The sequence below is a fragment of the Centroberyx affinis genome, unplaced genomic scaffold, assembly GCF_046629955.1.
Source record: "Centroberyx affinis isolate AG114_WGS23_722 - 3 ecotype Tasmania unplaced genomic scaffold, CSIRO-AGI_Caff_v1 ptg000087l_1, whole genome shotgun sequence".
In the NCBI taxonomy this organism is placed as follows: domain Eukaryota; kingdom Metazoa; phylum Chordata; class Actinopteri; order Beryciformes; family Berycidae; genus Centroberyx; species Centroberyx affinis.
The window spans coordinates 68,397-210,204 of NW_027278795.1; the positions used below are offsets into that span (position 1 = coordinate 68,397).

The 141,808-nt window shown below is 40.5% G+C and overlaps 10 protein-coding genes across 19 annotated transcripts; 5 read left to right on the top strand and 5 right to left on the bottom strand.

Moving 5' to 3' along the window:
- Positions 1-8,059: 8,059 nt before the first annotated feature.
- On the bottom strand, positions 8,060-11,036 carry zmat5 (zinc finger, matrin-type 5). 2 transcript variants are annotated; one of them, XM_071522400.1, is made up of 6 exons: positions 10,939-11,036; positions 9,739-9,916; positions 9,377-9,439; positions 9,206-9,286; positions 8,794-8,899; positions 8,060-8,687 (listed from the first exon to the last, which is right to left on the bottom strand). In XM_071522400.1, exons 2-6 carry the CDS (start codon positions 9,863-9,865, stop codon positions 8,540-8,542), a joined length of 525 nt encoding a protein of 174 aa, XP_071378501.1. In that variant the 5' UTR covers positions 9,866-9,916; positions 10,939-11,036; the 3' UTR covers positions 8,060-8,539. The 2 variants fall into 2 exon arrangements, with proteins under 2 accessions (XP_071378501.1, XP_071378502.1); XM_071522401.1 differs by having other exon boundaries at positions 10,930-10,949.
- Positions 11,037-11,360: 324 nt separating this feature from the next.
- uqcr10 (ubiquinol-cytochrome c reductase, complex III subunit X) lies at positions 11,361-12,079 on the top strand. The gene is made up of 2 exons (XM_071522402.1): positions 11,361-11,532; positions 11,727-12,079. Exons 1-2 carry the CDS (start codon positions 11,392-11,394, stop codon positions 11,775-11,777), a joined length of 192 nt encoding a protein of 63 aa, XP_071378503.1. The 5' UTR covers positions 11,361-11,391; the 3' UTR covers positions 11,778-12,079.
- Positions 12,080-14,147: 2,068 nt separating this feature from the next.
- Positions 14,148-17,227, bottom strand: LOC139646435 (galactosylceramide sulfotransferase-like). 2 transcript variants are annotated; one of them, XM_071522404.1, is made up of 3 exons: positions 17,135-17,198; positions 16,875-17,013; positions 14,148-16,778 (listed from the first exon to the last, which is right to left on the bottom strand). In XM_071522404.1, exons 2-3 carry the CDS (start codon positions 16,990-16,992, stop codon positions 15,628-15,630), a joined length of 1,269 nt encoding a protein of 422 aa, XP_071378505.1. In that variant the 5' UTR covers positions 16,993-17,013; positions 17,135-17,198; the 3' UTR covers positions 14,148-15,627. The 2 variants fall into 2 exon arrangements, with proteins under 2 accessions (XP_071378505.1, XP_071378506.1); XM_071522405.1 differs by lacking the exon at positions 16,875-17,013 and having other exon boundaries at positions 17,135-17,227.
- A 4,924-nt stretch (positions 17,228-22,151) lies between these two features.
- prodha (proline dehydrogenase (oxidase) 1a) lies at positions 22,152-33,645 on the bottom strand. Of its 3 annotated transcripts, none has more exons than XM_071522337.1 (15): positions 33,204-33,645; positions 32,699-32,907; positions 30,896-30,930; positions 30,587-30,649; positions 28,944-29,093; positions 28,386-28,450; positions 27,604-27,720; positions 27,228-27,307; positions 26,566-26,647; positions 26,286-26,378; positions 25,256-25,402; positions 24,525-24,700; positions 24,318-24,416; positions 23,925-24,013; positions 22,152-23,088 (listed from the first exon to the last, which is right to left on the bottom strand). In XM_071522337.1, exons 1-15 carry the CDS (start codon positions 33,546-33,548, stop codon positions 22,895-22,897), a joined length of 1,944 nt encoding a protein of 647 aa, XP_071378438.1. In that variant the 5' UTR covers positions 33,549-33,645; the 3' UTR covers positions 22,152-22,894. The 3 variants fall into 3 exon arrangements, with proteins under 3 accessions (XP_071378438.1, XP_071378430.1, XP_071378447.1); XM_071522329.1 differs by having other exon boundaries at positions 30,587-30,652; XM_071522346.1 differs by lacking the exon at positions 30,587-30,649 and having other exon boundaries at positions 22,154-23,088.
- A 7,422-nt stretch (positions 33,646-41,067) lies between these two features.
- srsf9 (serine and arginine rich splicing factor 9) lies at positions 41,068-45,609 on the top strand. 4 transcript variants are annotated; one of them, XM_071522375.1, is made up of 5 exons: positions 41,068-41,193; positions 43,233-43,408; positions 43,594-43,805; positions 44,298-44,470; positions 44,601-45,609. In XM_071522375.1, exons 2-5 carry the CDS (start codon positions 43,251-43,253, stop codon positions 44,826-44,828), a joined length of 771 nt encoding a protein of 256 aa, XP_071378476.1. In that variant the 5' UTR covers positions 41,068-41,193; positions 43,233-43,250; the 3' UTR covers positions 44,829-45,609. The 4 variants fall into 4 exon arrangements, with proteins under 4 accessions (XP_071378476.1, XP_071378458.1, XP_071378466.1 ...); XM_071522357.1 differs by having other exon boundaries at positions 41,070-41,193; positions 43,002-43,408; XM_071522365.1 differs by having other exon boundaries at positions 41,080-41,193; positions 43,210-43,408.
- An 8,888-nt stretch (positions 45,610-54,497) lies between these two features.
- LOC139646366 (small G protein signaling modulator 1-like) lies at positions 54,498-72,486 on the bottom strand. Its single transcript, XM_071522393.1, has 25 exons — positions 72,424-72,486; positions 68,412-68,487; positions 67,085-67,247; positions 66,691-66,843; positions 66,451-66,518; positions 64,599-64,741; positions 64,364-64,495; positions 64,022-64,146; positions 63,841-63,908; positions 63,477-63,640; positions 60,318-60,447; positions 59,675-59,801; positions 58,825-58,889; positions 58,526-58,671; positions 58,189-58,317; positions 57,903-58,076; positions 57,678-57,746; positions 57,354-57,569; positions 56,238-57,227; positions 56,026-56,150; positions 55,767-55,849; positions 55,540-55,649; positions 55,235-55,331; positions 54,910-55,077; positions 54,498-54,586 (listed from the first exon to the last, which is right to left on the bottom strand). Exons 1-25 carry the CDS (start codon positions 72,484-72,486, stop codon positions 54,498-54,500), a joined length of 3,873 nt encoding a protein of 1,290 aa, XP_071378494.1.
- A 4,733-nt stretch (positions 72,487-77,219) lies between these two features.
- On the top strand, positions 77,220-96,347 carry git2b (G protein-coupled receptor kinase interacting ArfGAP 2b). 3 transcript variants are annotated; one of them, XM_071522296.1, is made up of 20 exons: positions 77,220-77,389; positions 77,978-78,111; positions 78,341-78,453; positions 80,759-80,864; positions 81,363-81,449; positions 81,556-81,686; positions 83,305-83,399; positions 83,486-83,531; positions 83,865-83,916; positions 84,034-84,106; positions 84,246-84,343; positions 84,495-84,606; positions 86,952-87,103; positions 87,216-87,368; positions 89,577-89,786; positions 89,948-90,037; positions 90,875-90,957; positions 92,323-92,505; positions 94,395-94,458; positions 94,773-96,347. In XM_071522296.1, exons 1-20 carry the CDS (start codon positions 77,338-77,340, stop codon positions 94,980-94,982), a joined length of 2,244 nt encoding a protein of 747 aa, XP_071378397.1. In that variant the 5' UTR covers positions 77,220-77,337; the 3' UTR covers positions 94,983-96,347. The 3 variants fall into 3 exon arrangements, with proteins under 3 accessions (XP_071378397.1, XP_071378406.1, XP_071378388.1); XM_071522305.1 differs by having other exon boundaries at positions 92,353-92,505; XM_071522287.1 differs by having other exon boundaries at positions 83,868-83,916; positions 92,353-92,505.
- A 165-nt stretch (positions 96,348-96,512) lies between these two features.
- On the top strand, positions 96,513-99,453 carry LOC139646419 (glycolipid transfer protein-like). Its single transcript, XM_071522403.1, has 5 exons — positions 96,513-96,680; positions 97,122-97,180; positions 97,308-97,441; positions 97,598-97,748; positions 97,944-99,453. The coding sequence occupies exons 1-5, from the start codon at positions 96,578-96,580 to the stop codon at positions 98,124-98,126; spliced, it is 630 nt and encodes a 209-aa protein (XP_071378504.1). The 5' UTR covers positions 96,513-96,577; the 3' UTR covers positions 98,127-99,453.
- Positions 99,454-102,300: 2,847 nt separating this feature from the next.
- LOC139646478 (protein FAM222A-like) lies at positions 102,301-124,593 on the bottom strand. Its single transcript, XM_071522407.1, has 3 exons — positions 124,468-124,593; positions 114,081-114,248; positions 102,301-103,730 (listed from the first exon to the last, which is right to left on the bottom strand). The coding sequence occupies exons 2-3, from the start codon at positions 114,199-114,201 to the stop codon at positions 102,301-102,303; spliced, it is 1,551 nt and encodes a 516-aa protein (XP_071378508.1). The 5' UTR covers positions 114,202-114,248; positions 124,468-124,593.
- A 6,777-nt stretch (positions 124,594-131,370) lies between these two features.
- On the top strand, positions 131,371-141,796 carry LOC139646310 (ciliogenesis and planar polarity effector 1-like; the record flags this gene model as incomplete). Its single annotated transcript, XM_071522317.1, has 25 exons — positions 131,371-131,451; positions 131,561-131,696; positions 131,774-131,893; positions 132,339-132,571; positions 132,718-132,821; positions 132,949-133,105; positions 133,247-133,350; positions 133,823-134,005; positions 134,325-134,574; positions 135,396-135,596; positions 135,691-136,490; positions 136,662-136,852; positions 137,246-137,326; positions 137,421-137,585; positions 138,117-138,284; positions 138,369-138,600; positions 138,725-138,864; positions 138,954-139,171; positions 139,268-139,432; positions 139,926-140,073; positions 140,164-140,273; positions 140,383-140,532; positions 140,639-140,776; positions 141,242-141,555; positions 141,646-141,796. Coding segments are annotated over exons 1-25 (4,740 nt in total), but the record flags the coding sequence as incomplete, so codon positions are not given.
- Between the last annotated feature and the right edge of the window lie 12 nt (positions 141,797-141,808).

A 141,808-nucleotide genomic window follows, 5' to 3' on the forward strand; every position in this document is an offset into this window, starting at 1 on the left:
AAGCCCTGCAATATGTCTGCCGCTCATACTGTTCCTGATGCAAAACAAGACATCTGCATACTAATAAACACCAAAGACATCAAATAAGATATGAATTGTTGAGTCACAAAAAATGTATTAGGCTGTACAACACTGTGTAATTTGACAACTCTCCACAGCGCTAGTATCAAGATGTGTGCTCGAATTTTTTAGGAATCATAAAAAGAGACGGCATCACCAGGGCACAGGGCAGGTGCCGTGAAATCATGTAAATGTGCTGAGTGCACTGACTTTCCCTGATTTCTTACAGGCAAAAAAGGCCTAAACCATTTCGGATTTTGTAAAGAATAAAGTTATTATCCAGTTAAATTTCCTAAGAGCATGTTGCATTCAGTCTTTGTGCACCATCATACTATAAAGCAAGGAATCTCTGTCTGTATGTGTGTCCTTCGCATATCTCGAGAACCGTTCATCCGATCTACGTCACACTTGGCGGGTGTATTGCTGGGGACCCGAGGACGTGCAGTCTCGGATTGGACACGCGACACGTTCAATATTAATAAACTTTGAGTAAACAAGCGAACAGCGCTCTGTGCAGCAGCGGGGCTCAAAGCAAGCGACTGATAGCCTACGCCTATTTTGAATGGGCACTGCACTAGTCATCCTAAATGACTAAAACCGATCGGATCTCAATCCACGTGAGACCCATGTGATTTTAGGGTGTCTGTATTAGGCCTAGCATGATTTGCACTGAAGACATTTCGATTTACAAAATTGATGATTCAGAGGACTTAAACAAAGCCACCCAGTAGCTATTTGATAAACATATTCAAGGGCAGCAGGGTTTTGCGCTGTACTGACCTTAGAATCCAGTATCCTAGAGCCAGCTTTCTATTTGTAACACTAGATTCTATGGAGAGTGCATTATCCATTGCTAACTTTGGTGCAATATTCACCTTCTCAAGCTTTGTATGAAGGCAAAAATTTCAAGTTTACTTTTCATTTTGGCCAGTTTTGCAGAAAAGGTATGATTATCATTGGACAGCACACTGTGGAAAATCACAAGAAAAATGGAAGAGAGAGAAGAAATGACATGCAGAGACAGGCTAAGACCCATGAACACATGCTGTGCACCCTAGTGAGCTGACCGAGAGAACCCACACAGTTAATTTGTAAAGATGTCATGGTTTTCTAAAACTTAGTTTTTGGTTTAGGTTTGTTTTGATGCCCTTAGTGGGCTTTTTTACCTGAACGTGTTGGGATCATTTTGTAAATCAAACAGATTCAATGCAATTCCTGTTTTTCCATGGTGCAAGCTGAACTGAAAACAAGATGAAAACAAGGTTTGAGAATAAAGCCAAAGTGCACAGTGAACAAATAAAATAGGGAAATCAGAATATTAAGATATAATCGCTGCAAGAAGTATCAGGTAAGAATCTGCGCCTCAACGGTATTTATGCAACAAGCCCAGAATTCAACTCAAATGTTGGCTTTCTCTTGACCATTACATATCTGGCAAAACCATGTCATGTTGCATATTCACAATCTACCTGAGATACACGCACAATTTTGGTTCATAATCCAGACTTCTGCATGCATAACAGGCGCCAGCACCTGACAAGTCATAAAACAGTGAAAGACAATTTTTGACCAGCTGTAAGATCTGAGCTGACAACTGTGACTAAATTCAAACACCAATAACAAGCTTAGAACAACAAACATAGTATCTGTACTATACATAGCCAGTGAAAATGTCACTGGCAATTCACCCTATCTAAAAACGCACAACACACTTGCATGTACAGTAAATTAGAAATAAATGTGTGTACTATATGTGAGATCAAATTTTTAATTCTGATGTATCTGTTGTTAAAATGATTATGCAAATTGTATAGTGATCATTGCAAAACAAATCTCAGTATTTGATATTTTTCTGTAAATGTCTAATTTTATGTGGATGTGCAGACTCTATATTTTGTGCAGACACAAAATACTCTAAGTACTCTTCAGTATGCTGTGAACGACAACAACATATCATGAACAATGTTGTTTTTTGGCTTTTACATGGACCACCAAAACAACATAATATTACTATTGTTTAAACTATGACATGGTTATATTTTCTTACTTGGAAAAGTGACACATTAAATCAAAGTGATTTTATTATGAATGTAAGCATAATATTTTGTAAAAAACAAAACAAAAAAACAATCAGGTTTCTGATGTATAATTTCCAGGTAAACTGGAGTTGGATGGACATTCAGATACAGTTACTGTGCTTTAAGGCCATGTACTTACATTAACTTTTCCTCTTCTGTCGAAGATTTATTTTTCAGAATCTCTTTTCTTTACAAATGTTTGTCGAATTAAGCAACTTTTACAAAATGCTATATATTTTTTCTTGCTCTTTTCTTAAAGTTTATCAGAACTATACCATTACAGAGAAAAACAATGAAACTGTGTGAAAGAATTATTCTGGCAATACTCTAAATAAAATGGATATTTTATCTAGTATCTAGTACCTGTTTATATGTGAGAACTACTCATATGACATTACCTCTCCATGTCATCCATCTAGGGTATGGCTTTTGTGTGAATGTAAAATATAGTTATTGTATCAAATAATAGACTGTCTTAAATAGACATTGAAGCAAATATTGTGACCTATTCTGTATGTTAGTGTTTAATGAGGTTTATATACAGTTTGTTGACAGATTATCTGGTCTTTATATTATTTAATGAATCTAATTTGGACTGTAGATGTCTTCTGTTCTGTGCTTATGTAATTTGCAGTATTATGGTCAAAAACTGTGAGCTCTGTAACTATTTAAAGATGAGAAATCCATTTTAGGAAAATGGACTCTTTTGGCAGAAAATAACCTGATACTAAATGTATTTTTGAATTGAAATGACTCATAAATACTGTAAGTACTAATAAATATTTATGCAATATCTACTTACAAAAGGAATGGAAAATCTGTCTCCCCTGTAATTGATAAAGGTTCTTCTCACCTTCAGTGGTTAATTTTTGTTGTACCATCCTACAGTGTGGCTTTATTTTTAACCTCTAGAGTGAGAGTATCCTGTTGCGTTATTTTTGTATGTATTGTAACTGCACATATACTGGTTACTGCATCAATTATACACTTATGTAAGTGGTGTCTAGATGCATGTAGTCCAATAAACATGAAGGCATTAACTTTGGGCCAGCTGGTTGGTTTTCATTTGTTAGGATTACAAATGTGACTATTGCTTACAAATTAAAGCACTGTATGACGCATCTTGTTAAAAGAACATATTATGTCATGTAAATTTACATTACTATTACATTATATTTAGTTGACACTTTAATCCAGTGCTTGAGGGAGAAGGGATAACAGGAACAAGATGAGGTGTGAGAAGAGAAGATTGGGTGCTTTTCAGGGTGCAAAGGGAAACTGAATCCCTGACTGACTCATTGCACCATTTCAGATCCAGAAGGGAGAGGAGTAAAGACCTGGTGGTGTGATGGGACGGGCATGCTAACACCCATTAATAGCAGAGCAAAGCACACTGTTGTGTCTCCCAAGTAAAAAACCTGTTTGTGACTCACAGATCTGCATTTGCGCATTGTCAGTCTCATCTTGTGGATACAAACCGTTACGGAGACAAATCTCTTTTGCACTGTTATCCCATGGGAAGTGGAGGGAAATCCACACATGCACCCAGACTATAGTCTTATAAAGGTCTTAAGTCTTAAATTTAACTTACAGAAACCTGTAGTCTCCCTGTTTATGGTTTGTATGTTTGTTTGGTTTGTTTTCCCTCAGTCATCATCTTTATTCAGATTTTGCTCAAAATATCTTGATCAAACCGTGAATCCAGTATGTGTATTGATGTATGTGTATTGAACCAAACGGTTAACTAAATGTATTGTTACATCCCTACCATTTAATTGTTTATGTGAAAAGATACATGGTTTACTTTATGGGACAATCTGTTTTAAAGCCAGACAAATAAATCAGAATCAATAAATCAATCATAAAAGTAACTTTCTAGTAGTGTTGAGAGGTTTTTAAATTTCTTATTGTAATGTGGCACAAAAAGAATTTTGTTGTTGGAAGGTTACCCTCTTACCAAGCTTACACTCCAAAAGTGATGTTGACTTCAATATAATATAAAATATAAAGGCACATAAATTCAAACAATAAATAATAAGATGCATTACTGTTGTTTTCTACAAGTACATTGAGTAGCCATCTAAAGAGATAAAGTATAGCTCCCACAGGTTGAGTTATTTGATGAATACACTCTGTTGTCTTTTCATGCATTCTGACACATTGATTCCATTCAAAATACACATCTTAATTATTGACTATTTTAGTGTGTTTACCTCAAAACCTGTATGGTTTACTTTCCAATTTAATTATGAGTTGTGGTGTTGAGCATTGCTAAGTGACTACAGTTGGTATCAGGTAGATGAATACAGTACAGGCAGAGACAGACTCTCTCTCTCTCTCTCTCTCTCTCTGTTGGGCAGACAACACAGCTTACCTGTGATTTAATTTCAATATACCACGTCCTATTGAGGGTTATCTATTAATTAATCATCGCTGTCAATTGTCAGCAGAGCGTGTCGAGTCAAATCAAATTGGTGAGTAGAGATAATGTGCTAGTCTGTGGGTGCCATTGCATCTATGTTCATGTTATATCCTAGTACATCTAATTTTACACATTTCTGATAACAAAAAACACAGCAGAGAAGCAAGAAGTTTGGATCTTATGGGGCCAGGGTAATATGAATTGTGCAAATCCGTTCAATGTTGTTTACTGTTGTTCTTTCTACTCTTCTGTTTTATTTATCTGACTATGGGCCGGGGAAATTTCAGCCGGCTGGAAAGGAGTCAGTAATTAGTAAACAGTTATTTAGATACAGTTATCTGGAATTAAACGGGATAGGCTTGGTATGTTGGATGGGAAGTGATCTTTAGATCAGTCAAATGATGCAGGCGTCTTCACTTTTTGTCCATCTCATGTGTGAGTTGCCCGCTCCTAAATTTAGAGATGGTGCTTATCCAAAGTCAAACGATGGACGCCCCTGCCTGGAAACAGCTGACTGTTTCCAGGCAAAAAAACACTAACAAAGGGAAAAGAGAGAGTACAAGTAAGAGTCCTTCTAAAACCCTTGAAGAAACTTCATAAGCGGTAGTGAGGTGAAGAGGTGGGGAAGACAATATCACTAGACTGCATCTTCATCCCTTTACCATGACAAAACCTTAAACAACTGATCAGAACAGTTGTGCTTGTGTACACTGTTCGGGACTGAATACCCAGGGTTTTTGTTTTGTTTTGTTTTTTTGGTCGAGAAGCAGACTGGACAATAACTGTGATTTATGGAATTTATTAAAGAAAAGCTCTCAAGATCTTGAGGGAGAGAGGAAAAAGCTGTAACACTGTGAAACTGTCCTCCTTATATTCCCCTCTGACCTGCTGATAAGGTCTCTCCTATCAGCCAGCTGCAGCCATAGAACCACATGTCCTGTGGGATGGAAAATTCCTGTGATTTGCCCATCAGTCAAAACACCAATGGCATCCGACCATTAACTGCGAGTCAAAACGTCTCACATCTATGTACGGCGTCACTGCACTGGCATTTGACCCCAAGTGGCTTCAAACAAAAGCCCAAAAAGTTCAATCCCCAACACAGACCATGAGAATGTCAAGCACCTTGCAAACAAATTAAACCAGAGTGATTTTCTGAGATCATCAAGCATATCAGAGCTTCTAACGCCCTAATTGAAGATGAAACATGAACTACAACTACATGGCAGCAGTGGGAACAAGAGTGCACACCAAATAGTGAAAAGGAGTTCGGAAACTTTGTGAATAAGACAAACATGGAGGGAACACTGAGGTAGCTGTTCAAATCAATATTTCAGAAAACTATGGTTGAAAGAACTGAGGTTCAGGCTACCATATGCTACCATTTTGTATAGCCTCTGCCATGAAGAAGGGGACAGTTCTGCAGAAGGCGAGAGAGGAAAATACCTCTGTAACCACTCAATATTATCAGTGAAACTGCTCAGTGAAGTCCCATTGTAAAGGCGCTCCTGATAGAGTCGGTGGAGCAATCAAACGTGCTGCTGATGACATTGTCGAAAAGGGAAGAGATATCCAGACTCCAAAGGATCTCTGCTGTGCACTACAGGAGAACACACATTTCAGTCCAGATATGTTGATGCGTGGCTAAGTCAGTTGCCATTTATTTGAGGAAATATATGAAAATACATCAGGCTACATTGCATACCCCAGGGAATGTAAGGGACAGAAAGTTGTCCTGCTTTTACAGCCCAGAAAAGAGCCGTTGTGACTGCCACAACCCATTTGAGCAGGAGTCCAATCAAGGATCCACAACAAACTCAACATTGCAGCCCACAAAACAACACACAAGATTTAGTCTGGAAATTTGTTGTTGTAAAATAACATGGCTAACCCTTTGTTGGCCATGTTCTTCAGCTGGTGGAGAGTGACACTGAAGTGAGCAAGCCAAGAAACAACAAGACAATCTGTCATTACAGTACATCTAATGTCATTTTTTACTACATTTCCCATGTGCAATCAGTCAATATTTTAAAGCCAATGTGATCCATCAATCAAAGATGAAAACTATGCAGCCCAGACTGGGAAAGATTTAATGCGATGGGGTAACTCAAATATCCAACTCTACTCTTAATATGTGGAGATCTCAACTCTAGCTGGGATACTTTGAAGTTCATCTTTTCATCTTTTCATCTTTCAGCATCTGTGTCCAAAATATTACTGACTTGATATTGACTTCATGTCAATAATTAATTACATTATTGTCTGTGTGTGTCAGACAAGTTTAATGTGCAAGACGTTTTTAGCTGCAACCAGCTAGTATAAGTCGCTGTGTCGGTCAGTAGGGTTGGTCGGTCCAAAAATTCCAACAAACCCCACAGTGAATGTAGAACAACGGGATACAGAGCTACACCTGTACTTTTCTCAGGTAGCCACGCTGGTGCTTCATCTCATTTGGTAGGGCAGCGGACTTTCATGTGATGTCCCGGATTTGGTAAATGTAGATTTTGTATTTGGTTTCGCAGAGCCAAATAGGTTGCAGGTTATCATGAATTGCGTGGGTTTTTTTTAAATGTTCATTCATTCATATGGTATGGTTCGAATCCGGCCCGGGGCCTTTGCTGCATGTCATCCCGTCTTTCCTGTCTACCTCCACTGTTACTCTCTAATGAAGCAGAAATACCTAAAATGAATCTTATGGTATGTCTGTCATTCCGAGTAATGATGCAACAGTCAGGCAAGGTAGCAGATTTTTCAAGTTAAATTGCATTATCCATTTTCAATGACTTCAAGATGCAACTATCCTTCCCCATTTTCTATGTGGCATATTCAGCCAATTTTGAACATTTTTCACTTCAAGCTGAAGTTTTTGTGTGATGAACTTCAAAAAATGGACCAATGTCAGTGGAGAAGCTGTAATTTGTGAAATTGTTGCACAAATACATAACTTAAAATAAAACTTGTACTGTCTATAACTGTAATAAGCTAATAACTCTAATTATTTTTAAGTTAATCACTGTTATCAGGTATGGAATTTTAATAGAATAAACCATTTGATTTATAACTAAAATGTACAGGAGACAGTGGAGTCAACCTAATTTCCCCAACAAGATTGCAGTAGGCCTACTCTAGAAGATTGAGTGAGCAAGTGATGAACTTTGACTTACACTTCACTATATTTTTATATATATAGTATTTACACCACACATTTTGTGGGCTCTCGACATTGCATCAGAACCAGGGCAATCATAAATTGAAACTGCAATTGCATCTTACGCAAGCATGTGGATGTAACTGTAAAACTAAATGCTCAAATTCATCCATGATGGTGGCTTAGTTAACATTAACCAGAAGACATTCATCCAGCCTCAGTGTTATTGGTTTGCATTTGTTGTTTAACTAGCTTGCTAACCTTGCTATCTGGTTGTAGAGCTGATCAAGAAGCATCAATGTAATGCAAGTGCAAGTACATTATTGAATGAGGGGCATTTAGAGTGTTTTTTTTTTTAATTACAGCTCAAGTAATAAGCAGTGCATTTATAATGTGACAGTGCATTTATACAGAGTAAACTATTATCAAAGTTGACAACCCAGCTGTGGGAGGAGTTCATGCTCACGCTCTACATCCCACAGCTCATGGCCATTTTAAGTAACTCTTGTTTCTGATTAGCTACTTTTTACTTTAACTCACGTAGATTTTTGCACAAGCAATTTTAGTTAGTAAAAATGTAACCAATAGTACATCAAACAAACATCACCTGCAAAAACAAACTCTACTAGTATGCAGAAAAAGATTATGTTTTTATTCTTAAAAATTAGAAATTGTAACAGTCAGGTTCTGGTATTAAATGAAAGTGTTAAATTGACAAATCTAGCCACTTAAAACATGTATGTCACATTAACATTTCTTAAGGAAAATGGTATTATGTGATATTCCTCTTTCGATGCAATATAATGATCTGAATGGGATAGTGAATATCTTTCAACCCCATTCAGTGTTCAGTCTGACTTTCCACCCGCCCGGGGGAGGGGGCAGCAATGAGGGTGGCAGGTCGGGAATGGAGAGGAGCTGTAGAGGAATGTCACTTTCTGTTTGGCTTCCTTCATCGTCTTCCTTATCTTTCAGAACTCTGTAGAAATAAAGAATTGACAAGTTGAATTCTAGATCAATAGGAATAACCATTAGCCATGCAAACCACGTACGAATAAGTGTTGAAAGCATATGAACATTCATACCCTTTGCTACCGAGGGCAGCTCTTTTCTTCTCCCGTCTAGTGAGCCAGTCTTCTATGCTTCGCTCTGGGGTTCTGCCCCGACGGCCGTACCTGTGCTGTCGTTCATCTGAAAGAAAAAATAAATCTTACTCCTCACAATATGGAGCTATTCAACAGTCACCTTGATAACTATTGCAGAAAAATTCAATTACAACTCATTGTGCATCTGTCATGGACATTTACACTCTTCTCTTGTGCAATCAAACACACAAATATGTTTTTACTGATGAGAAAATTATTTAGAATGACTATAATATGATGATCTATTAGATCTGTGGTGTCTTGCTCTCATAATCCCATGTAATGCATCACAACTTTGAGAAGCCTCAGTCACATGGTAGACAGCACCACCTTATGGTTACAGGCAGCTCACCTTCAATCTGCCTTTTTAGGTTCATCAAATCCTCTTCGGACATGTGAGAAAACCTGCAGTTGGGGCCAAAACCACAAATCCCTAATACAGGAACACCAGAAAAAAAAGATATATCATTTTGATATCATTCCCTCTTCAATGACAGAATGTAGAACTTGACTGTTGTGCTACCTTTTTGGAGAAACTTCCTGCAGGGTTTCTTGGCTTGCTCATCGTACAGAATGGCTGCAGAGTCTGCAACATGATGAGCAAAATGTAAGCATGTTAGACAGACAGACAGATTTTACTCATGACCCTTTATGTCACCTTCTGCTCTAAAGTAAGTAGTTTAATAGCCAATATGGCAAGCTGGAGTGTAAGCTTGCTTGAATCTCTAATCTGGATCTAATAAATAGGCTTGCTTGGTATTTTCGATTGGAATATACAGGATCACTACTAAAAATCACAAAAATCACACTAGCACATCATGTCTTATATCATTTAATTGGATTATAACCACATCTCTGAGATATGAGAGGAACTGCAAGTCTTACCTCTAAAGTGATCAAACCAGGCCTTTTTTGCTCTGTGATGCTGAACGCCATTCAGGTGTTTTTTCCTGTTGTGCATGTTGTCCTGAAAGGACCGGTCACAGTAGTCACAGTAATACCGCTTCCCCATGGCTCAGGTTATGTGTCCAAGCTACACAGCAAGGTGTCAACTTTCAAATCTCTGAAACACAGTGAACAGCAACACGACCGTGGTTAAGTAACTTTTCTGACATATAGAGTTCATAACAGTGTTAAGTTTTGGAAGTTGTTACTGATACCATTTCCAATATTTCTCTAAATTCTGGGTGGATCTTGCCATGTTATCCATTGCTAGATATGAACACAAAGCTCTTTCCCTACAAAAGGGAATCCCCAGAGTTTCCACAAATTGACCTCAAATGTTATTCCTGTGATTTTGGACTGGGATTTCCCCACAACTGCTGATTCCTACTTTCTACTGCTGCAGCAAGCAGAATTACCCCCACCCCCCGACCCACAGTCTCCACAGTATAGAGTATCTGCCTAATGTAAAGGCCTGGTCGTTACTATCAACAACACCAAAACTAATACTGAAGAAGAAGAAGAAGATCAACAACAACAACAACCACCACCACCAGGACGAAGTGTTAGCCTACTTTTACTGCCCTCTAAAGGAAGTGCATCGAGGAAACCACTTTTATTTTGAAATTGTCAAGGTAGGAACCACATACAAATGCACTGCTTCCGGTTCACAATAAAGAAAACATTGTTTACATTTCGATTAGTGTTTTGAGAGTAGGGATACAAACAGACAAAAGTCTGAACGTAAAATGCATCTGTAAACCTATGAACGGATATGTAAAATGATAACCAAAGGTATTGATAGTTATTCGTTGTTGTAACGTGGATTAAAGGAGCAAAACGTGTGTTACAATACTGTTTATAGATGTACAGAAACTTAACGTTTCTTTGGCTTTGCGAATCACCTTTTTAACCTTACGAACCGATGTTGAGTTAACCGGCCAGTGTGTTGCGGGGTAAATACATCGGGCTAACGTCGAGCGTAATATTCACAACTGAGACTAAGATTTAGTCTCAGTTGAGGCTAATTTAGTGGCACGACAACTAAGTAATGTGGACTGGCACTGGTTTCAGTCATATGCATTAACTGATAATTCATCAAAATTCAGTATGTGTTAGGGGTAAAAGTACAACCTAACTGACCATTGGCGAGATATTGCTGTCCTCTTCGTTGATATTTGCTTTGAAATGTGACGCTACACTCAGTAGGAAATGACCTTTTTACCGTTTCCTTATTGTGCGTTCAAGTGCTGGTGAAAAAGTCCGATACCCGGGACTTCCAAGTTGGCTGCTAAATACACAGCGTTGCGTTCATGAATTATTTTGTGGGAAAATCAAACACGGGAGATACGTGCTAAATCAGAAACGTAAAATGCATTCTTTAAATAAATTCGACAATTTAATGACAACCCACACGTTATCGGTAGCCTATCATGAAATACTTACTGCACCCGTACAACAAAATATTAGTATTTCACAAAAACAACCCGATTATTTGGCATTCAAAACAGGAGCGATCTGGTCAGCCCAAGCCGGAAGTGAGCGCAGGGTTTCGCTCTTGTCTCAACCTCTTCCGCAGCTCACTGCACCGTCGTCATGGCGCTGGCAAAGTCCGTCTACAATCTGCTCTTCAAGAGAACGTCTACTTTCGCTGTAACCATTATGGTTGGAGCAGTCTTTTTTGAACGAATGTTTGACCAAGGGGGCGATGCTATTTTCGAGCAGCTGAATCGGGGGGTAAGTGTGTCCCTTGATGTTTTACTGCCCGTTTTACCCTGACCTTGTAAGTAGAGGACGTACCAGCGCTAGCTAACACTTAAGCTAGCTTGCTCGCTAGCGGGTGATAGCGGGGTTTGCGTTTACCGATGTAGTGCTGTATGTTGGAATCAGATTGTTCTTTTGTGTAACTCTTAATTCTGGGTTTATTACAGAAACTCTGGAAACACATCAAACACAATTACGAGAACAAAGACGAGGAATAGGATGCGGACCGAAGTTGCGACAGAAACGAAGTAATTCTCACACTTCCATGTTCCATTCTTCTTGGATTCCACACCTGAATCACAATCAACATGGACTATGTTCTGAAAGTCATGCCCAGGCTGGCTTCAAGCTACCAGAAATCCCGTGGAAATTAAAAGACTGGTCAGAGCATCATGGAGATGGAGTAATGGTTCCTGTCAACGCGTCCTCTCCCCTGTCATTGCTTGTGATGCCTTCCTTTCCCTCACAACTTGTAAATGGCTTGTTAAATTAAACAGAGATGTGTTAAATGTCATACAAAGTTCACAGTGTTTTGATTTGTCGATGCACAAACATTATGTGTACATAACAATACATACATGTCTTTGCACGAATCAATGTTGGAGCCGTTCATTCATTGAATTTAGAATGCATGGTAAATTCCAATTTACTTCTTGGAGTTATAACACTGTAATATCAGATGTGGTAAGATAAAACAGAAAACATGGAATCTTTCAGAATATAATTGAATTAAATTAAATTTTCTGCAATTCCAATTCAATTCCAGTTCTGTTTCCTGTAGATTTTTCAAATAATTACAATTCCTCATTTGAATTGGAATTGAGTTCATTCATGAGTTGGCCTCAACCCTGGTACAATACAAGTATTGATTATGCCCATTGATTATATGCTTTCTACCATGTTTTTTCTCAAGTGATATCTCATAATGCCTATTGAAGAGGATATCATACATCACAGGCACATTATGTTATCTGAAATTTTGTTCATAATAGGTAAAGACATACAGATATGTTTCCACCTAAGGCCACTGTTTTATAGCAACACTGATCATGATACTGATGGCTGGTTTGCTAACTTCATGTTTGCAAGCTGTGTCTAAATATTAGATGAATACTTGCATCCTATTCATAGGTCAGTAGCTGTATTCAAAGGTTTGGACAATGATGACAACTTTTCTAGCATGCCACAAGTGTAGGGCCTTGTGTTGGGATAATAACTGCATGTAGTTAAGTCACTTAAATGCTTCTTCCCCTCTATGTGCTTGAGTAATGCTTGGGTATTTCTTCAAAGGGATCAGAAGGCAACAAATAAGGTTTCCAAGCCATGATAAGACAACTAGCCTGTCAATACCAACTCATAATGAACAGTTGCTTGCTCACATGACAGTAATGCAATTTGATAAAGCACCTTGATGTGTTTCACATGGGGTCAGCCTTGTAATATTATCAGTGATTTGAAAGAATCCTATTTTGCCCAGCAGGTGGAGCAGCCAGCAGGCTTTGTGTTCAAAAACTTGCAGACAGATACAACCTTTGCATCAATAGCGACTTTCAACTCTGTTTTTACTGGACATGAACATGCATTTTAGGAATAAACTTTCTTTCCAGCAAGAATCTTAATTACTTATTACATTGCATATTCGTTGCATCGAAAATACACTGAAGAAAGCTACCTGTTTGGCTGATAAGAAGGAGCTGCTCAGAGACATAGTCATGCACAGGTGGGGTGCAGGGGGGCGATGGCCCCTGTCCTTTTTATCCTAGGCGGCCTTTTCAAATTGAAGCACCAAGATTGAGTTTCTAATGGAATGTTGCTAAAACTGATCACCTGAGGAGCTATAAGCTAAAAGGGGCATAACCAGTATGAAGGGCATTTTTTTAACACTACTAACACTACTACCTGCCTAAATATGGTCCTAGGCCATGCCTTAAAACTTCTTACAGACCGGCAGCTAATTCCTTATGATCCAACCAGTAGGTTTGTGCTACTCATTTAGGCCCGGCCCTATCAGGAAATAGCCCATGCTACAAAAGGCCAGCTAATTTATATTAGAGTGACAAAGAAATGTGTGTGGCCATCTCTTCCTATGTGAAGATGGCATGAATCAATTTCCTAAGATGGGTAGGGGAGAGGAGTAAGTGTGTTCCTCTTGCTGTTTTTCTTCAAACTTACCTTCCTTTATTGCAATGACAGACCTTGGTAAGCTTGCTAACTATAATGAGGCTAATTACTGCTATTTGAGTCATTTCAGGCAGTCAGTTAGCTAACATACGTGACCTAACCTAATTTTAAGTCACCTAGCTAACTTTCATTCATGCCTACCATTCTGCCCATAAATGAATAAAAAGTGGTATTGAGTTTTTGAAAGACAACCTATTGAATGTGATGTCATAACCGTACGCCATGTTCTCACCTTACATCATTTCGATTGTTGTCATCAACTGGAGATGTAACACACATTTGAAGCACTGCTCACATTCTCAAACCATTATCCCCTCTTCCACTTTCCTCCCTCTAATGCAAATAGATGCACTAACAAGACAAAGATCACATCCTTACATTTTATTATCCTTTATGTAAAAGTCCAATACACATGTTATTATACCTGCATACAGTAAAACAGTGTAGGTAGGCTAATTTAGACTGTCTCCACATGCATGCATTCACGCAAACAAATTTTGTTAAGTTACTTTTGCATGGCCACGCAAACAATAAACTTTATTTACATAGCACTTTTCCAAACAACTGTTGCAAACAACTGTGCTTTACAAAACAAAATAAGATAAATGAATAAATCCAAGAAAAGAATACATAACAGAGGAAAGAGACAAATGAGAATAAAATAAAAAAAAGGACAAAATTACTACAGGGATGAAACTACATAAAAATGAATATTATAAAAGGCTTTCAATTAACAAATACAACAATCTAAGATTTAGAAAATTTTGGGACATCCAGCACTTAAAGAGTAACTAAACTCCAAACCCAAATCTGTGTAAAGCACCTGTTGTGTTGAAGTTGACATCACCTGGTACCAAAGATCAGATAATCTGTATTTAACAAACAACAACCTAGATGTTATGTTCCCAAAACCATACCAAAACCATAAATATAGGCTTTTATAAACATAGCCATAAAAAAAAACACAGCCATAAACAATTATAAACATGAAACAAATATCCACCCTGAACATATTTGATGCTAGTAAGAACTGCATGAATAATCTGCATATATATGAATTCCAAAAGAATATATTTGAGTAATGTGAGAGGAGCATAGATGAGCATTGAGCAGTATTTTGCATCTCAACAGCATCTCAAGTAAAAGAAAACTGGGCAGTCACCCTCTAGACAGTCTAGCTCAGGATTTGCCAATAAATCTTTCCAAAGAGACAGAAGTTCAGGGTAGTTTGATGCATTTGCAGAATATTGCTAATTGAGGTACAGGTGTTTAAAAGGATAAAAAGAGCGCATAAACACACTGTTTTCAGCCAGTCTCCAACTCCAACTCTACTTGGGAGTGTTAACAATTTTCTGATTGCAGGGCATATGATGCTGCCAAAAATGAAATACCTGGCTTGACATCAGTCACTGAGGTGTGGCCAGGAGTGAAACACGGTTGAAAGTTTCAGCACATAGAGAGCAGTGCATTTTGAGATTTTCTGCCCCTAGAAGCAGATGCAGGACTTAATTTGAAATTTGCTATTCACCATGTTTACAGATCAAAAAATGTGATTCAGTGCAGATTCGCTCTTTAATGAGCATCGATCCAGATAACAAATGTGACTGAACACTATCAAAGTAATTCATGTACCTGCTTAAAGACATATTCAGGGGATGAAAACGTGCAAAGGGTGCTAAAATAAAAGGAGAGACTGTGATAAAGAGTTGGAGTTGGAGTGTTAGTGACAAATTTGTTGTGTGTTAGTGTCACACACACATGCACACACATACTCAAGCACACACACAACGTAATGTTACAGTATACATTTACTCAGAAATATTTCTTTCATCCCAGTCAAACTTAGAAGAGATCCTGTCTCAAATTTCTCAGTGTATGTCTCAATATTCAGTAAATAGCATCTTTTAACCAACCCCATAATCTTGTGAGCCACAGGCTTACCCCTAGGTCTGATAAATACTGTATTTCAGGTGTGAGCATTTTTCGACAGAGTGTTCTGAATTTGGGGTCAACATCTTTCTTCATGTTGTATCCCAGGATGGAAGACTCTCCAACTGGCTGCCAGGGCAGCAAGCTTCTATCCTGAATCATCCTGGCTTCGACTGCGTCCCCACCCTCAATACAGATGGCCTTCATTTCAGCGTTCCTCTTCCTCAGCTCACTTACCTCGTATTTCATTCTTTTTTTCCCGTAAGCCTCCACTCTGGCCCAGAATGTAGAATTAAAGTGCTGATAGAGTCGCCAGTCCGCCGCATTCCACTCTAAGGCTTTGGCTCTCAACTCAGGAGTCAGTCGAGACACAGATGAGCCCTTACGTGCATTGAGCTTAAAAAACAGCAGGTCCTCCATGGTCCAACAAAGTGTGTCCTTGAGCAGGATAAGAGACTCCTCGAAGTATTCTGCTATGAGGACCAGATGGAAATGTTTAGACAGTGTATGAATATTGCTCACAACACGGGGATCATCAGCCTCGAGGTTATTGTCAAAACCAAAGTCAAAAAAGAGCAGATTTTTCAGATAGAATGAATTGTAAGCCTCTGGGGTGTAGAAGGCCCGAGGACGGTGCAGAAACTCTGCCAGTTTGTCGTCTCCACTGATCCTCCATGTGAGGGGAACTGCTCGGTGATAGTAATGGAAGGAAGACTCAAAGAGCTCCACCGGGTCACGTAAGATGGTTATGTACACAGCGTCTGGAGGCAGAAGCTTGGCGACCTCTTGAGCAGCAAAGCGCATATGGTTACAAACAATGTTGAAACAGTCTCCAGGCTGGTAGTCCTTGACCTGGGAGCACAGGAAAGGTGATGGGTAGAAAAAGTCATTGCGTCCATCAGGGAAGGCAAACTTCAACTTGTGCTTTTCTCCAAATCGGAAGAGGATGTTGAGTATTGTGCTACTAGCAGTTTTGTGGGTCTTCATGAACATGATGTTCACCTTGGGAGAGCATTCTTCTGACTTGGTTTTTGTGCCTTGAGAGTGGATGGTCAAATTCTTCTGCCATGATTTTGACATGCTAAGAGCACAAGAGGGTTCATGGGCCCCTGTGAATAAAGTATATGGGTAAGTAAAGACTGAAACTCAGATTCCTTTGATTTATCTCAATAAAATAATGCTTTCTTAATTAAATATTTACCTACTCTCAACTTGAGTTGGGTTAGATAAGCTGTACAGTACCAGCATAACAGTGGTCAATAAAGCCCAGAGAACCAGCCCTTGTATTATCGATTTGGGCTTCCTTCCTTTAATACCAAACATATTTCAAATTCAAAGGGGAACCTGAAAGGACAAATTAGAGAGAATACATGTATACAGGAAAAATGTTAAAGAGAAAAGACCAAAAAAGCTTAACATTTTAGTTGACAGGTGTCCTGGTGGTTCAGTTGACTAAGGTGTATACCGTATAACTCTGGTGTCCTGGGTTCAAATCCAGCATGGGACCTTTGTTGCATGTCATCTCCCTCTCTCTCTCTCTCCCCACTTCCCTCTGTATCTCCACTGTACTGTCAAATAAAGCAGAAATGTCATAAAAATAATAATAAAAAGATTTTGATTGACATGACCTTCTGAATTCTGTTGTGTGGCTGTTATGGGTATTCTCATATGAGTTCTTTGTCTTTCTGGCACAACTTCATGTCCCAGTGCAAACACCTGCCGCAGTTCTTACACACAGACCTGCCAGTCACCCCTGACTGCAGCTACAGTGGAGTGACCATAAAAGACACATGCTTTATGATAGCTTGACTTATTTAAATTAAATGTAAGCTATACTTTAGTATTTATCACTAATAGGAAAAAAAGGCCAAAAGGAGACTTCTAGACTGAGGAATTAGATAATATCTGATAAGGAAGAAAACTGCTGCATCATTCTTTTTTCCAAATAAAACACAAAGCCCCCATGTTTGCACACCAAACATGTTTACGGTTCTAAAATTACCTTTTCAACAAACGGCAGAAATGAGGGGAGAAAAGAGCCTGCAAGAATGACATGGACAACCACAATTTAAGTATAAGCAGCCATATAGCATACTGCTCACTTCAATAAATGACTGTAATCATTTTTGTCTGATTTTAAAGTGAAACTGTTGTATCAACATAAAACTTTGATTAACTAAATGTGATCTTTGCAAAATATATAAAAAAAAATTATGAAAATAGAAGCCCACCTCTGACACTGAACAAACGCCTAGTCTTCATGAAATAATTTCCACATTCATTCAAGTGAATGCTGTCTTGTAAAAAAGTGCATCCCTTTGTATACCTCCTCAGACTTCCTCTTTCTTTGACACTGATAGTCGTCTGTGTAATCTTTTTGTGACATTTGTTGAGAAATTGTGTGTGAGTGTCAGAAACACAAACAATATATGTGTATATGTATATGTTCACAGATATGACTGATGCATTAGCTCTAAATTCACAAATGTGTGCGCCCAATGAGGTTCATTCAAAACATGATATCATCAAAACAGCCACAGAATAGAAATAAAGTGGTAAATTAGGAAGGAATGAGTGCAAATCAGTGTAAAACAAGTTAAAGGCTTGATTTACCTGTAGAGACAACAGCATCAATGGCGTCAGAGTGAAGATAGGTTTTCTACAGAGTGAAAAGAAACCCCTATTCCTGATCAAGCTGTACACACTCCCTGAAGTCACATCTCATTGGTTGTGAGAACTGAGAGAGGTCAGATATAAATTCCCCTCCCACATTGTCTAGAATTGCTGATCTGTTACATGTTATGTCCTCTGTTATTGGTGTGCTGTTGGACTCCTAAACCTCCAGAGTGAAATGCCAAATGCTGATCAAACTGATCCATCTACGTTACAATATTGTTTTTAGGCTCAAAATCCAAATTGTATACACACTGGTTGTTATCTTAATTGTACTTTTATTAAACACAGGTATTTAAGTTTAATTTAGTTTTTTCTTTTTTCAGTCTTGGAGAGTTGTTCACATCAGGAAGAATGAGAGCACCATAAAGTAATCTCTGGGAAAAGGCTCTCCCTCCACACAGACAAATTTGGGAATTTTGCATATACTATTCTATAGTGGAATAGTGGAGTTATGGGCAATTGAGTGTTATCAGCAGCATGTAAACTCAAAAATGCAATATGGAATTTGTAACAGACCAGATAGCAAAGTGATCTTGCATTTGTAGTGTTTATTTTAATGTTACCCAAGTAGCCAAATGCAGTTAACATAATGAGATTGACTCAGCATCTCAGTATTTCCATCTCCCACTGCTGTGTTTGTCCAGAGTTATTTTAGCTGAGATGGGCCTGTTGGTAGTTGTTGAACCAGAGAAGGCAGGGAAGAAGTGTGAAAACCTAAAGGCCAGTTACAAGTAAGGTCTTTGCCAAGTGCTACGTTTACCATTTACCTTTTAAATGTTGACATTATCTGAAGTATAACAAAATATCAATAAACAAGCGCTGTTGGATATTCTATGAATAGAACCGAACATATAGCATTTAATGTTTTCAGGAGCTGAAGAAACCACCATCAAGGGTATAGGCACAGAGTCAGGACAGGAGGTGGCAGGGACCTGGAAATGGCCCTGGCTTAACGGATGAGGGTTTTGGGGGAAACCCCATCCATTAAGCCGCAGGCAGGAGCCAGAGCCAGAGCCAGAGCCAGAGCCAGAGCCAGAGCCAGAGCCAGAGCCAGAGCCAGAGCCAGAGCCAGAGCCAGAGCCAGAGCCAGAGCCAGAAGAGCAGAGTGAGTGATGGAGAAATTGTAGAATACAGTGTTTGGTTGTTTGTTTGAACAATGTCCTATGTTTTATATACTGTTGAATATAACACTAAACCTTAGGTAAAATAATAAATAATAAATAAAATAAATAAATAAATAATTTTAGGTTCAAACTCTATAACTACAGAAAATGATTGGCAATCTGTTTTTCTGCTAAGTATGTTATTAATGGTAAAATGTCAGTGTATAAACGGTATTAGCACACAGACAGCAAACCTAAAGCAAATTTGTCTCATTTGTCTCATTTGTTTGGTTATACTGTTAAATATATCACTATAATTTATTTACAAAACAAACACTTTTAGAATAATGCATGAAATGGTTCTAGAACTGTAACACTGAACTAATATAGTCATGATCTCTGAAACATCTGGCAGCAGGTGCAGGTGCAGAGGGCAGCAGCAAGGCGGTTCCAGGGGATTTCCCCTCACTGCTGATCACCGTATTCCTGTGGTGCACAGCCATCGTTGGCGGGCTCCACTGGTGCTTCAGCTGCCTCAAACATGTCACCGTTAATGAAACAGATGATGTGCAGGATGATGCAACAGATAACAGCCATATAGACAAATGAAGGGCCTTAAAAAAGATGCCAGTGTATTTTAAAACCCTGGACAAAACCTCTGTATCCAACAAAAACATGAACGACTTTTTCAGTGTGGTCACACACTGCTTGTGATTGTATTGAGTAGAATATATTTGTCTGTAGTAACACTGTTTGTCAGCAGATGGGGCCTTAATCCTGACCTGACAGCCATCAATGCTACCTGCCACCGTGTTGAAGGCTGAAAAACCTGAATCGTTTCCCAACCCAAGATGAAGTTGAAGTTGTTGGTGCTGGTTTTGAATGCAAAATCAAAAAGTGTTAAAAATGGTGAACAGTGTCAAATAAATTCCAAAAAAGGTGTTCTTTGGTTTGGAGTATGAAACTGAATGAAGCAAAAGTCCAAGGCACTCTTCTTTGAAAAATTTAAAAAAGCCTTTATTTCATGGGCTCATCTAGGGACACTAAAAACACTTACAACACTCCAACGTGTTTGGCATTGGCCTTCATCAGGGAGCTTCAAACAATTCATGTTCAAAAATGTACTATAGCCTGTTGGAAAACATGTCATTACATCCCTGTTTTGGAGAAGAGTCTTCAAGCTAAGAAGATGTAAAGGCTTCATTGACTCAATTTGATGTCGAGAGCATACTTACTAAAAAAGGAAAATTGTTTCTACCTGGACAGAATAACAAACCAACGGAAGAGGATTAAGGCCACATGTGAAAAATGTATTTGAGTTCTGAGTTTAAAGTCAGAATTCTGACTTAAAACAGATTAAAGCCATTGTTATACTATATAACACAGGTAAAACGGAATAGATTTAATCAACCTCAACCTTAAACAGAATAAGAATTCCCATCATAATTAATAAATGGTTCAAAGGAAATAGGTAACATCAAAACCAGAAACAGTGCCACAGCCACAGTCTCTAACTACCACTGCCTGAAAGAGCTATAAGTCTGACCCCATAGCCCTCTGCTATGGACTCCCGCAGCAGCTTGTGTAACAGTGCAGGTGTGAGTAGATGGGTGCATTGCCTGCCAGCAAATCACAGCGGTAAAAACAATACTGATGTGCTTTGGAACATTTTGTAACATTAGCGTGCCGTAATAGGTTCCTGTGTATTGCTTGTACCATCTGCTGCTCTGTCATTGTCTATGTTTGATGAGCATAAGACTGTTTGTTGCCACAATGAAATTTGAAGACAAGAACATCTGTCAAACTGAAAGTGTGAAAGCACACTCAGCTTGTGTTAGCCACACCAAAACAAGGACACTTTTCCAAATATATCATATATGGAACATTTTAACACTCTAGCCGCCTATGCCTCATCATCAATCACCACAAAAGCACAATAATGCATGCTCTTTCTCCGTCAACTTAAAAAGTTCCACATATCACAAACAGTACTGGTTCTACTGGTTCTACAGGGTTATTATTGAAAGCATTCTCACATCCTCCATAACTGTCTGGCAGAAAAGCAGACAAGACTGTGCACCTCAAACTTCCAACTATCCAGGACCTGTATGTTTCTAGGGTGAAGAAGTGGGCAGAAAACATCATAGAGGACCACATTCACCCTGGAAACCATCTCTTTCAGCTACCACCCTCTGGAAAACACTACAGGTCATTGAAAGCAAGAACTACAAATGATACCAGTGATATAAACACTTCTCACACTGTATAGGCACCTTGCACTTTCTGTGCTATGAGGTGTGATTTTGTGTGTTGTTTCTGCTTTAGTTGAGGTTGTTATCGTTGATGTTATCGTTGTCGTCGTCGTTGCAGTTTATGTAACACCAAGACAAATTCCTTGCAACCATCTGTTACATTGCAATAGAAAGTGTTTCTGATTCTACTACACAGTTGACACTAAAAACACTTAATTACTGTAATTGGGTTTTCTGTTAGCAGAAGTCTTCAATGCACTACATACCTGATAATAACAATATTAACAATGTTTAAATGGCTTGTTCAGTGTAGGTTGGGTATAATATGCAAATCTTTGGTGGTGTCGAGAATGATCTTAAGGTGGTAAGCTACAGTGGAATTGATGTGGCAATGTCAACGTTTAATTGAGAGCAGAAATCACTATTTTGTGTACTGATACAATTCTCTAGATAGGTCAGTGGGAATACTTGCAATTTTGTGTGCTTATCCTTCAGTTCACATACAACAGGTGGAAAATGGTGAGAGATTCTGTGTCTTACTTCCACAGGGCAGAAATTTGGGGTCATGGTAGATGAAACAGGGGACCATCTGGTTTGTGATAGTATATTTACATCTTTAATGGCCAACACATTAGGAATAGATCCAGAAATACAAATAAAAGGTCTATACAAGTATATAATAAGACAAATCTACAATATTTTTTAAGCAACCAACAACATTGAGCAGCATAATAATTCCTATCTCACAAATTATTTGTTCACAGACAAAAAAGTGAATCAAGACACTGACACTGACATAAAATTATCAATCAACATGCTAAAATACTCGACAATCCCCTTTGAGGAGTGTATCAGAAACAACTAGTTGGTGCTAATTGCTTCCAGTTAAAGTAATGCGAAAACATTCATAAGGCACTTTCACAGCAAGAGCTGCTTTAGATAGATTTCACATTAAACAAAACATAAAAGAGTGACTTTTTTGGCATAAAAAGCACTTTCCTACAAATAAGGCACTTACGGTAACAATATTAAAAACAATATTGACTTGGTAAGACAATCTTTTATAGGCATAAACATGCAAGGCATTAACCTTCCTGTACAAAGAGCGCCTGGTAGAGGTACATTGAAGATGATGGAATGCTTACAGAGTTACTGCGGACAGTGTGTGAACAGTTGTGCGCGGACAGTTGAGACTCAGACGACAGAAGGCTTAGAGACAATCTGACCACTGAGCAGCCTGCGCTTCAGCTCCTTCCACAGCAGGCTGCGCTCTCTCTGGGATCCCTTCATGAAGCCGCGGTTTTCTTGAGCGCGGCGAGACAGGTAGGGAATGACCTCGTTCACTGGGCCGTATGGAACATACTTATAGACTGGGAAACCTGCTTGTCCTGTTTTTACAACACAGTAACAAAAGACAAGGAGACAAGTGTTAAGACCAGTGTTCACTGCCTACAGCGTGTGTGCAGAGATGCCAGAGATGTAAAGACATATTTGTGAATTAAAGCTTGTTGACTTATATAAACTTCAAGAGGTCTTCACAAAAGTTACAAAACTTAACAACAGATTTTCATATTTTTTAGCACTAATATATTTTCAGAGCTTAAACAGACATTTAAATTGTTGAATGTGTATTTGTGAATCGAATTACACGCGTGGATCGCCTTGCATTTTGTACTGGCTGTACATAATGTATTTTTGACTGACTTCACAGACCCAGGCGGGTCCACAGAAATAGACCAGAACAGACGGGCACAAAAGGCCACATGGGTGCTCATACTAAATACTAAATATACCCGTGTCAGCTTCGACACGAGCATGTGTAAAAACCAGATCAAAACGTATCTGGTGGACACTGGCCTTAAGACTGCAGGAGACAAATCTGGCTAGCTAGCTGGTTTCACTTCAGAGTAAAACATGGGAATCTGAATAAGTGTTATACAGTACATTTGTACTCTATCACATATAATACAAACATCAATTATGACATACTTAACATTTTGTAACCGACTGCTAAAGACGTCATGAACCTGTGCTGATTGTTTGCTTCAAAGATAACTATAGATTGGATAGACCTTCTTTGGGGTCAATGGCTGCATGAGTGTTTAAAAGCTGACGTCTGCAGGGACTGTTTCAGTGAAACATCTCTGGCCAAAATGCCACATGACCAAGTGATGTAAACCTCTCTGATTACACAACTTCAGTATCTGAGCAGAGAGCAACATACCTAGTGGGAAGCTGATCTGGTCACACATGCCCAGCAGCTGTCCAAAGTAAACTTTATTCTCAGTGGGTGAAAGGCCCATCTCATTCATTCTGAAATGACAGAAAAAAACACGTGATACAAGGCAAAATATACTTAAATAATGAGCACTGGATTGTGGTATTCCATCATTGATGCTACAAAGTGTTTTCTGTTTTTAGAATTACACAGGGAAGTTGGCAAAAATACATTTTTATTTATAGCAATACCTTCGGCATTAGTTTGAACCATTATAATTAGTGCTTTCTGAAAGACAGGTTAGTAGGTTTCCTGTTCTGCATGCATGTTCAAACAAAATATGCAGTTCTTAAGCCAAACTGGTTTCAGTTTGTCTTACAGGCCTGTGGCCAGGCTTACTTTTCTAGGGTAAATTTCACTGTGTCTTCATTGTGGGTCGCAACCATGATATTGGCCTTCCTGTTGTGCTCAATCTCCTCCAGCACATACTCCAGACACCTTCACAAACACAAAGTCGACAAGGCAGCTAGTTAGAATTCAAAATGTTCTGATTTACTGAACCACAAAGGGCCTTGATAATTTGACAGCTAGCGACTGGGCTCTTACTTGTGATACATCCTGTTAGTGGCCTCATAGTCTGGGTTAATGGGATCTTCATAGCCAATCTCCTTGGCCCTGTCCCTCTCCTGGTACATGTAGGCTCCACGGACAAGTTTGGCACCAAAGTACCAGCCCTCCCGCCGTGACAGCTCAACATCCACAGTTACATTGTCATAGGCTTCCTAAAAACATTTAAGTTAGTTAAACATTAGTTAAACACATGAAAATATATAATAGTTTATCACACAACTCTAGTTCCACATTCCATCGCTAAACTGTAACAGTTATGAAGGGTAAATGTATAACAAAGAAATAATTTACAGAAAACTAAGGCCTGTTTTCTGCCAAACCTTTTTACTGACAGTGCATGACAGGTTGCCTTTGTGGACATTGTTTGGGGCTGTTTTACCCAAATGAGTTGTATTTCATATTAGTACTGATAGATTGTTAGGGTTACAAAATGTACCCATATCCACAGTCCCCACAAAAATTATCCTTTTTTTGTGTCATTTTAGTCTTTATTTGACACAGAAACAGGAAGGATTGAGAGAAAGACAGGGGGGGATGGCATGCGACAACGGTCCTACGCCAGATTCAAACCAGTGGCCAACTGAGCCACCAGGATGCCCCAAAACTGATCATCTAATAGTTAAAAACTATTTAATAGTATCATTACAAAATGACTTGCTGTCAAACATACATGATTGGCGATAATGAAATGGGCATTGCAGTCTCACCTTGAGGTAACACTGGTATGTGTTGAAAATGATGGGCTTTTCCGTGTTGAATTTCCTTTGCATTTCCAGGGTCAGTCTGCTAATTGCTGGCTGGAAGTACGTCTGCTCAGCGTCCACCATTAGCCGAACCCCATTCTCCATGGCATGCTGGAGCACACAAACACATTGAGTATTTCAGTTCATGCCGCTATCAATAACAGTCATCACTAATATGCACAAAACAAATAGGGGATCAGCACCTCAGCAAACACACTTCAAACCTACTTTCTTTGTTTATTTTCCTGAAATCCAGGTTATAAAATGTTTGACAGCAAAAACTAAAAAAAAAAAAGTTATTTTAGCAATGTTAACATTCTATTTGTTAAAGTAATTTTTGAGCAGCATTTTTCTTCGACAAGACTATCTCTGACAGACTTTTCATTGATGGAAGAGCTCAAGAATAAACAAACTTTGGATAAAGGCTTATGCAATGGCTTATGCAATCGGTAGTCTGTCTTCAATATCTTCGATGGCCATTTTCCAAAGAACACATCATAAACTGTGTGTGTAAAGTGTGAGTGCTCTTTTTTTTCAGCATTTTTTCCAGCTGTGAGCGGCAAATAACAAGTTTAAGTATTTTTCTATGACAGTGATGGAGACAGACACCTATAATCTTTAAACAACATTACTTATTGAGATGACATGGATGACATGGATAAGAATTTTTTTTTTTATCAAGATAATAACAATAAATGGTCAAGTAACATAATCAGGACGCAATTTGTTATAATCTCTTATGATACAATATATAAATGATAAACTGTTCATTTTTATTGCATTAATTAATGTTCAAATATCATTATTTATAGCATATATTTCACAGTTAACAATAAAATAAGAATGAACTAATATTAAGTAATGACAAATTCACCATTAATTGAGGACGGTTATTATAAGGTTTTACCATGATTATATCATGAGGTATATTTATTTATTTTATTTTGGCACATTATGTACTCCTATTAGTATTATTAGTATTATTTAGCCTAACCTTGGCCAGAACGTCCACTCTCTGCAGCATCCTCTTCATCTGCCTCTCCTCCTCCGCTGTAAACTTCTTCAACAGAGGCTCCAGCTGGCCTGTCTACACAGCACACACAATAGTTTGAATCAGTTAGTTTTTGCTTTCAGAAATGTCTTTGTGCATGCAACTGTATGAACATAAACATAAATATTCACTCTTAAATATTTAAACTTACAATGTATTATAAACCCAGAAAATGCATCTGGGTGTGAATGTGCTTGTACATATTTACATCGCAATGACTCACCTCAAGGTTTGGGACCATCAGCAGATTGGAGATTTTTGTTGTATCATTTATTAAGCTATTCCAGTCAAGCAGATCTATTGTCCTGGGGAAGCGAGAAAATACCAGTCAAAATGTGTGAAATTAATAAAACATTCTGTCTATTAAATAGCATACTATTTAATAATCAAATATCTTGGTTATAGATTTAATTAGTGGTTCAAGCTCATAGGGCTGAACTACTTTTGTTTTGCTCATGATTTATTAGTGATACTGTGATTGTTTGTTGGTTTGTTTTTTTACACTAATAGCGTTCACAGTTCAGAAACTGCAAGTCACACCATAACCAACTTGACAGGTGTTTTTTTTGGGTGACACACTACTCAGGTAAGGGCAACCAGCCAATTTTGCCAGATGGGAGAATTAAACGTCAAAAAGTTTCAGCTTTAAAAAGATTATTAAGTCTGATTGACACAATACTTGGTATACATACACAACTGGTTGTGCTCTACATCTTTGTCAATGGTATCACTCAAGAGAAAATGTGATTAAAAATGTAGATCTTGAATTTGTACCTCTATCCATTTTACTAATGCATTCAGCCATTCAGAATGAATCAGACTCACCCACGCCCATAGCTTATCAAACATGATTATTATTAATTTTAATTTAGTAATGAGTCTTACCCTGATGAACCCAGTTTCTCTCCAGTAAACCAATTCTCAATGTCATTCTTGGTTCCAACACCCAGCTTAGTCAGACTCTCCTAAAGGGAAATATTGTAATGATTAAAAACAAAAAAAACATCTGCATATATTTTTGAAAACTAAATTACAACATAAGATCGGTTAGATTAGATATTCTAAAGGAGCAAATAGTCGAATGGTCCCAAGGTAAAAAAAAAAAGGTGCTCTATTAGTATTTGTATCTTTCTAAAATATAAGTGACTGAAAACATGTTATTCTTTTAACAGAGGGAGAAGTCATGCAGGCTTGGACACAACTAAAAAGGTTGTGTAACGAGCGTGAGCCTGCATTTGAATTTGCTCCAGGCTAGACCCACCGTCAGCTGTTCCAGCTCCAGTTTTTGTTCCAATGCTGTCATTCCAGATTTTCCCTGCTGTGCCGCGAGCAGGTTGAAGAACCGTCTCCATTTCACCAGGACTTCTGAGAACTGGAGCTGTTCAGATGCAGAGCAATTGATCAACTATCAAGTTACAATACAATTACATTACATTATAATTAAAATGTTTAGCCAAATTTGGATGGGGTTAGTTTTTCTAGATCGGGTAGGGTAACTGTAATTATTCCTTGATCTTTTTGTTAATTTTAATCCCATGCGGGGGATATCATGTTGGTTATTTCCCCCCCTCAACCCCAGTGTTAATTCTGTCCCAATTACCTAGTGTTTTTCAATGCATTCATAGGTGGTCTGATGATTCTAGTGCTATCTGCGTTTCAACTCATTTGCAGAAGATTTGGGCACAATTTGCGCTACTTCCTTATTGCCAATGAGCACGCAATGCTCATTTTTGTCTGTGAAAGTGAAGACAGGCCTTTTCTAATTTAATTAGTATTTGTACACAGTGATGTTCGGTGTGTCTGACCATACTACGTGCCTAAAACAGCTCAAAAACATCCAGAGAAATAAATAACATAACGGAGGATCATGGCTATTATTTTATTACCCTCCATTACTCTGTAATTCTAACCTTGTCTAAATTAGGCTTTTGTCACTGTAAGATTGTCAGCACTGATGCTGCCAAGTTAAAGAAAATCAAAGCTTTACGTAAAATCAGGTACATAAAGTTAAAGTCAATATGAAGATCATTAAGTTAAACTCACTAGGAATTGTGGTCGGCCCAGGGCGGTCATTTTAATGGCAGAAAATCCATCTGCAGACGTCCCCGCTGAAAAGCAAAACCATATGTGTTTTTATGACACAGCAATAATGGACATACTTCATTTGTCAAAGTACTAGACAGCAGTTGAATCTGACTGATTAACATTCCTAGCCAGATTATATCAGGAATGTTATCCATGCCTTTATTTTGTTGCGTCTAGACAAGTGTAACCTTTTGTTTATTCATGTCCAAGTCAGAAATACAGCTGCCATTTGCAGCTCTGAATTCATTTTAAGATTTTGCAGATTTATTTTCATAGGTCTAACATTTCAAACCATTTAACTCCCTATGAACTGGAGAACAGCCTGAGGTCCTCTTGACCACTCCTAAATCTAAACTAACTCTAGACTGTATTTATCATTGACTTTTTTTATTTAAACTTTAAAAGTACTACATACAGTGTTATCTTTATTAAACTAATTCAACGATATCATCATTCTCACTTGCTTCCTCAGAAACCTTTATACGTTTTAAGCAATATATGAAAATGTTAACTAACCAGAGGCTTTAATACAGTTTATGAAAGTCTCCATTTGGTTATCGCACTTGGCCTCATCTGCATAGAAGTAGGTGCGAGCACTGATCACACCCCCACGTCTGTCCCCAAACTGACGATGGGCCTTGTATTTCTTCTCACGATGAGCAACATCTGGAGTTAAAGCACAACAATATTAGCTGCCAGTCTTGGCAAGAGAATTTTCACCATGAGCCCAAAGATTACTAACGGGAAGAAGACAGAAGAACAGAAAAACACATCACCGCCAACACTTCAACTAAAACAATGTGGTACAGATATCTGAAAATATTATTTGGTTTTTTGTGTGAGAAAGTGAAGTTGTGTAGAGAAAGCTACAGATTGAATAATGTCAAGACCCAGCTATCAAGGAAGCCTAAGGTGGTGACCATGGACTAAAACTATTTATTTGATTCTCACTGAAAAAACATCCCCAGTAGAATTAATTAAATGATTTTGGCATGATGCCATTTTGTCAGATTAATGTGAAGGGCCCAACTTGAAAATTGACATTTTCAAGTTCATGAATTTAGTTTCTGTTGGTTCTACTGCTCGACTGTGTAGAGTAGACAACTGAATTACCTCTATCCTTTACCTTGAACTTTTGTCTTGAGCACTCTACATTAATTCACCAAAATGTTTTATGTAATGTTTTTTTATTTTTTATTAACACAAGTAAGATAACTTCCAAAATTAATCAAATAAACTTTTAGTCCATAGTCAACAGCCACCCTCACAAATAATGAAATTAATTTTGTGCCCAACCATGACATCTACAGGGTTCCCACCTCTTTTCACTGATGGAATTAAACAACTTCTCCATGACGCCTTTTCAAATTTCCATGACCAAATTTGAATGAGACTGAATTAAAAAGTAAACTACATCAACTACACTAACTTTAAGGATTAGTTTGACTTTCATTTCAAAATTAAGGATTATAATATTATTTTAACTCTGTCAACAAAAAACAGTCAGCAATATTTTCCTCCAACAGGTCTAGATTGTTTCAGAGCCAGACGCAGCTTTTTGTGACATTTGACATTATTCAAGAAAAAAAAACATTAACTTCACAAATAAACGTTAATGACTTTTCCAAATGTTTTCTTCCTTTTATCATTTTTCATAACTTCTCCAGGCCTGGAAAATACAGTTTTGAAATTCCATGAGTTTTCCAGGTTTTCCAGGAGTGTGGGAACCCTGCATCTACTGTGGGTGCGACATGGGCATGTGTTCCTTTGTTTCATATTAGCTATCGCTAATATCACTGTCAATAATACTAATAGTTATGTTTTTATTGTTGAATAAACATTTATCATATTTACATGTGTATATATATATATATATACATATATATATATATATATATATATATATATATATATATATATATATATATATACACACACACATATATATACATATGTATACATGCATCCTGCCATATTCAGAAAATTTAGACAAGGGAAAACTGTTAGGTCAAATGACATATAAGTCCCAAACATGCCAACAACCCTTAAAAAGAACCGAAGTTCTACCCAACTTCTTACATGCAGAAAGGATTTCCTCAGCCACTTTAGACCACACTAGATCCAGACAGAACCAGTACCAACCAGACTAATTTACATGCCTGTGTGACTGGGAATACCAATCCTGATTGCAAGCACTGAGTCTGGAGTGTAGAAGTTAGACCCTGCTGAAGCGACAGAATACTATTAGCAAACTAGTAATGCATCCCTCCCTATGAATCATGTGGAAACGGTCGTGTTCACACTGCCAAACAGTTGTTACAACAGCTCGTCAAGCTCCTGTACTATGAAGCATTCAGTAGCTGGTACTGCAACAAATTAAGCATGATTTTGATGAGAACCAAAACATTACACTACAGTGAAAACAATGCAGTTTAGCAATCAACATTAGTTTCTACCAATATACACACCTGGACTTTCTTTCTCCGCTTCGGACACACAGGAACTGAAAGACAGGGCAAGCTTGGCATCAGAGTAGAATAGCAAAAATGACTTTGACTTTTTCATACAATAAGACACAAAACTGGGCCCATAATATTGTATAAATCAGATCAACAACTTCAAAGTGAACTTCTTCAAAGTTGTGTGTTGTTAGGGAATTAACATTTTATGACAGACATTCACAATATTCAAATTTGCCATATCAAAACGTGTCCAGCCTTTCAGTATGTTGAGGCAGTCATTCACAGGAAGAAAAACAGTCTGAAGAGACATTTCTATGCAGGAACTCATTTCATGTTGTGACATGAGAAACACGGGGGCAAAAGTGAGGGTAGAGGTAGCTGATGAGTAATTAAAAATGAACCAGTTAGTTCACTGTGTTGCTTGTCTTCTCCATGGAACCGACACTAACGGACTATATATATATACACATATACGTGTGTGTGTGTGTGTATATATGTATACTGTATATTGTTGTTCAGTAGTCTGTTATATATGTGTACATATATATATATATATTATTCTGTATTCATCAAAGATCATCACAAAATAAATGTTATTAATGAATTTCAAATACAATTTGCGTAACAAATTGCTTTGGTAATTAAGTCTTATTGAAAACTTGAGACCCAAGTGATCTAATTGTGTGAATTTGAATCTTGATGAAGATAATTAAATACTGACCAAGAAAATTTATTTGGTTTCTAAACCTGTCAAGATATAAAAATTCTGTATGCCATGCAGTGTAGGCCAGCTGGGTAACTCTTTCATAAAAACAATTTAGGGGATGTTCTCAGTATTACGTTCAGCTGGCGTGTGTTCATACTCTGTGAGAAAATCCTCAGTATAAATAAGGTTCTTTCCTCTGGGAAACATTACATAACACTGCCCGTGGCGCCCCATGAAAGGTTCTGTTACATTACTCTAAAAGGGCGGCTGGTACCGCTTCATGTGACTGCATTCCTGCAGCTGAATAATCAGCTCCCACAGCTCGACCAGTTAGAAGAGAGGGGTCTGCCCCAGCTGGCCAATGGAGAGCTATTTTGCTGGAAGTGAAGAAATGTTTTGATTGCCATCTGTTGGTGTGGATAACACGTTGGTTAATTTGCTCAAGTTAATATGATAAGCACTATAATGTATGGTCAGAGCTGTAGAGATGGGTGGAAATAAGAATGAATCTATAAGTGAAATAAAATTATAGCTCAAACAGGCTTTTTAAGACTATAGGCCTCCTGTGTATATAAAAGGGAGTTTGTATGTCAGTGAGAATCTGAAGAGAAATAATTAAATAATTGAAAAAAAGAATCCTAAAATGGGAGACCGTTTTTTCAAATTTATTGACAAAGAAAATAAACTTCAATGTTTTGACTGGATGTTGTTTTAACTGTACTTTGAACACCAATGTGTTTTGAACAGTGAAATCACCCTCAGCATGTAGTTAATGTCAGCCTATCCAACACACCTGATATCATGTGATACACAGCACACTCCATAGCCTCATCTACCATAAAGTTTTAGAGACTATTGCTCTAAATGCTCTAGCCCTGTGCTGGTAATAGATAAATGAAGTATAACTCTTATGTAACTAAACAATAACGCTTTAGCATAAAGAAAACAGCCTGTGATGCCATTTTTGGCTTTTGATTTTAGTGTTGATGTAAGTAATTAAATGGGTCATGGGGGGGGGTCCTAGAAAATCTGTTAACTGATGATAAAGTACAAGTAGCCTATAGTCTTTACTCAACTCCAGGTCAGATGTAAAAAGCACTTACTCCATCTCCTTCTTTTCTGCCTCCTCTTGTGTCAGGTCCTCTTCCACACTGTAGTCCAACACTGCCCCCACACCAAAGGCTTGATTCTTCTGAATCAGAGGTTTGATGGAGTTGTGGTCTTCTCCGGCCACAAACTGACCATAGAAAGTCATCTTCATCATCTTCTCAAACATCCTCTGGCCAAAGACCTTCTTACTTAGTGCCATCAACTGAAAACAAAATAGTTATTCTTACTCAGTTAACTTGCGTTATTGGCAACACAAATATCTCAGACACATAAATAATAAATATGTATCAGCTTTGACTAAAGCCAATTTCGTGCTCATTCCTTTTTCACACTTTACTTAGTAAGCCATTACTGTATTATGCATTGGGCTCACAGTTAGGTAAAATGTGCTTGTAGGCTACTTCTTCTTTTCTATGGAGCACAGGCAAAGAAGGCTGACGAAGCCAATCCATTTAAAACTAACACTTCATAAGTTACATTAACAGGCAGATAACTCACCTCCTTGTTCTTGTCAACGAGGACATCAAATGTACAAAGCTTGAAGACCAGGAGACTTCTGAGCAGCTCTATGTTATCCTTGCTTTTGTAGGCTTCTTGAGTATTGTCGAAGTCAATGGCAATTTTATTTACGTGCCTATTTGTAACATTTTTAGTTTGGCTTATGAGCTCGACCGGGACAGTTTTCACCACTGCGCACTCATCAAGCTGTTGCTCTTTCTCTCCCTGTTCCTGGCGTTGGGCGGATGCGACTGTGGATCTAAATCTCCCAGGTGAAATGCGTATTTTCTTTATATTGTCCAAGTTTGCCCTAACGAGAGCTGTTGCAAACTTCGTGTACGACATTAGGGCAGATATGCCTATACGACTTAATTTCTCCTGTAGTTACGCAATTATCTTGTGTCAGGGGAACGCAGAAATACACAACCCTCGCAGAAGACCGGGATGTGTGTTCTGTACATGCGTTGGAGGCGGGCGAGGGATACTTTTATGGCCATTTTCCTCGGGGGCGGTGCTTTACGTGTTGCATCACATTGAGTGGTGAGTGCAAGACAAACCTCCATGCAAACTCAAACATGAGGTTATGGTTTTTGACTTTTAGTGTTATGTCATACTTGCAAATATATCAAACAGAGTAGTAACGTCGTTGATTTACTCTTATTTAGTCAGAACAATGTGTACATGGTATAGGCTACTTTGAACGTGGTGTAGCGCCGATACAAACTAGGCTACAAACTATTCAAAAATCTATCAATTTAATGTGGCCTGGTTTATCGGCAAAAGCACACATCCGGCAATACATGGCTTAAAGTCTTTTACGAATCTCTAGGAACCACTTCTCAATTCGGCATCCACCCAATCCACCAAGCAGCTCGTTTCAATTTCAAAATCTCTCGCTACCGAGTCGTCCATGGTGCATAGTTGGAAGGCGAACCATTGTCAAAGTTGAAGATTTATAGGAGCAAAAGTAGCCTGCTTGGTGGGCGGTATGATATCTATGCCGAATTGTAGAGCGGCTTCAAAGTCAAAAAAAAAAAAAGTCTTGCGTCCTAGTTTATGGGGTAGGCTACGTGCCTTTTCCGATAAGCAAGGTACAGTCAGTGCCAGATTTTTAAAATGGAGATTTGCCTAACGTTCTCCCCATATGATAAAATCGAAAGTATCGGTGCTAAACTCAGCTCAGCTTGCCTGTCTGTCAGGTAATGAATGTTCCACGCTCACAGTTGCAAGTTTAGTTTTTTTCTACATTGTAATTTGGAAGGAATCCCTATAGGCTACCGTTAGGCTTATAGCTATTTGCTTTTATATAGCCTATCGGATGTTTATGTTCCAGAAAACTGAGTAGGCTACTACTACTATCGCTTGGAACAAAGTTGGAACGAGTTGTGCAGGTGCTTGATGTACCGCTGTGTGCATGCCCCGCAAAAACATCTCCAGCCCCAACCCCCTTTGGCGTCATGCAGGGGTTTGTGCGTGCGCTAAAAAGGCCTCTGTTTGTTTTACAGTGTTTACTGTTTAAGTTTGTTACTCATATTTATTCAAAGTAGAAACTCATGTCAGAAAATTTGAATCTACCGTAGGAGCTCCATTTTAATGAAATGGCTTAAAAAGTAGATATAATAACAATTAAATGAATTATATTTTTTCATCATTATTAAAAGGGGGATTATCAAACATAGGACGCTATGCCATTCTTTTACACTAGCCTATTAGGTTGTTTTTTTTGTTTTGTTTTTTGCCAATGTGCATTTCAAGGTCTAGTTGCAATTCATGACATGTCACATGGACACATTAAAAAATTAAATGTTGTATAGTTCCCCTCCAGACATTCACAAAAAGAGCATTGCTACTTACAAATTGGACGTTTTTACAAATAGAAGCATTTACTGGATAGCATTTCTGTACACTGTAATTTTGAATAACACTTCTTAACATTGTTGGGGACTATATTTTTGAGGCAAAGAGAATACAAGGTTCCACTGTCTTTCATTAACATAAGGTCATTTATATTTACATGCAGGTATGGTAGTGGGTTCAAGAGTTTCTAATGAATGAGTTGTTGCACTTTTTGTCTAGGATACACACACCACTAATGGCAATAGAGTGACTGTCTAATAAAATGTCACTGTTACAGCAGATGCCTTGTGCTAAAGACAGGCCTACCAGGTACTGCTTTGACCATCATACTGTAGCCTACTCTTTATGTCACTGGAACATTGTATTTTTCAATAAAATCCTCATAAATATATAGAGAGCCATCACTATTAATTAATTGGCTTACATATAATATGTTATTATCAAAATATTTCTATAAAAAAAGTGTTTTGTTTCTGAATAATATGTAGGTATTATTCCACAAAATTAAATTATGAGGAGAGTAGTTGTGTTTAAAGAAGGGCACAACACAAAGCTTGTTTAGGAAAACCGGCAAGTTTCACTGGAAGTTTTCCAACAGAACAGGAAAAACATGCCGTTAAAAATGAGTGACTTGGAGTGCAATCACAACTACACTTTGTTTTCTTTGGTCCGAACCATAGTTCAAAAGTTTATTTTGTTACATTTCTGTATTTGATTTGTTAAGGTTCAATATACAACAACAATATACTCATAAAACCATATGTTTTGGAGTCTTTCCTGTAGTTGGCACGTTTATGTTCTCACTCCTTATGAACTGCACCACAGTTTGATTGGAGGAGGACCCAGACCCGCACTGGCAGGTGGTCTTGGTGTGGTTACTTGGTGCACACAGAATGTCAAATGGCATCATTCTCACCTGCCCAAATAAACCAAACTTAAGGAATAAACCCTCCAGAGTTCAATTAAACCGATCAAAACATGCTTAGTGTGAACAAATAAGTCCTAACAGGCAGAACAGTCACCTATACTGGACCCTGATGTGCAGAAAATACCAGCTGCTCCAATTCAAGTGAGGTAAACCTGTTGAGAGGAGGCATTCCAGGGAGCGTGTCAGTCAAAAATTGCAAACTGGATTTTAGGAATTGTTTAAATGAAATGTTTCAATGAAAATTCATTCATTATCTCACCTCCAAGCCAGTTGAAACACAGGTGAAGTTTGTTAGTCCATATAACACTCCTGGAGCTTCCCAGCACAACTCCATAGCAGCCGTCGCCAAAACAATAGAAGTCTGTGAGGACCGACCTTTAGAGTTCCAAAAATAACCATAAAATTACTCCATACAGCTCGTGCAGCATAATCCAAGTCTTCTGACGCCATACAATCGTATGGCGTCAGAAGACTTGGATTATGTGAGTGAAAAAAATGAAATGTTATCCATTATTATGCAAATCGAGTCTTTCTTCATTGTATTTAGCTTCCGCATTACCAAACCTCGCGAGATCGAGGTCGCGCACACTAACCTTGTGCGGCCACAGTGGCCTCGCGAGGCCAGTCATTTTCACCCTGCCTTGATGGAAAAACAGTAAAATAATCGCTGATCCTCATTTAAAAACAGTTTTTGTTGTTTGCGACCCCATCATTTCAACTAGATGTTTTGATTACTAGGATCGCGCACTAACTCGTCCGAGTACAGTGTTTTTTCCTGACTGATATCGATTCACCCATTTTGTTGTTTTTTTAAACGCTGAGAGAGAAAAAAATCCTCATTTAAAAACTATTTTTGTTGTGTTCGCCCCATCATTTCAATTTAAAATGGGTTATATAATCTAAGTAGAAATTACATATGACAAAGTTATTACATATTTTCACACCTTTTATACATATAAACATTGAACAAAAAGTTCGTAAATTTGTGTTTGGTAGATTATTTCTCTGTTGTAACAATGCTTCTTGGCAATACATTTTATACCGTTGGAAAGCCTGTTTATTTCCCTTTTAAATGGTGCCCCATTTGTAAGGAACATGCATTTGTGGGATGAGCAGCACAGCTGAGTATGTGGGTTGCGCTCATGAAAAATTTGCCAAATCTTCTCTGCCAATGCCAAACAGCTTATTCTGCTGTTGCTATTGACTCTTGTTTTGAGCTTCCGGTACCCCCAGGTGCTGACAATCAGGTACCTGATTGGCAGCACCTGTGAGCATGGGCCCTGCTACAGTGGTCAATTGGTGTCTGCTCCAAGAATCGGCATGCCACGTTTGTCTGATCTCGATATGGCCTGTGCGATAGGGCGACTTCAAGCTGGTGTTCCACAAAAGCAAGTTGCGGCATTATTTGGAGTGAGCCATAGTACCATCTCCAAACTGAAGGCCAAGTTCCATGAAACGGGGGATGTCAGAGACAGACCGCGAAGTGGGCGTCCCAAGAAGACGACACCCCAAGAAGACCGGTTCCTCACCCTTTCAGCACTTAGGAACTGTAGGCTGTCTTCTACAGATTTGCAGTCAAGGTTTGCAGGACGATATGGCACACGGCTCTCGGCCCAGACAATCCGGAACAGACCGCACGCAGCCAATCTCCGGGCTCATGGGGCTGCCAGGAGGCCTGCCATGACTGCCCTTCACCGTCAGGCCCGTTTGCGCTGGTGTCGGCAACACCTGCACTGGAACCTGAACATGTGGAGGAACGTTATGTTCAGCGATGAGTCCAGATTCTGCCTACGGAAGTTGGATCGTAGGGTCAAAGTGTGGAGAAGACGGGGAGAACGCTATGCTGATTGCTGCACCGATAGAGTAACACCTTTTGGTGGAGGCAGTGTGATGGTGTGGGGCGGCATCTCCATCACTGGAAAAACGAGGCTTGTCATCATTGGAGGCAATCTCAATGCAGAGAGATATCGAGATGAGATTCTGCAACCAGTGGCGATCCCATATCTCCACAGTCTGGGACCGAACTCCATCCTCCAAGATGACAACGCTCGCCCCCACAGAGCGGGGTTTATCAGAGACTACCTCCAGAATTTGGGAGTAGAGAGAATGGAATGGCCTGCCAACAGTCCTGACCTCAACCCAATTGAACACTTATGGGATCAGCTTGGGCGTCCTGTTCGTGCTAGAGTGACCGACACAACCACGTTGGCTGACTTGCGACAAATCCTGGTTGAGGGGGGAATGCCATCCCACAGCAGTGTGTGACCAGGCTGGTGACCAGCATGAGGAGGAGGTGCCGGGCTGTTGTGGCTATGTATGGTTCTTCCACACGCTACTGAGGCTCCTGACTGTTTGTTAAATGAATAAATTGTAAAATTGCCAATATGTCTTGTTTCTTCCTTGTTACTGATAGACTTCAATCATCCAATCCACCAAACAACACCAAACAAGAGTCAATAGCAACAGCAGAATAAGCTGTTTGGCATTGGCAGAGAAGATTTGGCAAATTTTACATGAGCGCAACCCACATACTCAGCTGTGCTGCTCATCCCACAAATGCATGTTCTTTACAAATGAGGCACCATTTAAAAGGGAAACAAACAGGCTTTCCAACGGTATAAAATGTATTGCCAAGAAGCATTGTTACAATAGAGAAATAGTCTACCAAACACAAATTTCTGAACTTTTTGTTCGATGTTTATATATATATATATATATATATATATATATATTTTTTTTTTTTCTTTTTTTTTTTTTTTCTTCTAACAATTGATTTTATGTTGCGTTATCCTTGCGTCACAAAGCCATGAAATCTAAGTATAGCTAGCGATTTATCCCATATTAGCATTGGACATAGTGTTTACACCCCTATTCATTTTCACGTTTGAGTGAAAGGGGGCGGTATCCGGAATCCCTTATTTGGGCCTGTCACTCTTGAGAGTACAATAAGTTACAATGTTTCCCATAGGGCTCATCTGTATAAAATGTATAAAAATATATCGAAATGGATCCATAATGCTGCTCCCAGAGGTGCGCATCACCTCATGTTCTCTGTCTCCTAATCTCGCGAGCCTGGGGTGCTCACTCCGCTGTTGCTTGACATCGCACACACGTCTGTTTTCCTCACCAAGGTGTAGTTCTCAGACATCACCTGCTAGACAGACAAGGGCACAGTCTGACCTCCAAAAAAGCTGTGTCCAGTGTGGAGTCTGACAAAAACCTGAAATCGACAGAGTCCGAACTTGAGGTAGATGCAAAACATGAGAACGGGAAAGCATTGAAAAATCTGGTGCCACTTGTCCTTCGCATTTCTATTTACACATGAATATCGTTTAGGTATTCGTTAGATCTACACTGTCAGAAAAAAGGTCACTGGGACTGTATCTCTCTGAGAGTGTATGTCATATTGGTCAGCTTTGGCTCCTGTACTGGCTGTGCACAAGCAGAAAAACCTGTCATTGTGCTAATGTTTTGGTTGGCGAGCATCTGGGGATTGGAATGTTAAAAGCAGCGAAACAAACTCTGTTTTCCTGTAGCATAGACTGTCGATCAGATGTGAAAACTGCATTAAATCGTCGATGGTTGCGCTGATGTTCCAATATCTATTCAGAAAACGCTGAATCCTGTTAGACACGCCCTACCAGACAAGAAAGAACAGCACGTAACGGGGCCACATTTGCACTGGCAACCTAGATAATTAAGAGTGCAACGACAATGCAATATGAAAAATGCCCATAAACTAATGACATAACTAAACATGAGATGGTGTGACAAAATAGTCACTGATCATAATGCATTACAATTTTCATGTTATTAAAAGACATTTATAAAAACAGAGAAAGATAAGGAAAGAGTTCGGACACCGACTAGCTGCAGAGAAGCACAACTGCAGAGGTACGGCAACAGCACTTGGACAAAACACATTACGAAATGAGGCAAACTGCCTTTCTGAGGCGTTTTCACACCTGTGCTTTTAGTCCGGTTAAATCGGACTCTGGTTCGTTTTCCCCCTTGGTGCGATTCGTTTGGGCAGGTGTGAACACAGTAATCGCACTTGGGTGCGGACCAAAACAACCGCACCGAGACCCTTTAGAGGAGGTGGTCTTGGTCCGGTCCCAAACGAACTCTGGAGCGGTTCGTTTGTTGCCCAGATAATTACAACAGTTATGAGCAAATGCCAACTCTGCTGTTGCTACATGTTTGCATAGCAATGTGCACTAGTCCAGAACACAGGACCTTCTACTTGTATTTACTTTCTTGCTCCCGCCCCAGACACATCTGACCAATAAGCAGAGTGAACATTCTCACGTGGTTTGTACTGATGCATTTTGGTTCGCTTGGATTTTTCTCTGTGTGAAAAGAAACCGAACCAAGGGGAAAACGCTCCAAGTTTACAAACTCATCAACTGATTCAGACCAGAGCAAACAAACTATAGGTGTGAAAACGCCCTAAAGGAGGCTCCAGACCTAACATGGGCTGCTCCAGCCTCTCGCACTGATAACTACAGTTATCACATCGTTACACAGCCCCCTCCAATGCCTAATGTCATAATTGTATTGGTGATTTGTTAACAACAGATGCTCCAGGTGGTAGTCCTTCAAGTCAGGCTCAGTTTCCTTCTGTTCATTAACTTCTGCATCCGACCTTTAGAACATTCATGGTAACCCAAATTTAGCCCATTGAAATGGGCAAAACAAAGAAAAAATGTTAAGAGTGGCCAATAGATGAAAACTCTAAACTGCATTTAGCCTATATCGGGCATACAAGACTAACTAGTAGCCTACTGTATTGTAAAGAAACTCGATCCTAATGCAATGTGTGATTCCGGGGAGGTATTTTGAAGTCTGTGGGGAATACAAATAAGAGAGAAAAGCCTTATGTGAGCCTAAAGGGTGCTGTATTTATACATTTGTGTCCCAGTTCCTAAGTGAGTCCGCGCTGATAAACACAAATCATAACGAAAAGTAATATCATGAAATTGAAGACTAGTTGGGAGTCAGATATCCCTGATAGACGCTCCCGACCTGTTGGGGCGGTAGTGGGACACCCAGTTGTTTGCCAAACGCCACAAAAAGGAAGAGGAGGAAGAAGTAGAAGAAGCCGCCGAGCCCCTTGCTAACTAGCGCGGAGGGGGCTCTCAAGGCACAGCGTGCGAATTGCTAACATTAGCATCTATAAAAGAAGGCACCCTTGCTTCTAAAAAGGTAATCCTACAATGTTGTTACTCATTTGCGGGTGCTGTGTACTGCATGCCTTCAATTTGCACTACCTACATATTCGAGTCAGTGTGATTAATATTGGTCCGTTGAGTAACTAACGCTTGTTAGCTAGGTTAGCTAACCATAGATTATCAACAAAGGGATTGAGTTGGTTTTGTCTATTTGCTGGAGTGAAGATTGTGTCATAATTTGGCGTTGACTTTAAGCCACAAATGTCAGGCTGGCATGCCTGGTTAAAATATTTATTTTTCCATGGCATTGGGGGTCGTTTGTCAAAGATTGATGGAGGTGGCTGTCTTAATTGTAACGCTGGCAACCCGCCTTGTTTAGCAAACGTTACCTAGCCAGACAGCTGCTTGCTTGTTTGGTCTGAGCACTGCAGCTAGCTGGATGGCTAACTAGGCCTACGGCTATCGCGGCAAACGGAAAAGGCTTTGCTACCAAGCTACTATTGGCTGTATTCGACGAATTAAATAATTAACCAACAAACCTAATGGCATTCGCATCGTTCGAATCGATTATGAAAGCCTGTCTCCCCAGCTAACGCCAGTTGTTCGATAACGTTAGCAAACAGTTTGGTTTGATTTACGAGTTGTTATTAAAATTGTGCTAGCTTTAGCGTATCTAGCTAAGGCCCGGAACACGTCTTCAGGTTGAGACTATTTTTTGGAAACGAAATCCTTAAAGAAACCCCCCAGTTGTCTTGGTCTATTGTAATGCGGTTGCGTGTTAACCACGACCATTTAGCTAGTTTATGGCACAAGCGTTTGAATGGATTTATTAACATGTTTTTGGCTTCGCCTGGGCTAAATAAGGTTTCAGTTTACGAACTAACAGCAAGCATATTATCACAGCTTATGTATTGCAGGAAATGGTACCTGCAAACCCAAACGTGTATGTTGAAAGCATTGCAAAGCAGCCGCCTGTGTATAATCATGTTTTTAATACAAAGGACAGACCAACTGGTAACGTTATTGTAATAAAAAACTTTCTCTTGAAACGAAACTAATGGAGGCAACTCGGCACATTAAGAAGTTGCCCACCAAGTTATTCCATGGCCCGCTGTAGTTTTAAGCTTATATTTAAGTCAGGTGGAGGTAATGTACTTAAAATACTGGATACAATTGGTGAATATTGTTAATTATTGTTTTAAGGACAGAAGATACTCAGTTTGTAATCATGTGTCATTAAGAATTGTTTAATCAAAGCTTGTGCTCGCATATCCATCCAAGGCTGAATGACAGCCTTGTTATTGCTGTTTTGTTTTTTTTGTTTTTTTACATATTACTAAAATAATGGAAAATAATCACATCTGCAGATAATCATTTTTCTCTGACTGACCACAAACTTTACATGACAAAATGGATTAGTCCAATGCAACATGAAGCTGAAGTAAGCTTAATTGCAGCTATCATGATGATATCTTACAAGTGACTACCAACTCCACAATTATAAATTTCATTTAAGAGGTGATCTTTTTTTCAGTTTAGCATTATGCTACAAGTTTTCTACTGAAAATTGAGCAGACCTTTATGGAAACGTATAGTTGCCCATTATGCTTGCTTACACATAACCTTACTGGAATACTATTGCATTTTAATCTTTTCAGTGATGCTGCTTGTATGGAATATGCTGTGTACATACTGGAAAAAAGTAGTTTATGTGTACATGCAGTGTATTGATCTGGGCCCATTTTCACTAGATTATCACCACTCTGTACCCTTAAAATCAACCAGCATAATACTGTAACCATTGTTAAGGGTGTAAGACATTCATTACCCTGTGTTTTAAAGCTTTCAGGCTTGGATCCGAGGTCCTGTGCTGTTTGTCTTGAACTCATCATTTACTACTATGGCTGCATCCCTGGTTTTAGAGTTTTATTTTTGTCTAAATTAAGGAATTGGAGGCGGATGGACTAAGTTTTGGATTGGAACTAGGATTAGGATAAGGACCGCTTCTACAGCTATTTGTGAGAACAAGAAGTGAGCTTAAAGCCTGCAGGTGCCTCCATTCTGTGTTAGCAGAGCCAGTCCTCAACCACCATGGCGGATGGACGGATCTATGTGGGGAATCTTCCAATGGATGTCCAGGAGAGGGACATAGAGGATCTCTTCTTCAAATATGGAAAAATCCGGGACATCGAATTGAAGAACAATAGAGGCACTATCCCTTTTGCCTTCGTCCGATTTGAAGACCCACGGTGAGTTTCTGGGATGGTCTTTGGCGAGTCGAATCACATTCCTCTTGTTGGAAACTTAAAAATCTTGCTTCTTTAATAACGTCGTCTGGAAGCAGGGAATGGATGGAGAAGGATTTGCCAGGTGTAGCCTATATCCCTTAGTGAAACAGGCGTGCTTTAGTAAGGAGTTCTGTGCTCTCTTTTAGGGATGCCGATGATGCGGTCTATGGAAGGAATGGATATGGATATGGGGACTCCAAGCTGCGTGTGGAGTACCCTCGCTCCTCTGGTGCTAAATTTGGTGGTCCTATGGGAGGAGGTGGAGGAGGAGGAGGAGGAGGAGGAGGAGGTGGAGGAGGACCTAGGGGAAGGTTTGGACCCCCAACTCGAAGATCAGAATTCCGGGTCATAGTGAATGGTAGGTGGACGTTATGAGTCGTAGGCAGTTATGTTTCTCTCTCTCTCATGGCGGACTGGAGGTCAAGGGGACTAAATGGATGAGGTCAAGTCAGCTGCTTAAGTCATGAAAAGCAAAACGGTAAACTCAAATGGTCATGTTGGCTGCATAACCCCAAACACCGGCCATAGTGACTGGTAGGTGTATTTTTGTTTTTGGTTCATTTGTTTACTTGTGTGCTACATATCCCTCTGGTCCCACATAATTACACTTGCTCTCAGAATTGGACTGCTTATCTAAGACTACCAATTTCACTTGGTATTTAGCTGACACTTAACCAAAGTGACTTTTATATCTGTAGAATAAGTGTAAATTGATTGCCCCCAAGGGTTAAAGCTACAGATCTAACTGTGTCCCTTCAATAATGATTCAGATTTTTCAAGTGCCAAGTAAATGAAAGCACGGTAGTAAGAATTTTTTTTTTCCACCGTCATGTTTGGTATTCCATTCTAGGATTACCCCCAACTGGCAGCTGGCAGGATCTAAAGGACCATATGCGTGAGGCAGGAGATGTTTGTTTTGCTGATGTGCAGCGAGATGGGGAAGGAGTGGTCGAATTTCTTCGCAGAGAGGACATGGAGTATGCTTTGCGTAGATTGGACAGGACTGAGTTCCGTTCCCATCAAGTGAGTACCAATGTCTCGCATGGTGAGCTGTAATAATTCTGCAAAACCACAGGATAAAAGGAAATGACGGTGTGCAGCTGAAAAGGAGCTCATCTACTTTTTTTTTTTTTTTCCCCCTCCATTTTTGCAGGGCGAGACTGCATACATCCGTGTCTATGAGGAAAGGGGTACTCCTAGCTGGGGTCGATCACGTTCCCGCTCCAGATCCAGAGGGCGCTATTCTCCTCCCTACCAGAACAGAGGGTCACCCCCTCAGCGCTACCAGTCGCCCCCACGTCATGCTATGTCCCGCCATAGTCCACCATCAAGGAGACATCCTCCACAGCACCATAGCCCACCACCACGCCACTATCGGTAGAAGGGTCGCCATTCATACAGGAGTAGGGGCAAATGTTTTGTAATTCAAACTCCCCCTTTTTATTTTTTTTTCAACCCGCCTCCTCATAGGATGCACCCTTTTACCCATTCTTGCTTGCAATTTACATTCCATGATCAGGATCCCCTGAACTCCCTGCCCCTCCCCTCAGCCTTAAATTTTTGTTGTTTTTTTTATTGTTTTTATTTTATTATTTTTTTTCAGCCACGTCCCCAGGGATTCGATGGAAGCAGAATTGATTTTAGCAAGATATCTGTGTGTGAGACCATTGTATTAAATAAAGTTTCTTTTATAAAGAAATCCTGGGTTTTGTAATGTCGAACTTCACAAGAACCAATACACAGGTATAATTTGACATTGTCCAAAACAAATTGCACAATTCTACAGCTATCAGGCTAACTGTAATACTGCTTCTTAAAATACCCTAGTGCTTGACAAAATCTTCCATTGTGTGTCACATTGCTGTAGCCTTGTAAGTTCTAAAGTGTGGTGAGGCCATTTTTTTGGAACAGAGCCAATCTAAGCTGAGAAACTAATCAATATCTTCCTCTTATTAAAAAAAACAAAAAAAAAACATGTAAAATGAGTGACCTTTTAGAATAGTGACACGTTGACTGTGAGCCTCACCTTTCAGATTTCTTTTTTTTTTTCTTAAATGATGTGTGGACCTCTGACCGAGTTGGCCTGTAGGTGGAATATGATTTGTATGCATCTTAATATTATTTTGTTTTTGTTTTTTCTTTAAATAAAAATGTAAACTTTTGCTTTTAGTTTTTCATTCTTGTGTCTTAAATCTTGTTTCCTTGTGGTTGCAGTAGTTGGAGCTTTGTTAAATGTGTCAGACTTCATTGACGCCTGACTTTCACAACTGCTGCAACCTGTTCCTCTAGAAGAGAAGAAAAGAAAATTCATAGGGTGGCTGTTTAATTTCCAAATGGTGGTGGTTGTAGTAGTAGTGGTGAGAATGGTCTGAGCAGACACTTAACTAATTCAGCATTCCCACAATGTCACATGCATTTCCTACCAATATGGCGCTTTACAATACACACAGCTCATTGGCTGTGGCTGTCATATGATTGTAAGCACCTTTTAATTTATTACAATCACCTGCTATTTTCCTACCAAGATGGCCGTGTGTTGATTGAACAGAATACTATTAATAGTATGGATTTGGAATTAAAAATCAGTGTGCCAGGCTGTGACATTTCTGGGGATACCCCCCCACCCCTAATGCTTTATATAATACACAATTGTAACTCAATACTCATTGCCACCTTACTTCAACAAATGGATGAATCTCATCCTACCTAGTTTGGCTTTCTCACCTCAGTTGCAATGCCTCTAGCCTAGCCACCTCCACTTATTTAGTCAGTTGCAAGACATGACCCCTTTCTGTAATGTTAAACACAAGTTGATCTGAGGTTAATTTCCAGTGCTAGTGAAAACAGGCATTTGCAAGTGTTATCCAATGGTGTCTATACACCTTGAGACAACTTAGTCAAAGTTACAGATGTAGTCCTGTCTCCACTGATGCTCATCATCCTTGCTGTTTTGTGAGTCAAATACAATTCTTTGATAGTAGCAGCAAGGGTCACGGCTTAGACAAAATGGATCCTGCGTAGGTTTCATGGCCCTTTCAGAGAATCACAAGGGTGGACTTACAGAGAAATCTATTAGTATCGGTTCACCTGCTTCCTGGCATATCTGTTCAGTACAACATAGGTTACACTCAATGAGGATGTCTATTTTTATTGATAGCCTTCTCTAAAACAACTGCAGTAACAAGTTGTTATGTGAAAGTCCCACATAGGTTTAGATGATGAGGATTAAGTCTTCCCTTAGTTTTTTTTTACAGTCAGTGTTTCAGTTCTGGCCCTGAAACACTGACTGGCATCTCGGGTGCCAGATGGTCGTGGTTTTGAAACTGAAGTGGTTCAAGCGCTCAGGAAATGATGAGGGGAGAGGTGCACCCCAAATGGATGAACTGGGTACCAGGACTAACTAAACAGCCTCGCTGGTCGTTGGAAGATGTGACGGAGCGAGCAAAAGGATACATGTGTGGTAAACCGAGCGTGCTGTTCAGGATATAGGTCACCGGCAGTAAATAAAATGAGGGACTGCCCCTGGCACGGCGCAAAACCATGCGCTGATATAGCAAATGGCGACAGTCTAGCTCGAGTTCTGGGTTGGCGGGTACGCATGCGCGTCTGTCTAACTATTGCCGTAAATATTACAGTTTCTCAGGGTGCGATGCACCCCACTACCTAAACCTATCACCTATTTCAGAAAATAAGTTAATGGTTTAGGAACCAGAAGGAAAACGATAAGTGCGGATTTGGGGTTTCTGCTGTACGTCTACAACAAGTGCCCAATTGCAACCCATTAATTTCATGGAGCCGTGACCAGGGTGGTATTCCAGAAAGCGGGTTTAGTGAAAACTCTGAGTTTGTTAACCCTGAGATGAGGAAACTCCGGGTTTTCAGTTCCAGAAAGAGGTAACTTCTGGGTCAGCACGGCGAACCTAACCTGCACGCTTGCAGGTTTTCTTCGACAAACCCAGAGTTTCTCTCTGTCTCCTTCTTACAGAGCCAGACACGCTGTTTAATTTCCTCATTCATTCAATCCTATCAAAGCGCATTAATTAGCGGAGGTTTACTGTATGTCGGAATCAAAATCCTAGTTGGATATTAGTTTGTTACTCAAGGACTATCTAAAGTTACCGTTTGTATGCGCATCAGTCACTTCTTTGAACAGCGGTTTTTGCCTTCATATTCAAATATTAGCCTACACAGCGTGAATTCACCCTCAGCTCAGAATAAAACCTCTGCATGTCCTTTTTGCGAGGGGAAGTTCTTTTTTTCTTTTCTTTTTTTTTTTTAAATAACACTGACTCTGTGCACAAAAGACAGCTGTCAGTTTGTTAGAGAAGTTCCTGCACTGAAATGTTTATTGCACATAATGTGTAATCTCAGTTTAAATGTACAAAATCGGTATGAAGCTTTAGACACGTAGGATCAATGAATAATTATCTCTGCCACTCATGAGGTGATTGGTCGCACTGATGGAACATCATTCTTATAATAATGGAGATTATATGTTAATATTTCTGAGTGAGCAGGATCGTGGTGCAGCTGCAGAATGTAGTTTGAAAGTGAGTTTTTTAAACATGCATAGTGCATAGTCTTAACGTGTTTTAACAGCATTTCAGTGACAATGTTTAAATTTACTACATTTGTTGAAGTAGCTGAAATAAAGTCACTGAATGCTGTTGAGCCAAGATACAAATAGATGTCTAAAAATTTAAAATCTACTGTATTTTAACCTCGACGCCTTTTCAAGTGCAAACCACCAAACACATTACTACTGGATCAGACTGTGAGCTTACAATATGTCTCTATGTCTTTGATCTATATATTTTTTAAATCTTTAACTATATTTTTCATCTTCAGCTGCTGACCCCTGTGTTTTGTCCCCGTCAGATTAAAGCTGAACAAATATATTTAAACTGTAATGTAGGCTATAGCCTAATACACAGTCAGATTCCACCACTTTATCATCCATTAAGGAAATGTAAGTCTGGTAAAAAAAAATGACTTAATGGACAACACTGAATAAAACTTTATTGTGTTAACTTATTAACACTTTTCCCACTCTGACTCAGGCTCTTTTTTTTTTTTTTTTAAGATAAATGTGCACCGTCCTCATACACATGCATAATATCTCTACATCCACTGGATTAAAATGGAGGCTCTGCTTTTTATTTACCTGTTGCCATGGTGAATCGTAGTATCGGAGCTCCATTGATGATGGCTTTTTATTGTCGTCACGCACGCGCTTACTCAGGTGAACATACTCAGATTGAACTAACTCAGATCAAAAAACTCGGAGTGGACCCCTGTGACTGAGCACAATTTTGACGCGACTTGATTCAGTGCGAGTACACAAATGGGATTCATGTGCACCACGTTGCGGCTGATGCTGGTGTTCTTTCTGTTCAGGCTCTGTGATATAATTGAACATAATGCCGACAGGTTATTTCTTGAACGGTCTAAAATGATCACGTTAACACCTGAGAACACTCTCCCTCCTACACTATTCATCTCAATGTAAGACTTGTCAAACCAGATTTTCCTCCACAGATTGTTCCTCTGACTTTCTATGATTTGCCTATTAGCAGCCTGGCGGGCGGTCTGGCGAGATCAAGCTTTAGTATCAAGCTACAAATTATTACAAAGAACTTAAGCGAATAATTCTGAATTCTTTCTTCACCATTTTGGCCAATCATTTAGGAAAGTATAAAGTTTGAAATCTCTGAAAAGATGCACAAGGCACATGGACTGCAAAATAATATTGTTTAATACACAGTAAATTAATTATACCAGTTGACAATTTCAGAAGACATTGAAAAAAATAAAAAATATATTTATTTCCATTGGCTCATTTTCATCTGTCTATTTTTGTCTGTTATAATCAGATAAGGCCCATTTACAGACTATATATTGCATTTCATAAATATGTACTAGCGTAGTTTATTTGTACAATGAATTTGTTCCTTTTTAACACTGTGTACACAGTAAATCTCTTGACAGCAAACACATCACAAACAGCAATACACAGACATGTATCAGAAGGTAATATGGAGACACATGTTAGCACTGATATCAAAACACTGGAATTTAAGCCACAGTGAACCAAACTTAATGGATGTATGCTGGCTATTTTGCAACTGTGAATGGTCCCATCTAAAGAATGAAAACTGTGGAACCCTGCTGTCTATTGTTGAGGACTTTGAGAAGAAGATCAGATTCTGTAAGTGGCTGAAACTATAACAAAGCCTGAGCAGCATTGTAGTTGTAGTACAGTATAGTACTGTACCCATGTAAGAGGAATACTTAAGGAGGTCTGTTGCATCCTGATCTCCTGAAATTTTGTGGAATGAGCATGATGTCTTAAAATGCAAATATGTGCTCCGTGCACAAAAAAATTTCAAATCATCAAAGGGTTATGTGATAGAGGCATAATTAGAAACAGGTAGTAGTCTGACATTGCAATAGTGCAGTGGAAAGTGAGGGTGTGGAGGTCAGGGTGGTGGTGGCATAAACATTTCCATTCAACTCTGACACGGCAGGTTCGATTCCCAACTCATAGCAAGCAGATTTCTACTTTGAGTAGAAAGTTTTTCTTATTTAACGATGACCAAAGCCTTTCCCTAACCTTAACCAAATTGTTTTTGTTGCCTAAACCTAATCCTAACCTAAAATTTGGTTGGTTTAGTTGCGTAACCTTAACAATAACCTTAACCAAAGTTGTTTTACTTGCCTAAAGTTAACCATTAGCTAACCTTTTCAAGTGATGAACAGGTGAAATGCTGTCTCCAATTTGTGTGATTGTCGCATAATCCAATTTGTGTCTACAACACACAGTCTGCATTTCAGACTTCATGGTCAGTTTCAATTCAGTTTCACGTTTCTCTGGCTGGCATACAAGCAAGCTCTGTGAGGAACTGGAGGTTATGTAGTTGAGCAGGCTGAGTTGCAGCCGTGTTGTAGTGTCTTGGTGGAGCCAATGGCATCCAGGTGGGCAGGACTTGGCTGTATTCCAACATCTCGTTAGTACAGGGCTGAAGGCAAAGACTGTACCAATTGATCCAGTTGGATGTCCAAATAGTCAACAATGGACAGTTAATCTGATAAATTAATCTGAACTCTTGCAGGCCAAGACTCCTGTCTATCAAGTTCAAGAGATCCTCTAGAGCCCATTGATGCTCTTCTGCTGGAGCACCAAGTGCCTCAAGAGAGGTATACTGGAGCACATCCTCAGCTGTTGCTTGAGTTCATTGCTCATTCAAACAATTAGATGAAGGAAGCCAAGGATGTGGACAAGTATAGACAGTGTGTTCCTATCAGGGTGGGATGCCAGGTCTCTCTTGTAAAATGGATTTTTAATCTCAGTGAGACTCCCTGGTTAACTAAATGATAAATAAAATGCAGAGGGTTTGCAGGCCAGTCTGCAGGGCATACAGTCACCTGGACATCAACAATATGAACAAGAGGCAAGCAGTCAAAACCACTACAGAGGCTGCACAGAGGGACATATCAAACCCAGCTGTCTTACCTGGGTATGACATGAGGTTGAATGATCCAAAACACCCAGTGACTCTAGATTACATTGATGTGCCCAAGTGCATCACAGCTCACCAACAGCTCAAAATCAATCATCCCTCCATAAGAGCTACAGCAATGCAGCAAGGGAGCAGGACCCGGGGCACTGTACTGTCTTGAGAGTAACCATCAACACCCACTACTGAGTTCAACAGCAAGGAGTCCCATTGATGGATGTTAATGGAGTGTGGCAGTATTCCCACAGACTTCTCAAGAAGCATTCCTGTGCTCAGTACTGAAGGAATATTTTACAGTATTGTTGCCCAATGCTTGACGGGTACCTCTGGAACTACCTGAAGAAGTCTTAAATTGACTTCAGTGCAGAAGGGTGGAATCCAAAATGACATTGCACACAGCACACAGCAATGATCACATCATCTAATGAGGGGTACACAGGAAACAAGGGAAACCTAATCATGCTGTCTCTCAGACTAACCAGCCCATACACAGTGTTAGATCAGCACTATGGTCAGACTTCAGACTTTACAAGTCTGACATCTGACAGTCCTACCAGAGCCTTTGCGGTTAACCTACCATTAACATTTACATCAGTGGTACATTAGAGATGGACCCTCCTGGACCTTGAGAGGCACATTACCTGGACACAGATATGCTTCAACCCAGCAAAATCAATGTTGCTTCTTCTAGGAGGAACTCTCATTCCATTCATCACAGAGAAACTATGTCATGACTCTGGTAAAGACCTTTAACTGCACCCTGAAGGACATTATGCCATATCTATCCTGTTTAGTAGTCAGGAGCTAGAGTCTTGGCTGGTGGAAGTGGACAGATCAGAGCTGCCAAACAAGTTTGAAGTCTAGATTTACAAACTACTGGTCTATGAAGTCCCACTGTCCCACTGTTGAGTGCTTCGAGAGGAAGATCTGCCACTAGCAGGTAGCTGGGCCTACCACAAAGCTTGAGCAGCATTGTGTTTTTGCCGGGCCTCTGGAACCGGCCTAGAAGAGTGAAAGTAGCGGACTGGTTCACCAAAATGTGTTTCTGAAAACGCTTGAGGCAAGAAATCAGCCATGCAGTTGCTGAATCTGTCTTCATTTTACATCGACAATGGCTAGTTTAAAAGTTTGCACACGAGTTTCGGGAGTTTCCAGAGCCGGCGAGTCACGCTACTTCAAATCTTGAATGGACATCTGCATAGCAACAGGTATGTCATCGTTCACTTTATTGTCCAATCAAAGATAATGTTTCTTCCGTAGTTGTCAGGCATCGCAACCTGAGAGAGCGAGAGAGAGAGAGAAACCGAATCGAGAGAAATTGAATTGAAATCAATGACAGACTATTACAGACTGAAATTATTACTATTGAACAACATAGAAATTAATTCCTGGCAGAAATATCTCAAATATTAAACTCCATCTCGCCGCGACTGAGGCTCAGTGGACTGACTTCATTTCAGGCTATAGTCTACTTTCTAACTCCGGTGCCAGTGAATGTGCGAATGTGTGTGTGTGTGTGTGTGTGTGTACATGTCTGTGTGTGTATGGGCACTCAAGACTGGAAATTCAATGTTAGTATGTTATGTTACGTTTGAATGATATCTCTAATATATTTGAATGGATGTCTCAAAATAGACTGCAAACTTTGAGGCCCTTTTTCTCAAAAACATAGTTTGGTAACAGTCAAGACATAAAGGGGCATAAATGCCCCTCTGTCCAACATTGTATTAAACTCAAAATGTCTCCACGGGGGGGCACCCTGGTGGCTCACCGAGTAGGGCGCGTACCATAAGGCTCAGTCCTTCCCGCAGCGACCCGGTTTCGAATCCGGCCCGTGGTCCTTTGCTGCATGTCCTCCCCTCGCTCTCTCTCCCATACCTTCCTGTCTCTCTCTCACTATATCTCTCAAATAAAGCATAAAATGCCAAAAAAATAAATCTTTAAAATGTCTCCACGGGTCAATGTGGCTGAAAATGATAGAGCAGGTCGCGGGCAGTACAGAACACGTATTATACTAGGGTGTGAAAGCCAAGAGGAGGCCCGGCTTGCACTAGGTCTACCTAGTCTTGTTTAAATGCATAAGTAGAAGCTGAATTTCTGCATCAACTGCTGCTGGAGTTTATAATGTCATGCAATAACGTCAGCACAGGGAATCCACTGACCCTGAAGTCTCACTGGTGTACATAGGAGCAAGGACTGGGAGCAAATAGAGGGCAAATGATGCAGTTAAGCAGGCTGAGTCACAGCTGTATCATAGCATGCAGCTTGGGCAAGTGACAGTGTGATGAGCAAGACTTGGTAGCTTTCACATAACCCACTATGACAGGACCCAAGGCAAGGACTGAGCCAACTGGTCCATGAGGAAGTGTGAACTGGGGTTGTGGAGTTGCATTATGGGATGCAGGCAAAGACCACAATATCTCATGGAGAGAGACCCTATTATTGGCACCACAACCAGTTGCTGCAGGCTGCAGTGGACATCGTCTGCAACCAGCAATGCATTGTGCTTGTCAAAGACGAGAAACCACAGCCTGAGTCAAAAGTGTCAGTTGGAACAGCACAGGACTAGCAGAGAACTGACCTAGGGTGAAAGCTCCAATTTTCAGAAATCCTTGCTTGTCCACGCCTAGGCCAAAAATTGTGCTGCTATCTGAAAAATTGAGAAATGTGGTCATGTTTGAGCACACGGTTCCGCAGAAGGATTGGATGGAAGAGGCCAATGAAAGGAGGAGCACAAAATATTGAAAATATAAGACTTGGTGGATTATCAGAGGAAAGGGTGGTATGCACAGTACGTGCAAATCAAGCTGTACTGCACTGTGTTCACAGATAGTCTCTCTGCATGGCCTACATTCTCTTGTGCATCATAGGCAAGCACAAGAGGAGAAAAACATTAAACTTACAGAGAGGCTGCAGAGGGGTCCTCACAATAGCTATAGAGGAGCAATCCATGGAATACAGATGCTACTTGGACACAAGCAGGGACTGAACTTCTTGGTCGCCAGATTAGTGCCTCTGATTTTTAAAGACCCAAAACATCCAGCCCAAATAATATTACTGACAATATGTCCAAGTGTATCACAAGATGTATGCATAACCATGATACTTCTTACAATATTCATCTTAATTCTAAGAAAATTAGCCTAGTAGAACAACAATACAATTAATAATTTGGTTGTTGTATCCCTGAAAAAATAGCAAAATTTAAGGCAAAATAAATAACATCCTGAAGCAGTTTTAACAAGGATACATTCACTAACAATAATACTTATAAATACATTTTCTGGCAATAATTGTATTACCTGGAAATAGGAAGGAGCAATTAGAAACAAGTTGTTAAACAACTATTTTTGAATAATCAGTTGTAGTTTTAATGGCCAGTCCCCTCGTCAGTACTTAACCAATTACTGTATTTCATTAACAATGGGTTCTTTCCCCTAGAATACGTGGAGATTATGTGGCTATGTCACTACTTTTTTTTTTTGACAATTTAGCACATAGAGTCAATGGCAATAAAACAGCAGCATGTTGGATCACTTGTTTTCTATGAGTGTCTGCACTTTGTGGACCAAGTCTCGAGCCATCATCAGGACCTGTGGGACGTTGTGTCGCTCTGCCATTTCTGAGAAGAGAATTTCAAAAGCAAAAAAAAAGAGGTAAATGGATTATGCTATAATAATTTTTTTTTTTTTTAGCACAAATGAGATCAATATGTAATTTGGAGGAGAAAATGTAAACCTAAAATGTAAATCCATTTTTTAAGCTATTTTGCAGTGGTCCTACCTTACCACCACACAAGGATTATCTTCATTGACTTCAATTGATATTGATGTTGTATTTGTTGTTGTGGTTTGGTGTATGTAATTATTAATAAGCTCTGGCAATTGCCAATTGTTATTGCACAGCATTTCCACCATATTGCAACACTGGCCTTCATAGCCTTACCATTGAAGAACTTGATGATGTCAGTAAAGTCCATATTATTCTCGAGGATGATGTCTCTATACATCTCGACAAGCGCCAGAGCAATGAAGAGCACAAAGTGATCAGAGGAGGTATACTTGGCTGCCCATATGGTTTCCCACACGGAAAACACATCATCATACACCATCTCTGTTTGGAAAACAGCAATAAACCAGATTACAAATGTGTGAAATGCTAAAATAGGCAGAGTCATTATTAAAAGGGCATTCAAGCAATTTGTGGGTTAACTGGATATGGGTAGTGATAATCATAAAACAAATATTGTGATGCCTGCATATCCCATCACCTCTTTTGAAGTCCAATAGGAACCACCGATAACAGAAGTAGAAATGGGTGTAGTCTCCATTCTGCTGCATCAGTTCAAACAGCTCAGAATCCAGAATCTAGTGAGTACAAGAAAAACAAAGTGATGTCATCATTACATCATTACACAGCCCACGTGTGCGTATATTTGTCTGTACCACATAGTGAAGGAGAGTACAGAATATGACATAATTAGTTTGTGTGTGTGTGTGAGAGAGAGAGACAGAGAGTGTGTGTGAGCATGTGTGTGTTTGCATGCACTAAGGTGTATGTCTGTGTCCATCTTACCTGGATAAGGGAGCGCATATTGGCAAAGTGAGAGTCCATGGCACCTCCATGAGGAAAATTCTGGTTCATCCTCTTCATCAGCTCAGTGAAACAGCTAAACGCCATGACCTCTGGGAAGCAAACATACGGATAATACAGAATTACTCATCAAGCTATTCATGTGCGTTTAGGCAAGAAAGAAAAAAGTTCATATTGATACAATTTTCATTTAAAAGCCATTCACTGACCATCGTCCAGAATAACCAGAAGGGGAGCCAGCAGATCACACATGCCTTGGACATAACCAGTTTCCAGATGTTGCCACACATAACTACAAAGAAAACCACATATTTGCCACTGTGCCGTTTTCTTAGAACATTTTTGGGTTGAAATAAACCGAAGAAACATTTGGCAGAGTGACACATTTATTTCAACAATAACTGCCTCCTTGAGTTAAACTGAACTCAGTTACTGTACCTTTGTGACACATGTCAAACGTCTATTTACCTGCACATGATGTTACGGAGCTTCTCCAGGTTAGCAGGACTGAAGTACCAATATGTTCTGTCACACCGTCTGACATCCTTATCAATGCGATGTAAATTGATCAAGTACATGTCCAATTTTTCTTGCTACAAAAACAAACAGCAAATTCTATTAGTGCATGTATATGATAGGAAAACAAAGTATGTTTAGGGTCTTTCAGTTGTTACGCTTACAGAATAGGTTTGTTCTTCTGAGGATTCACCATGGTTGGCGTCTCCTCCCACCTCTACGGACTCTGGTCTAGGGAGAACACTCTCCATCTCTGGCTCCTCTTCAGAAAGGCCCAGGTCTGTTCCCTCAGGGCTGGTGTTACAGGCTGTGTCCAGGTGGTGATCTAGGACAAGGTCCTCTGGTCCAACCCTCTCTCTCAAGGCCAGTGAGATTGAAGGTGCAGCAAGACCTGCCAGTGGCCTAGCCCTAAAATCCTCAGTGGTCAAACATGTTATCCCTGTGGGAATGTCCTCCATTTCCAAGGCAGATGGAGAGTCATCTGAGTCTGCTGTGTCTGGAGACTGATTAGAGTGGGATGATAAGGAAATGCTTCCCCTTGACGCTGATTGGAGAGCATTCAGTACTTGTCTGACAGGTGAATTTGAACCAGGTTTCTCATATGGAATTTCTGCAGCTTTGTCTTTTCTGGTTTCAGCCACTTCAGAAACTTTTGCTCCAGCGTCCTTTCTCTCTGGCTCAGTAGCACAGGCCTTGTTAATTTGCAAGGTGATTTTGTCAGAATTTGTTTCAACTTTCTCAGAAGTCTCAGGCTTTTTCTCATTTGGTGGATATTTGTGTTTGTCTGCTGTAGGCAAACATAATGGCTCCAATTCCAGATCTTTGCTCTTGTGTGCATGAATTATTAAGGTCTGGCCAAGAGGGGGGGCTTGGAAATATTCATTATAAACCTCTGTTTCTAGCCTTAGAACATTAGTGTTCTCTGGTGCTGTTCTCACAGGGATATTTGTGTCTACTGCAATTAAAACTTTAGATAGCTCATGTGTAGTTATGTTTTTTTCTTCCAATTCAGGTTTTCTCAAAGATTGCATGGCTTCTCTGTCAGCATCTTCAACTTCAGATGTCTCTCGTGTCTCTCTGATTCCTGAAAACTCAGATCCCTCAACCACCTCAGTTTCTGACATCTTGGACTCCTCTGTCATTGGAACCTTGTCCTTGGATATTGGGTGCATTACATCCTCTCCTCCTGATTCACAGACAGTGCGCTGACTCCTCATTGGCTGTGATCCAGCCTTATTCTCCTCACTGAATCCTTCTCCTGGCAGCCCTGATGATTCTGCTGACATCTGAGAGACTGTAGATCCAACAACTGAATCAACAAGAGGGCTATTATCTGAACCTGGACGCTGATCTGACAGACCTGGGGAAGAGAGGTTGCAGGAGGGAAGCTGTGGAGGGTCTAGGGTACCATTCGGGATGTCCTTAACTGGGCTACTGGGCAACGCTTCACCTTTCTCAGACTCAATCTGATCCACCGCCTCAGTTGATCCAAATACCTGAGAGCCAAAGGAAAGTGATGAACATGTAATACATAAAGCCATTCAAGATCATTGTTGCTGTGATACTCAGTAGTAGTAATAGTAGTAGAAGTAATGAGAATCTACCTGTGTGCTACTGCTGGAGTCACTTTGCGATTGGGCGTTCTGATGCTCTGAGCTGCTACTTAGAGACGACTGGAGTAGGGAAAAGCCAAACAACAAACAAGAGACAAAAAAACAGTTGCAATGAAACATATTGCTGTTTGCTGTTGTAATGATGTAAATGTATGTAGCGTGATGATGTAGCATATTCTCATGTTTTGCCATCATCAGCTAAAAGGGGAAACTTGCATCAGTACTGATGGTGGAGTCTCGCTGCACTGGTCCTCTTTCCACACTGGCCCCTGAGGAACATCTGGCAAGGGCCTCAGCATGTTTCTCTCTTTCCCTCTGACGGACAATGGCCTCACAACCCTGCCACTCTCTCATAGTCTGTTCATAAGTGGTCCGCATCTGCTCATCAATCTAAAAACAGAAACCATGTGTACACTAAGATTGTAACATGGTGTGTGTGTGTCCATCTTGTTACACACAATGACAGTTATACTTTAGCGATCTGACAGCATATAGAATCTACCTCCAGCCTGCATTTCTCAGTCATGGTGAAGTGGTAGTGTCCCAAAAGGAAGGGCCAGACCTCTTTGCGTAGTGTAGGCGCCACACCACCAAAATACACAAGCCTCTGAATCTCATGTTCCTCATAGGCCTGAACAAGGGAAATATTAGTTCATCAGCTCACACTGAAATCACATCCTAACTGGTTAAAACATTCAACAGTAATAGCCCCAGGTTATTATACATTTCTAGCTTATTTTGTGCTCTTTTCTTTTTGTTCTTATGTGTTGAATGAACAAGTTATCCTCTGTCAAAGTGTGAACTACAGTTTAGGCTTGCTGTTCAGGTGTGGATCTTACAGAGCAGTCCTGGAGGAAACTGCCCCAGACCTCCACAGAGAGTCCTCCCCGGGCATCATGGGGCACATCAGGGTCAACTATAGCGGGGTTGACCAGAGCAGAAAGGTGGGTGCGGACTGTGGACAGATGGCGGCAGTATGCTAGCCCTAGAGAGGAAAGAATAGAGTTTTCTTATTCACTGTTGCATTATTTTATTGAATGATGATCTAGGAGAATTGCCATTTCACAAAAGAACCTTCAACTTGAATAAAAATGATTCCCAAATTAATCAAAGCTGAATCACAGTTATTTGTACTCACATCCATAGAAAGCACGGGAAATTATCTGGTACTTCATGGTGTCGCAAAGGAGCTTCAGGGGAGCCCTGATAGAGTAAACAAATGCCAAACTTAGTCAACTGAAATAATTTAAATATACACTCATTGGCCAAAATAATTGGAACACCACTTTTCCATAAAACATAAGAGCTGTCACATGTTTGTTAAGCATGTTTGTTAATCTGATTATATACGCTGATTATATACGCTGTTCGTGTTTGTGTTTTGTGTCAATTCATGTGCAACTTATATTATTATGGCTCAATTTTTAATGAGCATCATCAATCATAATTAAATATTAACCATATTATTATCAAATATTTATAATTTGTGAATCAAACATTGCTATCATCTCAGTAATAACTGAGCACAATCTCCAGCTAATACAGAGAGTATTTGGTCCTTGAAGAGTGGAGCTGTACCTCTGCTCAGTATGGATTCCCCTGATTGGAGAGTCACAAACATTATCTTTTTTTAGTTCAGTTTTTCACTTCTCACTCACTGGAAACCATATAGAGCCGAGGTCCACAGTGGTCCAAAGTATTCGCTAGGTTTGTCCTACATTAGCTGGAGAGTATACTCTACTACTCTACTATTGGCAAAATATCAGCATTTGATTAATAATTTATTTGATAACAATATGATTACCAGTTAATTATGATTCAGTGCTCATTTAAAACCCAGAGCCATAATCTAAAAGTTGTACACGAATTGAAAGTCACAAAACAGTGCAGATAATCAGATTAAGAACAGGGGAAGCAGGTTTTGCTTAACACATATGTGACAGCTCTTTAAAAACATAGATTTGGGCTTGACCCGAGGGATTACTTGCCTGTCTTGATTACAGCCATTAGGCAAAGAGCCATCAGATGAGCCATTCTGTGAGCAGGAAGAACAAGAAGACTTTCTGGGGATGGGTTGCCACATGTTCACTCCCTGGTCCATCAGCTCAGGAGCAACTGCACGCCATAACAACACTTGTTATCCTTCATTACTGGTACTGTTATCACCATCATTATCATCAACATCTTCATCAACATAAGTAAAAACACGATGACATTCCAACACAGTCGAGGCTGAACGTGTGTCTGTGTGTAAATAATAAGCAAATGTACAAATTAAAAAAACATGGAGAACAACAAACCAAGTCAGAGGATGGAGATGTGGTAGACAAGTTATGTCCATGCAAAGTCTCCTTATTGTCGACAGGGCTATAACATGACACAAAGGGACTAGATAGGCAGGAAAAAGATGAGGAATATGACAATTCAACAGAGAAAAATTAATTAGAAGTACATTCAATATATGTCTTCACACAAAACGGATAATACCTCTACCTCAAAACAGATTTATCTTAACTGATCATCTATAATGTGTAAATAATACAGAGTGTAATGTTTTTTATGATACCATCCCAGATGATGCTTTACTAGATTGGGACCGAGAGGCAGAACAGGGAGATTAAAGAGACATACCAAACTCCATCTGAGTGCCAGGAAAGAGGATCCGAAACACGTAATCTGTGGCTTCATCATCCTCCTTATCTGATACAGAGTCACATGAGCCCTGTGGACTCCTTTTCCGCAGTTTGGGGAAAACCTTTCCCTGTGAATGGAGAGGTAATGCTTTATACATCTTAGCTTGATATCATTACTACAGATGAGCTGTGAGATAAATATCCTTTTATTGCAACAATCTGGCAGGCAAAGGCTGAAGTGAGACTGTATTTCACAGCAATATCTTCCTTCTCTCCTTGTAAATGTCCTTCATTTTTCCCATAGAATGCATTAAGGGGGCAGTAACACCTCAATTAGCAAAATCAAGATTTTATAAGGCCTTGTGCCCAGGAGTGTTATTTGTTACCCTCAAAAAAACAAAAATTACAGTGACAATTTACTTGGCATGAAAATATTGGGTAAATACTTGAATGAAACTATAGTTAATGTATTTACAAGAGTGTAAAAACACAATGTAATTACAATTGGAGCTCTAATGTGATAGATTGAAAAACATGACTCCAAGTGTTTCCTGAGTTATACTGTGTGTTCATGTTATGATTAAAGTTTGGGCAGTTGGCATTGTCTTCGAAAACAAGGTGATTCTTGAGGTTAAGTGGTGAAAACTTACACCTTTCATAAAGTTTACAGTGTGATGGAAGTCTTTTTTTTCGTAAATACCTTTTATACAATTTGAAATAATTATTAAAGTAAATACAAAAAATGCATTATATTGTTTGTACACTTCATGTGTTATTGTTACTCACCAATGTAATGTAATGTAGTAATAGTGGTCAAATAATCCACATGATTCATGACTGACAGTAGCTGTTTTTTGGACTAGAAGCTGTGTGGAGCATGTGCACTGGGGTTTTCCCTGTCTGCAGTGGGACCAGCACTACACAGGCCCAACTGATATAGCACACAGACACAGAATGGCTAGTGTATATATAAGAGAATTAAAATAAAGATACATTGTGTTTGTGTTAACAAATGGCACAAATTTAGAATATTAGGACAACCCTAACCTTTCCATAGGCATTTTAATCAAATATATAGGTCTAAATGGTGTTGTGATCAAGCTTTAGATTCTTCTATACCACAGCGCCATCTGGTGGGGCCATAGCCCACTCTCCCCTAATGCTGAGATTAATTAATACTTTATTTATATAGCACTTATCAAAATACATGTTACAAGTGCAGAGATGCCACTAATTAGTGCAAAGGAGGATGGAGGTGATTTGAGAGTTGCCTGGAGTTAGGCAGGAAGCACTTTGTTACCAGGACCTCAAATGAGGAGAAGCCATGCCCAGTTTTGCATATAAGACTTAAGTTCAATTCATATATCAGTACTACACACACCTTTCTTTAACTCTCAGAACATGAAAGTACAAAAACCCAGGGTGTCGTGGCTCATTTAAAGGCATTTAAATCTTTTTGTGATTAGTTATCAGTTCAATAAAAAGATAAGCCTTGAATGAGAATGATGTTATGTTCAAAAGGCCAATTTTCATGTGGAGTCTACTCTGCACATATGGAATACAGACAGTGGGGGTGTAAGGAGTCAGATCATCTGTTTAGGTAGATATCAGAAGGTCTATAAGATTTATGTTTTCTGGTAACAAAGACTGGGAAGAGAGCATGAATTGACCAGAGTGGAGCTAAATGAGACACAGGCAACATGGTTGTCACAGGCAACTGAGGCGACCGTAGGAGATAATGAAATAAGAGCAAAGTGGACTGTGCATGGGGAAAGGCAGTATCCAGGGATTCACCTCCTGCTAATCAGGGCATATATGGATGACATGACAAATATCCTACAACAGGGTACTGTATGGTAAAGGAGTCCTGAAGTTATCTCTATTTAGCAGAGAATTAATATGCCAACAAGTAAGCAAGTAAGACTGGAGTCGAGGCCAACACGAGTCACACAACAGTAAGTAACTGGGTGGAAGTGGAGTCCTAAAGATGCAATTCAGAAACCATACTTGTCCCTTGGACGCAGAGGCATTCTAGGACAAGTGCAACAGGGTTATGAAGGTGTTGGTCTTAGCATAAGCAAACATGCATGGAACAAAGCAACGCCAACGAAAGGAGGAAATAGGGGCACTGGAACAAATACATCACCAGGAGGAAGCAGCAAGGTGTGCCAAAGTAGTTTCTTAAGCTAAGCATCCCTCAATGGATGAAAGTGTTGAGAGGAAGAAATTTAGCTGGGAAATTTGGAATATGGTATATAAGTATCTAGAGTTCGAGTGATTATCAACCTGTATGAGCAACCTATATGATGTGTTGCCATCACTGCAACACTGCCACGACCTGTGGCTTGGTGAGACCCTAAATGTCTTCTGGGTTCAGACAGCAATTCAGATTAAAAGAACAGAAATTAATTATTTACCTCACACTAAAAAGTAAGCCGACTGACCTCTTTTAATATATATGTTTTCAGTCGGATTAGTTTTTACTTTGCGGTAAACATGGACTTTGTTTACTTCTGCAGTCACCAGCACCAAAAGAAATGCACAGCTGTGCACAGGACACATACACAGATTAATTATTTACCTGTGTTAGGAGAGACAATCCTATGCATCAAGTTAATTTTGTACATAAAAGTTAGGAAATAATTATCATTGAGTAGGAACACCTTGGAAAGCTACGGGAGGCGCGTGATTGATAAATGTGAGCAGACACAGGAAAACAATTTACAGTCATGCCAAAGAAAACACGACTAGGTGAACTAGGTGTCAGCCATACGTGCAACATCAAGGAGATGCAGGTGTAGTGTAGCTGATTATAGCTCTGAATAGTATTGAGAGTGTGTGTGTGTGTGTGTTTGTGTGTGCGTGTGTGTGGGGGTGTGGGGGTGCCAATCAGAGCAGAGGGAAGGTAGGGTACGGTAGTTATATTTACTTTACTATTATTTACTTAATTCATTGTTTCAAATAACAAGAACAACTATTTGCCAAATAAAATAAAAAAACACTAGGTAAATATAGCATCTAGTACAATTTGGAGAGAAATCACTGGTCCAGTGGAAGGCATAAAACTAGTAGCTATTGTACTGTATTGTAATTCTATTTGATGCATCAGTTTAATAACTACTATGTCAGTATTTTATTTTTCTGTGTTCATGCTGACCTTTCCTCTCTGAGACCAGAGTGGTGGGTCCAGCTGTCCGTGAGGTAGCAGGCCAGTCTCCAGGCAAGTGAGAAACTGAAGCAGGTGGCCTCCTTTGGGGAAATGTAGAGGAGGCCTCTGGATCCCATCCTGGCTCACCAGCACTACTGTCCCACCGCTATTCACTGGGGAGATTAACACAACGGAAACAAGATAAATAACTGTTAAAGCTCTTTAGTTACTCACTCAGAATCACACAAATGTGCCCACCAAAACAGTTACATGATAGCCCATTTGGTTTAAAAAAAATCCATGTGCTTAATGTGTGGTACTGTAGAAACAGATACACAAGAACAAAGCACAAAAAGAAGGGAGATTACTGCACCTTGCTGATGACAGTGGAGATAGACAATGTCCTCCAGACGAATAGTCATAGCATAGTCCCAATAAACACTGAGAGATGAGTGAATATGAGCCATTGCAGTGAACTGTGTAAAAACAATATATTATTTATAGATATTATTCTATTCTTATTATATTATTATATTACATTCTATCAGACTAACCTTTTCTCAGAGTCTAGCTCTCCAACATTGCCATTCATCAGCTGATTGGGTGTCCATTTCAAAGTCATGAGATCTGCAGTTTGATGTAGAGAAAGGTAGCCTGGGATGGCCTCCATGTCATCTCTCTGCAGACAAAAGTAGAGCTTACAAATCATAACACTTTTTATTGCAGTATTATTCAGTTAAGTAGTTGAGTAAAAATCACTGTGAAGTTAACAGAATATTCTAGCAAGTTCTACAAAGTACACCATCGTCCCTTGATATTCCTTCTCTTAAAGCAACCAATAGGATTCTATTAAAGTCTGTTAAAAAAATAAGTTATGATGAAAACCAAAGACATACCGGCTGCACCAGGACATTGTTCTTGCCGAACAGAAGTGTGGCTCTGGAGTTTTGATGGAGTGACTCGACATACTCCCTTGCCCACATGAGAGGCCGATCATCTATACTACCACTGGACTGCCTCTTCTGGATCTGATACAAGTCAAGATGACATCAAAACTATTACACATCTGCTATTACATACAATAATCCTTATTGGGACATTCAAAAACAATTCATTTCTAGTTGGTCTAACCAGGGCAGGCCGTCTGGAGGGAGAATCCTGGCGACAGTGGCCACTGTGGATCCGGTGCCGCTGTACCAGCTCATCAGCAGAGGGATCTGTCCAGAAATGGTCTGCAGTCTTAACTTTGGTGTACTCCAAAGCACAAGGCCCAACTGTAAAATAAGGATAAAACAATGAATGAATGATAAGTTTATTGTATAGTTTGACAGCATTGTTGTGGATGATTATCCCTTATCACAATAGCAAAAACACACATGAAGTCATCAAAAAGTAAGGGGCACACTCAGCTCTTTTCTTTCAAACAAGAATCTGCGGTTTGGTACATCATAAATGTCTTTTGACACTATTACTATTACCATTATACTTTGGTTTAACTCCCTCGCATAGTGCAAGACTGCTTGGGATGCTACATTCGCTACCAGTCTCCTCAAGATTCACACTCACACAGAAGAGATTTGCTAGGCTAGCAGGGGGCTAATAGCAGGGGGGCTGAACTTTCAGAACCTCTCTTTTGTCAAATACAAATTCTGTCCATTAAATCTTGGATGGCACAAAATGTTCTCCAGCTGAATGAGAGCAAAACTGATGTTGTCATTTGTTGTCCTCAATAAAATTGATTACCAATTGCTTGGGCCAGCTGTCCACCTATGTTAAACCTCCATCAAGAACGTTGGTGTGGTTTTTGACTCTGCCCTTAAGTTTGCAAACAAGTTAATGATTAGTGAAATCCAGTTTCTTTCAACATAGATTTCCAAAATAAAGTCCATCCTCTCGTTCAAAGATGTGGAAGGAGAAAGAGACACATCTTACTATCTGAATAATGCGCCCTTTAAATAGCAGGAAAATACTGCGCCAGACTTTAGACCAGGTTTTTGTTGGTCAATGGCGCAATGCTTTCTGCTGCCTCAAGATAGCAATGCGCCAACAATGTGCCTGACCTCACCTCATTTTAAGACCAACACGCCCATGGGCGCAAAGATGGACGCAAGTACATTTGCTATTTAAACAACGTGGGCACTGGGCGTGAAAATGACAACTGCGTCGATCGGAAACTAGCGATGACACTTGTGCCGCTTTGCACCGGGTGTAAGATAGGGCCCTAAGTGTGACTGTTTTTTCGCTTACACGGCCTCTAGACTGTCTCAAAAATTGATTTGTTTTGACTTGCCCATCCTCATAACGTACATAAATATACATCAAATGTGGATTTTGAACAGTACAGTACATCAACTAGAATCCCTTCCCTTCCCCTGTTTGTTCTCATTTTAAGTTTATACTAAAACCAAACCCTTTAATAACCTGCATCTTACCAGATTCCAGGCCACTTACTGTCAGTTCTTGATTAAAGATGATCTTGACTGTAGATTACTTACATTCACTACTAATTGTTTCCTTCTCTCTTTCTACATACATACACACAGTTTTCTTCCATTTTTCATTTTGTTTTATTTAATTTTTTTTATTCAATTCTGTTGTGTTCTTGTTTTGTTTGTTTTTTCCTACTTCAGAAAATGCATGTTTGTCTCTGCTACATTCTCTTCTTACCATATCCAGTAAGTTTAAGCCCTTTTGGAGTGTAGTATACTATTTCTCTTGTCAATTATCTAAGCCACAGGACGGCTGCCTTGGGATAGAGATAACATCTACCCTACTGTAAGTATCCTCTGCAGTAGATTATCATTATCTTCCATTGTTATCTGAGGTACTAGTGAGGTAGATGCATCACTCTAATGCACTACTGGACTCAGTGACCCAGTGTACTATTTCTTATAAATCAGTAAACGTCAGTAAATGTTAATGTTAATGTCATAGAGGCACACAGTGCTAAACAGATGTGTAGGTTAGGGAGGCTTATCAATACCTAACAGAGATGCAAGGATTGGCCCATCCACAGGATCCATCAGCATGGCTTCTTTCTCATAGAAAGTACTGCAGGAAAGAATACATACAATGAGAGTAGAAACTTTCTATTATTTCCCAGTGCAATAAAGAATTCAGTACATAATATATAAAGAACTGCTCAGGCGACAATGGAGGTAATAAATGGAGGAGACAATCTTCCAAAGCTAGGGACTTATTACAGCATTAAATAATGTATTACCTGCAGTTCTCTACCAAGTACAGGACAATCTTGTCCAGGAGCTTCTCCATCAGTGCAGTTCGGATCCACAGGTGTTTTAATGCCTGAGGCGGAAGGTTAGCCAATTTGGACTGCCGACTGCGGTCATTATTCAGTGGGGAATTGTTCTGCTTGCTAAAGAAAAAGATAAGAAACATGGAAGATGAATAGGATAGCAGTGAATAGGATAGCACAGGATAGCATTAGAATTGATCTGACAGGAAAGGACAGGACAGGATAGAACCAGACAGGACAAGGTAGTAGGTTGCAAGTGGAATACAAAAGGAGAGGACACAAGATGGGATAAGAAGATAATGCAAACTCCACAATGATTTTTAGGCCATTGGCATCAAACAGGCAAAAGTTAACATCTCACCTGTTTTCGACAAGCTGTTCCAGTTCCTGGACCTTCTGGCAGAGTTCCTCAGCAGGTACAAAGCTTTTCCCCACCTTCATGAAGAGGGCTGCTACCTTGTTAGTGCACAGCAGGCCTGCAGCACGACGCTTCAGTCCATGCAGCACACAGGCTTCCACTACAGCTGCATGAGTACACCACACACACACACACACACACACACACACACACACACACAGTTTTAATCATCCATGTTTGATTTTGTTTTCATTTAGTTTTTGTTATTTAATTCACTTGTGTTCTTGTTTTTGTTTCTTCGCAGTGAAATGTTTTTAGAACCCCCGGGTTTTGTTTTAGCTCACCAACACAATCTGCAATTTTTTTGTTTTTTTTGTTTTTGTGTTTTAAAGATTCCATTCTACAGAGATGTAAATTTTCAAATAGATTTTGCCCAATGAGAAGGCCTCGAGTCTTTATAATTCTGCAGAATAGAGGTGAAAGGCAAGCACAGGTGGCTCTCGGCAGGACTAGAAATAGAATGAAATCTGCTAAACACTGTCTACTGTTGCTAGGATATCAAGGATGTGATTCACATAGGCGTCGCCTCTGATTAGTATCAACATCTTTGAATAGTGTTAGTGTAGTTTAATCCATCCATCTACCTAATTAATGGAGATGACCAATGACATCATTAAAATAAAACTGAGTGGTTTTCCACAGCCTGAACACAGTAAAATTGGGGCTGTTCCTTTGCACTCTCAGCGTACAGAGACTGAACTCGTAGGAGGTGACAGGGCTTGACATTTCAACTGCATAGGATGTCAGCTGTCATTTTGCACTGTAAATGTGTCTATGATTAATTAATGCAGCATGTCCTCTGCCATACTCTTTGAAATGAGCTAGAAAGGACTGAACCACTTAAGCCAAACAAAGAAACTTTATTTTGTGGTTAAAGGTGAAAACATTCCATGCCAAAATCTGCTTATTTGCATATGTCCACTCAAGGATGCATCAAACAAAATTACAACGCCACAGGGGACAAAACACAGCGTGCCCTCTCTCTCTCTCTGTCTCTATCTCTCTCTCTCTCTCTCTCTCTCTGTCTCTCTCTCTCTCTCTCTCTCTCTCTCTCTCTCTCTCTTTCTCTCTCTCGCTCCTTATCACATACTGCGGCCCATGACAGCCATTCCAAGGTCAAGGTTAGAAATCAGAGGTGACTGGCCCCTTGCTGTCCGGGCCCCTAGGTTTTGAATCATCCTGCCCAAGGAAGGTGATGCTTACTTGCCAAGGCAGAGATGGCTTAGTATGCAGTGTAGGCAAAGTAGGCTTAGTACACAAAAACACTTACCACAGAAGGATATGATGTGGCTGCTGTCTGCATGCACAAATTTCCTTGTTACTGCCTCCTCCATAATTTGTTTCACCTGAGAGAGAATGGCACACGGTAAAAGTTTAATCTGTCAGTTACATGAGATGACAACGAGCAAGAAAACAGTGTGGGAATATGCTACAAGAGATAATCATGGTAAGTGGATGATGGAGCGAGAATGAACAGATTCTGTCAGTCTCACAACACATTCATGGCGATGACATATAGACCCAATTATTAGCTTATTTGAAGGTGATCTTAGTCGATCTGCTGCCTTCAACTCTTCTATGGAGAATACAGACACATTAGCAAACATATATTACATGCATAGAAGCACTGCTACAACAATGTAATTTATTATAAAATGTATATCATCATATATCATGTGTCATCATATCATCAAAAGTTTTAGCTATACATCTCCATTAGCAGCACTCCATGCACACCAGAACCCAGAACAGAAGAACCCAGAAGTATATTCCTTTGTTGTGTGATGTCATTGAAATTCATTTGAAGAAGATTATGGGAGATTAAAAGAGTTAATTGTGTAATTTCTGGTTACACGCACAACTTTTTAATTATACCAATATAGCCTATAGAAGTGTTTAGCCAGTAAGGTTTAGAGAACACAGGTGCCTTGGTCCACATGCATCATCTAGCCTCCTGGGTCTCTTTGCCGCATCTCTTTGTCCTACAAATTTAAACTGAGCATGAATAGAAAAGGGCAAAAACCCTGAGCTATCCCCCCAGGCTCGAGTACTTTTTAGTCTACTCATTGCAGACCTTGGGATCTCTGGGAAAGCATTTGCACCACCAGTATTTCACCACATACCCTCTCCACTGAGGTCCCTCAGGGCTCTGTCCTGAGACCCCTCCTATTCACCCATTACACCAAGTCTCTTGGCTCAGTCTTCATGTTTAACAAATTCTCCTACCTTTGCTATGCAGACAATACTATTGTACTATGGTATAATACACCATTGACAAAACCTAAGAAATACCTACCCCATCTGCCAAAAATCTTGGTGTGATTCTCGACAATCAACTGTCCTACAAGGCCCATATTGCAGCCACTGCTTGGTCCTGCAGATGCCGGCAGATGCTCTTTACAACATCCGTCAGATCAGATTCTGTCTTATCAGGGAGTCTGCCCAGCTCCTGATCCAAGCTCTAAGCATCTCCAGACTACTGTAACTCCGTCCTTACTAGCCTCCCTGAATTCACTCTTTGACCTTTACAGTTCATCCCAGAATGAGCTGTCTTCAACCTCCCTAAACTCTCCCACTTCAGCTTAACTGCCCTCCTATCTTCACTCCACTGGCCCCCAATGGCTGCTTGCATCCAATTCAAAACTATTAGCCTACAAGGCAGCCAAAGGCACAGCACACTGTACCTCCAGACTATGATTCAACCATACACTCCGGCCCACACCCTGTGCTCAGGTACTACTGCTTGACTGTCCCTCCCTGCAACAGCCTGGTCATCGCTTTGCCTGGTCCTGACTCTTCTCCTTCTGGCACCCCAGTGGTGGAATAATCTTCCCACCTCAGTCAGGACTCCCTGTTTTCTGTCGCAGACTGAAAACCCATCTATTCAGGCTCCACCTTAACGAAACTGAGAGTTTATTTAAGGTTCTTAATGTATTCCTCCTAATTCCACCCCATTTTCAACTACGCTGCCGGTGTGCCCCACGCTGCTGGCCACAAAACTACCAAACATCAGTCGCCACACCCTGCGCACGCGCGCCAAGTGCTGTTGACTGCACTTTGCATTGATTTACAAAAATAGAGCCCAAAGTTTTCTGTCTTGCTTGGAATGATAGCCTAGTGAATTATAAACATGCACTCTCAGCAATAATGCTGCATATTTTTTCTAGGCTTATCAGTGCCAACCCGTAGTTTCTGTTTGAGATGGTAGTGAAAGTCACTCAAAAACATTCCCCTACCAATAGCTTACTGTTTTCTGCTAATTTTCTTTTTATCATTTATTTTTTTATTGTAATACTGTCAAGTTACAGACAATACAACAGGTTGTTTTCTGCTAATTGTATAAATATTTCCCCTCTCATCGCTCTAATTACAGATAAGATCACCAGTATAAATCCAAATCAAATCTAGTTTCCCTAGACACTCTAAATTAGAATTCTTCTATAAACATACAACCTGCATGCTTAAGCCTCTACCTGCAAAACTGTTCAAAGAACCTTTTCCAATTTTTGTACTCTCAATGCGTGACATTATCAATTCGTCACTTTCTACTGGCATTGTGCCCTGCTTTCAAACCAGCCGTAATCAAGCCACTATTCAAACAACCAAACCTTGATCCAGAAGTCCTTCAGAGCCATAGACCACTGACTTCCCTTTTTTCCCCAATTTAGTTGAAAAGTTTGTAGCTAGCCAACTCACTGATTACCAGTCTAACCACAATTTATTTTATCATTATCACTTTTGTTTTAGATCTTTTCATTCTACTGAAATCACACTCACAAAATTGTTGATTCTGATTCAACCTCTGTGCTATTACTTCTCGACCTAAGTGTAGTTTTTGATACAGCTGACCATTACATACTCTTAAATCATATTAAAAACTACATTGGTATTCGAGGATCGGTGTTTTCATGGTTTAGGTCCTATCTACTACAACAAATGCATTGCATCTTCCACAGCAACATGACCTCAAAGTGTTGTAATATAATGAGATACATTACAATTAGCTATAACAGGAAAGTTCAGTGGTACACCACAGGAGGACATACTGTAACTGTGAGACAGTGAAATTCATTGTATGTTCTGTATCTTTTATATGAATAAATGACCTGACAAATCTGCTTCATAATAAAATGACATCCATTTCTGTTTATTTTGGTTAGATGATTATGCAAGGCTTGAGATGAAAAGCTTAAAGCTTTAGAAAAAGAACCTACTTTGTATGTATGGTATTTAAGCTTATTTAAGAAAGATATTGTACACAAAGTTAAGGCAGTGTGATGTGTGGATGTAGTGTCTTGTAAGTCCACGGTTGGGCACTTGCATGACGTGAATAAAAATACATTTCTATGATTATGTCCTGAATTCTACTAAAAATACAAATGATAAAAATCTATATATAGGCCTATCTTATGCTGAGCTTTTACACTATAGGCCTCACTAGCTAAGCCCCTCCCTGCCGCAGGATCTGGTACCAATCTTGCAGGGGGGTCATGGATGTTTCAAAGGCAGTGAGTCACAGGTGATGGAGTGCATGAAAAAGCTAAAGGTGGGAGTCCCCAACCCTCTCAGCAATTAATAAAACATCCCGTTTACTCTCCCCGGGGAATCACTGGGCATTTGCCTTCGGAAGGATCTTTGGTATGCTGTCTTGAATTTCTTTGTAGATTAATCTCAAAAATCTATAATGTAATACCCGTCCGAGATTTGGACTTTAATTTCTGCAATCAGAGCACGAACTAAAATGCCAATGAAACACAGCCAAGGCCACACATGTAAATTCTCGATTGTCGATCAGGTTTGACTGGAGTAGTAGTCATCGTGTCAGGGATGTCAGTTTGACCATGATTTGGAGGAAGGAGGGAGGGGAGGAGAGAGAGAGTGCAACCGAGAGAGAGAGAGAGAGAGAGAGAGAGAGAGAGAGAGAGAGAGAGAGAGAGGATGCCAGGATATGAAACACACCAAGAAATGCATGAATACATACGAATAAAACTGCCCAGTATTTCGTATCATTTGCAATTCTTCCATGACATTAACATCATCATCACCATCATCATTATCGTCATCATCATAATCGTCGTCATCATCATCTAACGGTACTAAAAAATACACCGCCGCACAATTTACTACTAATTTCGCCCATTGTAACTGTAAAATAGGGTTTTTTTCATAAATATGGCGTAACCGTGGATCAAACGCATATGAACGATGTCCACACAATGTATAGGCCTAAAACACACCTAAAAACAAACTAATAAGCAATGCAGAAATAAAATGTAACGAACCTCTTTCTTCACATTGCGCAGCAATTTCTGACGCGTCTCGGCCTCTGTCACACGAGAAAACATTGTAATGAATGAGCTGATCATATACTGGATCGGAAATTAATTAGGATAATAATTACGTTGCCGTACCTCCCATTGCGCCAGGTAGGGTGCAGTTGGTAACGAGGATAGCTTTTTTGACGAATGTCCTCAAAGCAATATAGCCTACAACACTGGCTGAAAGCAGGGGCTCCGAATTGTTGGCTATATTCTCAGCGACTAAACTAAACCTATCTGCTACCTCTCCGTGGACCAACACCCCTTTAAAGTAACAGCAGTCTGTAGCTGCGTTAAACCACCCACACGCACTCTCACTCTCTAAAACAGACACAAAAGAAAAACTAAGACATGATTATACATTGCCATAAGTAGGCTATATTTATTTTGCCAACCCTCATATAGCTTATTTGAAATCAATGGTTTATATATACACATATATACATATATATATATATATTTGTCTGAGGTAGGACCTAGTCGTGATGATTCAAGTCAGAATTAGAGGGGACATGGGGCATGTTGTCATGCTTTTTACTCATTGGTAAATTTCCCAGCGGTGCCTTACTACTGAGATAGCCTACAATAAATATTTTTCTAGCTAGATTGACGTATTCTCTAAAAAATGACATTTTTACATTTTGAATAATTTACTGGAAACAAAAGTTATTACTGATGATCCCACATCGGGGCATATCACACATGATGGGGCAAGTTGTCACATCATGTGTGACAACATGTGCTGTGTTCCTGCAATCAGTTCCATTTCCTTTGAAGTATATATACTATAATAACATGAAAAACATACTCTTGTATTGAAAGCAACATGTAAGGAATTGCCACCCACCATACAACAGGTAAAATAACCCATCCCTCACCCATCCTGGGATGCTCAGACAAACACAAATTCTGATACAATTTCTAAGAGTTTGATATAATGTACATGTAATATATACACATCATCACTTTGATGTTTTATTATGTAAAATGGCTTCTAGGTCACTTAAATAAAACAGTAATAATAGTAATGTGCCTATGCAGCTTATACCCTCTGTGGCTGGGTGACCAGCAGTGAGGCCACTTGCTATACAAGCCAAAGGTTTGTGGGTTCAAGTACCAAAATTATATTTATTCAGAAAAGAATGAATGTAAATGTATTTCTAACAAAAAAAACCCTCTGATTTCGATAGTTGTGACAATATGCCCCAACCAGCCATTCCTGACAAAGCAATAGCTTACCCTTGCTTTTATGTGTCACAATGTATAATTATTTTGATTCCTTTATTAGAAAAAATAGAAGAAAAATACTAAAATCTTCATAATTTACTTTCATTTATCAAAAACATAAAAATTGTTCGTATGTTAGGGTGTTTTGACTTTGTAATCAGAGAGTTGTAATCAACATAGGAGTAAGTAAACATTTGTGTAATTGGACTTTTGGCTCTAAAATATTTTGTTTCAGAATAAAGCCGGTGAGACAACTTACCAATGTGACACCTAGCCCTTCTCTCCCCTACTGTGAGTCCCAGGTCATAGGGATCATAGGGTCCAAATCTCATTAAGTCAAGTTTGCATAGCCCTTGATCACAGTCTCAAGGGCTTTATTCACATACATTATGATACAATACATGAAAATGACACCTCTCAGCCTTCGACCCTCAATGAGAACAAGGACAAACTCCCATGAAAACCTTGTCAGGAAACGAATGGAAGAAACATTGGGAAGGGCATCAAAAAGAGGAATCCTCCTACCAGGACGGTCAGGCATATTATGGGCATGCGATTGGGGAAACAGAGATTAATGACAAAATGGAACAAAAACAAAATGCACAGAATAAACACAACAACTGGGTGAAACATCCACATCTGGCGCAGGGCATCAGTGCCGACTCGGTCACCACTGTCATTGTTGTCATCAAGGTCATCGTCATCATAGGAGTGACACTTGGTCCAGGGACGTCACTGTGCCACCTCAGTCACCATGGACAACAACTACCACTGGAGGAGAGGAGGGAGGAAGAGTTGGGGACAACAACTACCACTGGAGGAGAGGAGGGAGGAAGAGTTGGGGACAACAACTACCACTGGAGGAGAGGAGGGAGGAAGAGTTGGCGACCCCAAAGGGTGCCGATACTGCCCAGCAGCAGCATAACATGAATGGAAAAGAGATGAGAGGCGGATGGATGGATGGATGGATGGATGGACAGCTAATTGTAGTCTATGGATTAAGCAATGTATGAAAGTTGTGTTTTGGTTTTGCAGTTACATTCTTGATCTCCATTACGTCCCCATTACCTGACATATCGCATCTAACAAACACAATTAAATAGACCTGACCAAAAACTGTGCTCTCATCAGTAATACTAATACTAATGTAGTAAGTAATAGTAAAGTAATATTCATACTTAGCAAGTCAATAAGGTCAATGAGGTCTTGCAGGGAAATAGAAGAGAAGCAGTCTAAAATTGACAGCCGGGTTGGATGAGCAAAAAAGGGAGTAGAAGAGAGGATGATGCCAGCCCTAACATCTCTAATCTTATCCACAAAGAAAGAGAGAAAGTTACTGCAATCCTTATTTGAAATGACAGGCACATCAGGAGGTGCAGGAGTGACAATGTTGTTTATGGTGTCAAACAGGACTTTAGGGTTGCGTTTACTGGAGGAAATTAGGTTAGCAAAGTAAGAAGCCCATCTTTAACCATGTTGTTAAACTCAGTTACAAAGGTCTTTGTAATAGAGACGATGAACATGAAGCTTGATGGATTTCCACAGTCGCTCTGCCCTCCGACATTTACACCGGCAACGAATATCGTCATTTAACCAGGGGGATGAATTTACGAAGGGAACAAGTCTCATTTTACTAGGAGCCACTTTATCCAAAATAGCGGAGCACTGTGTATTATTAAAGGAGTGGACCAGACTAGTAACGTCAGCGTGAGAAGACACTACATAAACACTACATAACACTTTGGAACCAATGAATCTGCCCATGTAAACAACTTCTTTCAATAATAATAGCCATTTTCTCCAACATATACTGTGCAAAAGTCTTTAGGCCACTCTGAAAAATTAAAATTAAAATTAAAAGTCAGTAAGTGTTTATTTGTTCAGAAAACCCACAATATAACACTGAAGTAAGCACAAAGAAACATCAATACAATGAAAAGTAACAAAAACTTGTGTTTTTAAAACAAGTCAGTATTTTGTGTGGCCTCCCTAACAAGCAAAACCAAAGCAATTATCTTTGATAGACTGTGGTGTACTTTTTTCAAGTAGTCCTGTGGTGAATTCTTCCAAGCTTCTCGCAGGATTTGCCATAACTCTTGACTTTGGCTTCTTTTTGTTTTTTTCCCTGTCCAAGTGATCCCACACAGCCTCAGTTATATTGAGGTCGGGGCTCTGAGGTGGCCAATAATATTGTGAGTGGTCTATCTGCAGACCTCCGCTCTAGGTACTGTGGGTCTTAATCATGTTTGCAGAGTTTTGGGGGTTGTTATTGTGCTGAAAGATACAATTTTGGCCAATCAGTCATTTTCCCGAATCAATTTCTGTTTATATTTCTCAGCATTCATAAGTCCATAAATTTTGACTGGATCTCCATACACCATTAGTTGAAATACACCTCAAGGCCATGACAAAGCCACCACAATACTTCACAGAAGGGTGTAGACCTGGTGGAGACCAGCATCAATACTTCTCACCAACTCTTCTTCTGATATACCGCTGTCTTTGTGATCCAAACTTTTCAAATTTGGATTCATCACTCCATAAGACTTTCTGCCACTGGTTGTCGCTCAATGCTTTATGATCTTTTGCGTACTGCAGTCTCTTCTGCTTGTTGCCTTTCTGCAAGAATGGTTTCTTAGCTGCAGCACACCCTACAAGACCATTTCTTGCAAGACTTCTTCTCATACTCAAAACATGCACTTTTGTGCCAGATGACTCTGCCAGATGCTGAGCAAGCACTTTACTAGATTTCTGTCTCTCAAAGATGTGACATTTAAGTACTGTTCATCAGCTGCAGACAGCTTCTTGCACTGCTTTTTCTGTCTTCAACTTGCCCACAATTTGTCTTCAAATTTCTTTATGATAGCTAGAATCCAGGTGGGCTATTACTCACTGAGAGTTGCCTTGCTGATGATAAATTGCCTTGCTGATGATAAACTATAATTATATGTCTGTCACACTGGGTTAGCTTAGCCAAACCTGTCCTTAAGCACCACAGCCATTCCATATATGGGAACCGAACCTGTTCTTCTAGCAATCTCACAAGATATCAATAATGTTTTGGAAAGCACTAGAAAGTCTTGCGACTTTTTATTGTATTAATGCATATTTGTATTCTAATGTTATAAATATAGCGTTTTGCAAATAATCACTTACTGCTGAGATAAATAGCTTTAAATATAATTAATATAATTAATATAAAGGCTTTTGCACAGTAGCCTACTGTAGTTGAGAATAACTGTAGCCTAGACTTTTGAAATAATTTCATAAATATTGATTAATGTAATGTCCTGTGTTTGAGTTTGATTTTAACTTAAAAAAAAAAAATTAGATATCAAGCTATATATATGTCACTGGTGGACGGCACGCTAACCAACTGGACTGCCCTGAATCTTTATTGGCGAGTGAAGGAAGCGAACGTGCAAGGAAGCAAACAAGGAAGCAGGGGAGCCTCTATAAGTATTGGAATGGGACCCTGCTTTGTTACACAGCGTAGGGGAGGGCAGACTGGTTGCTTTGCCAGCTAGAAACGTTAACAGTATTTGCTGCGCCGGATCATCCTGTCCAGTCTTTGTCTAGTTTTGTTGATAACATATTCTACAAATATTTGTCGTGACTGGATAGTTTAAGGATTTCTATCAATTTAAAGGGATGTCAAAGCGATTGCGAAGCAGAGAGGTCTGCGCTGATTGCAGTGCTCTGGGTATGATGTCAAACTGGCTAGCGTTAGCTACTTAGCTAACGAGCTAACCTTAACTACAACTTACGTTAAGTTAGTTATCAATTGCCGATAACCAATTAGTTGGCTAATTGTAGAAACTAGTCAGATAATTACAGATTTTCCTCTTGTGGAAAGATTTACTTAGAACTATGTTGGGAAACGTTAACTATCGTCAGCTGTAACTGGTTTATAAAATTCTTAATCAGCTTCAGTCAATGGTTCTGAAACCCCCATCCCTTGAAATGACTTATTTAGCTAATAATAGGTAATAGTTTAACTATTTAACCCTCATTCTGACAATGAATCAGATGATAGCATTGTAGCACAGCATTGTTGTTTTTATTTCAGTTGTTCCCACACCTGGATGCATTTGTGGTTGTGATTTTGGATGTGTTGAAGATATTATTAGAGATAACGTTACAAACATAACCTTCGTTATGTGTTGTTGATGTCTCTTCTTCTTAAGCTGGTATCATCATCTACAATCATGCTATAATATCATCAGTTCGAGGTTGTGTAAAAGTACTATCCAGTTAGATTGATGGTGTAGCGTTTGCATCTATGTTCCAGAGCCACGCTGGGCCTCTGTGAATAGGGGTGTGTTGATCTGCGATGAGTGCTGCAGCATCCATCGAGGTCTGGGGCGACACAGCTCTCAAGTCCGACATCTGACTCATACGCCATGGCCACCCTCCCAGCTGCAGGTGAGAGGAAAGGGACACACCCCACATACATATACCAAATCTCCAAATGTGCCTAACCCATGAACAACATAAGCATCTTGTGATGATTGGGTGATATCAGTTCACTAACACAGTGATATAGGCAGATGATCCAGTGGCTGCACAATCAGACACAGCTTGATCAAGTGACCTGGACCAACTTATCTCAGTGGATTTTCTTCAGAATGACTGATGTGGTTTTCTGTTCTAGATGGTGCAGACACTATATGGCAATGGAGCTAATTCCATATGGGAGCATAGCCTTCTGGACCCTTCTTCTGCAATGAGTGGGAAACGCAAGGCTAATCCCCAAGACAGAGTTCAGTAAGTGTATTTGTGTTTTTATTTACAAAGGTTAGGATTGTATGACTGTTGCATAGAGTATTTTTTATGATTGGCAGCAGTGCTGGCAATCTCACCTCTCACCTGTGGAACAAGTGACTATGATTTTGATATGTCAGTGCTGAACTGTATATGCTTGATTTGACTGTGGTAGAAACTAGAAAATATCAGCCCTATTGATTCACATGATTGACTCATGATGGAACCTGCAGTAAAACATACTAGTAAAACATATACCCATTTTATTTTCCATCATTAGACAATATAATATTGAGGTAGGCCTGAATAATGGAGGAAATATTTGGATTAAATAAATATATTGATTAATAAATATGTTAATATTTAGGCCTAAATAATTAATGACATTGTGAAACATCATAAATAAATAAATGCATCATCAAATAAATAATTTAATCCATGAGTAGCCATTCAATTGAATCTATATTATTTAATGATTTATGTATTCATTTATTTCAGTGTTACTTGTCAACTTCATCCATCAGAGTTAGATGGCTGAATGATTGAATTTTACAGAGATGCCTTCACTGGCTGCAGTCTCAAGCAATTGTTGGGCAGCAGTTGCTGCCCAACAATCACTGCTGCAAAGTGAGGAATCTATAGACTTTTGTGATATGGACTTTGTCACATTGGCAGTCTATTGAAAGCATGATAAGCTTTAGGACAGAATATACTGTAGCCACAATTGGCATGTAAGGAATAGCCTGTACTTTGACTTAAAGTTAGATTTAAAGCAACAGTTCACCCCAAAATTACAAATCTGTCATTATCTACTCACCTCCATGTCAGTTGAAAACTCCATTGAAGTTTGTCTGACCGCCAAACAACACGGTGAGTTTGCCCCCGGAGTTCCACCTTGGCCTTCTCCCATACAATTAAAGTAAACGGGTCCTGGTTGTTTAGAGTTCCAATTAGTGGTGGGCGGTAGAAAAATACATCAGTAGAAATCTTTTTAGATTTGCCCATACCACTTCTACCTGATGAGCCAGAAAGGCTGGAGGGGAACAATCTTTGATTGGACAGTAGCCATGCAAACGTATTTACATTGTAAAGACTTGACATCAAGCAGTTTGTCATTAGTGGCAAAATTGTGGAAAACATGGACTGCTTTATGAGTAGCACCCATGTGCTTTTGTTTATGTAAGCAGAGACTTGAAGCTTGAGGGAAGTGAAAGCGTATCTCCTAATCTCCGATCAAGTGAAAGCCAACAGAACAAAGATGAAGAAGACATTGTCAAATAAAAGGGGAAATCCTCCAAAAGTCAAACATTCAGCAGTAAACTATCATCTGCAAGCTTTGTCACACAACTTTCATTGCCAGGGGCAGAAACACTAGCAATCTATTTTACCACCTGATGACGGAATGTGCTCTTAACAGCTTGTGCAGTATAATCCAAGTGTTTTATATAACAACTAGTGCACTGTGAGAAAAAAACCCCTACATTTACTCCCATTATCTCCTATAGCTGACTGACACTTCCTTTTTATTGAAACCGTGACCGGTGGTGTGCCTTTTTGTGTGCATGCTACCACGCTCTGCTGGAAGCCTCTGCTCACTCACTGTGCTACTACACATCAAGATGTCTGTACTGGGGCACACTTTGCTCCACCAATACACAGAGGTGGTGCACACTAACACAGCAAGCGATCTGAGCTTTCCGGCAGAGCGCTGTAAGCTGTGTGTGACCATCCATGCTTTTTGTTAGGATACATTTGAGTTATAGTGCATGAGCTGTGAAATTCAATGGTCGTTTTATTCTGAAGCGGAGGTGAGTAGATAATGAAAGTATCTTCATTTTGGGGTGAACTGTTCCTTTATAATTTCATAATATTCCTAGTGTCTAGGCCAGTCTCATTTGTGAACATGAACAAGTCTCACTGAAAGCAAGAAAATGGGGATAAAATTGGGTGTAAAAAGTCAAACATTTGGGTCTATAAAATGGAGCAGGTTCAGATTTTACATATCAGTGACCTCCTATCTTCAAGCCAAAGTTCTCTGGCTTTGAGAGAGAGAGAGTTGTTCACGTTTTGAATAGACTGTATTGAATTCAGTGCTTCCCACATTAGGTCAAACCAAAAGTTTTAGGCCACTAGACCATATGAAACTCTTAAGCCCCCCCAATAACAATTTAATTAAGTGTTGCTTATTTCCCTTTGTTAGAAGTTGGTATAGAAAACTTTTATTACGATTATTACATTACTTGCTAAGACACAGCTGACTTGTTCAGTCTTCATGTTTTTAGTTTCTGAGCGTCTTTGTTATTTCCAGTCCCAACAAGACTGACTTCATCAAGGCCAAATATCAGATGTTGGCGTTTGTCCATCGGATGCCCTGTCGCGAGGACGACAATGTCACCACAAAGGACCTCAGCAAGGTGGGTGATTGCTCCCTTAATGTTTTTGTGTTAATTTGTCAGGACATTTCAGATCATTTATCGGGGGCAGAAATAACCCAACAAAGGTTAGAAAAGTAGGCGTATGACCTTAAGTTCACCAGCTGTAATCACAGGACTAGGAAAATCTGGGTGAGGCAGTGGATGAGTAACACTCCACTCCCTCAACAACTGCTGTCAAAGTGCTTTTGAGCAAAACACTGAACTCCCAACTGCTCCAGTGGCTCAGTGGCCAATGATATAAGACTGTGGTAATCCTGCGTAGTTCCCAACTCTGAGTGTGTGAATGTGTGTAACCTTCATTCCCCATGCAACTATTCATCCAAGCTGTTGCTATACTGTAAATAAGAATGTTTTCAGGCAGCTTGCCTGGGTAAATGAGAGTACAGTCTCACTAACAGTATCATTGGTGCATTTCTGACCATTGCAATTTGTGTATTTAATAGTCAAAAATTAAAACAAACTACTTCTGGTTTCCAGCAACTCCACTCCAGTGTTCGGACTGGGAACCTGGAGACCTGTCTAAGACTGTTATCCTTGGGAGCACAGGCCAACTTCTTCCATCCAGTAAGTTGGATAAGCAAAAACAAAGTTGCTTGAGGTCTCAGAATTTGTTAGGTTGAAGTTTACATAATGCTGATGTGGAATTGTGTTGGGGGTTTTTGGACCACAGGAGAAAGGAAACACCCCATTGCACATAGCAGCAAAAGCAGGCCAAATGTTCCAAGCAGAGCTGTTGGCGGTTTATGGAGCCGACCCTGGGGCTCTGGACTCCGGTGGAAAGACCCCCATTGATTATGCGAGGTAAAACATGCCCACTGTTTTCCATTTAGTACTGGTTCTTATTATTTGTGGCATAAAGTTTTTTGAGAGGATGTTTACGAAGATGATCACTAAGAACTCAGTTTGTCGTACAGTTTGCTGTTCTTTCATTTCTTACTGCTTTCTGCCATTGTTTTGGTTGCCATGACTTCACTGCACTGTGCATCACCTTAATTGCCACAACCCAGCTCACTGCTGGCCGTGCCCATATGACAAACACCCACAGCAAATGGTATATGCCCCAAAATGTTCCGAACATCACTGAAAAGTCAATTTCATGCAGGGGGGATTTAAGCATGTGCACACAGGGTCACAGACAGACACAGACTGATAATAATATATAATATATCATATAGGCAACTACTTACTAGACTCATGGGTTGTCCTTACATACAGTGAGAGCGGTTAGTGGAATCCACTGGAGAATAGGGGCAATATGCCAGTCTTTGCACTGCACTTGTGTTAACTTTCTGTGTGTTGGGCAGTTTTACACATCTCCGACTAAAAAGTGTCTGTTTACAAATTCTGCTATTAAAGGGGGGGGGGGGGGCATGGAGCCAACAGAGAGCTGTCCCCCAGCAGTTGTAGTTTTCATAATTATGGCGGATGGATTCATGATGTAATTTATATGTACCGATTCCTGAAACCCAGACCCAGAAAACCAAACAACCTGACCTGAAATACCCTGCACTCTGTCAATGCACTGGAGGGTTTCCAGGTGATACAAGTATCTGTAGTCCAGATATTGGACTGCTGCCTGTGCACTTGTAGCCAAATTACCTGCCATGGTAATTTGGCCACACACGCTTTCGCAGTCATTGTTGACATTTCACCCTCAGCAGATGCCTGCACACTGCGTCACGTCATCCACTCAGTTGTCGTTGGATTACAGACACAACATAGCAGCACATTCGTTCACACATTCGCAGCCACACCTCCCTCTCCGAACTTCACCCAATATGTGAAATGCTAGATGAGTGACACCTGACTTGTATGGAAATGATAAGGGAGTTTACAGCTCCACCACCCTTTCCCCCCTCAGCAGATCAGCCCACATCCTGATACATCTGGGGAATTAAAGGAACACTTCGCCACTTTTTAACCTTATCTCCATATATTGATCCTCACGAATACATGCTATGAGACGGCAGCATGTCTGTCTACTCGCTCTGTGTCTCGGAGACGGGCTGTGGGAAGTCCCAAAATTCACCAGTGATCACCAGTGTGACCAGTGTCACCCGCCGATCACCAGTGTGATCAGCGGGGATTTCCAACTGGTTGTGAATTTTGGGACTTCCTCTAATTGAGTGTCACTCAAAATGGAGGTGGGGGGTTTAGGAGTTTTAAGTTTTTAGGGATTGTGATGGGACAGGGGGTTTGTGTTAGATGAATGATAATACTATTTGCTGCTGCAACGACCCAAGGTTAGGCTATGTAACTGACATTTTTTGCCTACTTTTTTTATTTCTGAAACGTCCTGATGTAGTTATCTTCTGTGCTGAAATTAACAATTAAGTGTTTGGTATTTGCATGTTAACCACTGTAATGTAGCCATGGACATATTTCTGAATTTCTGACCTTTTATTCCTAATCTCTGCAGACAAGCTGGGCATCAGGAGCTGGCAGACAGGCTAGTGGAGATCCAGTATGAACTCACTGACCGCTTAACATTTTATCTTTGTGGTAGAAGGCCAGGTAAGTAGGGAGATAAAGCATGCATGGCAAATGAGAACTGCTGGTTTTTGTTAAGTCTTCTATCATATGCTGTGTTTGTGTTCTAGATCATAGAAATGGGCAACACTTCATCATTCCACAAATGGCAGACAGGTAAGAGCTGTGCTCTCCAACATAGTAAGGATTCTTCCACAGAGTTATTTCATTCAAGGAGATCTTGCAACACATAGAAAATAATACTGAGTGATATTATTAGCTCAGAAATCAGCACCTGGCTAATGCTTTGTGGTTTACCTCTGCTCTGTATTTGGATGCCAGTGTAATAGATATGTTACAATATAATTACAATCTGTTTTTTCCTATGCTGCATTATTTTGATGGATAAGAAATAAGTAAGTATGTTTGTTATTTTTGATATGTGTGTCTGCTTTTTTGTGTGGAATTGTGTTGGCTGCAAGACATGTAATGTCAATCTCTTGTTCAAAGCAGTCTGGATTTGTCAGAGTTTGCAAAAGCTGCAAAGAAGAAACTCCAGTCTGTAAGAAATTTTTGTATTTCATCTTTTTCCTGGAATGTCCAAAACATAGGTGTGTTGCTGCTATTCAATTGTTCTGCAAGTGAACCAGAGATTCTGCTTTGTTTTGTTTTATTTTAGCTAAGTAACCATCAGTTTGAAGAACTTGCCATGGATGTTTACGATGAAGTTGATAGGAGAGAAACGGATGCAGGTGAGCCTTCAGGAATTGTGAAAATATTTATAACTTGGTGTGTGCCTATGGCATCTGTCACATCAGTTATGCTGTGTTAGAGCTCTAATGAATATTTAATATATTTAATTCTGTCATTCCTGGTTTGGTGTTGTTTCAGTGTGGCTGGCTACTCAGAACCACAGCACACTCGTAACGGACACCACGGTTGTGCCTTTCTTGCCTGTCAACCCTGAGTACTCTTCCACCAGAAACCAGGCAAGGGATTGCACCAGTTTTGTCTCCTCTTTACATTAATTGGTTGTGTGGATATTAGATTTAATATATATGTATTTAATGTTGGATCAGTTTAAATCCAAACAGTGTTGCCATATTTTCTCCTTTCTATCTTTGATATTTGTTTTCTCAGGGTCGTCAAAAGTTGGCAAGGTTCAACGCTCATGAATTTGCCACCCTTGTCATCGACATTCTAACGGATGCCAAACGTCGGCAATGGGGTAATTCCTGTGAAAGTCCAAAAGGTACGACATAATTTAAAATGTATTTCAGTATTTAAATATTTAAAACAGATTTTAAATTTCCTTTCTAATGTACTAGGCTTCCAGATACTAATCATGCGCCTTATAATGTTTAATTAATACCACATTTCTGAAAATAATTAAAAGAAACTCTCACACACAGAGCAATTACAGCACTGGGCCCTTACATGACAGATGGTACCAACCCTAAAAATTTAGTTGATGCTATCCTGCTGGGAGGAGGCACTTATCCCTTCATTTGTGTATGTCTCCAAAAGGAGTACTTACTGGCATAACCGCGAAAAGCAAATTCAAATGCATCCCGCACAATATACAGGTTGACGGTATGCAATTTGATAGAGATAAATTGCTTTGTTTTTAAAATAAAAAACATATTCTCTGACAGGATTTTTAATTATCCTAAACTAAATCCATAGCAGACTTAATTTCCTTAATTGCATTGCGTTTTTCGCAATGATGGTCCACCTGCTGATTCACAGTGCGGTCTCTAACTCGGGGGGGGGGACATACAAATGTTCAACATTGAGGGACATAACAGACAGACAGACAACATTAAACAACAAACAATATAAAGGGTAACAACACAAATCATACAAGAATAGACACATGTAGACTATCTAAAATCCATCATCCATCTATGTAATTTTCAGCCTTATGCAGGACAAAATCATCATATTTTCTTAACATAATTAACATCCCTCTGATTTCTTGATGCAAACCATACGGTATAGTTACAGTGCGAGACACTCCGGCAGGCAACGTTAGATATCGTTTTTATGGGATACAAATTTGTCCGCTATGGCTATCCAGAAAGACCACATAGCCGTCGCAACCACACACACACGGTGAGAAAGTACGAAAACAGTGAAATTTCAACCTACCAGTCAGAGACATCCTGCTGTAACCGTGTCTGTAAAACTTCGGCAGTTGCATCCTCTTGTTCGGTTAACAGATTCCGCCTCAAAAATTTAGGTTTTACATGTTCTGTCACAGAGTTTTCTTCTACAAGCAGCTGCCATGTTGGTCTTGGAGTTTTACCGCGTCTGCACCCCCTCCCCACCCCTCACCCAGCCGATCAGGCGGCCAATCAGAGCAGCGCCTCATTATCAGAGCATCCCCGCCCACTCAGAACAGCGCATAGTTAATGAGGGGAGAAACAGAGAGGATGGAGAGGCCCCACAGAGCCTGGATTTGTGTGTTTTTTTGCAACAGAATTCATAACCTTATTTTAAAGACCACTGAGAAATGTTTTAAACAGCTAAAAAGAGCATAATATGGGACCTTTAAGAAAATTGTCTCCCACCTTTCCTCCTCCTTTCCCACCAAGGATTGAATAAGTGTCTGCTGTTCTTACTTTTGCATACTCAGAGCTCAGAGCAATTGTTAGGGGCACCAAAGAAGAGCAAGTCCTGCTATTGTGCATTCTGCAACTACTGAAACTATCTATAAAAATGGATTGGTTTTTGAGAATGTAATAACTAATTGGAGCCACTCAAGCAAATTCAATATTTGATACAGAATATACGTATTTAACCATGCAGATATTCCAGCACTATTCCAAATAATACAATACTTAATTACACATGCATCGTGTAAACTGATATTTTACCCTAATGAAGGTCTTGTTTTGAATAAGTGTGCTTCCAGTTTGTGGCCAGTGCTAGTTAGATTGTTGGAGCGCTATATTATCATGTACTTCATTTTAATTATGTACATCAGTTTTTTCACATCAGTTTGCAACACTTGAGTGGTTATCAGACAATATCAGTCGAACTATAAATGACAGTAGCAGTAAACAGCGAAGGCTATGGGTGTTGTGACTATTGGACTGGCATTATCAGTTAATGCTTTTTAATGTGATTGAGATTTTGAGAGGTGCTTTTGAAAATGTCATCGGAAATGGCTAAAAAAAAATATTCATAAAATAGAAAGATGCTGTCATCAATGACACAGAATAAGAGAAATTAGACATTTAATGTGATTGAGATTTTAAGAGGTGCTTTTGAAAATGTCATTTATCTATCGAAAATGGCTAAAAAAATACATTCATAAAATGGAAAGATGCTGTCATCAATCACACAGAATAAGAGATATTAGACATTTCAGATGCATGTGGTGGAAATCCTGATCCTCTCATGGCTGATAAGTCTAAAAAGAAAAAAAAGATCAGCCTCAATTAAATACTTTACTCGTGAGAAAATTTACTTATGACGATGAGACTATAACTCTTGTAAAATGTGACCTTCAGTCATTTGAATTAGACAACTGTCTGTAGCCAGCAGGACATGTTTGATCCCTAATTCCTTGACCTGGTCGTCTGCCTTCAGAGAGTGTGGAGCTGATCCTGAAGGGAATAGACAGTCGCCACGGCAGTGAGAGCCAGGACAATGACCAGCCAGACTACGACAGTGTGGCATCAGATGAAGACCCAGTGCAGGAGGCCACCTGTGGGGACAATTGCAATGATGGAAGGACCAAGGTTAATGTTTGTTGGTCCCCACAGCTGGGTATTATGATACTTATAAAACATGTTGACCTACTTTTTGAACTGTTAAATTCAAACCTATCCCATCTAACCTCTCCTGCTGCAGAGCTCTGAGTCATCTGACCTCTCCGATGGACCTATCACAGTGCAGGAATTTATGGAGGTGAAGAGCGCCCTTACTGCTTCGGAGGCCAAAATACAACAGCTTCTCAAAGTCAACTGCCACCTGAGTGAAGAGCTGCGCATGATGCAGAGCAAGGTTGGCTAATTCACATGTCATGATGGAATGTGTACAGAGCACTCGCAATTTGATTTCTATTACTGTAATTAGATGTAAGAGTATACTTCAATATTTGAAGAGCCATGACACAGGTTTGCTTTGTTCTTTGCTCATGGTATTTGCATCCTCTCACTGAAACTTTTCAGGGAAAATAAACCCTTTTAGCCCTCTCCGGACAGCATTAGTATTACCACGGGAGGTCTGTAATTTGATTTTGCCCATGCACACGGTAATTTGAGTCAGTCATCCGGACAACAAAATTATTTACTAGGGGACCGTGGTAATCCAACGATGTGCCTGTGTGAATGTGTCACACAACGCCACTTCCCCTTTAACATCATATGGCCCATGCAGTCGAGATGCCAGATGCGCAAATTGGTATTTGCAGGAATTGCCAGATGTCGTTCCATAAAGGATTAAAATTACCGTGAAGTGCCTCGGCGCGCACCCCACTGTCATCCTCAACAACTGTTAGCTGTTGAGGCATGCCAAAAAGAGTGAGTTTTTAATCGGGAGCTGCACCTAGCTTACCTATTCCTTTGCATAGTGCCTCAAAACCCAAGCAAGGTTTTTTTGTAGTCACCGCAAGTCTGCTTTTTCTGTTGCGCACGGTGAAAAGTGAACATTACCGACCACCTTAAAAGGATGAAGCATAATAGAGGGTTTGAGGCGGGAAGTAGCACTGTTGCTAGCTTCTTCAGCGCGGCAAGTCCAGGTGAAAGCGAGTTTAAAAGAGCCGCTCAAGAAGGCACTTTTGTGTATCATGTGGCACACTTGAGCTGTGCCACATGATACAACTTGAGCTTTCGCTCCTTGGACTGCACAGCCGGTTTGATGAGCGGTTCACCTGTGCCCGAACTAAGTTGGAGGCTTTGATTACCAACGTAATAGGGCCGTGTGCTATGGATCGCCTCAAGGCTGAAACAATGGAAGTGAATTTCATCTCCATCGTGGCGGATGCCTCTAAAAGAAGGGGTGATCAATGTACTTTATACTGTACATGCGCATGTGCATGGCCAAGCATGTGCGTGCATCACATATGTGCTCAACACTGAGGGTCCTGGTTTGAGATTTAAAAAATATGGTCACCCTAGATATAGGTAGTTCAAAGATCCCTTTCCCATACAGAGCTACATTGCTAAGACACTGCGGGAGTCCAAGCCATTTTATAACATATCAGCTACCTAGCCTCTCTAACTTGTCTTCTTTTGATATAGGTGTCTCCTATATTGTCAAGGGCCATATTAACCAAGGCAACAAACCAAATTGTATGCACCACAGCTTTAACTTGCCTGAAAGTTTTGACCTCTCTGTGCCCTCAATGCCTCTAACCTCCTCCTGCCATATAGCCTGAATCTGTTCCTTGTCTTTTAGGGTTGCAACATACCAACTTCTTAAGCTTTTGTCAGTTCTCTAAAACTTGGAATTGCTTCCTCATCTATATGGAGAGGACTAAAGCCTAGGATTTAAATATGTTATACACACACATATGTTACAAATATGTTATAGACATACATATGTTTCACAAATAGAACTACAGTGGTATCAATGGGAGATGAGCCATGAACCATGAACCATGATAATTGAAGACCTTAAATGGAAATCAAGATTGCTGACTGGGCATCTAAAAACACCAATTCATAATGTATCGGAAGCCAAAGCTTTTTTCTTTATCTTATTTCCCCAAATGTTAATTTGATGACTCTGCATGCTGATTCAGATGGTAGTAGGGACTCTAAATGTGAGACAAACAGAAAGCAGAACAGCTCATGTTGCTCCTTGCCCTTCTCACTTTGCCCTTCTCACTTTTCCCATGCTGTTTTCATAAACAAGGGAAACCTCTTACGTGACAGTTTCTCAACAGATCATGCTTCAAAGCTTGCTGATTTTATCAACACATACTGTTTGTATTACAGTATGTTTGCCAAAGTAAGGAACCTTCAAGTGGTTTTCTTGTTAGAAATATGGTGGAGACTTGTCTTGAAACCAAACTGTTTCTATACTTAGAAGAGGAGGAAGTGAAAATAAAATAGAAGTGAAGATGCAGTAGTAATAGAGCGATTACTTTCCTCCTGGAGGCTCAGCTGTATTCTACTCTATCATTAATGTCTAGTGTCTGGCCTAGGCTTTTGTAAGGAGCTCATCCCCCAGCTAGAGTTGAAGTGAATGATCTGTTGTTCTCTTCAGCTCAACTCCCTGCAGACTGAAAACACTACACTGCGATGGCAGGCCCCCAGTGGACCACAGCACCTCCAGGAGCCCTCTGGTCGACACCCAGCCCATGGAGGCCGCCCCATGTCCATGTATGAGACGGGCTCTAGTTTGAGGCAGTACCCCCACAGAGGCGAAACACCTCGCCATGAGGATGGACTCATTTTACAACCCTTCCCAACCAATGTAAGCACAGAGGCAACAGTTGTTCTGCTGGACTGTCCTAACAATGAGAAACGATGATGCCTCTAGTATATGAGGCTGGCTTGGGGCTGATGTTTTTCATTTATTCATTCATTCATTCCATCTCAATCGAGTATGCTCAACTTGGTTTGACCCCTTTCTAGATTGGGAGGGGTCCTTTGGGGACGGCCGCTTCCTCCCTCCCTACCTTCCCCTCTTCCCTGTCCTGGTCGTGGGATGAGAGATCTCGAAGGGTTAAGTACTGAAGTTCCCCTCAGTTCAGAGGCAGCCCCAGGGGACGGAGAACACCGTCCCCTTGCTTGTCGTCTTACTCTTCTCCCTCCTTACCTGTATCTTTAAAGCTTAGCTCCTCTACTGCCTCTCCGCAAAGCCTGCCTGCCTGCATGCACCATAGTGCCTCTGCTGCAGTTCAGTGACCTGAACTCTAAACCAGAACTCTTTTTTCTTTTTTTTTTGCATTTCTGCTTTATTTGGATAGTCACAGTGGAGAGAGACAGGAAAGACAGGGCAGAGAGAGGGGATGACATGCAATTAAACGAGGGAAACCTCTTACCTCTTATGTTCTTAATGGAACATGCTTGAGCCCCCTACACCAGAACTCTTTAGGCTGAAGTTAACATGGGAACTGGACTTCTGCAGTTGACAAACCTGTTTGAATGATCAAACAAGAAGGCCGAATCCATCGAATCTATATCCATTGAATATAGAATAAGGATCATCACAATGTGATTATTAGTCATAGCCACTGGTAAAGTATCCACATTTGACATCGGGATTTCTTCAGATCTACTAACAGCATCCGCTGCTGTACATACTGCATTATACCACAAGCATCTGGTTTAAAATTTCCACCCTTTTCCCCATCTGCTTTGAAACCAAATGTCTGATTGTGTGAACATGTTTTTTCTTTTTGTTTTTTTTTGTTTTTTTCCAGAAATGCATGATTCTGATTCAGTCTGCTCCATCAGTTACTCTGGGCTGTGCTACTCATATGTATAATTTGATTGAGGATAGTCCTCTGATCTCATTATTTTGCTACCCCCCCCCCCCCCCCCCCCCCCCCATCACAGGGCTGTAGTCTGGAAGGACAGAGTAGCATGCTGGAGAATGACTATGACACTACACCCAACCACTCAGAACTGGAGGAGACTGGGTAAGAACTTTTCATACTCATGCATCCACCCATGTAGCATAACATTCACTGTGAATCACTGTGGTTTCATCACAGCCACTATAGATTTATATTCTAGAGCCTGTCCCCCTGCCCCCAGTCTGACCAGACATTTGGGGAAAAAAACATTGGAGTCACAATGTTGACTGTGAGGGTTGGGCAATGTTTGGAAATATTCAAACACACTTCTTCACAAACCCAACTATTTGCTTCTGCAATTGAATATATGTAAAATCTTTCCTTGAAAATTAAAATATTATATAGTAGTTACCATCTCTGTAAAATTACTTCATTTAATATGGAAATTATAAAATATATGTGTATACCATCTACTAAAGTAGTAAAGAGATTAAGTAAGGAATGCTTGGGAAGATACGGTGAAAGTCAAACCAATTTTAAGGCTGCTCCTGTCTCCCACCATCAGGCTATTTCTGGGGCTAGGGATGTTGATGTTGTCACAGAAACCTTCAAGGTAAAATAGATCACACAGGAAGAGTGGAGGAGGCTAGACTAATATTAGTTTTGGCAGAAGTACAGAGAGAGACTGTGGGTTGAATTAGAATAGTTGTCACACTAGCTAGGTAGCTAGCTGGGTTAGTGTGGTGAAAGGTCTGGCTGCTCAACACAAAGCTAACATTACATTCTAGGCAGGCAGTATGACTTGGCATCTTTGTCTGAAGTGAGCTACCAGTAGCAAGAATGTTAAGAGCACATCAACATATTTGTGTGTTACATATAATAGCACATGTCTGACAAAGTCTGTCTTGTGTCCATTGCAGCCTGTGGTTAAGTCAGACTCTGTCAATGTGTTGTCGCATTGGTTGCAGTTTGCCTTTGCTGTAGTTTGACCACATCTCACTTTGCAGATTGATCCAGTGTTGTTTGTCATGTGTGGCATGTAGCCAACAGCCTTGCATATGTTATCTACCTCAGGCTGTTCCTTTGCCATTCACAAGTAATGCTTGTTTACACTGGCTTTTGCCTGAGAGATGAGCAGCTATAAAAATTGATGGATTTGTCTAATGTTACAATATATTTTCATGCAATATTAAATGATTAAAAGTTGGTACCAAACATCTTATCATTTTGTGGTGCTTCCTAGTATTGATGTGATTTGGTTGGTACCTAAAAAGCACAGAATGCTGATGCCTAGCCTTACTGACTGCTGCATTTTCCAGCCACAGCTTCTTTCCCTTCTCATTTTTGCAAACCCACATGTGCCTGGTCCTGAATTTCTATGCCACATTTCACTCCTTTGTGGTCATAACTGTTTCTCCTTTATTGTTTTTGTTCTCGACCTCACGCATTGCATTGCTGTTCATATTGCAATATTTCGCAAAAAAGCAGCATGACATTTTTTGTTGCTATATTGTGCAGCCCGAGTTCAGCCTCTGAAACAGCGGAGCCAGAGGAGGAGGGAGAGGCAGATGCCACCCTGCCATGCACTGAGGATGTCATCTGTAAGACAGAGCAGATTACCAAGAACATACAGGAGCTTCTGAGAGCTGCCCAGGAGAACAAACATGAAAGGTATTTTATTATTAAACCTTATCTCATTCGCGTGATTGCATCCTATCTTTTTCCCATCCTTCTGTTCTCGGTAGTATGTATTCATATATATATACTGTGTTCCTACTCCGCCTCCCCTTCTTCCTCTCGCCCTCATCTTTCTGACGTCCTCACTTATGTCATGTGGTAGCTCTGGGTACGGCTTCCTCTCTGGCCTTCTTCCATGCTGTGAGGTTGGTTGACGGCGTCTTCCAGGTCTGGTGCCTCGATCTGACAGTGGGAACCAAAGCCGTCTTTCTGTCACTCTGCCCGGCCCTGAGAGGAGGGCTGATGGGGCTCCCTCCTCTCTCCTGGCTCCCTGTAAGATCAGTGATTGTCAATCCTAGTCCTCAAGACCCACAACCGTGCTGGTTTTTATTCTAGCCATCTAATCAGGGACTGATTTACACCTGGGATGCAAGGTGATTGCAATTAACTACATGGCGATATAGAAAACCGCAGTACTGTGGGTCCCGAGGACCAGGACTGAGACCCACTGCTCCAGATCCTGGTAGTTTGTCCCCTGCCCCTGTCTCCCAGGGCAGGAAACACAGACCACATGATCACACATTCCTCTATGACCTGCCAAATACACAGAGAATAAGTTAAGCCCTGAGTTTTCCCTGTTGTGTTTTTGTATTGGTTTTATATTATGTGTGCTGCAGAATATTTTGCATTTTTTCTTTTGCCTTTTACACTAAAATACCGTAGAATCATCCTATGCAGCTCTATAGGCTCAAATTATTATTTTTTTACTGTTTAGGAATTGTCCAGCTTTCTTCCAGGCAGGAGTAACATGTCAGTCATGATCCCTGATGTATTCATCCATTTTTACTTTGAAGCCTTGATAGCCCCGCCTCACGAACCCATTGTGGCATCTGCTCAGCTTTTGCACTTGTGTGCCACATTTCACCCTAAGCTGGTTATCTCAGAGTTCTCCTGAAAGGTCCCACCCATGCCAGTTATATGCTTAGTTATTTAATTAATTATAGTAGATATTAGGGCTGCAACTAACGATTATTTTCATTGTCGATTAATCTGTCGATTATTTTCTCGATTAATCGATTAGTTGTTTGGTCTATAAAATGTCAGAAAATGGTGAAAAATGTGGATCAGTGTTTCCCAAAGCCCAAGATGACGTCCTCAAATGTCTTGTTTTGTCCACAACCCAAAGATATTCAGTTTACTGTCATAGAGGAGTAAATAAACCAGAAAATATTCACATTTAAGAAGCTGGAATCAGAGAATTTTGACTTCTTTTTCTTAAAAAATGACTCAAACCGATTAATCGATTATCAAAATAGTTGGCGATTAATTTAATAGTTGACAACTAATCGATTAATTGTTGCAGCTCTAGTAGATATGCAATATGGAAAACATTGCAAATGCAGTATCCTACTTAATGATACCAGTGACCAGTTAGATGGCATCACTTGCAAATGCTGAAGATGTGTATACAGTAATGTTTGCATGTAAGGTTTGTATCAGGTTTGTATACTGTAGCTGTGGTGATGGATTTAACAGTTTTACTGCAAGAAAATAAGAAATAAGGTGTAGGTCTATGTATTAATTGTCTGATAAAAAAGTGTTATTGAGTAAAGCAGAATTTATTGTTATTCATATGTGAGTAAGATACGCAATATAAGCATAAGTGGTATTTACTACAATAGAATAACAATACAAGGAATATTGCTCTTGGGCTGCTCTTTTTGAAGTTGAAGAGGAATGTATATTTGTGGTAGCCAACTGTCTAACATTGATATTTCTAACAAATTGTAGGTAGAAAATTTGTTGGTCTGGAGTGTAATTGTAGTATAAGCCGCAGACGAGCCGTTGCTCTCCCATTAAGCCTCTTGTTGCCCCTCCCACAGCTTTCTACCATGCTCAGAGAGGATCCATGTTGCTGTGAGGGAGATGGCCACCCTTTTTCCCAAGGTAAGTTGACTCCTAACAACAGCTTGGGGCCCCTCCCTTGTGTACTTAAGGGATTTGTTGTTTATTTGGTAAACAGCCAAAGGGAATCTAAAATGACTCCATTTATTGGATTACTCAGTTTTTTTTGTCTACACACACACACACACACACACACACACACACACACACACACACACACACACACACACACACACACGCACACGCACACACACACATTGTGCCCATGGGCCTACAGACACCATAGTGCAAGAGGTTTTATTTATAGACTTTTTCATGTCAATCCCTTCCTCCTACGGTTCCTCCTCCCGTTGCAGAGGCCGTCCTCGGAGACTGTGCGAGCGTCTCTGCTCCTGCTCACTTCAAGTGCCAGCCGGCTCCATGTGGAGTGCCAGAAGGCCACGCCCCACAACCCCTGCCCCGCGGACATGCAGCTGGTCACTCAGCAGGTCATCCAGTGCGCCTATGACATTGCCAAAGCTGCCAAGCAACTTGTCACTGTGACAACCAAAGAAAACAACAACTAACTAAAACCCAAAGTACAATGTGTCATTGTGATGTTGCTAATTTTAACTTTATCAGTGTTGCCACCATTGTTTGTTTGCCAGTTTTATTAAGTGCAACCAAGCATTCATGCTACATTTCTTGTGGGGGGAAAAAAGTTTACAGAAAATATATCTTGCAAAATTATGGGTCAATCGAAAGCTTTATTTATTTTTCAGTTTGTTTTGTATCATGGTTATAGAGAATGAAGATTTGTCTTTCAAGGTGAAGGAGACAATCTGTTACTATTCATTATCTCAGAAAGACGAACTAGTTGAATTTACACAAAATTTCCGAAGTGCAATGTTGTACATAAACAGTAATGGCAATGGGTGGTTGAGCCTCTTATATTTTCCTTTTCTCTAGTGCTTTAGTATACACCAGTGTATTAGTTTATTTTCCATTAGTCATTTTAAGACAGAACTATTCGATCTTGAATTATTATGATGGTGCCTATTTAGAGTCCAATGGTTTGTTTAGTCAGCAGATTCTGATGTAAAAACGGATTCAGCGCAGTAAACACAATGTAACGCTGGGGTAGACAACCATGTACCATGGAGTACCAAGAGTGTGCAGGTTTTCATTCCAGCCAAACACTACAGCACCTGGTTTCACTGAGTAGCACAACTTCAACCAGAGAGGAGAAACTAACCAGTGAAACCAGCTGCTGTACTGTTTGGTTGGAATGGAAACCTGCACACTCTTGGGTCATGGTGATGCATGACTGAAAACCACTGCTGTTCAAATTACTTTCCACTACCTGTTTAAGTAGTTTTTACAGTTAAAATGTTGAAGCCATACTTCTGATGTTGACTTTTTTTTCCTGCAATTGTCAGTGTTTGCCTAAATGGCCATTCTTAAATCCATCATGAATCATTTTTTTAAATAGTAGTATGCAAATGTATAAAAATGTATCCATATAAGTCTTTATCCAAATAATCCAAATGCTATTCTATTTATAAACTGTATGTCATACCTCTAAGAAAAATGTCAACATTTATTTTCATAAGATATGTTTAACATGATGCTTCTTACAGGCTAGTTTTTCGTTTTTGAGGTTAGGGGACATCTCAACTGGCAGTTAGTTGTAGGATAGGCTACTCGTGATCTCTGTTTATTTGGTGTGGTGCTATAACTCCTGTGTATTCTGTGCTACAAGTGGTCAAATATGTACACGAGGATTTTTCAATCAATGATAACTTAACTGTGCCCTCAAAATTGGAGTAGACTTTGTCTTAGAGCTTGGGGCCAATGTGTCAGTGTCGTGAGCCAGATACAAACCTGACATTTCCCTGTATACTACTGCCTTTGTGGTTGAAAACAGTCCATGCCTTTAAGTAATAAAGTATAACACATAACCCAGCTATCTCCTCATTGTTTGTGCGTCTTTGTTCCTCACACACACACATACAGTAGCTGTTATCAACACACTCCATCACTCCCCACCTGTTGAATACGCGAAAGTGATAGGGGCTCGTCGCGCTTCCCCACCCATCTGACATGAGGCAACAGAGTTCCGGGTTCTTCCAACCGAAAGCTGTACTACACTTGGTTATAACAGCGGTAACACGGCTGGACGATGGCTCTTTTACTGGACCACCAATTCACAGAGCTGCCTGCCGACCACGTAGTAGATACAAAGTTGTTTCTGGAGTCTGTGTCTCATATTCCCTCTTTTTTTGGTGAGTACACCTGGACACGCTACACCACTTAAACACGAAGCGTTCTCCGGCGCTGTCGCTGACACTTCACTCTTTGTTGATTTTTTTTTTTTCCATGACCTGTTGATTCATATGTAGGCTATTATTGCGCGAGAACCTTGAGTAAGATACGACGCGGTTATTTAACACACCGGAATTTATGTTGTGTCAGCCGCAGTGTGGATCTGACTCCATATAGTGACTCCTTTGTGGGAATTGAAACTCTTTGTTTGTATGCTGAACAGAGCACACATACGCTCATTGTGACTTTAGCCCGACGTGATGCATTCACTGCATTCTTCCGCATTGTAAAGACTGGTTTCTATTCATCCACCAAGACTGCATCCCTCTGGGCTGTGGGCAATGTGTGATGAAGTCATTCATATTTTATTACGTTGTTCTCAAATGTCTCGTCTCTTTCAGACTGCTTAGGGTCAAAGGTGTTTACGCTCATCAAATCAGACATAAACGGCAATATAGTGGTAAGACATCTATCTATCTATCTATCTATCTATTATCTATCTATAAAGTTATACTGTGTTTTCACAAATTTGCTGTGAGTTGAAGCTGAAACAGCCCACATGCAAACTCAACTGTATACATTTTCAGAAAATTAAGGGAGTATATCTCAAGGACCCTGCCAAGTATGCCACCCTACAGGACATCCTGGAGGCAGAGAGGGAGGCCAATGGAGCAGAATGGCCTAAAGTCGGAGCCACCTTAGCTCTCATGTGGCTGAAGAGGTGAGCCAGTCCCACGACTGTACGGCTGTGTTGTGTGTTGAACTTTCACCTGTTGTAGGGAGTAGGCCTACTATGCCCCGGCGCACATGACACTATTGGTTGAACTGAAATGGCCATAGAGAGCTATGAGCTTATTTTTCTGTGTTTCTCCTGCAGGGGTCTCCGTTTCATACAGGTCCTGCTGCAGAGTTTGGCCGACGGAGAGAAAGATGAGAACAACCCCAACCTCATTCGTGTCAATGTCACCAAGGCTTACGAAGAGGCGCTGAAGAAATATCACGGCTGGATCGTTCAAAAGATTTTCAAAGTGAGGAACACATAGACGCAAATGTTCTGCTTTCTGATAATCTAGTCCATTGATTTTAATAATGTATTTAATTATGTTTTAATTGTTCTACTTTTACATTACACTGTATATGGTGTACACTGCTGGTATTAAGCTACAGTGACCTTCCAATACTGTAACCTACTGATGATAGAAACTGTGCTTGCTGCCTTGCAGACGGCGTTACTTGCTGCACCCTACAAATCAGACTTCCTCAAGGCTCTGTCCAAGGGAGAGGAGGTCAAAGAGGAGGACTGCTTGGCAAATGTGCGTCAGTTCCTGGTCAATTACACAGCCACTGTAGATGCCATCTACGAGATGTACACAACTCTAAACGCAGAGCTGGACTACACTGTTTGATGTCAGGAGACACAACTGGACTGGAGCATCCTGCATGATTAGTTTTTCCATGAGCCTCCTGTTTGTAATCACTCTCAGGTGTAAGTGTCTTGTAATTTTTTTTTTTTAATTCCTTTCACTGTGATAGGCCTATTTATTCATTTAGTTTGAGCTTGTACCTAAATGACAAGGTATGAATTTAATGAAGTTAATTGAAGGATTCTCACAGCGATGGTGTAGCCCTTACCTTGTGCAGGATTATCTTTTTGTGTGGCTTGCTGCTCCACGTAACACTGACAGGTGGCTTTCAGACTAAACAGTGTTATTACAGGTTATGTGTTAAGAAGAAGAAAGCAGTTTGGATAGTGCATCAGATCATAGACTGCACCCAGTTCTCTTTGTCCTGAGCCTTGGGATTACAGTCTATCTCCGCTGTAAACCTGGGAGCAAGAGCCCAGTAATTGGAAATGTTAACATCCACTCTCACTCGCTTATTAATTACTGGAAACCAATTAGTGCCTTTGTAATTGCTACACCATGATGTGACATTCATTGTGTATCTGATTGAACAAATCAATGTTTAGTTGAATCTGTGTGTTGTTCCTGTCTTTGCATTATCACTCTACATGTAAAGTCTGTTAGCCTCCATCATCATTGTTTCAGCTACAAAGCAATAGTGAGCACAAGTTCAACTCTTGCTTGGGAGGGCTTGATTGGTGTGGAGTGTCTGGTGTGTTTTTTTTTTTGTTTTTTTTTAATGTTTCTATCATTCTGTAACCTACTCTGGAGCTATTTAAATCACATTTGACGTAAGTTATGTTACTGTGACACAAAAACAATAATGTTGGAAAACATTTCTCATTTGAGCAGAGAGCATTTCCTGTTCATCCCATTTATTATCAATTTATGAATGAGATACAGACTTGACTTTTTTTCTGTATGTGTACTTATCAGTTAGGTTGTTTGTTGATACATGATAAGCAATGATCAAATTATTGTTATATATTTTTTCTCATAAGATCTTAAACCTTGAGTACAACTTTTCTGAGATTAAAAATGTGTGTTGAAATGGACATTTTAATTGAACAAGAGTCTAACCAATAAACTAACTTCATGAATTCAGTTCATGAATTTTACTCTAGGTGGCGACATTTACTTTATTTTTTTAAGTTTCCTTATTAATTTGTAAATGTCCTTTAGGCTCTGGGGACAGGCTTGGTTTATGGAAGACCTTTTTAGTCAAATTGGTATTTGTAGTGCAATTGCTGTATGAAATATTGACAAGTTCTTTTTCAATGTGATATGTAGCTTATCCAACTTGGAAAAAAAACATATTTCATCGTACAATATCTCTACAATATAGATCCAGCTCCTGTCTGTAAAGGTGTTTCATAATGTAATTTGACTTATGTTTTAAATCATTTTGGAGTAGATTTGTGCATTTTGAAAAGTTCTGTTAGTGCTGCTGGACTGCAGTTTCACATTTTGGATGTCAGCAAAGATGTTTTTGAGACTAAATGCTGGAGAAAATACTGCAGAACAGTTGATGTTGAAGAATAATGTAATTTTATCAAACACCCGCAGTAACTGGAAGGAAATCCTCTCTCTTCTCCTTCATGTCTCCTAATCCCCCAGATCAACCACCCTCTTCCTCGCCTCTCTCTGCCCAGTCTTCCCCTCTTATCTATAGTGTGTCCTGGTGGGTCGGCCAGAGTGGCTCCTGTTCTCCTCCCAGAGGAACCCGGCTAGAGCTAATCTTCTCTGAGTGTGAGCAGGAGGAGCATGACTGTAATCCTGTAGCTTTATCAGCAAAGCGGGCTGGCCTGGACAGGCTGATAGATAGGATGGAAAGGCCCCAGGCGAAGCCAGGAGACAGTAGGCCTAAAGACAGGAACTCAATTACAACAATGCCTCAATGACAAAGCCACTCACCAGCTAGACACTATGCATAACTTTTAAATATGTGTTATTTGCAGTAAGGTCAACACTAAAATGCCAATTTTATTCCCAATGCTCCTAATTCTAACACTGACACAGTCTGGGTTATTTGTTTTGTAATAGACTAGTAAACAAAGGTGTGTGTTTGTGTCTGTGTCTGATGTTTGTGGTGATCCACAGTAGCATCTTATCCAATTTAGGAGGGCATAAATGAAGCAAAATAAGGAGTGCAGCCACACCATCTAAGGCTAACTATTCAATAGCTGTGTGATGGCAAGCCTATTTCTGAATAATGGAATGATATGATTAAAAGTAATATATTCTTGCGCATTTATACTGAAGAAAGCATGAATGTTTCATACACAAATGCAAAATCACAGGGAGAAGAGAGGGAGAAGGCCTGTAAATTTCCATTTCCATTTCCATATGATTCTTTGAAGGTTTCAATGGCCTCTGCCACAAACTTTGGCCATCCATCTTGACTACCATAATTAAGTCACTAAGATGACTAAATTATCCCTACCAACTTATAATTAAGAATAAAAACATTATGAATGAACCTGTCCAAAGTATTTCAGATTGTATGCATTAAATCATGAAATCATGATGATAAACATGAAGTAAAAAGATGGATCTAAATAAAATGAGATCTATGAATAAAAAACTCCCCTAGTGGTTACACTTTACATCCCTATGCAATAAAACCAAAACCTCATATACACCTTCATACTAAATGTCTCATCTTCCTTCCATAACCAACTAGTCAAACATAAACACCATCATAAAAAAAATGTGTCTCCCTGGGCTACATGCAAGGCTGATAGGTAATAACTAATAATATGTAATAACAGAAACTATTTGCCGGGTTTAGAAAAATTGATTTACTTGACAATCCTAATTAAGAATAGGCAAAGTGGGTAAGGGATTAGAGTCATACATTGCAAATGTAGTTATTTCAACAACATACTTTATGTAGAGGGCTCACATGTTCATATATAATAATTGCACTTCATAATCATGGAGACAGTTTTCCATTTTTCTGAACAGGCTGACATAAATAAATAGTATTACAGAACCAGTGCAGACACACAAAGAACTACTCAGTCACACATCTCAGACCATCAGGTATATAGCCCTACAAAGGTATTGTCAGTGATTGGGACGGCCTGCTCTCCACAGTGGCACTCTAGTACACCCAGGTGTTGTGAAACAGTGGTCACAACTTTCCAGCGAAATATGTTTCATAAAAAAAAAGAAAAAAGGGGTTAAAAGACTCTTCAACTTTCAGTTTTAAGTTTGACATATTAACAAAAAGACAATCAAATGGCACATCCTGCATGGCCTAAATGCCACAGTGTTGATTTGGGTATGCATCAGTTATAATATGCTGTGCTGAGCACCACTCCATCAAATCAATTAAGACATTAAATGACTCCAATCTTTCTATGACTGCATAACTGACAAACAATAATAACCCATGGTATTCACATTTCATACAAACGTTAAAATGTAACACCATACAATGGCCAGCTGATTTGCCACATATTGCAATGGCTGGCCTTGGAATGGCCCCTGGAATTGTGGTACCGCCTATGCCTGTTAACTCAGGAATCACTGAAAACTGGACAAAACAAAATCAACAACAAAGCAGCAGACAACCAAAGGTTCAATTAATAATAATGGAATACCCCCCACCCCACCCCTTCAAATAAGAAGCAGCAGACAAAATGTTTTATGTCAAAAATATACAATATATTCACAAAAACTATACAAAAAAACATAGTTCATGTTTCAGTTTTATAGAAGGGTATCAATGATACAGTAAACCTAGGTATGTGGACAGTGAAGCCTGGATGTCTGCCCATTTCATCCCAGACAGTAAGAACAGCATTTCCATTTTTGCACAAGGACTACAGAGGGATTGCCTGCAAATCACCTATAGCCTTTCTGAGGTGATGATAAAGTTAATTGCTAATTCTGACTTGGTGCTCAGCATTGGTATGATATGAGGAACAGCAGGCATATTTGATGGTCATCCAAACTATAAAAATGAAACGTGAAAAAGTTGTACGATAAACCTGTATCTTCAGTCATGATTATCATTTACCTTTTCAGGCTAATAACGTAGAGCCTTCTACAAATACATGCACAAACTAAAAGGCATGTCTCATTCTCAGATGTTTTGTCTAAACTTCCACAGTAGGCTTATATAAAAGGTTTCTCTTTTCTGTGCCCTGCTGTGTGGCAGCACCATGTCTTATCTGTAGACGGGGAGCTGGATGTGGGTTTGCTGGTGGTGCTCCAGTAGCCGAGGCATCCCCATGGCTTCGTACCCACGGCCCAGCATACGCTCTTTGATGCAGGGAGGGTGGATCTCACTGATCAGGCACTCCAGAGACTGCAGACTGCTGCTAAGTACTGATGCATGGCACAGGCTAGAACTGGGCAGCCCACAACAGAGGCTTTGGTCTGTGCTGTAGGCCTGGGGATGAGGAGGAGGGTGGAGCTGGGGCTGATGACGCGGCAGGTGGTGGTGATGATGGCGGTTTGGGTGGGGATGGGGATGGGAAAGCCCCATGTCTCTAGGCCTGCCCATAGAGGGACCAGTTGCCAGCTCCTGAGAGGTATAACAGTCACTGTCAGGGGTGGGCAGGACACTGTCCCAGGGAGGAGCAAAGTACTGTCCAACAGAGAATTCCCCATGCATGGCAGGACAGTTCAGAGGGGAGGCGCTGACCCGCTCCTGCCCAGCCCCATTACTGCCTACAGTGGGGGGATGTGGCCTGTATGACAGTTGTGTGGAACATGCCAAAGGGAGGCAGGTTTCAGGAGACTGGCTGACCCCAGCCTCTGCCCCTCTGTGCCCCTGAGCATTGTTACATACACCGTACATCCTCAGTGTCCCATGTTGATAGTGCTGCTGCTGCTGCCGTTGCTGAATTTGATGTTGTTGTTGTTTGTGCTGCCACATGGTGTAGTCTCCTTCGTCTAGGTACCCAGCTTTGGCTATGTCTGCACTCTGGGTTGGTAGCACCGCCCCCGAGAATGCCAGGCTACTCTGGGGTGGCACTCCCAGGACAAAGTCGGAGTCTGAGTGGGCCACGGCAGCCACAGCCTGGAGAGAGGGGCTGGCTTTCGCCTCTCCTCCCAGTTGCAGGGCCTGGCTGTGGGGAACTCGGTTCATCTGCCTCATCAGGCTTTGAACCCCAGCCAGCTCAGACTGAGGGGCCAGGCTCTGATCTCCAGAGGCCATCATAGCACTAGAACAAAGTGTCTCAATGGGCACATCGGGGGGCTTACATGAGCTGATATGATAGGCCTTATGCCCATGTCTGGTAGCTGTGTAGCCATTATTGAGAGAATTATTATATGGTGCCACTGAAGTCTGGGTGTATGCATGTTTAGTCCTCTTGCCTTCAGAGTTTTTCACCACACCTTTGATGACCACAGAGGCCTTGACGATGGCCAGCAAACCCTGGTAGCCTCCTGAGTAAGGGTGGGAATAAGGGCTATAGCGTTGGCCTGTGGTGTCTAAGCCATTGACTGTTTTGTTAAGCTGTTTGTGCTGTGGCACCCGGATGTTGGACGGAAAGATTTTGATGGATAGTGGGCTGTTGGCAGTCTTCTGGGCGAAAGCGTCCAACTCTGCAGGAGAAGGGTACCGAGAAGTCATGGAAGCTGGCTCACCTGAGACACAAGCAGACAGAAACAAATAATTAGTCTACACCACTAAGCCTATACCAAAAGCAATGATAAATAGTCCAATGAAACCCAAATTATCCTCATGTCTCCTCTATTTCCTATACTCTCCTTTCCTTTCTTCCCCAAACCCATTTAAGGGAGTGATGGTAGACATGTGTATCTCTTTTAAACTCATTTTAGTGAGGGAGACACCTCCAGCACTGTTTTATCCTTGCTTGATGAAATTAATTCAGACTTATTTCAACCCAGAATTAGTTTACCCAGGGAAATCAAGGAGAGGGGCAGAGGCAACAGGAGAGGAGAGAGGAGCTAATTTTACCACAATGGCTCCAATGAGATTCATTTGATGACATTTAGCCATGAAACCACCATAGGAGGAGCTAGGTAGACGCTGATGCTGGTAAATGTGAGAGGAAATTGACAGCGGTGCCAAAGACTGATGTTTATGATTTTGTAGCTTTCCGTGAAATATGGAAAAAAGCACTCTGTAAATCAAACACTCCTGAGCCTAGCTAATAATTTGTAAATTGTACATATCACTTCTTGCATATGATGGGTATTTCAGCAATTTGCCTAAATGCTGCAATTCTCCCTAGCTTATATCTCTTTTGGTCTTTTCTCAATAGCATCCTAATCATTCAAGGCTGCCCAGTCCCTACCTGAGAAATTCAGTTCCACTTAATCCTTTTATGAACCTGAATTGACTCTACTGTAAAAGCCTGGAGCTTAAATTGTGAGGAAAAAGTTGAGGCAGACGGAAAAAGAGCAATCACCAAGAGGACTGCTATTGAATGGTGTGCGGGAAAGCTGAGGGGACAAACCAAGATTGGATTTAAACACTATTATTCAGGCAATTTCATGCCTGCTTAACTCATAGCGACAAACGAAAGGTGGAAAAGGCGCTCCATTTAAAAACAATAAATCACCTGGTAGAAATTACCACCACCCTTCAGAATGACACTTTTATGGAATTCCTGACATGAAAAGCAAAAGTGGTGAAATTAACCTAGATCACACTGTAGTCAGCGGAAATCACAGCAGCCAAGAGAACAAGGCAGTAATCTGCAATAAAAGGAAGGGGAGAAAAATAAAAAACAAAACACTTCATTTCGTTTTCAATAACAAAACCAATTCCAGCTATGCAGGGGAGAGCTCACTCGTTGTTCCCATTTGAAATTGATTTGGGAGTTCATTTCATTTCAGGCCTACAGTGAGCCTCCAACTGTGAAAATGATTCAATCTACAAGATCCATCTCATGAAGGAAATAAATTGGGTGTTTAAAATGGAGGAAAGAGGTAAGGTGGAGTGTTCAATCCATCCAGCAATCTCCCAGCGGAGCATAAGGAACAGCACCATGGTGCCAGTAGCATGAGTGAATTCTACAGAGTAATACAGCACAGCAAAACACTGCTTATTTATGTATCACAATATAGTGCTGCTATAGAAAACAATGACATCTGGGATGTCGAATGGATGTCTACACAACCTTAAGATGTGAGCCCCCTTCCTCTGTGGTCTGACACATAATCCTACACATGGAGAAAGAGGTAACAAAGGAAAACCAGGGCAGGACTGCAATAAAGCTTCCTGGCCTTTAGCCAAAAACTGAATGTTCTTGACCCTAAATGCTTAGAAGAGAGGGCCATGACCACCTAAAAGGCGTTTAGATGATCTAAAATAATAAGACAGAAAAGAGGAGGCCTAGAAAAAACACCAAACTGACTTCTTGCATCACCATACACCAGCACTGGCACCACTGCACAAAGAGCATCTATTTTCTGCCTTGGATAATGTCGGCCAATTACCAAAAAGAAATAAATATTATGAAACAAATCAAAGACTGCCATTTGTGCCATGTCTTGTTCAGTAAAGTGTCAGTGTTTAGCCCTGAGCAGTGAGATTGGCTTGCTGTTCCATAAACACTTCAAACCTTTGAATGCTAATACGTCTTCACAGGGTGTCTGACTTTGTAAGTCCAGAGATTACAGCCCTGTCAGAGCCACGGAGACACAACACAGCTGTACCACCCACTGTGGCTGGCTTAATGTGGCAATACTGAAACCTCTTTGCCCTCCCGCCTCCCCCCTCCCCACACACAGACACACACACACACACATACACATCAATTAAATATTACAACCATCAATTGCATGATGACTGGGACACCTTGAAAACGCCTAAGATCTATTGGATCACATGAAATCAACACCAGTTAAAGACGCGCAATACAATTTTATTACACTTGCAGCCCCAAATGACTTTTTGAATTTTGAGGACCAATGAGGACTTCAATACCAAGAAATCATGCAGCACAATGTCAGTAAACTGTGCACAGCATTATGTTTACCAAACTAGCCGGTCTGAGATTTCTTTACACTAAAGAATACCAAAAGGCGTTTTTGACAAAAAGAGGTAACTTGATGTTTATTTTTATTTTTTTTCAAGGTGTTAATGAAATGGTCCTTTTCCAGTTTTGATTTGTGACATCCTGGGTACGGAGAAGATTTCCCACCCTAGTCAACACAAGAATTTAATTTGGGCAAAAAGGATGGACATAGGTCATCTCAATTAAGGGGGTGAGGCGTTCTTTTCTGTTGCTGATAAGGCTGATAATATTGTTATATTTTTACATCATAATCTTGTATAATGCAGTTTTACGTTTCAGTATGTGGTGAGTAAGCGAGAAGAAATTTTCTGCAGAAACATTTACCTTGTATTGCTCATGCTCACATTACAGACAAACTGACAGTTGGAAGAAGGACCATGTAACTGCAAGCCCGAAAGCACATTAAAACTTGTCTAGTACATTCAATGACAAATGTCAGTTTAAACATAAGTGTCTGACTGTTTTTTTTTTAAGCTCTTTAAGAAGAAGCTCCTTGTATACTGAAATGGCGCATCAAGGTGCCATTTGTTTACATTGGCCTAGGTGCATATTTCAACCAGTAGATGGTGCATAGATGCTGCAGAAAGCTGTGTAAACATGTGGCACCTTGATGCACCAAGCGTGACCTTTATTCACAGAATACATTTTTGTCCACCAAAATACTTGCCATGTTTCACGAAATGGATTTTGTACCACAAAATATATCTACATAAATAAATGATTTAATTTTAATATAAGCTCATTTCATCCACAAAATGAAAACAGTACATCATTTTCACAAACTCAATTTTGTCAATTAAAAAAAAAATTAAGTGTTGTTTCTGCATTTTGTGGACAAACTCAAACAAGGTGTTTTGGGATTTTGTGTTACTAAAATGCATTCTGTGCAATAAAATTGATTTTGTGCACAAAATTCACAAGGTAACAGTTGGTACTCCATACGCATAACAGATATTAAGAACTATTAAGATATTAAGATATTAGGAGTTTTTATTTATCTTACAATGTATTAACACTGCTTGTATATAGGCAGTTTTCCCTATGATTGTGGTACAGAAAATCTACATACAGTATATGGTCTAAAAAAAACAAAAGGACAGTTTTGGCCATTAGCTCATTCAGACATATCAATAAAAACTTCAATAACAACCAAAGTCAATTTTTATGAATTCCTGAAAACAACTTTTTTTCTCCTTCAGATTGTCAACAAAGCTTATTTTTCATGGACTCTGATCATGAGGTAAACACAGATAATAATAATGTTTTCAGTTCAAGTCAAGAAATGGAAATAAATATGAGGTTGTTCACATGACAATGAGGAAATGACAGCTATGTGTTGTTAGGTAAGGAATGACAGAGAGGAGGTAATTAGTAGTCCGACCTTCAGTACTTAATCACCCTGAACCTGCAGACTGCACAGAGTTTCACACTTCAGCCCTGAGAGAGAGCAGAGGATCCTACCTAAGTCCAAGTCCTCTCTACATGCAAAAAAACACTCACTGAATATAACATCACTTGCTGAGAAGGCAACCTTGGCTGAGGGCATCATGCAGTGCTTACAAAATGTAATTCTTTCACTCCTTTAACCTTTTCTACTTGCTTCTGGACGGCGGTGATTGAAGTACTTGGGATTCAAAAGCTTGTGCATTTTTTCTCAAGAATCAGGGTAATGACACCGACGTGTACATCTAGGTACCTACACTGATATTTATAATGGTCCCACTAGTTAGCACTGAATGTTTCTCAGTTGGAAGGGGCTCCAGGCATGAAGCATGCTGCTTAACTGTTGTAGCACCATGCTGAGAGAAACTGGCATGCTTTCACAGAAAACACCTAATCCTGATTTCCTCGTTTCATGCAGGTGACGTCCTTGGAGGGAAAGAGCTGGGGGTGAGGGCCAATCTTAAACTCTCAATTACCACTATGCCTAATTAACCATAAGAAGGCAGGTAAAGGCATGTCTGTTTGTTTGTGTGTGCGTGTGTGTGTGTGTGTGTGTGTGTGTGTGTGTGTGTGTACACGTATGAGGGGGAGAGAGAGGGAGAGAGAGAGAGAGAGAGAGATAGAGAGAGAGAGAGAGAGAGAGAGAGAGAGAGAGAGAGAGAGATTTATAAATATCAGCATAAAAACATTCTGGAGGGATGAAATACAACATTGAGTATCCACCATGCCATGGTGTATATGGTCTTTCATAACCCTGATTCCACCCCCATACAATCCCACTCAATGCCTTCTGTCACTTTAAGCTGGCTAATCTTTTTCCCATGGTCACACTTAAAGCAATTCCCCCAGATTAGAGTGGTAACCTCATTGTTTTGGAGCTGTTTGAGTTAATCACTAATTTACGGGCAAAACAAGCCCCTGAGGCAGGGCTGAAAACAGGACTTGGACCAGCTCACTGCATTTCCACACCATGGCTCCGCTCTAGACTCACATCTCTCACACACCCAAACGCCAACATGAGGAAATGGGTCGAATGACCACTAAATATGATCCCCAAATATGTTTTATATTTACTGATTTAGATTTTTTACATTTATATGAGATAAAGCAAGAATTCATAAAATATTCCCTGTTAATAACCAGACATGTAGGCTGTAGACTACCAGGCAAATCCCTTAAGTCTTTAATGTTATGCTGAAGACTTGACATTTTTGTCCGATAACATGTTTACAAATATCCTTTCCAGGAACGTGGCACAGAGAACTGGCTGTTAATTACAGAACTGTGGCTCACAGCAGGGAGAAGTTAAATACTTGTTTACCACTCCAATAATCCTGATATTTTAAATACTCTGGCCTACCTTCACAACAGCTCAGCACATTCACAGCACATCTAAAACCTATGTCTCGGTTACCATGACAACCCCCTCTAGGCACACAGTTGGCCCAATAAGCCCAGTCATTACAGCCATGTAATTAATTGGCCCTGCCTTCATTCATCTGTTCGAGCTGAGCGTCTGTAGTTGACTACCTGCTGGTCAGGCAGAGTGAGGACACCCAAACTAGTATCAACTTGACTCAACTGAAAATAAACCTCTGCTGTTCATTTAATTTGTTTCATTTGTATAAATACCTGAAAATCATATTCCGAGGTTATATATTCTTTCACTCATGTTTGAAGCATTCAACTTCCATTGTAAAACATTCAGTCAACATTGAGCCATGTGCAGACCCCCACCCTGCAGTGGCCTCTGCCCTTAAAGAATATCACCATTAAGATGCAGTACCAGCAGCTTTGTTCGTATCAATGTACCCATATAAAGAGGCATTAATATTAATGCCCTACGTGGTTAACAGGGGGGCTGCCAGTTAATGCCTCCATGTGGAACAAAAGGAGGGAGAGAGAGAGAGAGAGAGAGAGAGAGAGAGAGAGAGAGAGAGAGAGAGAGAGAGAGAGCTATAGGTTATAGGTTGCTTCCGTGAGGGTCCTATGAGTTCAGTATAGGGTGGCTCAACCTAGCAACCCAGAGGACCATTAAAGAGATATGGTTGTCACTCACTCACTCACTCACTCACTCAAACACACAAACACACAAACACAAAAAACAAACAGACACTCATTCCCCCCATTTCCTTCCCTCCCTCTCCCCATGTCAGTAATCTCTTCATGAAGGGTGTTCACAGAACAGAGTAACCTCAGGGTTGAACACTTAGTTATGTGTGCTCGAGGAGACTCTGGCGGATACTTCTTTGCACCAGTGTCACTCCTCATTTGTTTCTGTGCCGCTTGGCCCAGCTTGGGGAAAGTGTTCCTCTCAAAGCAAGCCTTCTGCAAGAACAGGCCAGCAGCGTGGGAAAAAGCATTCCCAGTCTCTGCTTTCATGCTGAGAGATAGCAGAGGAGAGCACAGCGCTCATTCACTCTCATCATATAATTCCTAACACTCAGTTACACATAGAATTCTCTCACGTGGGTTTTTGTGGCTGAGGACTTTTATGTCCAGTACCACACATAGCTAAAATGGAACTCGTTTTAAAAAGCACAGCAGCAACTACAAACTGTCTCTATTTAACTTGAACCAACAACGGCTCATTTAATAAAGAAGCCCGGCCATTGGCAGAGGACTCCCATTGGCAGAGTAGTCCGCTTCCTCTGGTTGTGTTTGAAATGTCAGGCTAGTGCTGGAGGCGAAGGGGTGCTGTTCAACGCACAGTCGCTGTACATGAAACTCAGGGGGGGGAAAGGCTCCTGCAGGTAAACAGGATGAGAAAGGCGCCCCTGGTTCTGCCTGAGGCAAACTAGGCCCTTCTGTTCCAGCGTTTAGCAGACAAGTGCTCCACTGATTCCCAATTAATATTTAATAACAAAAAGACAAAGAGGCGTTTCACCCCAGGAGAGAAATGGAGAGATGGGGATAATGGGGGTAGGGAGGTTCAACATTTCAAATTTGAGTGCAGTTGGGGGTAAACTGGACTTGAAACAACATTTTTCAACAAAGCTGAAAAATTACAATGCAAAACCCTCAGTATGATTTCGTCAACCTATTCACCACAAAATCTGTCATGGTTTAAAGGTTAATCAGTCACAGAATTTACTTACCTTCTGTACACCACTAATCATACAATGCTAATATGTTGTCATGCTATAAAGCAATATACTGGACCTGACATTCTCTAATATTCTATAATGCATAAATAAATAAATAATGTGTTGTATTTGTACTGCACTTTTCATTCAGTGAATCTCAAAGTGCTAGAGTTAAAAACAAAAAAAAGAGCTAACATGAAAAGGCCTTCCTGAATAAAAAGGTTTTTAGGCCACAAAGTCCTCAGAAATGTCACACAATTATACATCAGGTTTGAAGTTTCTGTCCAAGGTAACATATGTGATAAGGTCAGAAAGTCAGAATGGCCTGTGTTGGGTCAATCAACTCACAACAGGCACTGAAATCAGATAATAATGGGGTCATTAAATCTGATAATAACACTAATGTGCCCTAGAGGTGAGAATGTACAATAGGACAGCATAGGGGTCTCTAGGGAGAGTCTGGACTTTCTCAATTTTCCACTTCAATGACATTAGTGTGCTTTTCTCTTATATTTCTTTTTTGTGCATGTACACATGTGAGGGATCTCTATCTAAACACATTAAATAGACATACATTCCACAAATTACATATATCACACACATACATTCACTACATAAAAACTCAATGTAAGATTATGCTTTGAATAGAAGTACATATTGCATGCAGAAAAAATACCTGTATGAGAATATTTCCCAGGCCCAACATTTATTTCAAGATGAAGAAAAAAATGATTGGAGAGCAGGATCAATCAGATAGAATAATCTTGACTACTGCTCTACTCTCTAGACAAAAAGGTGCATGTATTTAATATAGGCTGAAAGGTGCATGTATTTAATATAGGCTGAACTAACATTGATTATCAAATTATGGCAAGAGTACTGTACACTGTAGTGTTCATGGTCAATATTTGCATACAGTAGCCTTCCATTTAAGTACAATTTGAGACCAAAAAATTGATTGTTAGTGTCCAGGGTCCACATCTATATATCATAGATGTATGGTGCTTTCAGAAAGAATTCAACTCCCTTGATTTGTTCTGCATTTAGTGGTGTTACTGCCTGAATTAAAAATTGATTATATTACGATTTTTTCATGACTGATCAATACATAATAATCCCTAATGATAAAGCAGATTTTTTTTTTTTTTTTACAGATTAATTCAAAATGATAGGAAAGTCAAGACATATTCAAGCCCTTTGCAGTGATTCTCCAAACTGAGAATTAAACTTCCTTTGAATGTCCTTGAGATCCCTCTACAATTTAGTTAGAATCCACATGTGGCAAATTCAACTGACTGGACATGATTTAGAGTGAAACATATACTGTATGTGTATATAAGGTCACACAAATGACAGTGAACGTCAGAGTAGAAACTACCATGAAGTCCAAAGAACTGTCTTCAGAGACAGAATTGTGAAGAGGCAGAGATCCGGGGAAGGGTACAAAACAATTTCAAGTGTTTGGAGAAAAACAAGAGCACAGTAGGCTCCATCTTCAGCAGATGGAAAAAATATGGAACGACACAGATTCTTCCTAGAGCTAGTCGTCCGGCCAACCTGACCAACCGGGCAGGAGGGACCCTGGTCAGGCAGGTGACCAAGAACCGAAGGATCACTGTGGCAGAGCTACAGTGTTTTTTAGCTGCGATGTGAGATCTTGCCGAAAGAACGACAGTGCAGCACATCACAAATCTGGACTGTATGGCAGAGTAGCCGGAAGGAAGCCACTCCTGACAAAAGGCACATGACAGCAGCCTGGAGTTTGCAAAAAAGAAGTGAAAGACTCAGAGGGCATGAGGCAAAAGATTTTGTGGTCTGTTCAAATAAAAATTCATAAAAATTCTTCAGCCATAATGCCAAACGCTATGTCTGACAGAAACCAGCATAGCTCATCATCCATCTCCACCACCCCCAGCGTGAAGCATGGTGGCATCAGCATCATGTTTTGGGACTGCTTTCAGCAGCAGGAACTGGGAAACTAAAGCCTCTTTCACACATAGAACCATAACATTGACAAATTAACTTTTCCGGCAGCTCTATAGTGGTTTGCCCTGTTCACACTATTAGCTGCTATCCATAAAGTTTCTGTGTAGAATGTATTCACACATGATGGTCACAGATAGGTGAGGTGAGGCCAGATGTTGTGTTTAAGATACACAATGGAAGATGTCTTTTGTTAGCAAGCTAGCCAAGAAACAATTGATAACAAATAAATAAGACATTCCCAGATATGATACACATTACGTGAAGAATTGCCTTTGCAGTCACGTTAGGGGTATGGGGACAGGGATTTAGCTTGCTGGCTAATCTAAGAGTTTGTTTAAAACTAACACTCTAAACGAACACAGTTGCTTGGCTTGGTGACTTGTGATTGGCTGAATGATGAGGGGCAAAACGAGCCTTCAGCCCTGCAGCCTCGACCATGGGGGGAAAAAAACAGACAAGCATTGCCTGAGGATCTCAGACAGCACTCCGAGTCATAAGTAAGTTAAAAGATCTTAGATGTATCTACAAACCAGACCCAGCAGAGATTTATAAGCCATCAGGAAAAAAAACCCCAAAAAAAACAAACTTAAAATCAATTGTAGCACAGGCAACCGCTGCAGAGTAACTTAATTTGGCGTAATATCTCATGATGTGAATCTACACTTTGTCATTGACCTGGCAGGAGAACACTACACAATTTGGACCTGTGCACAAATAACATGGCCAAGGTAGGCTATAACACATAAAGAGAACAGTATCGGCCCAAGAACTGAGCCTGGAGACGCATCACATTTAATCAGTGAAGCAGAACAAAGATAATCACAAATGGAGACTAAGTATTTTCTGTTTGAAAGAATCAGTTTAGGTTCGCCCCAACGATACCAACCCAACCTATCAATTAGTATACCATGATCAATCAAGTTGAAGACTGTGCATATGTCAAGCGACACTAACATGGAGTGCTTTTGGGACATGAGTCCACGTTGGCCTGCACACATTTGCACTGCCAGCTCAATTAAAACATCCCCGTCATCATCATCAGGAGGCCCAGACAACATCCCATTATTTTAATTCTAGAAACCTCCCAACAACTGAATTCTCAGCGCAAAGTTTAAAAACTTGATGAATGTCTGCATGAATGTGTGTAATAATAAACAGTGCAAATCAAAATGAGTATTTTTCTAAACTCATTACCATATAGTTTCAACATGATCTTTCCATGCACTTTGAGAAATCTATATGCACAAGCTTATTAATGAGACTGAAACACATGACCAGTCATAGCTGATAATAAAGCATCAGGCGCATGAACAGGCTCCGCTCGTACTATCTGGCCCTAATAAATTGTGTGTCTGTGATATCAAATTATCTGCAGAGTGCTTGTTCTCTGTCCTCTCTGGTTAAGTGCCTTCACCTGTTTGATGTGGACTCACCTTTGTGAGTGCAGGGCTGCGACGGTGGTACCGGTAGCAATAATGGAGGTGGTGGAACATCCAGGATCTTGGGGGTGCAGAGCAGACGCTGGTTCTGCCGTCTCTGGATGCAGGCCAGCATGGTAGTTCACTGGGGCTCTACAGCTGCACAGAGCTTTGGTAAACCTGCTAGTGTAAAGGGAAAACAGGATTGTTACTTTCTGGCCAACACCAGAATTTTCAACTAAAAGACAACCTTAAACACAATGGAGGCTAAATGATCCCCTCCACTTTCCTTCCCATGTCTTCTCATTTTCAAGATATCTTTGACTTTGCAGCTTGGCCACATAGTGAGGAGGAACACGGGAGAAAACATAGATGCCCACTTTACGATAAAGTTTGAAAATACATCAAATTACAAGCAACGAGTGGTACTTAAATTCCAAATCCTACATCAAAACATCAGCTAGATCTTGGAAGAAAATTGCAAGCTTGCTGCTAGATGTTACAGAAACCCCATAGGAGTCTCTCTTATCTCAAAAACATCTTTCCCATTATACTTCAACAGCCTATATAAAACTGTGCACCCGCATGGGTCCTTTTACCATATTAAAATTCAGGAGCCCCCTTTGAACTGCTGAGACTATGCATCTAAGATAGTAATACCACTTAATAATGAGTCCATTTACTTCTTCTGCTTAGTTGTTATGATGGCTCTTTCCTGTTATCAACCTTGTTCTGTCGGTTGCTATAACACAGATCATTTACAAGGCCTCCTGTAGCCTTGGGCTGTGCCTTTCAATTTGTAACTAGCCCAGAGAACTGGGCTTCTTGTTCCATAAATTTATGGCAGTATTGATCAGCAGAGAAAGCCAAAAGCAGCTCTCCCCCTAAAATAGGTTCTGCTATTTGCAGAGTTAAGTAATGTCAGAGGTAATGAGTGGCTGTGTCTGACAGAAGCAGCCTCTTCCCAGCAGTACTGATTTAAGCCATCATTCTGAATAGAAAGCTAGGTATTATGAGAATATTTCACAGGTAAATGCATCTTTAACATTCTCTTTGATTATCTGTTGGAGTCAGCAAATCTGAATGCTAGTATTGCAAACTGCAGAACCTGAGGCTATCTCAAAACAGGCATTACTGCACCTGAATGAGATGCCAGACAGACAAGTGCTGTCTATGCAAAATATCAGTCTTAGACCTATCTATCAATATATCAAAAGACTTGCTCTTCAGTGCAAATGAAATGAAACAAAGTGCTTTCATTATGTTGCGGTAGCCCTCAACTAGGCTAATATGAGCGTGCAGTGTGCAGCCGCCAGACTGCCCTCATTTCTTTTTCTTGCTCAGTTTTTCTTCTATGGTTCTTTTGGATTATTGTTTTCATTTCTCCCTCAAGGTCCAGAGGGCAGCTTAAGTGAGTCAACCACAGAATAGAGTGTTCAGTCACTAGCTGCAGAAACATGATTACCTCCACCTCAAAAGGAGGAAGGACCAGAGTGGCTTTCATTCTAGTCAGGTGCCTGAAGAGATTCTCCGTCTCTTCTTTTTCTCTTGCACTCACCACCCCCCCATCCCCCCATCTGTCCCTCGGTGACAAGCCCACTTCAAACTGCAGCCTTTTGCATCTGAGCACACATACCTGAACAGCTAAAAGCCTTGGCATGGTCAGATTCCATCTCAAAAAGAATGCCAATTTCACAACAACCCTTCCATTACCACACATTTGTCAGATGGGGGGTTGAGCAGAAAAAAGCAGAAAGAACAGAAGAAAGAGAAATGGTATCTCCAGGGAAATCCCTTCGCCACTTAACCAGCAGAAAATGAGACGAATCGGAATACCTTCCATTACTCCCCTAATTTGCTGCTGGATGAAACTGCATCAAGGAGGGCATTATAATTCAGAGAGAGGCCGGTGGTTTAAAGCAAAAAGTTTTTACTGAGAACAGAAGAGGGAGCTAGAAAAGAAGGCATAAAAGCATACTTTCATCCTGTTATCTAAATTTAAAATTTAAAGAGATTTTGCGAAAACGTAAGCTTAAAATTGCCTTCATACTCTCGAGTAGAATTACTAAAAAAGGGAAAGATCAAAGTGATCCCAGACAGCAGAATTATATTATCTGGTCTAAGATCTCAAGTGATATCAATTCTCCAACCCTCCACATAATGTGTTGCTCAACAAAAAACAGGTTTTGTGTCTTGCACGTCCGAATGTACTCTGTCTATACATTCATGCGATACAGTTTTGAGTAGCTGAAAAAATATATAAATTCAGCATGTGACAACTAACTAGGATCATTAACATAATTGTCACTGAATGTTGCCTCCCTCCAAGCAAGTTTTCTTCAATCAACTTTTCAATCAGCAGCTAATCTTCATTTATGCAGGACATTATCTTATAGGTTATAAATCCAATGGCCATTTGTCTAGCTTCTCAGCTTTCCTGTGATCCCTCCTCTTCCATTCCCATGTTTTATAAGTTAATGTCTGCAAGGTCTCCACTATCATGGATAATAAGAAAAGGGCACAAAGTTTAAGCTGCAAGGACGTCTAATCCTTGCCACTCTGGGGCGACATCAGTGCGGCTGATAAGCTGCGTTATCAGCCATGATGTGGCCCACTGAGAGCTTGCCAGGGAGATAAAGACCTTGTGCTCTGCAGTCCATCTTTTGTCTCCCATGGTTTTTTGATAAGGCTGTTTTGGCAGACAAATTGGCCCGTTCCATCAATGATGAACTTATTTTTCAGAATCTAAGGGAAAATGGCATGAAAACTAAAATGTCTCATTTTCTAACGCATTGTCTGTCCTGGGATCAGGACAGGGTTCTGTGTGAGGAGATAACAAGGCCATTCGACGAGCGACAAGGGCAGTGATTGGGAGACTGGATGATGGCTGTTGTGGTTTAAATGGGCAGAGAACTTATTCTTTCAAAGTTAAACTGAATTGAGACGGCATGCCCTAACAATAAATGCACCCCTCAGAAATACCCTTGACACAGCTATTGATATGGCGTAATCAATCGTTAGAAAATGAATTCCAGCTTCAGGTAAGCTCTGGCTTGACAATCAAGGCTATGTGAATCACATTTATCAGGATAATAAAGCTTGCTATGCACCAATACCCAGAAAATGCACTACCAGATCAAAACAAAATTTGTATAGCATGCTTTCCAAAATGTGTTGATGCCTGTTTTTGGCCTGTTTGATTGTAGAGAGCTGCTGTACATCAGTATCTATCAAAGTGGGGGCATAAAAATGTGTGAAGTGAGTGAGACCCTCCTAAAAGCCCTAAATTACACATGGGCCTCCATAAGAGCATCTGTCTGACCTTCTGGAGTCTTTCCTCTACTTAAAGCAGCATCAAGGGTCTGAGCTGGGGGAGAAGTGCATAGCCCAGAGGCCCTCGCTCTCTACAAACACAAAATTGCACTGAAAGGAAGATACACACTAGCTTTTTATACGCACACACACACACACCATCGTCAACCCACTACATTCACGCACCCCTCCCTATCCCAATCATCTCAGCTCCTGTTAGCAGGTCTCCGAATCCTCAGTTAATAATTAGATGTTAATGATGAAAAATGTTTAAGATGAGCACTCTTTTAACTCTCTAGATGGATTAGCATGTGCTAATGTTTTTCCTTCCCTTTCCACCCAGAAACTGTAGACCAGCAGTACGGACAGCGAAAAACCAGAAGATAGGAAAAAAAAAAGACACAGTAAGGTTAATTTACAAAGAAATAAATGATTCACATACAGAGGTACTGGTTGTTATAGAAGTAAAAAAGCAATGTCTAACCTCTTGAGTAAAAGAGAAGTGGTCTGTGAGTTACAATGCATTTACTGTATAATTACGCTGTATGTTCTTTATTGTACTTATAATACAGTCTTCACGGTAGGCACTGCAGGATCCTGTCTGAGTAATGGAGACAGGACAAGTAGTCAGACAGTCAGACAGAATTAGACAGCAGTGCTGCTGCAGCTGCTGGTTTCATCTCTACACACACACACACACACACACACACACACACACACACACACACACACACACACACACACACACACACACACACACACACACACACACACACACACACACACACACACACACACACACACCAATTCCCCCAACCCCCTCATACATTTTTAATAGAATCTATTACTCTTGGATTAGCCGATAAGAGCCGGCCTGGTTAAATTCTCTAATAGTTTGCATAATTGGTATCAGAGCACTATATAAGAGAGACCCACATTTCTCTCTCTTACATTCTCCTTCTCTGTGAAAAAAAAAAAAGACACGAAGGTTCAAATACAGGATAACCAAACAACCCGGAGCCACTCTGCTCTACACCATAAGCACACTCAAGGCCCGAGGCTGATAACAATGAGCCTCATTTCCATTGAGATTAGCTCCTATAAAAGGTATTACAACAGTGTTAAACAGGGCTTCCTACACAATTCATGCACTCCCTCGAAATATATGTAAAATAAATACAACGGCTGGAGCAAAATTCAGAGCGATGTCCGGGGGATTCACTTGGATGGAAATCATGCAGCATTTATGGTTGGGTGTCTGGGAGGTGGATTGTGTTTCAAGATGTACAGTATGTTATGCACAGGCTTGTTCAACCACAACAGCATTTTAAGATGTTTTGTTTCCATAGTATGCTTGTATAGGGAAATACAATACAAGAGGAGATCATTTTACACACATTGTTTATGAGGCCGCTCGATTTCCACACTTAACTTCAGCATATGAGCGATTAACACAGCAAACCAAGATCCTGGGATTTGCCTCCTAATCTCTCTCCATTTTTTTTCAGTTCATGTACCCAGGAAAAATAATTATTGCATAAAACTTTGTAGTGTAAAAGGGTAAATCATCAAACCATTCTGAAAATAAAAAGCTCAACTCTATGATGAATCATACACCACTGACAACAATTTCAGGGAGTTTTTCTTCTATTTATTCCCTTACCATTGCAAAGACCACATACAATAGGCTACTGCATATATAAATACATATCACTTATATATAACTAATTTTCCTCATGCTCATTGTGGTCTGAGCCCTGTCACTGCAGGCTGCTTTTCTGTTGTGAAGGTATTTGACTGCATTTTTAAATTGCATTTTGCCCCTGCACATCTAACCACCTGCCCATGATAATGAAACCTCTAACATTTCCATATGCCACACAAAGAAATATAAAAATCTGTTATTACAGTCAATATATGAGCTTTTTCTTTAGCAACCTCTTACTGTTGACTTTATCAGTCTATCTATCTGAAATCTACATCAAGCACTACAATATTGATTTGTCTTCATTCCACCTATTGGAATTATTTGGGAATCCAATAAACCATGCACAAAATTATATAATCTATGAACAGTTTCTTGGATGGAAACAATGTAGGAAAAGCAGAGTTAAAATTAAGATTTTTTTAAGCTATATGCAAAGGAATGTAATGTAATGCGTGAAGCTTGCCACCACACTTCTCTACTCCCACTACCTAATGTGATAAAAAAAAATAAAATAAGCTTAAATTAATAATGTCAGTTACAGAATGAAAGCCAAGATCACCTTCACTGACAATATCCTCTCTACATTTTTTCAATCGCTGCACAAACGAACAAATGATGCACAATAGAGAGGATAAAAGGTTTGAACTGAAAGACAGCCCAACTACTCGGGATTAGAGCATGAGTGATTAATTCTGTCAACAGCAGCTACATGATCTAGCGTAAAATATTCGTCAATATAAGGTTTTACAGTTTGACAAACAATACATCATTAATTTAAAATGTGAGCATAGGCTATTTCTACGACCTTGTGAAAGCAGTCGGTCTTTCAAAACAGTCTTTGCGAGATGCTCAGTGCTTCAGAATAACATAAGTAATATATCCAAACTATAGATGAAAAGGACAATGAGCTCACCGTCTCGATTTTGAAATTTGCCCAGCTCATGAATATCTGGCACTTCTTGTTTGTGCACATTTGTCTCTGTGCCCAGCAGTCGTTTTTGCACAGGGCTTTAAAAACTTAGGGGGAAACCACCATTTACTGTATTGCTGCACAACACAGTTTTTAAGGGATTCCCACAGTAAGGAAAAGTTATAAGGTTTAAGGTTATACTTATAGGATTGAAAATTTATGTTTTTTGGAAAATAGTAATTCCAACTCCATGTGTATACAGATGCAGAGTACTATATTAGCCATGAATACAAAGCTGCACAATTAAGTCTTATTTAAGTGAACAGGCCTGGTAGGGAGTAGGAAGCCTTGGACTCACCCAAATCTGCCCTTGCACACAGACGGTGCCAAGGTAAGAGGAACACTCTGCATGGAGTAAAGTCTGACCAATGCCAAGGTAGCATTAGAAGGTAAACAGAGCCTTATCTTATCCTTATCCCACATATGAGTGTGCTCACTGGGACACATTGTCAAATAACTAGGGGCACGCTGTCCAACCTTTGGAAAACCTTGACTTCAAAAGATAACAGTTAGAGAAAGAGTGAGCTTAAAGTTGTTTTGTCAAAACAGATATATCCTTTATAAGACTTAAACCCTAATTTAAATTAATTTTGACATGTTGGTCAACTAAACTGTTATTAAAATGACAGAAGATGACAGACAGCAGAAATTGATTGGTAATTGCGGGGACATTTTTTGAAGTAATTCAGATTTGATGTTATTTAAGTTAAGTTAATCATTTCCATTGCTAGGGGCAATGAATGGAACTGTGGTCACAATCTGCATGTGACAAGTTTGTTACCGTTGTTTCAATTACTCTACAATCGTGCACCTCTCAACTGAATCAAAACAAGCTATTATCCAGAGATACAGGTACTGCCCTTTGCAAATTAAGTCCTATAATGGACACGTGCCCATGCTTCAGATAACAGCCACGCTGAAAAACAGACAAACAAGTCAATTTCAAACTAATTGAAAAATGTTTTCAATGTGCAGGGAAGCACACAAACAGAATACAGACACAAATAATAAAACAAAGGACGAAACACCCAATTTGATGTAATCTGGTTCATAATCCACCCACTGCCAATCTCATCTCCTGGGACTGCAAACTATGACATATGAACTTATGAAATAATCAAAAGTTTTAAATGAATCCATATACATGACAGATAACATTGGGTGCCCTTTCTTAGAAAGAACACATGCAACTAAGCTTGTTTTGGTTTTGCATTTGTATCATTCCTCCGTGGTTGAAGCTGACCAGAGCCAGACTTGACTAGACCAGACAGAACTGGACATGAACACCGTGTACACACACACGTTTCTCAAGTTCTTCAGTGACATCCACTGAAAGAACTATTTGGTCAATAAAATTCTGTACTTTATTTAGCCAACATAAAAAAAACAAATGTTGATATATCATTTCTAATCAGCCATCAGCAATTTAATTTCACCAAACTCACCGAGGAGTGTTCAAACTTCCCCTCAAGCTTCTCTTAAGATTTAATATGCAAAAGAAAAATCCCCCACCACACACACACACACACACACACACACACACACACACACACCCCTCCCATTCCCACCCCTCTTCTCACCAAGCCCTCTCCTTTGCTGCACAGGCACAGCTGGTTCAGTGCGGTGTCAAGGGTCACTGATTCCTTCAAGTCATTAAAAATGTTAATAAAACATAGGACTCATAAGAAAAGATTGAGAAAATGCTCCCTGTAGGTGTCCCACATGGGAGATAACTTCTTTCTTTCTTCCACTCTTAATGATAAGCTCTCTACCAAGCATCATAGAAACAGCAAACTAGGAAAAAGGCTCTTTGATCCCTGCACTAACCCAAAATGACATCAGCTTGCTGCCTTCCCATTAAGGGCAGATAATGCTGCATCAAGTGCAATCTGGCAGTGTATATCATTAATGTGAGGTAATGACTGAGCGCCGCCATGTAGACAAACTAAAGACTACTCAAGTTCCAAATAATACTGGCAGTCCCGTCCCCTCCCCTCCCCAGTGACCTCAGGGGCCCGGTCCTTAACCCTCCACCCTTAACCCTCTGTCCCTCTACCCCCTCATCCTATTAAAATGAAAAGACCAATTAGACAGATTTCAAAAGATGGCAGGCTGCCTGTAATTACACACGACATCCCTTTGCAGATAAAAAGGTGATTACTGTGGGTGCACAGGAGGAATTGCTTAGCAACCAAGCCATTGACATTATCTCTGTAAGAGGAGCAGAGACATTGGGTAGACATTGTTTTTTTTTTAAGTCAATTTGCATCATCCTGTCATTCAATCTCTTGACTATAGACTGATACACAACACAAATAACTAGCCAAGAATTTGGAGGTACATGGATGGCATGGTGGAAAAAGACATGACCTTAATCAGACCTTGTACTGGACTGGATAATAATCATGCCACAACCAAGAAAAGGCCATTCGCACGTTAAACAGTTTCCTTTGGCCCAGTATAGCGCTTGAGATTGAGTGAGCCTGGAGAAACGACACAGTATATCACAGGCCAGTGCCACTATATCTCAGCTTTGCTTCTAAGAAAGCAGAGGGGAGCAGGCAGCCAGATGACAAATCCCTTCTCCTCATAGAGCTGGAGATAGACTGCTGGGGTGAGATGTGAGATCAGCGGGAAACCCCAGGGATACCTACACACGACTGTTCAAAATTCTACCCAATTTACAGGCCTCTCAAACACGTTCAGGCCCAGACAAAGCACATGTCACACCAACAGCCTGAACATAAACACAAACAGCAGTGCTGCAAAAGTAGAGAAACTAGTGTTTACTCATTTATTTTACACAGCATTACCACTGGTCTGGTCTAATGGACTATAAGCCAAAAGCACAATGTGCAATGTCTGTAACGCCATGTTAACAAAAATATTTAAGATGTGTTAAAAACAAGACAGATCATGTAAAGCTATTCAAATGTAATTACATAGTGTGTCTACGTCCTGTGGTATATTACACTACACACTGACTGGCAGGTGAAAATAAGATAAAGCCACCTGCTATTCAAACTCTAGACTTTACAGCATTCTGAAAGCAGCCCAATGGATTGAATGTCAAACCAAGATCTATGAATAAAGCAATTTCCTTGAGATGTTAAGGCACTATATTTTTCAATTAGGTAAATTACATTGTGGCAGCTCAAAGGCCATAATGTTTATTTCATGATTTGAATACATTTAGAGGCAAATGATATGAGAAGCAAAGACAGAGAGAGAGGGAGAGAGAGAGAGAGCTGCCCATTTATGATTGTGCCAGGCGGCAGGCGAACCAAGATAAAAAAAAAAACATAACGTAGCCATGGGGCTTCACACATCTTGCTCTTAGTTTTGGTCAGAAACAATAGCAAATAGGACAATAAACTGCAAGCCTTTTCTCTTTTCTATCTCTAGCGGGAAGCTGTGACATCCCATCTTTGTGGGCAATAAATGATCTGACACAAGCAGGAAGGCGAGCAGGATAGAATTTCACACCTGGCCAATAATCTATATGGCCCTCTGCTGCGGCTAACCTTCAACCTCGGCTGCCACCGGTGCAGTGAGGTGCGATGATCCCACCTCCGGCTCAGACAATAGAACTGGAAGCTAAGCCTTCACAGGCTGCTTTGAAAGACCAATAATATACTTCAAAGCATTTCCTGTATCCACTGAGATTCTGACATACAAATCCCCTTTCATTGCAAGCTGTGCATAGGTCACAAAACCATTACCGACTCACGACGCAGGCAGATGAGACGGACTGCTAGACTTGACCCTTTTGACGCTTTTGTATTGGTTCCTATCAGAACAGTTTCCCCTCAAAGACAATCAGAAACTAAAGGTATTCCGGTACGCATAGGTGTCTTGCCTTTAAATGGAACAAAATCTATCATATTAACCAATTTAGGCCTACTGTATCGTAGGTTTAACTATTCCCCAGCCTCAAACACATTTCAATGAATAGCCTACCACTTCAATAATTCATCTAATCAGTGCTGGTAGCTAACTGGGTTCAAATGTCTCACGGAGTCGGTCCATATAAATCCACATGTGCATTATAGTAATAACAGTAGGACACTGATGTGTTGTAAGGGCGAGACGCTCCTATCCATTAGTGCGCACTGGGCATCTTCACCCCTTTAGCGCTGTCGACCCAGAAATCAATGCAGGGCTAATCCTGACAACACGCATTGAAACATCTTTCACTCACTAGCCTAAATCCCTTTCCCAATCCATTATGATCATTTAGGCTGTAGTATTACTGGAGCCTACACAGCTACCATTCAAAGCCAATTCGCCTGCTATAACTGCAGAGCAAAGAAAACATTTTCTGCACTGAATATCTTTTAGCAAATAGAGCACAGAGTGTCAATTAAACATTAAATGTATTGATGCAAATCAGAAGATAATCAATTTCTTACAGAGTTTTATCTTATCATAAGGCTTGTTTATCTTTGGTTCGCCACGGCTGATTGGTTGTTCTCCCAGTCGGAAGGCGTATTTCCTCTGCAAAAGCAAGCTCGCCTCTAATGTCCCGATGAGTAATGGAAAACTCTGTGGAAATATCCATTGATGAGGTCAACTCCATTAACGGTACTTCTTCGACATGATTAATACTCGCGTCAGAGGTAATTTCGCCGATTGTGTTTTGCGTGTCGCTGCTTACGTCTCCTCTCGGCAGCCGACCGAGCTAGGCTACAGTGTGATGTCGGAGTGGAAACGAGTCGTCCGCACAGTTGAAACCGGCTTCAGACCAATCAATCAAGGGTAAATTTGAATATTCCCACGGCCCGGCCAATCGCCTGAAAGAGAAGGCGGTCGCTGTGGTGATGCCAATTCCATCGAAGTAAGCACGTTGCTGTTTCGCGGAAAAATTTAAAGGCAAAGAGCGCTTGACATCAGCAGAGAGGAGAGATCAGAGAGAAGTAAGACTGTGTTACACAATCACATTTCTCATCACTCACTACAGTGTCAAAAAAAACCCTGCAGCAGTGAACAGGACGTAATTCGGTGTAACTGTCACAGGGGGATTACAGGCTACCTGTCCTGTAGGCTACACTTACTGGTGGCATGTTACAGTGGCCTGCTGATGCCCAAAAGAGTACCAGTGGCACAAGAAATCAACCATGCCATAGCATCAGAGAGAGAGAGAGAAGTGGGAATTTTGAAATGTGCAGGAATCCTGAAAGCCTTTCCGTTACAAATTATTATTTCATCACTAATATGGCCTGACAGCATATTTCACTTCAAAAGCTTTCTCTCAGGTAACTCTCGACAGAAGCCTGTTGCGGCTTGTTGCTGAAAATTATTTAATTGTGTGTGTGTGCGTGTGAGTTAGTGCTGTGACAAACACCTACAGAACCATAATTGGATTTCATGCCAGTTTATCCGGTTCTGAAACTATTAGAAACAGCATATGGAATAAGAGCATGTGGCACTGAGTGCTCACCCTCCGTGTTAAGACTTAAGAATGTATTTTTATGTTGTATGCATTTTGCTTCCTGAGGTGGGAGCAGTGCAGCAAGATTGTTCAACATCATTTATCAACGTAATAGCCTATGCTGCCTTGCTTGTTGCCCTTAAGGACATGAGGTATGTGAAATATCCACAAAGCAAAGACAGGATATATGCAACCTTTGTTTGAGTGCTCACCCAGCTTAAATCTAATAATATTTCCCTGTGGCTGTCAAAATGACTCAACTTGAACATGTTATAGGAGCTAATGGCATCACAGTGCGGGCTGACTGCCTCGAGGTAGAAGTAAATGTAGCCTACCTGTGTGTGTGTGTGTGTGTTTGTGTGTGTGTGTGTGTGTGTGTGTGTGTGTGTCCCAATGCCTCTGCAGGTGCTGTCACACAAAAATGACTCCAATTCCACCATCTGGCTGATGGGGTAAAACAGCTGCACCCACCTCTGCCCTTAAGCTTCTGGCTCCCTAATGTCACCCTCGCATCTTGCATCTGTGACCTCATGTCCCATTTACTCAGACATGCAGAAGCACCCCAACACTCAGGGCACTTTGTCCATCCTCAGAAGCTAAATTAGACTTTGAACAGCCCTTTCCTTTCTCCAGATTAAACCCATCATAGTACTCTCTGCACTCCGATGAATATTCCCAACGCTATGCGAGCTTGTCACAGTGGAAACCAGCCAGACATATTCACTACAAATCCAAACCTATATTGGCTCTAAGTGAAAGACAGATGTTTCTTATCCTTTGAGGAAGACAATTGGGTGCACAGCCAGAATAAAGACTTCATGCAGACATATTCTAACCCACTGTTGCTGTCACAAAGAATATTGAATTGTTTTTTGACAGCTCCCTGAGTGTCATTCTTCAGTTTGAATGAGGCCTGCAGATGGCAAATGAGGTTACCATGCCAACTGGTGTCCCTATATTGAACAGTGAAGAGGTAGATGGGGAAACGTTCTCTCGTTAATCACAGATTGTTGTCACAGCTATACCACAAACGGAAAATTAATTCGTACTGATCAAAGGGAATTCACTTTAATCATGTGCCAGTGGATCATATTATACTAACATTACACTGTTCAATCCACATGTGGCAAAACACATCATGGTGTCTCCAAAATCCAAGTGTTTTAATTGTTCAGTCTGCAAAAACATCACACAGACATTTTCACCCAACGGCCACCTTAGGTGAAGGCACGATTCTTGTTGAGAGAACCAGCAACAGTAAATTATACAGTACATTACCTTCTATTACAGAGTAATTATAGAGTACATTACCCTCTACTTTTAACCCTAACCCTTCTAAACCCTATTCAAAGCACACCCTCCCACCCCATCCTGCATGCGTGTTATGATCAGCGGTTAACCAGCTGGGACAAGACTCGTCTGAATAAATACTGAATACTTCCTTTCAGTGACCACATTAGCAAATAATATTACATGTTTATTCCTTCGGTTGCACCTTCTTTTTTCTCCTTTTCTTGATGTTATATATCATCAAATTATGACTTTCCACAGCAAAATTCCTTTGATATTAACTGGTTCTAGTAAATTATAACAGTAAAGTTTACATTTTTAGAGTACTCATGAGCACTTGTACATGCATTTGTATCCTGTATCCTAGACATATTCTGTAGTTATATTTGGGTGTGTAAAGGCCCTTTCTTAACGATACACACAGGTCATTATACAACAAAACAAACCTCTTGATGTAGTTTTATTACCTCCACAGAAAAGCCTTATTCAAGGTGATGCTGTCTGGGTGTAAGGCTGGAACAGACACATGCCCATTGATTAAATGTACCTTGATTAAAGCACATGATTAAATGTGCCTCAGTAACAGAAGTAGATTTTGTCTTCAAACAATAAGCCCATAAGCATAATGCCAATAATTTTGTACTGCCTTTGGCTCTACAGTAACAACATAACAACATATGCAACAAAACAAAGAGGACAAGCTAACATCATGAAAGCAGAAAACACTACCATGGTATCTCTACGAATTAAAGTCTAGGGACATTTATGTTTATTTCTAGAGAATTCTGAAAGGATAATTCCTCTGCCCTGAATACCTGTGTGACATGTTCACTAACATAAATACTTCAGTTCTAAACATTGCATAACCTGCTTGTTTTAGAATATCACAAGATAACATTATTCAGCTGAGTTACCATAGGGCACACATGTCTGAAGCTGCTAAGTTAAACAGGAAATGAAAGACTTGTGAACATTATAAACCCGTTGCTTTGATGAGTTATTCATGCCGATGACTTGGTATCAACTCTTTGAGAAAGCTTTTGCTTATTTACTTACACTTCTACAAGTTATTTCACAAACCTTTAGACTCATGGAGGGTAAACAGGAAATAGCCTGGCATCAAAGCAAAGGACGCCAACAGACTGAATAAACTGCCAAAAAAGGCTGGGAAGGTTATCGGATCCAAGCTGGTCACACTGGAGGAGGTGGTGGAGGAAAGACTGCTGGCAAAACTGCTGGCGATTATGGATAAACACCTCCCACCCCCTCCATGACATGATAGCCAGGCAAAAGAGCACCTTCAGTAGCAGACTAGTTGCCAGGCCTGGTGACATTAAACCGTCTGTGGATTAACTTTTATTATTTTTAACTTGTCACATATTTATATCTTTATTTATTCATTTTGTCACTTGCTTTTTAGCCATCATAGCCTCTTGTGCTCTTATCTGTTGTGTTTTAATATATTTTGTCATCTGTGTGTGGCTGCTATGAAGACTCAATTTCCCTTCTGGGATTAAAAAAGTTTTCTATCTATCTATGTATCTATCTATCTATCTATCTATCTATCTATCTATCTATCCATCTATCTATCTATCTACACTGCATTTTCCAGCTTAGAAAGGATAAAGGGCCAAATTCTGTCAGAATTCACGGCTAAAATGTTCAGTGTGTCGTAAAAACATGCACATTACTTGGAAATATTTGTTTATAATCAAAGTGTTGTTAGAAAGATATATGCAGCAGGATTTATGAGCATCTCTTAATAAAAAAGGTTCTTTAAAATAGTTATCTCCATTAAATTCCTTGCTCAGCCTATCTGAGTTTATATGGTCATGTCAAAACATTTATAGATCATAATGATGTTTAGCATATCCCATAGAAATATGTGTAGCTGCGATACTGCTGGCTGGTTGGAAGAACATGAAGGATAAATATGCATATGGTCAGGTGAATGACTGTAGGTGTGAAAAAGGGACAGGGACTCAACTTCAGACTAATATTTCACCAACTTTGATTTATTGTCCTTACTAAACCTTGGGTTTCTCTGGATAACTGCTTCTAATTTACTTTGCTGAAATCAATTTAATTCAAGCAGTAAAATGATAACTTATTAAGGCTTCTTCATATATACACTTCTTAATATATAGAGAATGCCACTCCTTAATTTGGATCTGACGACAGAACTGATGCTGTAAACTGTTGCCATTTTTAATTATACATGAGTTTTTTTTACTTTGTTTTTAATTATCATTTGTATTTGTCGACCACATCTTTTTTGGCCTAGGTGGTACAAGATCATACACATCCAAAGGTATTCTCTCCAAATACTCCAAAAGGTATTCTCTCCTACTCTCATCCTGATAGCCATGTCTAACCTCATAGGATGTCCAGCCCTCCCTCTTAAGACTGTCCTCATCAGACCGGAATGAACCTGGTGCTGACACTAATAAAGAGTCCCATCTGTGCCTGGCAGGCAGAAGCGAATGAACCAATGAAGTTCTTGGTAAAGTCTCCTCTTTCAGCCATTGGCGGTGGCTGCCCTCATCTCTGTCATGATGAAAAGGAGAGATTGCAAGGGTAATTAAATACCAGCAGGGGTCTGGGGCAACCCCAATAACTCTCTGTAACAAGGCCATAAGAGACATTATCGCTTAAAGGTTCACACAATTCAAAGAAAACTAATACTAACAGAGCACTTAATGCTCCCAACGCTCATTCTGTTAATAGGCCTGCTTGTTCCTCAGAGAAAATTGACCCTGTAGAGAGATATCTGCTATTGCTCACAGACTAAGTGCAAAAAGCTTTGTTCCTCTTATGCCACCGCTTTGACCATCCTGCGCTAGTGAGAACTGGGTTTGATGTGAACTCACTGAACACTCCTGCTATACTGAGGCTACAGAGTACAGCCTGTTGAGGCATACTGCCATCTGCTGGCAAATGCACACTTGTACAACACTAAGTCTATATAACTGAACAACTATACAAGCAAGGGAGTGTTCCTTAAATTTATAAAGACATTAAATGCATCATGCAGTTACTGGGATGATTATGTGACGTGTCAGGTAGAAACACAAATGCTACTAATAGGTTTTTGCTGTCATATCACTCAGTATTTCGAGTAGCCTACATTCACTCAGAGAGCTACAGAAATACAAAACAGTTGTCTTGAGTCAAAGTAACTACTATTGCCTTATATATGCTAAGGGACTCCAGACATACACGTTTTTCCAATGCTTGTTGTTAATGAAACTACAACATTATTCTCCCCATAACATTTACCATGCACTAAAACAGGCAGACTGAAACTTCAGTTTGCAGTTCAGGATTATGCTGTGGTGAAACAGCGTGCATTAGCCCATTAAGTTTAATCAATATACCTGCCTAGATGCAATATAACCGATGTAGTTGGGTAGTCTAAGGCAGTGGTTCTCAAAGTCGGGTCCAGGGACCCCCAGGGGTCCTTGAGGGGGTTCCAGGGGGTCCCCAGCAAAAAGGGGAATAATTTATTTTCACTTTAATTCCATCCATAAGTAACACAATGACAGAATGTATGACTATTTTGGTCATGGGTTTCATACACTTTCTGTAATAAAACATCTAAAGGCAAAAATCGTATCAGATGGGGGTCCGTGGTCTAATTTGTGTCAGTTTAGGGGTCCTTGACGTGAAAAAGTTTGAGAACCACTGGTCTAAGGTACTTTAAGAGGTAATTGAAGTTGCCTGGGGTTTGTTTATGATGATAAACATTGAGTTACAGCGACAAAAACTTCATTGAAGACTCTTCAAGTTTTCACTGGCGAAATCTAGTAAGTTTCAATGTTGAAATATTTAGTCCCCTTTTGAACAAGGAGGTTTTATGTTTAGGTTTAGGTTGTACATGAACGATGCTGCTGCTGCCTCTGTGTTGATCTTCCTCCTTCCTCTCTGATTGGCCAAGCGTCAATCTAAACTGGGCCGCGTCCCATTCCGAAAAGGGCCATAGATCAGAATCACAGCAAGTTACCCATGGCGCCGCCTGTCGTCTTGACAGCGTTCAGGGCGTCAGCGATACCTCTAGGTTCCTAGGGCAACGCGCTGAAGCTTCTTTCAAGAGCATCATGGGAAACATCGTTGGGTGCTGAAGCGGAGGGAATTTCGAAATATTTCATGATTATGGTAGCTATAACTTATGTTTACATTAGTACGTTTTACTCGATTGATATGTTATACGTGTAAGAGGTAGCTGAAAAACGTAGACTTTTTAGTGACTAGTGCTCCGCGTAGTAGCCTAAATTAGCTAAGTAGCTAACGCTAGCTAACATCTGTTCACACAGTGTAAACAAGAAGAGATCACACACGTTTCCATTGCAGTTCTTTTATTGTAGTTGTTCCATTGTCATTTAAAATGTGTAACGTTATCCAGTGGATATTTAATGATGGTGCTGTTTTCAACCACCTAATTTTCATGCTCGTATTGCATCGAATAGGTTTGTTGTAATGTTGGCTACTCGGTTTAGCTAACGTCAAGTTCGCATGTCTTTATAGCGGGGAGTCTGCAGTCTGATGATCTTTCACTGAATGCATGATCAAGGGACGGCATTGATGCTTATAACACATGGAGCTAAAGTTGGAGGTTGTGTTGTCATCCAGCATCAAGAGGAAGAAGCCATGGCCGCGATTCTGCTGGCTTGGGCAGGTAAAAGAGAATAAAATGTTAAGCATTTGTGACAATGACGCCAACTTAGTTGGTTAATCTTTCTAGCCGCTTGAGAATGATTGTGAACCTGTCATTTCACTCTCTATAGGAGAAGGAATCTGTTTTCCTGTTAGATGACAAACGGATCAGTGAGATCAACATGGTCTCTGGCCGCACCAAGAAGAAGACCCCAAAACTGTATCCCTTGCTCACCAGTGTGGTGACAATGGCTGCATCCCAGAACGGTGAGTTTAACCTCTCAAGTCAAAACAATGCATCATTGCCAATTTGATCATACTGCAAGTTTCTTGTTGTTTTTCAGGTGTGTGGCTTTCTGGACTGCTGGTCTCAGGAGAGCTATTTCTATGGAACAGGGATAAAGACTTATTAAAGACTGCTGCAGCAGTCCCACAAGTAGCTCAGCTGATTACTGCAGTTCAAGGTCTGTATACTCCAATGTGAGGAAATTAGTTTTATACCAGTGTTTTAACTTTTTAAACTACATAAAGAACCAGCAGAGCTGACATTAATCTGCAATAAGTGCTAAAGAAAAACAATATTACACATCTGAAAGACTACAGGCCTGTTGCCTTGACCCTGGTCAGTTTGAGCATCCAATAACTATACAGTATCTACACATGCACGTCACTTTTGAGAGAATGCAGTATGTGGTAACTTGGGTGGGGGTTGAAAATCAACCAAGAGATGTAGAACTAATTATTTTCTCTTTTTCACCCTGGACTTCTCAGTGTCTGTGAATTGTGGGTGGGTGTTGCACGGCAGTTTCTGCTTTTCTTTAGTTGGTAAATTCCAATCATGTCTGTTACATGGCAATAAATTATGAATCTTGAATCCATGGATGAATTTATATGTGTGTATTTTCACAGGGAATGGCACACGTCTGTCTCTTCAGGTTTCGGGGGATGGGATGCGTGTGCTGCTGGTAGCCCTAACAGGGCAGGTGTTCCTGTGGGAGTGTGTAGATGTCAGGGATTTGACAGGTGTACGAGATGGCACTGTGAGGGGGAACTGGGCGCACATACAGCCCCTTGAAGATACCGCTCTGCCTTCTTCACAAGACAAAGAAGCATCCCAACACAGCATCTTTGTTAAGACACAGGTCTGTATACTTTAATTAGAATATATATTATGTCAGTGTGTGGTGGAATCATATAAAGCGATGATCATTTACTCTATACTATTTCTCTCTTGGTTTATTTGCTATTAGCCTGCTCATTTGTATCTCTCTCCAAAACTCCCCTACAGGCTTTGGGTGATGCCTGTTTATCAGCATTTGTTTTCACATCTGGGGAGATGCTAACTATCACCTGCCTGAAAATTCAGTGGGATGAGGGCCATGCAAGAGTGGGGTGAGTGGACTGGTCCATGTGACACTCAGTTATATGTAACAATCATAACTTGTATTGGCTATTACCGTATTTATAAGGAAAAATACAGATTAGATCTTAGCCGTGATTGTGATCTTTCTCTCTGTAGTTCTGTGGGATACAGCATACAGTGGGTCAGCAAGACATACCCTATGTCCCGTCTCACTCCGCCCTGTCACCCAGTGAAGTCCAGAGGGGCATTGGTGCCAGCCTTCTCTCCTGATGGCCAACTATTAGCCATAGTCCTGAACCAGAGAGAGCCTAGGGTGAGCATCTGCCCACTATCTCTATTTTTTACCTTGTTCAATTCTTCATTTACTCCTATTACATTACTCTCTTTGAAAGCCTATGGTAACACTCCCATAGAAGTGTAAAACAAGTTTTGTGTTTCCTGTTTTTGAATGCAGGCTACACAGGTTCTCTTCGTCAGCATGCAAAATTTTGTCTCAATATCCAGTGGACTGGGAGGATGTGGCAGCAAGAAACTGGATATCCCCTCTAAATATATAAGGTACAGTGTGCATAAACAAAAGAGCATTTTGAAACATAAGCACATAATAAGATTATCTAACATAATAATTGTTTAACATAATAAGATAAGATTATCTGGGCAGGAATTTTTGGGCTGTATGTGAGCAGATATTTTGGTTTCTTAAACACTTGTACATTGAGATAATGAACTCAAACAGTTTTGCTGTCATTGGCCCTGTGTTTTTGTGGCTTTTTGTTTTGTTTGATGACATTTTCTAGATATTTTTTTTAGTTCAGCACAGAAATTAACCATGTTTAATCATGGTTGAGACAGCCAAGTCATGTGTTTATAAACACAACCAGCTGTTCACAGCTGTTGTTCCCTAAGAGCTGCGGACCTCCATTATGTCCGCCAAAGGGTGTGTTATGTCACCTGAAAGGCCTCTCTGGTTGGTACTTGTTTTTATTTGCTTTGTTTATAAGGGGCACAATGAATTTTTCTTCTCTTTTAGATCCTACTGGGTGGGCAGTGTGAGCTGGGCACCAGGTGGGCTTTTCCTGGCCTGTGTCCTAAAGAGAGGCTCCCTTCTCATGCTGGCTCGCCTTGGGGGGCTTCTCTCTCTGTCAAGCTCTGGTTGTAATGTTGACTTTGGGCCCGCGCACTTCCTACCTCTTCACCCTCTGGTCACATACAGGTATATGTTTGAAATTTTACTCATCCCTTCATAGCCATTGTTACAAGTCAGTGATTTGTTCAAGCTGAGGTTCTTTGGAATTACAGTATTTTTTCTTCTCCCTCATCTGTAATCATCTTTGTTTATCTATTGCTTCACTGTCACTTTTCAACATGAGAGATAAATCATTGCTTCTATCCTGTTCTTGTTTCGTAAGCATGAAGGAAATATCCATGTAGTGTGTATAAACGGGTTATGTCTTATCTGATATAGTCTTTTATCTCCTCTCATTCATAAAACCTTTTTCTGTTTTTGCACCAACTACCCTTTCTGTCTGCAGGCCACCAACCTCTGCAAGGAAAGGGGAGGCCTCTCTGTCCAGCTCTAGCATGTCTGTGAGGGACGTCCTTAGGCAACGCTATTCTGTCACCTGGCATCCACGGCTGTTCTACCTCATTGTGTCTGATGGCTACATGGCCACAGTGTTGAAGGTGCTAGAGAGGCCTTCCCCTGCGCTGCTGCTGAAGACTCTACTACAGGACACTCGCAATGACCTAGAGAGGGCCAGCCGGGTACTGGAGAAGTCACAGGTGAGAAACGAGGGACTTCAGGAAGTGGGCATTGGGACTTTGTTTTCCAGAGATTCAAACTCTTTCTTCAATAAGCTACAGCATGACATTCATTTTTCTTAGGATCCACCAAATATTTTGTACAGTGAAAGAAGTAGTTTACACAGAGAAAAACACCCCACTTCATACATTAAGAAATTTAGAGGGTGGGAGAATTGAGCAGCAGAGAAATGGCAGAGGAACAGAGAAGAAGAGAGATGGTAGAGGTTTATGTAAATTAAAGCCAGTAAGTTGTATTATGAATAGTAATCATATTCCCTCACCTCCAGCACTGGTGAAATCGAATTTGATTATTATTTCTACAATTGTTTGAATTTATTTGACAGTCAGGTTGAACTAGCAGGCCTATGAATAACAACCAGTCATGTAGATTCCTTTCACCATCTCCAAATGTTGAACATGATTAAAATATTACTAAGGGAATCTAAATTGTCTGAGACTGGAAAGATTATTTTTTTAACCAAACTTTGATCAAATTAGTTTAATTCAGACTAGTGAGTGCTTGCTATCTAATATCATGGGTTGCACTGGCAATTTAATTAATGCGCTTGTGATCAGCTTGCTCAAATCAACCCCCAGTTGTCAGCCAAAATACGTTATCCTGTTGTGGCCAGATTCTTTTTACATTTAAAAAATTTAGTGCAATGAAGATTTGAGGTAATAATCAGTGTACCGACTGTTCTGTTTTTCTGTTGTTGTTTTTTACAGTGTATAGTATACTACGGTGTTCACAGCAATTTGGGCTCTTGACTATACTGTTTCCTCATAATTATTATTTTTAGATTCATGCGAGGGCATGGCTGGAGTCAGTGTCTTGTCTGAATCTGGGCAGCAGCCTGGATGAGTTCAGACCCATAGTCACATCTGGGCCCAACACCACAGACTCAGCCACTTCACCAGCCACAGATGGGTCCACTGTGCCCCTTTTTCTGCAGGACCAGGGGACCATGGGTGGTACCAAGGAGCTTCTTCAAAAAGTACAGGTCTGTCAATTAGTATAATCAATCAATTAGTATAGGCCATGAATGCTGAATTGAATGATTAATTTATGTTATTTGTCTTTAATTTGCTTGCTAGGCTTTTTTTGAGGACGATTCTGATTTAGACGGACCACCTGCCGGTTCCCATGTGGAGGATGGAGGTCGTCTGGAGTTTGCCTCAATGTTTGACACGCTCCACGCCCCGTTGGACTCACAGATTGGCCCTGGTCCTAATCCTCACCTAGATCATGAAAAGAATTTTGTTGACTCAGAGAGGAAGACCCCTCTTCTTCTTCGTGAACTTGGGCAGATCCAGGGTAGCCTGTTAACAGCCTGGGCTTTGGGTTTGTCTCTTGGAAGCACTGTAGAACACAGAGGGCGTCTGCTGAAGTACACTCTCCACTGTGTGGTACGACTTGCTGCTTTGCTCCATTTAATCCCTAGCTCCATGGTCCACACAGGGAAAAAGAATATCTCAGTTTCTTCTTGCTTCCTGCACCTTCTCAAAGCCCTTCTCTCTTTTCTTCCCTGGGATGCCACTCACTCAAATGGGCCAGGCTGCTTGGAGTTGGTGGTAGAGCTCAGTAAACGGCTGGTATGCCTGTTGCTGTCCCCTCTCCCTGAATCCTACCAGACTGCTCACTCTAGCTGTCAGTTATCGTCTCAGAGTCTATCCACAGCCCTGCTTACCCTGCAGCTGGCCTCCGATTCTCTCGACCACACCTACAGTCTGCAGCAAAGAACTGTCTGGGCCTCTGCAGAGCTGGAAGCTCTTTCCCAGCTGCCACAACTCTGGCCTTCAGATATCTACTATGTACCTCTGCTACAGGATGAGAAGGAAGAGAAACCCAGCTCTTTACCTCAGGCACTGCCTGTCCCACAGCGACCCTCCAGCAGGTAGAGACATTCTCTCTCTGGATTTACATATATCTATGTTTATGAGCAAAGACTCAGCTATTTGTTGTTCAGTGGATACCAGTCTTAACCAGTGCCTCTCATGTTTTGCTAACTGGGTCTTAAGGCTATCTCAAAGTCAAACAAGAGTGGTGATTGTCTTTTTTTGGGCAGATTGCTGGGAGTGTGGCAGTGGGTGTACAGGATCACCCAGCAGTATATGGAGGAACTGAAAGGCTGCAAAGGCCTTGATGGCTGGGAAGAGGAAGAGCAAGAGGTGTCTGCCATCCTGTCCCAGATCCAGACAGCTGTTCAAGCTACAGGAGAAAGACTAGAGGAGGGTCCTGCACTGCTACGTTACCCAGGTCTGAAGCAAAACAACATTTTGTCTAAGGGTGCATTCACAGCAAGCATGTTTGGAGCGGTACAATTGAATTCTGGGGCATTTACTTCTTGAGTTCGGTTCGTTTGGGCAGGTGAGAACAATGCCATTTGCACTTGGGTGTGCACCAAATATCTGCACTGAGACCGCCTGATGCGAGTCTCGGTCCTCTACCGAGTGTACTGAAAACAGAATCATTCCAACTGCAGGAAACGGCACCAAAACATATAATTTTATGAGTGTGTTGTTTGTTTTTCCATACAGTTTCAACTATGGTTCTGTCCAAAGAAAATGTTGATTGTACCCTAAAAGGCATTGACTTAGTGGCTGAATGACTGTTGTTGTTCAGCTAAATATTTAACTCTTGCCCCCACAGGAGAACATCTATTCTTGTTTGGCTTGTACTCAAAGAGTGCTGATGTGTGGCGGTCAGAAATCTGGGCAGAGACAAAAAGAAGTGAGCAACATGGCTTCCTATATACCTTATCCATTAATATACACTACATGGTTACATAAAATCTGAAATGCTAATCATATGTTCTTTCTGTCAGATTGTGATCGTGGTGTGTTCCAGGAGACACGGCTGTGTCTGGCCCTCCTGTATGGACTGTTGTCCCAGTACCGTCTGAGAGAAGCCCAGGTGCTGGGGGACCACATGGCCCGCCTGATACTACACAGGGCTGGACATCAGAAGAACAACATGACCGGCACAACAGGTCTGCTAGACTCAATACTGATAGGCCATACTGCTATAACCAATACACCATGGAGAGCTGGGAGAACTAGATGGGGCAGAGTATTTAAAAGCCCTTTTACCCAACTCTATACGGACCTTGGGCACAGATAATAAGAACAAGCCCTTTCCAATGTAGGCAGTAACGTCCACCAGATTTTTGATAAATGTGATTGCAAAGATATGAAGGAAGCAAGCCAAGAATGGACTTATAAATTAAACTATTACCAGTGACGTTCAAAGTTGCTTACATCACACATCTTGGCCGTTCTAACATTTGGTCAAATTGTAACTGAATGTCTCATCACTGTCTGTATGCTTTATACTTCCTGTTGGCATAAGTGGGTGAGATGTACATAATAATGTGGATACTGAGTGTAGGTCTACCTTCATTTTTCAGTGCATTTGGTTATATAGCCACCAGTTCTTCAAACTCAGTGATTCCACAAAATGTTAAATGTATCTCATTGCGATAGTAAGACATTTTAGTTAGTTCTGTCTTTGTGTCCTGCAGTGGAGGATTTCCCTTGTCCATGGCTGCCAGTGGACCTTCACAGTGAGGCAGCCTGTGCAGTGGTTCAGACTCTGGGGAGATTCATGGCCTCTTACTTCACCAACCAACCCCTCTACATCCTGCCCCCACACAGTGTGGCTGTCCTACCTCCACTACATCTCCCTCATGGTGAGATACCGTAATTTCTTGTCAGTGCAAAAGTCTTGTCCTTTATTAAAATTGCTATTTGGTAATGTATTTATCTCTTCTCAGCCCCCTGTGTTGCCCGCTTGGTGCCGCTGTGCCAGGAGAGGGTGGCTGGGGCAGTTCGAGGACAGCAGCTGTCAGAGGTGTGGACAGTGGACTATGCTCAGGACCTGCTCCTTCTCGGTGGGCTGCTTCCTGAGGCTGTGTGGTTGGCTCACCATCTTGGGGACTGGAAGACCGCGGCCTCTCTGGGTTTAGCCTATACAAGATACTGCACTGACCACTGCGACTTCACTCGGTCAGTGTGTGGGCGTATACTCTTAATGATCAGTGAATACATGAGTGTATGTTGGTTACTAACTAATTAATATGTTTTCACGTGCATGTAGATGTTGCTGAGTACTCTGCATCTTCTATTACAGGCTCAAGTGGAGAGAGCTCCATCTTCCAGCAGCCTTAGAGCCAGCAAGCATCTTTCAGGCTCAGCTGGAGTCTCTTCTTGGCAAAACGTCTGCCTCACAGGAACCTGAAGGAGATAAGGCAGACTACAAGAGCTTCACAGGTTTGTGAGCTATGAGAGTTGTAAGCTGGGACAACACACAAAGAGCCATATAATTTTAATCTGTGCCTTGTCTCAATCCCTTTCACTAGACTCTTTGGAAGGAGAAGATTGGGAGTTATTACAGGTTTCCACACAGGAGATTCTGAAGGCTTCGGTAATGGCTGGAGTGAATGTTATGTCTTCGCCCTTGTCTGCCTTGCTGGACACAGCCAAAGACCTGTGCTCCTGCCTGCCTGCCCTGGTGCCCAGTGGGCTGTATCTGCCTGCCCCACCTCTCTATTGTCCCCAGCCTTCCTCCAACACACAGGTACATGCAATAGGAGGATCAACTGTAATGCTTAGGTGTGAATTCCATGTTTAATTACAACTGGTGAACATGTGTGTGTGTGTGTGTTATGCTTAGGACCCTATAGGAACATTCGGACAGCTTGCAGAAGTTGCATCACGTCACAAAGTGTCTGGGGTGCTCCAGAGATTACTGTTGCTTCTGAGATCTGCACGTTGTTGCCGTCCTGCTGCCCAGTGGTACATCAGCCGTCTGCGCCGTGCCAGACACATACTACACAAGGTACTAACCGGGACAGGAAACCAAACTTTTTTTAACCACTTGGTGCAGTGGCTGGTAGATTCCAAAATGTACCAGCCACTGTAGTCAAAAGTAATGGTAAAATAAGAGTTGTAAGGGATAAATGATGACTTTAGTGGGAGTGATACGCGCTGAAACGGACTGAAATTGAAATTCAGTTAATACATACTGTAAGCAAAAATCTGGCATGATGGATCACAGTGTTTTGATTTGGAGGGATAGGGTCATGATATGGCATAAAAAGGATGCTGTGGCTGCATAATTGTTGCAACAATTTATGAATGATTACACTTACACTTTCTAGCTATTGGCTAGTAGTAATTTCCAATCCTGCTACTATCACATCCTCACATGCAGATATAACCATCATATACTGACAATGTTTTTAAATTAAATGGTACAAAGTTGGTGATTACACTGCACTATGAAGCACTACACTATCTGAAATGGTGCAAATACCTGTTGGTGTTTTCAGATCAAGCAGAAATACTCCCATCCATCTGCTGCTGAAGAAGAGAGGGCTTTCCCAGAGGGCCTGATGAAGTTTGTCACCCGCAGAGGATTCTTCAGCCGGGGACCTAATGGAGACGGTCGCCTGGACCCTGCCACCATTCAGACTATTAGTAAGAATCCATCTGCTGTGCATTTTGGATATGCTAATCAATGATCTACTCTCAGATCATACACATTATTAACTATGTTTCTGCCATCAGTCTGTTTCAGGGAGCTGTGTGGTTTGTGTTGGATGCTTCATGTCAGGGACCAGCTCTCTGTTTCCTGCAGGAAGTATCAGGCAGCCAGACACCGTGGTAGAGATACACAGGTATACCCGTGTGTGTGTGTGTGTGTGTGTGTGTGTGTGACACGTTTATGTCTACATATCCACAGCCATTGTTGCCCTGCAAGCAATTGAGTGTATATTTGTCCCCTAGGTCCCAGGTGACTCTGAGGTGAGATCTTCCTGTGTGGATGCCCTCCAATGGGCCTGCCGTTTTCTGCCTTTCTCTCACTTCCTCAATGCTGAGGAAATCGTCCAGGACATACTGCTCAGCCTTGTGTCTGAACTACCCCCTACCTCTCTGGTGAAACTACTTTTCCCTGTCCTGTCTTACCTAGAGATTGTTTTTTATGAGGTATGAGAGAGTGACTTTGAGTGACTTATTTATCATCCATGGCTGTTCCTCCTAGGTGGCAGAGACACTGGTTCGGGCATTCCCAGAAGAGGAAGAGTCAGTCAGAGTCCCTCTGAGAGAAAAGTACAACTCACTGCTGCAGAGACTGAGACACTGCACGGTCCCTGGTACTGCTAGCTCTGTTAATAAACAGGTTGCTTTGAAATACTGTGTCTTAAAGGAATGCACAGAGTTTTTGGAAGATCGGCTCGTTGGTCAACTTGGCCGTTAAGTGATGAGATCATAGACACCAGAATCATGCATGTGTCCACGATTATGAATCTACAGGCTATATAATAAAAACCACAAATAACTTTATTGCTGACCCTAACCCAAGTCAGTCTTACTTTGGATAATGCTAGTTGCATAGGATCACTCAACATAGTGTATGCTAAAGTGTTAGCATGAAGCACCAGAACAAATGTTCTACTGGAGAACATAATGGTGCTTAATGGTTGAGTTGACCATGGTCCAATCTCTCAAAAACGTGGTGTATCCCTTTAAGTGAATGTTTATCTGGGGAGTAAATGCATAATATTTAAGACATGTATTTTCTAAATGTACAGTATGTGATGCATTTATAGATGTTACTTTTTCACATGCCATCTCTTCTCTAGAGGGAGAAAAGGAGGAGACAAATGAGATGATGATGATTCTGATTCAAGACAAACTCAGACAGAGGAGGAAGGATCTTCTGCGTTTGCGGAGGCACCTGGCCCCTCCTGAGCTCTACCTGTGGGAGAAAGAGGAGGAAGAGGAGGACAGAGGAAGCAGACAGGGGATGGCCAGGTTAGGTCAGCTCTCACTGGGGTCAAATCTGAGTAACAGCACCCTAACTGACTGTGGGCATCCCCTAGTGTACAGCGATGCAGACACAGCTGAGAATACATCTGAAGCTTTCTCTCCTGACCTGCCAAGCCGACGCACAACCAGGTAGCCAGCATGTTATATTAGGGCTACCTTTACCATGAGATATGTATCTATGTTGTGGCTTATTCTGTGGTCTGTGTTGCCCTTTTTCAGCAGCAAGAAAGCTAAAGTACGAGACAGAGAAGATGTGAAGAAGCCTGCTGTTAAAATTGAGAGGGTCATTCAGGAGGAGAGTGATAGTTGTCCAGGTCCAGGCAAGGAGAATGAAGGCCAACATAATCTGGAGCAACCTTACCTACCTGTGGTTGGCACCTGG

Excerpts from the sequence above, each read along its gene's own strand:
- zmat5 (XM_071522400.1), bottom strand. The coding sequence starts at position 9,865 with ATGGGGAAGCGGTATTACTGTGACTACTGTGACCGGTCCTTTCAGGAC. Across the intron at positions 9,440-9,738 it reads CTGGTTTGATCACTTTAGAG|ACTCTGCAGCCATTCTGTAC; the intron begins GTAAGACTTGCA and ends ATCATGTTGCAG. Across the intron at positions 8,688-8,793 it reads GCTGCCCTCGGTAGCAAAGG|AGTTCTGAAAGATAAGGAAG; the intron begins GTATGAATGTTC and ends TTATTTCTACAG.
- uqcr10 (XM_071522402.1), top strand. The coding sequence starts at position 11,392 with ATGGCGCTGGCAAAGTCCGTCTACAATCTGCTCTTCAAGAGAACGTCT. Across the intron at positions 11,533-11,726 it reads TCGAGCAGCTGAATCGGGGG|AAACTCTGGAAACACATCAA; the intron begins GTAAGTGTGTCC and ends GGTTTATTACAG.
- LOC139646435 (XM_071522404.1), bottom strand. The coding sequence starts at position 16,992 with ATGTTTGGTATTAAAGGAAGGAAGCCCAAATCGATAATACAAGGGCTG. Across the intron at positions 16,779-16,874 it reads TAACCCAACTCAAGTTGAGA|GGGCCCATGAACCCTCTTGT; the intron begins GTAGGTAAATAT and ends CTTTATTCACAG.
- prodha (XM_071522329.1), bottom strand. The coding sequence starts at position 33,548 with ATGTCGTACACGAAGTTTGCAACAGCTCTCGTTAGGGCAAACTTGGAC. Across the intron at positions 26,379-26,565 it reads TGATGGTCCCAAACCTTGAG|ACAGGCCAGCTGGAGCCTCT; the intron begins GTGAGTCATTGC and ends TGTGCTGTGTAG. Across the intron at positions 23,089-23,924 it reads CCAGATCAGCTTCCCACTAG|GACAAGCAGGTTTCCCAGTC; the intron begins GTATGTTGCTCT and ends TTGTAAAAACAG.
- srsf9 (XM_071522375.1), top strand. The coding sequence starts at position 43,251 with ATGGCGGATGGACGGATCTATGTGGGGAATCTTCCAATGGATGTCCAG. Across the intron at positions 43,806-44,297 it reads ATTCCGGGTCATAGTGAATG|GATTACCCCCAACTGGCAGC; the intron begins GTAGGTGGACGT and ends ATTCCATTCTAG. Across the intron at positions 44,471-44,600 it reads CTGAGTTCCGTTCCCATCAA|GGCGAGACTGCATACATCCG; the intron begins GTGAGTACCAAT and ends CCATTTTTGCAG.
- LOC139646366 (XM_071522393.1), bottom strand. The coding sequence starts at position 72,486 with ATGTTTTCTCGTGTGACAGAGGCCGAGACGCGTCAGAAATTGCTGCGC. Across the intron at positions 66,844-67,084 it reads GAACAGCTTGTCGAAAACAG|CAAGCAGAACAATTCCCCAC; the intron begins GTGAGATGTTAA and ends CTTTTTCTTTAG. Across the intron at positions 57,747-57,902 it reads ACTCCACCATCAGTACTGAT|TCGTCTCTAAGTAGCAGCTC; the intron begins GCAAGTTTCCCC and ends TCCCTACTCCAG.
- git2b (XM_071522296.1), top strand. The coding sequence starts at position 77,338 with ATGTCAAAGCGATTGCGAAGCAGAGAGGTCTGCGCTGATTGCAGTGCT. Across the intron at positions 83,532-83,864 it reads ATTCCACAAATGGCAGACAG|CAGTCTGGATTTGTCAGAGT; the intron begins GTAAGAGCTGTG and ends TCTTGTTCAAAG. Across the intron at positions 90,038-90,874 it reads GGGATGAGAGATCTCGAAGG|GGCTGTAGTCTGGAAGGACA; the intron begins GTTAAGTACTGA and ends CCCCCATCACAG.
- LOC139646419 (XM_071522403.1), top strand. The coding sequence starts at position 96,578 with ATGGCTCTTTTACTGGACCACCAATTCACAGAGCTGCCTGCCGACCAC. Across the intron at positions 96,681-97,121 it reads TCATATTCCCTCTTTTTTTG|ACTGCTTAGGGTCAAAGGTG; the intron begins GTGAGTACACCT and ends CGTCTCTTTCAG. Across the intron at positions 97,181-97,307 it reads ACATAAACGGCAATATAGTG|AAAATTAAGGGAGTATATCT; the intron begins GTAAGACATCTA and ends ATACATTTTCAG.
- LOC139646478 (XM_071522407.1), bottom strand. The coding sequence starts at position 114,201 with ATGCTGGCCTGCATCCAGAGACGGCAGAACCAGCGTCTGCTCTGCACC. Across the intron at positions 103,731-114,080 it reads GCAGCCCTGCACTCACAAAG|GTGAGCCAGCTTCCATGACT; the intron begins GTGAGTCCACAT and ends CTTGTGTCTCAG.